Below are 110,603 nucleotides of genomic sequence, written 5' to 3'. Positions count from 1 at the left end.
TATTACTCTGTTATCTGTAGAGGGTTACTAGTCGTTGACTGATCCTCTTCAGGGACAGCAGCAAGTGACAGCCATAGGTAGACTGAGCAATGAGGATTCTTATAGCAAAGCAATTATTTTCATCTGTATCGTGTGTAATATAACTATGAATGTTCAGCTATAATAAACATATTTACGTTTGTTAAACACATATTCACTCCATTGTATTTGAAATCTTTCTGACATTGCAACATTCTTTGTGTGGAAATATTCCAGCACAGAGTCTGTATTTGGATCCTGGATGCTGGAAACAATCAGATTCTTGTTTACTCTCTGTAGAATATACTAACATAATAATACTAATAATAATACTACTACTACTACTAATAATAATAATAATAATAATAATAATAATAATAATACTAATAATAATAAATAATAATAATAAATAATAATGAAAGCTTACAGAAATACACCATGTGGATACCATGTGACAAGTTTTGAAATCAGACAGAAATTTTGGGAATCACATATTTAATATAAGTGAAGATTGACAGCTGATTTGGGTTCATTGCTTAAGGGCTGTGACCAGCCACCAGAGGGGCAGAAGGAAAGAACAATAACTGCTTGGTCACCTCACCTGAGTGATCCTTCCGGCACAGTAAAAGGGACAGGGGCTGATATTAGTCACACAGGTAAGACTGATATCATACAGTCACTATACACAGGTAAGACTGATATCATACAGTCACTATACACAGGTAAGACTGATATCATACAGTCACTATACACAGGTAAGACTGATATCATGCAGTCACTATACACAGGTAATAGAAACAAGTGGAAAGCAGCATTGATAATGAAAATGTACACAATTTAATATACATACAAAATACACTAACGGCACCTAATATTTTGGACATTGACACCTACCCTGCATTGGAATACCAAATTGGATTTGGGACCTTATCCATTGTTTCCAGCACTGACTGTTAAGAGGCAGCATCCCTTGCGTTGGATTTTCGCTGACTGTGATGCCATCGCTAATTTCAGGTTCCTCAATCATCTTGGTCTAAGCTGGTAAAACTATCGCTATATCATTGGATTGCTTTTACAAACTTCATCCTACCCTCTCCTTGAATGACGTTTCATCGGTGTCCATTCCAATTTAATTGCAGCAGTATTTAGTGCCCACAGGGTTCATTTATTTGCATGAGATTCAATATCATGTGTTTTATTTCTCCATGTCACATGTGACCTTTTGATGCTCCATATGTTTCAATTTATCTGTGGTTTTTATATTGTATTTTATTGCATTCAGTGTATTTTGTATGTATATTAAATTGTGTACATTTTCATTATCAGCACTGCTTTCCACTTGTTTCTATTACTCTATAGGAGGCTGACTACCTCCCTCCAGCAGCTGCTAGGAAAACTGACACATGACAGTGCCCTCTATACTATAATATCTTTATAGACATTTCTCTACTATACACAGGTAAGGCTGATATCATACAGTCACTATATACAGGTAACACTGATATCATACAGTCATTATACGCAGGTAATACTGATATCATACAGTCACTCTACACAGGTAACACCGATATCATACAGTCACTATACACCGGTAACACTGATATCATACAGTCACTATACACAGGTAAGACTGATATCATACAGTCACTATACACAGGTAAGACTGATATCATGCAGTCACTATACACAGGTAAGACTGATATCATACAGTCATTATACACAGGTAAGACTGATATCATACAGTCATTATACACAGGTAAAACTGATATCATACAGTCATTATACACAGGTAACACTGATATCATACAGTCACTATACACAGGTAATACTGATATCATACAGTCACTCTACACAGGTAATACCGATATCATACAGTCACTCTACACAGGTAACACCGATATCATACAGTCACTATACACCGGTAACACTGATATCATACAGTCACTATACACAGGTAACACTGATATACAGTCACTATACACCGGTAACACTGATATCATACAGTCATTATACACAGGTGACACTGATATCATACAGTCACTATACACAGGTAACTGACATCATACAGTTATTATACACAGGTAACCGATATCATACAGCACTATACACAGGTAACACCGATATCATACAGTCACTATACACAGGTAACACTGATATCATACAGTCATTATACACAGGTAACACTGATATCATACAGTCACTATACACAGGTAACACCGATATCATACAGTCACTATACACTGGTAACACTGATATCATACAGTCACTATACACAGGTAAGACTGATATCATACAGTCACTATACACAGGTAACACTGATACCATACAGTCATTATACACAGATAACACTGATATCATACAGTCACTATACACAGGTAATATTGATATCATACAGTCACTATACAAAGGTAACACCGATATCATACAGTCACTATACACCGGTAACACCGATATCATACAGTCATTTTACACAGGTGACACTGATATCATACAGTCACTATACACAGGTAACTGACATCATACAGTTATTATACGCAGGTAACCGATATCATACAGCACTATACACAGGTAACACCGATATCATACAGTCACTATACACAGGTAACACCGATATCATACAGTCACTATACACAGGTAACACTGATATCATACAGTCATTATACACAGGTAACACTTATATCAGTCACTATACACAGGTAATACTGATATCATACAGTCATTATACAAAGGTAACTGATATACAGTCCTTATACACAGGTAACTGATATCATACAGTCATTATGCACAGGTAACTGATATCATAAAGTCATTATGCACAGGTAACACTGATATCATACAGTCACTATACACAGGTAACTGACATCATACAGTTATTATACACAGGTAACCGATATCATACAGCACTATACACAGGTAACACTGATATCATACAGTCACTATACACAGATAACTGATATCATACAGTCATTATACACAGGTAAGACTAATATCATAGTCATTATACACAGGTAACACTGATATCATACAGTAACTATACACAGGTAAGACTGATATAATACAATCATAACACACAGGTAAGACTGCTATCATACAGTCATTATACACAGGTAACACTGATATCATACAGTCACTATACAGAGGTAAGACTGATATCATACAGTCATTATACACAGGTAAGACTGATATCATACAATTGTAAGACTGATATCATACAGCCAATATACACTGATCACTATACACTGTTTATGCTGATTTCATACAACTGATATACACTGATCACTACTATGCACAATTAACACACAAGTCACACTGATATCGCACAATGAAATACCTTCAATGTAGAGCCTAACTATGTATTTGAGGGACAGAGATGATTTTATAACATTGTATATTCTGTCTGAGCAACTTACTGTAGGGCCCCATTGGTTCATAGTCTGACAGTTTTCTAATCATAATATGAGTTTTCTAAATATTAACACAAGCTTTAGGGCTTATGTATAAAGTAATTATAAGATATCTTTCCTGCAAGAATGCCTCCATAGACACAAAGCATTATATACCATCTGAAGATTGTGTAAATCAGTGAGTTCAAACTTGGTACATAGGGGTCAGACTGTAATCCTCATTGATTATAAAGGGGACTGCGATCTCCACTGATCCTGCATTAGGCTATTCCAGGCCTCCCATTGAAAATAGTCACACAGGATACAATGACTGCAGTGCAGACAGGAAGAAAGTTTTTTTCCCTGTCACCACCGACAGCCATACTGCCCAGCTCACTCATCTCCCGGGCCGCACAAAGCTGAGCACATCGTAACCCCCACACCCCCCCTCTCGGCTGGTCGACCCAAGCCCCGCCCACCACTGCCGGTCGAAGCTCCGCCCCTATGTACCTTAAGCTCCGCCTCCTGGGCTGTCCTACTGCAAAGCTGTGACTCACCAGACCAATTGCCTAGTTCAGGATGGAAGGCACTGCAGCCCAGCATGTCACTTCAGGTTAACAGGTCAGTGTAAAGTTTGGCCTCTGTGTATTATTTATGTATGTTTTGTGTGGATGTATGTATCTAATCTATATATTTATTTACACATATATATATATATATCTGTGTGTGTGTTAAATTAGGTGGATACAGGAGGATATATTATACATATATATATTTATAATGTGTGTGTGTATATATATATATATATATATACACACACACACATATAATATGTGTGTGTGTGTGTGTGTATAGAGAGAGAGAGAGATATATCACACACACAGTGGTAAATAGGGAGGGTGCAGGAGCTTGAGGCACACTTATGGCGACTGAAGTGGGTGTGGTATGATATGTCGACATTCATCATGTAGACTGTGATGGAATAGCGACATATCATCCCTGTTGGCCCACTTACATGCTCCTGACGGCTGTGGCAGCTCCAGCCCGGCTTCAGGGTACCAGCATTTATGACCTGACCTCTGCTGCTCCTGCCTTCCGGTGAGTATTCCCACTTCTTCCCCTGCAGCCTAACCCTAACCTTCCCCTAGTGCCTAACCAGGGCCAGCTCTTGGGATGTTCGACCAGTGCAGTCGAAAAGTGGTGCTCTCCCCAACATCCCGATTTCAGCGGGACAGCACTGTCCCGCTGTTCCACCCATGGGCCGAAGTGGCCCATGGGTGGTCTGGTTAGGAGGTCGGGTACCCCCACCGATGCACCTGTGCGGCTGTGCTGGACCCCGGAGTCTGAATGGATGCTGTGTGCAAACGCGCGGATCCATTCAGTGCTGGGAGAGGCCTGGGGGATACCCAGCTAGTGACAAAGTGCTGGGCGTTACACCTGACGTTACACAGGACGTTACACGGGAGGAGTGCCATGCGGGCATGCCCCAAATGTCATTTAGGGGGCATGGCCTATAGTAATTAGGGGGCGACTACCACCTGGGCGGCACAGGGGGTGCTAACCCTGGAGCTGGCCCTGTGCCTAACCTCCCTGCACAGCCTAACCCTAATCCCTACCTCTAACCCTCCCTGTAGTGCCTAGCAGCCACCCTCCGCAATCTAACTGTATACTCCCCTAGTGCCTAACTCTCCGTGCAGTGTCTAAAACCTATCCTCCTCCCCCACAGCCTAGCTTCCACTAGTGCAGGGGTGGAGAACCTCAGGCCTCGGGCCATATAAGGCCCGCAGAGTCATTTGGTCTGGCCCTCTGAGCTTTTCTCTGCTAGCCTCATCTGGCTAGCAGGGGGCCTAGAATGGCACCCTGCAGCCAGAATCTATGTAGCAGTGCCGCCTGGAGCTTAGGACGCCTCAGACGGTCACACCGCTGCCCTTACAGCTCCCTAGAGAATCCTCAGGATGCTCCTGGAATTACTGTAATCACCGGCGGCGTCACATCAAGGGAGCGTAGCCTGCACCGGGCCCGTGAATAATGTTATATATATCATAAAGTTCCCCACACCTGCCCTAGGGCCTAACCCCCCCCCCCCCCCCATACACAAATACACAGTCATTTTTTCATTAATTTGCATGACAACATGATGAATGTTAACATTATGACTGTCGGTTTGTATAAAATACACTAAAATCCATTTAAGTAATCATCGTCTCAGAACTTGTATTCATTCTTTTGTCAAGATTACCAAAAGGACAAATACAAGTTCTGAAAAATTGATTACGTAAATGGATCAGTGTGTTTTATACAGGCCGTCCAGAGTGTCACACCCATACACACACACACCCATACACACACACACACACACACACACACACCTGGCTCCAGAGCGCAACACACACACACAATCAGCTTACTCCAGACCGCCCTGTGCCGGCACTGCCCCCCAAGTGCATGACGTTATGCTGTCCCGTAGAGGGGCCTGGAATTGTAACCCTGCCCGGAGCATCCTGAGGACGCTGCAAAGACTGCAGAGTGTCTGACTGGGCAGCACTGCAGGAGTGATACTGGCTGCATGGTGCAAGCACCCTACTAGCCAGTAACAAGGACCATGGGGTAGCGACAGTGCTGCAAACAGAGTCCTTCGCTCTGTGCAGCATCACCGGTCGCATACCTGTACTTATGGCACTGTATACAGTCAAACCAGGCCCACAACACAGGCCACACCCCTAGTGGCGGAACTCGTGACTGGTGGGCCTATGTGCAGAAATATGTTTTGGGCCCCCCTCCTCTGCCCCACCCCAAGTTCATAGTGCCGTGGGTGACAGAGAAAGGTAGAGGGTGACAGGGAGATGATGACAGGCAGTGGCTGATAAGGAGAGGGTGACATGGACTGGGTGACAGGGAGAGGATGACAGGGACTGGGTGACAGGGAGAGGATGACAGGGACTGGGTGATAGGGACTGGGTGACAGGAAGAGGGTGATAGGGAAAGGGTGACAGGCAGTGTGTGACTGGAACTGGATGACAGGGAGAGGGTGACGGAGAGGATGATGAAGAGGGTGAGAGGCAGTGGGTGACAGGGAGAGGTGACAGGGAGAGGGTGACAAATATATTACTTATATTATACCTCCCAACATGACCCTCTCCAGGAGGGACACAATGCTCTGGTCCTGGACTTCCCTGGTAATAGGCGGGGCTACAGCGCAGTTCAAATAGGGGAGCCACACCAACTGTCATTTCACACACTGCCATATATCACTGGCTGGGACTCACTGGCAGTTGGGGTGACTCCCTTATTTGAATTTTGGACTGTGCTGCAGCCCCACCTCTGGAGCCTCCACCAATCATAAATTACCAGGGAAGTCCAGGACCAGAGCATTGTGTCCCTCCTGGAGAGGGTCATGTTGGGAGGTATGCTTATATTACTATTTACTTACGTGATCCCAGAACTGCAGCTCGTGGATCCTCCTCTCCTCCTTGGATTTTAACAATGGGGACAGTCATGAAATTGTGACATCAGATCCCAGGCACCAGTGGCAAGGACTACCTCAGAGAGGAAGAGCCAGGCCAGTCGGGGAAAAGCAGGGCGGGACCGGGAGGAGCAGGTAGGAGAGAGGATATAAGGGGAGGAGAGGGGGGCCCAGCCAACTCCAGCCGGATCACATCCACGACCACAGGCAGCGCATCATTCCATAATGTTACCACTGGGACGGGTTGGCATCACGTGGTGGTGTATAATCAGTCAATCTGACTCATTATAATGCAGCCAGCTGCAGGACCCTTTATTGCAGTGGGCCCCAGTGGAATGCACCAGCTGCACCGCCGGTAGTTCCGCCACCTGCACACCCCTATGTAAATCACACCTACACCACACTGGTCATGCCCCCACATCACCAGTCACACTGCTGCAGCGCTGGTCACACCCCCTGCAGCGGCACACAATAGGTCCTTCATAAATTTCAGCTCCAGGCCCATGTGGACATTATTCTGGCACTGGATGTAACCTCCTATATATTGCATCACTTAGTACTCAGATATATCGATAATAAAATACACATATTGTGGCCAGTGGAGAGGTGGATGCAAAATCGGGCGCAATTGCTTCTGCATTTTGAGCACAATAAATGCGTATTTTTTACCTGTATAAAGAGCAGTTGGTGTATCAGCAATCCCGCTAGTGTCACTATTATCACCGCCAAATAGCGCACACATAACAACAATATCTTCCCTTTATCTGTCACCTAGACACAGGGCAAGCAGGTGCTCTGAGGGCTGAACCAATATTCCTCCTACCACCTGAGAACTAGTGACATCAGAGGCACAAAGTGTACGTCAGTAGTTCCTAGTGTACTGAGAGGCAGCATTACCGGTCATTCTACCTGTATAACTACTGATACTTATACAGGTCACTTATTATTGAGGTGCAGTTTCCCTGTAAAGCAGACTACTATGACATCACAGTGTGTGATGTCATTACTGCCATATAACCTCCCCTCCCAGACACAGGCCCCTGATTTGCAATGAGGTGTACACAGAGCAAGATGCTTTGGATCCTATGCTGTGAGTATTCCAACATTTAGCTTGTATGCATGTAACATTATTTTATATTTATTTTATAAATGTAACCAAAGAGAGGCAGGCACATTTCTCGGGTTCCTTTACATAGACGCCACTTATCCCTGGGACATACATGCCACAGTTAGGCTTTTATATATCATATTTGCCAGGGCCGGACTGGGACCAAAAATAGGCCCTGGCATTTAAAGCACACAGGCCCACCTCGTATCAGCATCTGACTCCTGGCATAGACTCCTCCCCTTACTATTCCTGACTCCTCCCACTTCTTAGTCTATGCTCTTACAACTATATATAATATTAGGACATAGAAGTGTACATTATTCTCTGTATTAAAATACACACACTACAGAGCTCATCCTGCAGGGGATTCATACATGTGCTATAGTTAAACATTTGGTATTTGGTTGGTTCTGTTAGGTAACGCTGGCACTACATTGGCATAACTCCCAAAATAGGGCTGTCATTCTCAAGGGCTGCTGCAGGCGGCAGGGCGTGCGCCAACAAATCCAAAGACCGACATTGGCCAGGCCGGTCCAGCCCATCTGGGCATTGGTCCTTCTAGCATTTGCCAGAACTTCCAGATGGGCAGTCCAACCCTGATATTTGCCAAGATTGCCCAGCCAGAAAGTGGAGCAAGCTGTACGTGTGGGGCTCACACTAAAGGGGGGGGGGGGTTTCCAATGTTTATTCATGTGTATTTATTAGAATACGTACATAGCAGCACATGAACATAACACACTATTGCATAGTCATATATACACAGGTAAAGGCTGTAACATGTTGTCTTTGTACTTACAGTCCTTGCATTTCTCCCTGGCATACAGTGCCAATTGGAAGATTATGAATATGATGGAGATATTGTGAGTATCATTTTGTTTATTCATATTTAATAGTATTTAAATGTTTTGTGACACGTGCATCAAAATGCCATTGAGTTATGAATCATACTTGCCAACTCTCCCTGATTGTCAGGGAGACTCCCTGAAGTAATAGCAGATATCTCCCTGACTCCCTGAAGAGTCCAGCAATCTCCCTGATTGCACCTTACCCCATTAGGAAGCTGTTATATACTTGGGAAAATAAAATTCAGAGACATATACATTCAAATGGGCTCATCAGTGTCATTTCCCTGCATTGAGATGTGTGGCTCGGTCTTCCAGAAATACGAATCCATCCGAATTTCATGAATCCGGGTAAATCCAAGTCACGGTTCTGATCTCCTGAGTCGCGGTTCTAATGTTTTCGTGGTTCAGAATTCAGATTTTAAATCCGAATTTTGGGTTTTGGATTGCATAAATTACATGATTTTAGCTGTTTTTATTTATTTTTTAATCTATTTTGTTTTTTAAATTCACATCCAAAACCAAAACCAACACACTTAAGGGTGGTTTTGCAAATCCAAAACCCCCAAAAATACAATGATGAATCCAGCTCCAAAACCAAAACACGGGGGCCAGCAAACATCGCTAATTTTCATATAAGGTTTCTTTCAGCCTCTTATATGGAACCCCTTGTAAAACACAATACAAGAGCAAGCCCTGAAAAGTATCAGTGTGATTTCATTAACAAGTAGATTTTGCGTAGAAACTACTTTAGTCATTAGGGCTCAAATACTATGAATAAATGTTATTATTAATAATAATATTATTATTATTATTATTATTATTATTATTATTATTGTATCTGATTTGTAAAGCATTACCCTGGGCAGCAATAGACAGAAAGGAAAACACATGATAACTAAAACAGGGACATAAATGGTAGACAAAAAAAATAAAATGGTTTGGGAGGGCCCTGCTCATGGGTTAGATTACAGTCTAAGGAGAAAATGTCACATTTTAGATGGGAAGAGTGAGACTGACTCAGAAAGAGGATTAAGACAGTTCCAAAAATGGGATTACTGGTGGATTTATTATAGGTAGAAATAGAGTAGATTATGTGGGAGTAGGGTAGGTGTGAGGGCATACCAGTGTGAGTAGTATAGGAGGAGTAGGATAGGTGTGAGGGTGTACCAGTGTGAGTAGTATAGGAGGAGTAGGGTAGGAGTGAGGGGGTACCAGTGTGAGTAGTATATGTGGGAGTAGGGTAGGTGTGAGGGTATACCAGCGTGAGTAGTATAGGTGAAGTAGGCTCGGTGTGATCATATACCAGTGTGAATAGTATAGGTGGGAGTAGGGTAGGTGTGAAGGTATACCATGGTGAGTAGTATAGGACGAGTAGGGTAGGTGTGAGGGTGTACCAGTGTGAGTAATATATGTAGGAGTAGGGTAGGTGTGAGGCTGTACCAGTGTGAGTAGTATAGGTGGGAATAGATGTGATGGTGTACCTGTGTGAGTTATATAGTTGGGAGTAGGGTAGGTGTGAGGCTGTACCAGTGAGAGTAGGGTAGGTGTGAGGGCATACCAATGTGAGTAGTATAGGTTGTAGTAGATGTGATGGTGTACCAGTAAGAGTAGTATATGTGGGAGTAGGGCATGTGTGAGGATGTACCAGTGGGAGTAGGGTAGGTGTGAGGGCATACCAATGTGAGTAGTATAGGTTGGAGTAGATGTGATGGTGTACTAGTGAGAGTAGTATAGCTGGGAGTAGGGTAGGTGTGAGGGCATGCCAATGTGAGTAGTATAGGTGGGAGTAGGGTAGGTGTGAGGGTATACCAGTGTAAGTAGTATAGGTTGGAGTGGGGTAGGTGTGAGGCTAAAATATACACAGTCTGGCTACTGATGACATTGCCACATACTCTTAGCAGTTACCTGTGGACCAATTTTCATAAATATCCCATTGTACGTTATATATACAGCAGCAGTTTTTAACTTGACAAAACATTTATCTTTATAGTTGTATCACTGTTTTATATTTTTATCTTTTATCTATATAGTCTCCCCTTACACACCCTGAAGGAGAGGTTAGTGCCCCCAAGGACACCATGGGAGAGGCCAGCAATTCCAAGACCACCACAGAAGAGGCCAGTGCCCCTGAGACTACCACCAATGAGGCCAGTGCCCCTGAGATTGCCTTTGTAGAGTCCAAAGACTCTGACATCACCATGGGTAAGGCCAGTGCCCCCAAGACCACCGGAGAGGACAGTGCCTCTGAGACCACCTCAGGAGAGGCCAGCGCCTCTGAGGCTACTATGGATGAGGCCAGTGCCCCTGAAATTGCCACAGTAGAGGCCAGTATCCCTGAGGCTGCCATGGGTGAGGCCAGTGCCCCCATAAACATTAGAGAAGCTAGCACCCTCAAAATGATCACAATTGCTGCTAAAATAATTGAAAAAGCCAGGGTCATTGGAGTGGCCAGAACCCGCAAGACCAAAGGAGAGGCCAGTGCACCTGAGTCAGCCATTGAAGAGCCCAGTGCCCCTGACATCACATCTGTCAAGTCCAGTGACCCCGACATCATCATGGATGAGGCAAGTGCCCCCAAGACTGCCACCAGAGAGGCCAGTGCCTCTGAGATCACCTCAGGAGAGGCCAGCACCCCTGAGGCCACTATGGGAGAGGCCAATGCCCCTGAGATTGCCACAGTGGAGGCCAGTGTCCCTGAGGCAGCCATGGGTGAGGCCAGTGCCCCCTTAAACATTAGACAAGCTAGCACCCTCAAAATGATCACCATTGCCGCTAAAATAACTGGAAAAGCCAGGGACATTGGAGTGGCCAGGTCCCACGTGACCAACGGAGAGGCCAGTGCCTCAATGCCCCCTGAACAATACCAACCTCCTTCAAGTTATCTGCAGTTTTGGGTGGTGATCTTGTGCATACTTATTCTTGTACAGGCGCTGATATTTTGTGTTGCAATTGTGTCACACTATCTTTACAGTAACAAGAACCCCAAACAAGACCACAGCCCTGACATTCAGGAGCCATGAAGAGAGACATGTGCCCCCACCATCACCCTGAATGGCATGTGCCCCCACCACCAACAAAGATGCACAACCCCCACACCCCCAGGGTGGCATGCCCCACCATCATTGGGCTCCCACTATCAACCAAAGAGCCATGAACCCTGAGGTCCACTTAAACATGTACTCAGAAATTGGTGTTTGGAATTTTCTTTCCCTAGCTGGAGTGGACTGAGATAAATGCTTGAAACATTTATGATTCAAATACATGGCTTTAAACTCTCTTAACTGTATGTGTGTTAATTACCCCCTTTGGTTATAATGATTTGGTGTATAAAGATACTACACTTATGGTCGTGATTCATTACGGAACGCAATTGTTATTGCAATAGTGATTACGCACGCAGTCTCACTGCGATAGTATGCTAATCCATTGCGATCACTATGCCGTTGCAGCGCTACATAAGGATGCCCACTTTACCTTACACACATCTGTAATCCATAGCAAGATAGTAAAACCATCGGTAACACAGAGTATCATCGCAGCCTCACGCACACTTGCACAAGCTCTGACCTTACTCAGGAATTGATAACCTCATCACACGCTATGAGTTCTCAAACTGCCTAAGGCTTTGCTGTGAATAAGTTATGCACGCCCATGCAACAGCGTTCAAACGCACTAGCACATCTGTGTTTCTCTGACCCCCCCCCCCGTCACCTCCCCACAAATGGCGCTTCCTGTCAATCCCTCGATTGGTCTGCGCAGTCCCCATAGCAGTGGCTGGTTCACACACTGTGATGCATATGCATATGCAGAATGGAACAATGGGCCGATTGCATGTGTATTTGCAGTTGCGAATGAATCAGGCCATATGATTGCTATTATGTCTCTGTTGTTTTCCCAATTGGAGTGTTTGCACCCTGATTGCACCTTGGGGAGCTACTACTTAGTTACATGGCTCAGATATTCATTACTTTCTGGCATAGGGACACAACTTTCACCTCGGAAAGTAAGACACATTTCCTGTATTTTCATGTTATTACACCTTTTTGTGTTTGTTTGTTATTGCGGACGTCACCATGTCTCAGTAAGGTTCTACAAGTGGGCCGCCCTAGAATAAATTGGAGAACATTTTCGTGCACACTGAAGGTTAAAGATATTAAAGCTGAAAGCAGCTGCCCTGAACAAAAACTGTTTCCTATTATCTGCAAAAAGAAAAACAGCCTAAACCTGCTTTGGGATATGAGAGCTGACAGCAATGGGCCTAATACAGAGATAGATGTAAATATCTCTGCCTCTGTCTCTTTCTTTCTCCGAGGCTCTGCTAAAGTATGCAAAAGCCACAGGAAGGTACTTTCAGTTATAAGATTCCCACTGCCGGCTTCTGTACTCCGCTGCTGCGTCTGAGGACGCGGCATCGAATCAACTGCATGACCATTAGACATCTGAGTAACAATAAGGTTATCAGGATGTCAAGTTAAATAACACAGGGCCTGATTCAGTAAGGAATGCAACTGCTAATGAAATTGCTAATACGCATGCAGTTCCACTGCGATAGTATGCTAATTGTGATCGCCATGCCACTGCAGCACTACATAAGGACGCCCACTTTACCTTACACACATCTGAAATGTTAGAAAGAGTGCGAAACCATCGGTATAATCAAGTACCATTGCAGCCTCACGCACACTTGCACATGGTCTGACCTTACTCAGAAATTGCTAACTTTATCGCACACTATGAGGCCTCAGGCTGCGTAGGGCGTCTCAGTGGATACTTAAAACATGCCCCTGCAATGGCATTCAAACGCCCTGGCGCGCCTGGGTTTCTCCCCCCCCCGTAACCACCCACAAACGGTACTTTCTGTCAATTACTATGCAATGGGTCTGCGTAGTCACTGCGATGGCAGTCCGGATTGCAGTGGCCGGTTCGCGCACGCACACTGTGATGCATTCGTATGCACAGAATGCAACAATTGGCCGATTGCGTGCATATTAGCAACTGCGATCCAAGCTGAATCAGGCCCACAGTAGGGTCTTTACAAAGAAGCAAGATATCATGTTACTGGAATCCAGTTCATACCAAGTAATGCCTATGTCAAGATACAAACTGTTAGCTCAGTCCCTTTGCTGCACATTTTGCCCTGGCCACCAAAAAACATCCTGCAGATGCCAAGTTCTGCACTTTCCTGACCAATTACTGACTCCATAGGGAGAGCGCAGTCCTGATCCACATTACCTAGACACCACAAATAGTGCCAGTGTTGGATTAGATTTCTGCATTATGCTTAAGCATTCTGTTCCTGTGCACAACTGCTTTCAGGAACTCCTCTGGCTTCTTCAGAAACGGGCAGAACAGCAGGGATAAAATGTAGGGCCAGAATGTATTATTTCCTTACTGCACATCACTTATTTAATGGGCCCTGCTGGTCAGCACTGTTGAAAATGGAGTACACGCTACTGCTCAGACTCCATGATAGTTCCTATGGGGAGGCTTCATTCCCTAACCAAGATGGCTGCTGAACCTAGCACTGTGCATGCACTGTGCCATCTTGTCACTATGTAAGAGCGACGCAGTGGTACACGGCTCCAGTGAGATCTGTGATTTACCTACTCCAGAAGCATTTCCAGAGTGATCCTGCATCACTATCCACATCCTGCATATACTCACTGGCTGGTGAGCTGTGTGACTCCCGCTCAAGATCCACTGCATCCAACCAGTGTGTATCTGAGTACTGGTGTATCCATCACTTCTTCAATAAACCACTATACTAGCCACAGCAAATGTACAGTGCACACTGCCATAGAACACATAGTGAAGACAGCACAGAGGCCCTGATTCAGAGCCGGACGCTCTGACAGAGCGCTCGCTCTGAATCAGGGCCGTCCTTCCTGATTTTAGAGTGGCCTCCTGGCTGCTCGCATAGCTGTGGGTGACCCTTATGGTAGGGTCTCGTCTTCCGCAAGCCCTGGAGTGCTTTTGGCTCTATCAGAGCCGAAAGCACTCCCACTGACATCACGTGATGTCAGTGGGGCCGGCCCCAGACAGTAGGCATTCCCATGGCAACGCCTCCGTCTGACCAGCATGCCCCCGGCAAGGGGGCGTGCTGTCACTCACCATCGACAGCACACCCCCTTTGTAGCGAGACCCATAGCGACGGCTTGCCTGTTGCTATCCGGGTCTCGCGCATGCGCACGACGGAGCCGGGTCCGACGTGCGCATGCGCACTGGCCCAACATCAACCCGCTTGCGAGCACTCAGTGCTCACGAGTGGGTCTGAATTAGGCCCAGAGGCCCTGATTCAGAGCCGGACGCTCTGACAGAGCGCTCGCTCTGAATCAGGGCAGGGCTATTTTTTTTTTAGCTGTGGGTGACCACCCACAGCTGTAGCAAGCGGCCAGGAAGATGGTCGCGATAGTCACGACCATCGCGACCATCGGGCTTGCGATGAGACCCTTGTGGTAGGGTCTCGTTGCCGCAAGCCCCAGAGAGATTTCGGCTCTAACAGAGCCGAAATCTCTCCCACTGACATCACTCTTGATGTCAGTGGGGCCGGCCCCAAACGGAGGTGTTCACATGGGAACGCCGCCGTTTGGGCAGCCACTCCCCCGGCCCGCCCACCAAAGGGGGTGTGCTGTCACTCAACATCGACAGCATGCCCCCTTTGGTAAAAGACCCGGAGTGACGGATTGCCCATCGCTATCCGTGTCTCGCGCATGCGCACGACGGAGCCGGCTCCATCGTGCACATGCACACTGGCCCACCATCGACCCAGTTGCGAGCGCACAGCACTTGCGACCGGGTCAGAATCAGGCCCAGAGTGTTTCCAGTGCAGCATAGTAGCAGCGAAGCATAGAGCACACAAGCTGTATCATTATGTCTGTAAGAACATGCATACAGCCATAAATGGGTTTATCAAGCTAAAAGGTGCAGAAAATTTTATGACCTGGAAATAAATGCAATTAAAGTGTGAAAGGTTGTAGAAGGTCACAGTAGACAAACATACTTCCAGTGGTGTGCTACCAGAAGTTTTGACCCTCAAGTTTTTATAGTCTCTAGAGTCCTGGCCCTCCTTCAAGCAGGACTGGACCTTGGTCTCCGCCTGGCCTCGCTGAAAGTACATGTTTCTGCTCTGTCCATTTGGTTCCAGCGCATAATTGCTCCACTGCTGGATGTTCACACCTTCCTTCAGGATGTCCTCCGAATTCAACCTCCTTTCGTTCCTCCGGTGTCAATGTGGGATTTGTAAGTGGTTCTCCAGGCCCTTCAGAGCCCTCCATTTGAACCCCTGGAATCTGTGAAACTCAAGTGGCTCACAGCGAAGACTTTCTCCTGGCTCTTGCGTCCTCCCATAGGGTGTCAGATTTAGGGGCACTTTCCTGTCACTCCCCATTTCTGATCTTTCATCAGGACAAGGCTGTTCTTCGAACTTGTCCTGACTTCCTTTCCAAGGTTGTTTCTCATTTCCATATGAATGAGGAAATCGTAGTCCTGGGCTTCCAATCACCAGACCTCTCGGCAGGTGAGGCCTCGTTGAATGTGGTACGTGCTCTCAGGATCTACGTGGACTGTACAAGTTCTCTTCGGAAAACAGATTCCCTATTTGTCCTCTATGGATTCCACAAGAAGGGCTAGCCAGCTAACAAACAGACTCTGGCCAGATGGCTTCGCATGACTATCTCACAGGCTTACACACAGATGAGCCTTCCTGTGCCGGCTACCATCTCTGCTCATTCCACTCGCTCCGTGGGACTCTCGTGGGCAGCTCGCTGTGGCACCTCAGCTGAATAGCTTTGTAAGGTGGCCACGTGTTCTTCTGTCCACACCTTTCTTATGTTTTATGCCTTCGATACCTTTGCCTCTCAGGATGCTTCATTTGGACGCAGGATACTCCTCTCAGTTCAGGAGCATCCCCACCCTTGAATACTGCTATGGAACATCCACTGTGGATCCTTATGGACCCTGAAGAAGAAAATGAGAGTTATGGTAAAACTTACCTTTGTTAACTCTCTTTCTTTGAAGTCCATAGGGTCCACAGGGCACCCGCACTGATGCCCCTGGCTTCTCTGGGTTGGGTTTCCTGGTCACCAGGTTTCCAGTCTCTTTGATGTAAGAGTGTGATTCTTCTGTGTACCAGTCTTCCTTCTCTCCTCTCCTCCTCCTGCCTTCGGCTTGTTAACAAACTGATTTGCCTCAGACTCAGGGACGGGGTTTACGGGGGAGGAACCATTGCTTCCTGGCAGTTGAAGTCTTAGCTGTTTGGTGTCCGGTCCATATCCACCACCTACACCCCACAGTAGACCCAGGTGCAGATCCAAGCCCAAACGATATACAGTTTGTCAGTGGTTCCCAAACTTTTTTGAATCATGGTGCCCTAAAGCAGTTCTGGCCAACCTGTGGCTCTTCAGCTGTTGTGAAACTACAAGTCCTAGCATGCTTTATCAGCTGATCAGTGGTAGGGTATGCTGGCACTTATATTTTCACAATAGCTGGAGAGTCACAGGCCTGCCTAGAGTATCATCAGTTTTTATTATGATATCTTTGTCTTTTACAAAGGATTTTTCTATTGTGGAAGATGCAAAAACTTGCACAACCTCCAAATACAGAACTAGCAAACCTGTGACTTCATTGGAATCCAATACAACAAAGGACAAGTATAAAATTGAAGATCAAATCACCTGTGATACCAGCGGAGTAATGTATCTGCTAACATGCCCATGTATGAAACAATTTGTAGGTAAAACAACAAGATCTTTAAAACAAAGGATACATGAGCATCAAAAAAATATACTGCAAGAATTCGATGAACATAGTGTCTCACATCATTTTAAAAAAGCGCACAATAACCCTACTGACCGAGACTATACATTTTTCATTTTTGGACAATTTTTTTTTTCCCCATAGGTTCTTACATCTCTTACAACATACCTCTATTGAACCATTGACTTGGTCTGACCATGCCCCGGTCACTCTTACAATCTCTACCAGTCTTCTTTCCCCTAAACCTTGCACTTGGCGCTTAAATGAAAGTCTTCTTTCGGATGCTTATTGTAGACTTCAGTTGGACCAGACTCTCACTGACTATTTTGAACTAAATCACACTCCTGAGGTTTCCAGCCTCACTGTTTGGGAGGCTCACAAGTGCATTCAGTATGATATACCGCTGGCCGCAACGGCAGCCCGACAGAGGAGGAAATCCCGATCGTCATAAAGGTAAGTATAAACTAATCTAATTCTACCCCCTAACCCTCCTTTAGGGTGCCTAACCCTAACCCCCCCTCTGCCTAACCCTAATCCCCTAAGTGCCTAAACCTAACTCCCCCTTCCCCGCCACCTAAACCTAAGTCCCTCGGGGGGTGCCTAACCCTAACCACCCCCCGGGGGTGCCGAACCCTAACCCTCCCCCTAGCCCAACCCTAACCTCCCGGAGGGGGTGCCTAACCCTAAGTACCCCCTGGGAGCCCCTAACTTACCCCCCCTCCCCCCGAGCGGCTGTCCACACCCAGCGCCCGGCATCACTTTGATCAGGATCCCGGGCGCCGGTCTCTCAGCGTCGGTAAAATGACAGGCGTCTAGATTTGGACACCTGTCATTTAATCCTCGCCGGGATTAAGTAGTTGGGAAGCCGGCTGTCGGCATTGCAAAGGCTGGCTTCCTGAACGTATACCCTCTCAAATGTGTATTGAAGGGTAAATTGATTGGTCGTAAGCCACAATTGCTCCAGCAAATTAGATTGTTTGAATTGAAACACAAAAAGGGGTATTCAATATGGGAGCGAAAAGTCCGTGCTGGACTTTTCGCTCCACATCGGAGATTTTCCTGGGATAAAGTATCGGGCACGCGCCCGCTTTATCCCCGTATTCAATATAAAACCTACGAAAACGGGAACCTGCGAAGTGGGATCTGCGAAAAAATATGAAATTTACCTGGAATAAATTGTAGGACCCCCCTAAAGCTGTAAAAACATGGGGGATCACTATGGGTACCCCCGTTTTAGCCTGCAAATGAAAGTCGGCGATTTAAATAGCCGCAGCAGGTGTTTTTTTCCCGACATTGAAGAAGTGTTGCAGAAGAGCACTTAGCTTATTTTTTTCATTTGTTTAAGTGGTCTCATCAAATTTGGGGTACATGAAAATGGGTACTAGCATATTTTTATGTCCCTAAAGTAAGTTTTAAAAAATTCTGCAATTATGCACCTGCCGCTAATAGCCTATTGTAGAAAACACCTGCTGCATACTTGCAGAATAGCCCTGAACCTATTTCCCTATTGTTAAACACTTTTTTCCTTTTTTTTTTTTCACCCCAATTTTTAAATTAATTTTTTGGGGTATCCCTATTTTTTTAAAAAACTTTTTTTTAGTTATTTTTAAAATGTCAATCCCAGGGGTGCAGGCTAATTTTTTTTAAGCCTGCACCCCTAAACCCCAATTCTGCACTTTTTTTCGCCACCTATTCAATGGTGAAAAGTTATCCCCGTTTTTATTCAAAGACTTTTCGAACCTGCGAAAAGTCTTTGAAATTGAATACGGTGTAAAACCAAAACCAGCAAAAATGACATCATCGGTGCGAAAACATCGCAAAAACTGAGTTTTCGCTCCATATTGAATACCCCTAAAAGCCTTTTTGACAGCTGCAGATCAGAAAGCTTTATCCTTGGCCCGATCTGAATAAATATATATAAATATATAAATACCTGGTAATAATCTGAACTCAATAAACTAAAATCATTATTTTCAATGGGGCAATAAACCAGGTAAATTATTGGCACGGGCCTTGCGGGCTCAGAGATCGGTATCTTTTATAGAGGTGGTCAAGGATGGGACTGGTAGAGATTGTAGATTGACCCCCGCTATTGCCTCAGCATTTCAATCTTACTATTCGCAGCTGTATAACCTTTCGTCCTTGGGCTCTTCCGCAGAGGTTGGCGCTTTTCAGGAGACTGTATCTAATTATCTCCGGAAGGTTAGTTTCCCCTCTGTCTCCGACGGGGATAGAGACTGGTTAGACAGCCCATTCACATTGGAGGAATTGGAAGAAGCTCTAAAAAACACCACTACTGGTAAAAGCCCAGGCCTTGATGGCTATACGGTTTCGTATTATAACATTTTTAAGACCACTCTTTTACCCAAGATGTTGTCGGCTTTTAACTCTGTGGGGCCTATTCATCATAACTAAAGTTTCCCAGGAGGTAATTAGGTTTAGAACTCGCATGGAGTTCTACCTAATTACCGGAGGAATTCATAATTCCTCCTCCCTATAACTATCTATTCCGAAAAGCTGTCATTTTTGCGATGACAGCTTTTCGGGAAATAGACAGTTATCCCTGCCTGCTCTAACTTACCGCAGCTGGAAGCAGTGCTGCACATGCGCTGTTACATCTGTAAAACCAGCGCATGCGCAGCACTGCCTACAGATGCGGTAAGTTTGTGTCCCCCCCTCCGCTCACCTCCCCCCCGTTCAGCACTTACCTGCCCGCGCAGCAGCCTCCGGCTCCATCTGCTATGCTGTCATGTGGTCTCCCAGCAGCACACAGTACTGTTTAGAAAAAAAAAAAAAGTTTTTTTTATTTCTAAACTTTATTGTGCTCTGCTGGGGAGAACACATGACAGCATAGCAGACGGAGCTAGAGGAGAGACCAGAGCGCCGTAGGGAGATGCCGGGGGACCTGCACACGCTGACACAGGTAAGTGTTACCTGCTTTTCGCCACCTCACAGTGGCGAATAGTAACTCCATCAAATTCCGAAAATACATAATTTATCTCCTGTGCTAAGTATCTTCATGAATACTAAAATAACGTTATTTAAGGAAAATGTCTTTAAAAACTTTATTTTAGTGTTGATGAATAGGCCCCTGTATCTGATAAGATAGTTTTTTTTATCCCAGTCTCTTGAAGCCCATGTTGTGGTTATCCATAAGGACGGTAAGGACCCAGCCCTGTGCTCCAGCCAGGGCCGTAACTAGGGGGGGGCTGAGGGGTCATGTGCACCGGGCGCCATCCTCCAGCGGCACCGGCCACATACTTCTCTGTGCTGGAGGTCTGCAGATAGAGACCTCCGGCAGTGGTGCGCGCAGGACAGTGGTCACTGAAAATCGGCGGAAGATCCCGCCCTCCCTCCTCCTCACGGAAGTTAGGGTAAGAGCTCAGGGGGGGGGAGGAGGGAGCGGAGAGGGACGGCAGTGCTGCACAGGGCGCACTGCCGTCTAGCTACGACGCTGGCTCCAGCTATAGGCCTATCTCCCTACTGAATACAGATATTAAACTATTTGCCAAGCTTATTGCGAACAGACTGAAGATTCTTCTTCCTGCTTTAGTTCTTTCAGACCAGGTTGGTTTTGTCCCGGGCCGGGAGGCACGAGACAACACTACCAAGGTAACTGACTTGATGCATCTTGCTGTAACGGAAAAGTCCCCAGCTCTTCTGTTATCCACTGATGCAGAGAAGGCCTTCGACAGAATACATTGGCATTTCATGAGGGGTTTATTGGCACACATGGGGTTTGGTCCTGCCTCCTTGCATAGGATCCTGGCTTTATATTCCACACCTATGGCACGTATTAAGATAAATGGTGCCCTTTCTAACCCAGTGTGGATTTTTAATGGCACTAGACAGGGATACCCCCTATCCCCCATTATTTTTGTTTTGTGTATGGAGGCATCGGCTAGGACTATTAGATTAAACCTTGGCATGTCTGGGTTGTTTGTAGATGGGCGTGAATATAAGCTGGCCTTGTTTGACAACGACCTTCTGGCCGTCCTTACCAACCCCTCTGTTTCTGTACCTAACTTAGTTTACTAAGCACCGGGACTTTGGTGCTCTCTCTAATTTCAAAATAAACTACTCTAAATCTATAGCAGTTAACCTTTCACTCCCCCCACAGTGGCGGAAGGTTTAAAGGCCTCTTTTCCCTTCTCCTGGCATCCCCCAAAGCTTAAATACTTGGGGATTTGGTTGAACCGTGACCTGTCCAGGTTGTATTCAGCTGCGTCCAGATCATTGCATGATGATGTCATGACGCGGCGGCCGGGTTTGAGGATGGCTGCTGCACACACTCATGAGCTCCGCCTTCTGGCTCTTGCAGTGGGTAATGGGAAAGATGACGTCTCTCCCACAATGCAGAGCACGCCAGCCCGGGAGGACTGATGTGCGGCAGCATTAGCGCATGCAGGGGGGTTTCTGTGTACCCAGAAACCCCTCCTGACGAACCCAGTGATCGCAAAATTTGAGCGGGTTATGTAGTGTATGGCTGTGCTACATGCAGAGCGCCGCAACAGCCAATCACCGGTGAGATCTCAACCAGTCCCCACCGCCGTCTCCTCAGCCAGCAGGTAGCACCATCCAGCCACACAGACACTGGCTGGCCCACTCCCTCCTCCCGGGATTGCCAGGCCCCACCCACTGCCAGGAGCAGCAGCAGCGAGGGACGCACACAGTCTTCCCCCGCTCCCAGACTGGACTCGGAGCGACATCCTCACGCAGCCACGCAACTTGAGACCCGGAAGTGGAGCACAACAAGGTGATCACAGGGAGTCTGGCTCACACAATACAATGGCAGTGTCACGGCCAGGGTTTCTTGGCATGGTACCCGCCGGGTATTACCTGTGAGGTTGTTATGGCGGGGGGTCTCTGGAAGCGGTGCTGGTGTTTGGCGAGGGGCATTGGCTGCGCGTGGTTCTGTGCAGGCACATTGTTACTAGGCCTGGTGAGGTCTGGCGGTGTTTCCGTTCCGTGGGCATGGGCGCCGCCATCTTGCCTGCGGCCATGTGATTCCAGCTGTCCAATCTGGTAGGTCTTGTGCTCATTCCAGCCAGTCACAGCACGGCACTGAATATTTAGGAAGGTCCAGAGCCTTCCTTCCTTTGCCAGTGCAACATGTTTCTCAGCTGCGGCTGAGAGAGAGTACCTGTGCCTTATCTGCCTGCCTGTCGGTTACGCTACTAGCCTGAACCTTGCCTGCTCCAACCTGCTGGACTTACCTTGCACCCTCCATATACCTTCTTACCTGCCTGAGTACCTGAACCTACTGTTTCCCTGCACCTTGCTTCATTTCACTCCCAGCTGGACTTCACTACCTCTGCCTGCATCAGTTACAGCTCATCATACCTGCATTTAGTTACAGCTCATCAAGCCTGCATTTAGTTATAGCTCATCACCATGTCAGCTGATAGTTATTTTCAGCCTGTTGCACTATGGGGTAATGAATTCCTTTGTACATCCATGGAGGGAAGTTATAGTTTGACATGGGATTTATTACTATCTTTAATACCTTTGGTATATCCTCTTTTTAAGAAATTTATTCATTTTGGGTTTATATGAATGATTCACAATAGGAATATTCTACAGCTTGTTTAGGTCAGAATCTTCATATGTATTCAACTAGAATTAGTATATAGTTAGAGGTACTAATGGAATTGATTATATTTCACTTCCATTAGATCCACTCTGTTTGATGTTTTTTTTATCTAACAAGAGTATTACTGAGCTGTAAAAATTTTTTCCAGGTTGGAAGGTTCTAAATATAGCTAGGATTACAAGGGTCCATATGTAAATAAAGCGGTTACCAATGAGACCCGGGATCTAGAATGGGTACAAGTGTTATTTCCCACCTATAAGATATGATACCTCATTGTCACTGATGGAGGGACGTACTGTGGACCGCGGCGTTAATCACGCTGGGCTCCACGGGTTATACACTTCCTAGTGCGGAATAACATATTATTGGATCGTATACCGCTGTGGAGGAGGAGTCCCAGTGGAACGCAACGTTGTACGGCGTTGCGTTCCACAGGCCGCTCGCTTCCCAGCGGGCTGATCCTTATGATCTACATCTTTTAGCTCTGTCGTCTGTTAGCTGTCAGAGGATCAAAACGAGGTTTGGGACGCAGGGATACTTAAGGCCGCGCCCCTCCCCATGGCTATTTCTCCCTGCCAAAAAACATGTGGTTTATATACACCAATGGGAGATAAGCATATAATCCTCTATAGGACGGAAGATATGTCCATACAATTAGAATATAAGTAAGTGGGTTAATATCCTTATTATATTATATAAGAGATCGGTTTGCCTCCATTTGTGTTTTATATAAAACTTAATTTTGTATTAAGGATAAAATATGTCAATGTTTTGTAGATTTTAAGGGTATGAGTGATGCAATTACACTCAGCGGAAATTAATCAATTCTAATGGGAGGCACTATTTAAGAGGCACATTTGAGAGACCACAGACACCTTGAAAAAGCTGCCAGAGCGGCAGTGAAACGCGTTGGTGTTACACCAGGATTCAGGCATCATCTGCACCTGCATTTGCACTTCATTTGGAAACCTATTATCGTTGGGACTCAGTCCTTATTTGAAGAATTCATGATCTTCAGCCTGGTACCAGGAACTGTGGACATTGAACTGTGACTTTGAGCATTTTTCTTCTCAGACCACCGCTACTACGAATTATTGGACCACCCTTCAGAGACTTACAGAGATAATATTTGTCCATGTAGGAGGGTTCATGCGGTGAGGACAAATTATGTGCTCAGTCACTTATTGGATTTCCTTTTTCGGCTGATTGTTCCACCCAGATCCAAATACGGAACCCATTCCAGTGCTAAACATTTGGTGCGGTATATTTTGTATTGCCTGATATAGGTGTATATTGAGGATATCAAGTCTACATTCATTTTTTGACATGCATGTCTATTTTTTATCTTAAATAGTGCCTTTTTATATTATTTTTATTTTTCATTTTCTCTATATATTTTTTACTACTTGCAAGTAATATTTATAGGTTGAATGCTATTTAGTGTTATTTTATTTGATTTAATGTGCTTTTGGTATTAACCATAAATGATTCAAAGATTTAGCGCTGCTTTTTATATTTAATTTTCTGCATTTAGTTACAGCTCATTATACCTGCATTCTGTTTTCATCTCACCGTACTTGTATACTGGACTATTCCTGCCTGTCACTATCTGGACATTTTCTCATTAACCCCCACTACAGTAACCAAGTGCACTTTAGTGCTATACCTGGACTTTTTCATTTGCCATTCCCATGTCTTCTAAGTCACTTATTAAAAACTTCACTTTTTCATTTAAGTCTGCTTCTGTGTCTGCTCCTATCACCACCCCGGGTCCACAACAAATTCAGAACCTCACAGCCATGTTTATACATATATATTTAATGTGTGTGTATGTATGTGTGTATATATATATATATATATAAACCCCCCTCCCCCCCTAAAAATCCTGCATTTGATCCCTGGGCGGCGGAAGCTGTGGCTGGAGCGTGGATTCAGCTAAGTGTATTTTTTTATTTTTTTTTACGTTTGTATCTGCACTGCATCGGGGGGGGGGGCACTTCTGAGGGCATCACTATTGGGGTTGGGGATTCTACTGGGGACTACTATTGGAGGGGCTACTGCTGGGGGCACTGAATCGGGGGACCTCTACTGGGGGGGTACTACTACTGGGGGGGAACTACTGCTGGGGGCACTGTATCAGGCGGGGGGACCTCTACTGGGGACTACTACTGGGGGGCACTGAATAGGGGGATCACCACCGGGGGCATGCATACGGGGGACCACTACTGGGGGTACTGCATAGGGGAGACCACACCTGGGGGCAATGTATAAGGGGCACTGAATAGGGGGGATCACTACTGGGGGCCTGCATAAGGGGGACCACTATTGGGGGCACTGCATGGGGGGGGACTACTACTGGGGGCACTATATAAAGGGTACTGCATAGGGGGTACCACTACTGGGGGCACTGCATTGGGGGGGACTACTACTGGGGGCACTATATAAGGGGCACTGCATAAGGGGGACCACTACTGGAGGCACTGTATAAGGGAAACTAATGGGGGGCTGCATTTGTGGGACCACTCCTGGGGGCATTGCATGCTGGGGGTACAGTATAAGGGGAACTAATGGGGGCTGCATAAGGGGGACCACTACTGGTGGTACTGTATAAGGGGCACTACTAGGGGCCTGCATAAGAAGGACCACAACTGGGGACATTGCATACTGGGGGTACTGTATAAGGGGCACTACTGGGGTTAAGTAGTGTTCCCACTAGGCTGTTTTAGCAGGGCGTGATGCCCTGCCCTCGTTCTGGAGGGCAAAAAGCACCCTGCCCTCACAGCCTGTGGATCCCGTCTTCACCCGCGAGTCGCAGTGTCTCGCGGGTGGGGAAATGTGCGGTGACCCAGTCACCGCCGGAGAATAGACGCTTGGCGCATGTGGGGCACTATATAAGGGGGCTGTCTGGCGTGTCCGTAAGTGCCGGGCACGCCCCCAAGAGTGATGAAAAGGGGACGCGTCTTATAAACATGTCCCCTTTTCAATGGCCACGCCCCCTTTTCGGGCGCGCACACCCAAGGTGCGCGCAGAGAAGTGCCCTCTCTAGCTCCAGCGCCCTGCCTGCCACCGGAGCTAGAGTGAACACTAGTTAAGGTGCATATGGAAAGGAATGTTCAGAGCGACAAGAAAGGGGTGTGTGTCATTTTGACACGCCCTATTTTTAAGTGACCACATCCATTTTTTTGACGCGCACATAGGGGGGTCTCCATTTTTAAATTTGCCCTGGGCTCTAAATACCCTTGTTACGCCACTGCTTGTATGTTGTTCTAAGATTAATTATATTTGTATGAGCATAGACTAAGAAGAAGGAGGGGTCATGAATAGTAAGGGGAGGAGGCTTTGCCTGGAGCCAGATGCTGACGCGAGGTGGGTCTGTCTGCTCTTGAAATGCCAGGGCCTCTTTAGTCCCAGTCCGGCCCTGGATCAAGGAAAGCCAAGCCTACCAGGTTGGTATCTACAAATCTAGGCTGAAAAATGGCATAAGAGTATTTTGCAAGTATACCTATTTGTGATTTTAATTGAAATAAATACATTTTGAAAGTAAGAGTCAGAGCAGCAGTACAAACGCACAGTGCTTATATCATACCTCCCAACTGTCCCGCATTTAGCGGGACAGTCCCGTTTTTCTGGGACTGTCCCACTGTCCCGCCCGCGGGCCGCATGGTGCCGCGGTGGGGGGGAAGTTGGGGGAAGCATACACGCTGCTCTGCTATGCGTGTATGCAATAGACCTCAGAATGGACAGTGCAGCACATCCCTAGATGGACAGTACAGTGCCAGATTAATGTCCACATGGGCCTGGAGCTGAAATTTATGAAGGGCCTATTGTGTGCCGCTGCAGGGGGTGTGACCAGCGCTGCAGCAGTGTTACTGGTGATGTGGGGTCATGACCAGTGTGGTATAGGTGTGATTTACATAGGGGTGTGCAGGTGGCGGAACTACCGGCAGTGTAGCTGGTGCATTCCACTGGGGCCCACTGCAATAAAGGGTCCTGCAGCTGGCTGCATTATAATGAGTCAGATTGACTGATTATACACCACCACGTGACTCCAACCCGTCCCAGTGGTAACATTATGGAATGATGCGCTACCTATGGTCGTGGATATGATCCGGCCGGAGTTGGCTGGGCCCCCCTCTCCTCCCCTTATATCCTCTCTCCTACTTGCTCCTCCCGGTCCCGCCCTGCTTTTCCCCAACTGGCCTGGCTCTTCCTCTCTGAGGTAGTCCTTGCTACTGGTGCCTGGGATCTGATGTCACAATTTCGTGACTGTCCCCGTTGTTAAAAAAATCCAAGGAGGAGAGGAGGATCCACGAGCTGCAGATCTGGGATCACGTAAGTAAATAGTAATATATTTGTCATCCACTGCCTGTCACCCTCTCCCTGTCACACACTGCCTGTCACCTCTGCCTGTCACACACTGCCTCTCTCCCTGTCACCCTCTTCCTGTTACACACTGCCTGTCACCCTCTCCTTGTCACCCTCACCCTGTCACCCACTCCCTCTCCCTGTCACCCAGTCCCTGTCACCCAGTCCATGTCACCCTCTCCCTGTCACCCTCTCCTTATCAGCCACTGCCTGTCAATATCTCCCTGTCACCCTCTACCTTTCCCTGTAACCCACGGCACTATGAACTTGGGGTGGGGCAAGAAGGGGGGAATTGGTATGAAAAAATACCGCCGTGCCTAACCCTAATCCCCCCTCTAAGTGCCTATCCCTAACCACCCCCTTCCCCGCTGCCTACACCTAAGTCCCCCGGGGGGTGCCTAACCCTAACCCTCCCTCCCCCTAGCCTAACCCTAACCCTCCCGGGGGGTGCCTAACCCTAACTCCCCGGGAGCCCTAAATCTAAGTCCCCTCTCCCCCCCCCCGCGGCTGTCCGCTCGCAGCGCCCGGCATCACTACGATCGGGATGCCGGGCGCCGGTCTCCCGGCGTCGGGGAAATGCCGGGCGTCTACATCTAGACGCCCGGCATTTCACCCTTGCCAGGATATGACAGTCGGGAAGCCGGCTGCCGGTATTTAGGCAGTCGGCTTCCCGATTGCATACCGAGGAGGGGGGCCCAAAACATATTTCTGCACATGGGCCCACCAGTCACGAGTTCCGCCACTAGGGGTGAAGCCTGTGTTGTGGGTGTGTTTTGACTGTATACAGTGCCATAACTACAGGTATGCGACTGGTGATGCTGCACTGCTCTGTTTGCAGCACTGTCGCTACCCCATGGCCCTTGTTACTGGCTAGCAGGGTGCTTGCACCCTGCAGTCAGTATCACTCCTGCAGTGCTGCCCAGTCAGACACCCTGCAGTCTTTACAGCATCTTCAGGATGCTCCGGGCAGTGTTGCAATTCCAGGCCCCTCTACGGGACAGCATGACGTCATGCACTTGGGGGGCAGTGCCAGACACAGGGCGGTCTGGAGTAAGCTGATTGCGTGTGTGTGTATGGGTGTGTGTGTATGGGTGTGACACTCTGGATGGCCTGTATAAAACACACTGACCCGTTTATGTAATCAATGTTTCAGAACTTGTATTTGTCCTTTTGGTAATCCTAACAAAGGAATGAATACAAGTTCTGAGACGTTGATTACTTAACTGGATTTTAGTGTGTTTTATACAAGCAGACAGTAAAGCTGACTGAGAGAATGCCAAGAGTGTGCAAAGCGGTCATCCAAGCAAAAGGGGGCTACTTTGAGGAATCTAAAATATAAAACATATTTTGATTTGTTGAACAATTTTTTTTGTTTACAACATAATTCCATATGTGTACTTTCATAGTTTTGATGTCTTTAGTAGTAATCTACTAAATAATTTAAATAAACAAAAACCATTGAATGAGAAGGTGTCTCCAAACTTTTGACTGGTACTGTATGTATATATATATATATATATATATATATATATGTGTATATACAGTCAGGTCCTTAAATATTGGGACATTGACAGAATTTTCATATTTTGGCCTCTATTCACCACCACAATGGCTTTGCAATGAAACGCACAAGATGTGCTTTAACTGCAGACTTTCAGATTTAATTTGAGGGTAATTACATCCAAATCAGGTGAACGGTGTAGGAATTACAACGGTTTCAATATGTGCCTCCCACTTTTTAAGGGGCCAAAAGTAATGGGACAAACTAAACAATCCTAAATATAACTTTCACTTTTTAATACTTTGTTGCAAATCCTTTGCAGGCAATTACAGCCTGAAGTCTGGAACGCATAGACATCACCAGATGCTGGGTTTCATCCCTGGTGATGCTCTGCCAGGCCTCTACTGCAAATGTCTTCAGTTCCTGCTTGTTCTTGGGGCATTTTCCCTTCAGTTATGTCTTCATCAAGTGAAATGCATGCTCAGTCGGATTCAGGTCATGGGATTGACTTGGCCATTGCATAACATTTCACTTTTTAGCCTTAAAAAACTCTTTGGTTGCTTTTGCAGTATGCTTTGGGTCATTGTCCATCTGCACTGTGAAGCACCGTCCAATGAGTTCTGAAGCATTTGACTGAATATGAGCATATAATATTGCCCGAAACACTTCAGAATTCATTCTGCTGCTTTTGTCAGCAGTCACATCATCAATAAATACAAGGGAACCAGTTCCACTGGCAGTCATACATGCCCACGCCATGACACTACCACCACCATGCTTCACTGATGAGGTGGTATGTTTTGGATTATGAGCAGTTCCTTTCCTTCTCTTCTCTTCGCATCACTCTAGTACAAGTTGATCTTTGTCTCATCTGTCAATAGGATGTTGTTCCAGAACTGTAATGGCTTTTTTAGATGTTGTTTGGCATACTCTAATCTTGTCTTCCTATTTTTGTGGCTCACCAATGGTTTGCATCTTGTGGTGAACCCTCTATATTCACTCTTGTGAAGTTTTCTCTTGATTGCTGACTTTGACACATATACATCTACCTCCTGGAGAGTGTTCTTGATTTGGCCAACTGTTGTGAAGGGTTTTTTCTTCACAAGGGAAATAATTCTTTTGTCATCCACCACAGTTGTTTTCCGTGGTCTTCAGGGTCTTTTGGTGTTACTGAGCTCTCCGGTGCGTTCTTTCTTTTTAAGAATGTTCCAGACAGTTGATTTGGCCACACCTAATGTTTTTGCAATCTCTCTGATGGGTTTGTTTTCATTTTTCAGCCTAATGATGGCTTGCTTCACTGATAGTGACAGCTCTTTGGATCTCATATTGAGAGTTGACAGCAACTGATTCCAAATGCAAATGTCACACCTAGAATCAACTCCAGACCTTTTACCTGCTTAATTGATAATGAAATAACAAGGGAATAGCCCACACCTGTCCATGAAATAGCTTTTGAGTTGATAGTCCCATTACCTTTGGCCCCTTAAAAAGTGGGAGGCACATATAGAAACTGTTGTAATTCCTACAACGTTCACCTGATTTGGATGTAATTACCCTCAAATTAAATCTGAAAGTCTGCAGTTAAAGCACATCTTGTTTGTTTCATTTCAAAACCATTGTGGTGGTGAATAGAGGCCAAAATCTAAAAATTCTGTCAATGTCCCAATATTTATGCACCTTACTGTATATATATATATATATATATATAAATATATATATATATATATATAGTGTTCAGTCTAGCTCCGGCGGCAGGCAGGGCGCCGGAGCTAGAGAGGGCAACCCCGAAAAGGGGGCGTGGTCATGAAAAGGGGGCGTGTCTATAAAATGCGTCCCCTTTTCGTCATACTTGGGGGCGTGCCCGGCGCTTACGGACATGCCGGGCAGCCCCCAAGCGCTGCAGAAAGGGAGAATAGATGTCGGGCGCATGCGCCCGGCGTCTATTCTCCGGCGGTGACCGGGACACCGCATGTTTCTCCACCCGTGGGACACTGCGTCCCGCGGGTGAGAGCGGCACCCGCAGGCTGTGAGGGCAGGGCGCTTTTTGACCTCCAGAAGGAGGGCAGGGCGCCACGCCCCGCTAAAACAGCCTAGCGGGAACGCTATATATATATATATATATATATATATGCTCCTGTACCCACCTAATTTAACACACACACATATATATATGTATATATTATATATATATATATATATATATATATATATACACACACACACAAAACATACATAAATAATACACAGAGGGCCTGATTCAGACCCGCTCGCAAGCGCTATGCGCTCACAAGCGGGTTGATGTTTGGCCACTGTGCATGTGTGAGACCCGGCTAGCGACGGGCGCTCCGTCGCGCCGGGTCTCGCACCAAAAGGGGGCAGCTGTCGATGTTGATCGACAGCTTGCCCCGTTTTGGAGACGGGCAGGGGGGCGGTTGGCCAAATGGAGGCGTTCCCAAGGAACGCCTGCCGTTTGGAGGCGGCCCCACTGACATCACGAGTGATGTCAGTGGTGAGCTTCCGGCTCTATTAAAAGCCAGAAGCTCACTGGGGCTTGCGGGATTGAGCCCCTACCACAAGGGTCTCGTCGCAACCCCCGATGGTTGAGACCATCGTGACCATCACCTGGCCGCTCGCAATAGCTGTGGATGGTCACCCACAGCCATGCGAGCGGCCAGGAGGCCGCACAAAAATTATTAAAAAACGCCCTGATTCAGAGCGAGCGCTCTTTCAGAGAGTCCGGCTCTGAATCAGGCCCAGAGGCCAAACCTTACACTGACCTTAAGCTTGAGCTTAAGGCACATAGAGGCAGAGCTTCGACTGCAAGTGGTGGGTGGGGCTTAGGTCGACCAGCCGAGAGGGGGTTGTGGAGGTTACGATGGGCTCAGCTTTGTGTGGCCGGGAGGTGAGTGAGCTGGGCAGTAAGTTCGGCTGTCGGTGGTGACAGGAAAAAAATCTTTTTTCCTGTCTGCACTGCAGTCAGTGTATCCTGTGGGCCTATTTTCAATGGGAGGTCTGGAGCTGTAGCTCCACCCGCCCAATTGTTAATCCGGCCCTGGGACAGTACAGCACACTCAACCAGCCAGCCCTCTCTGCATGGAGACTCGGAACCTGAGCCTGACTTGGATCCTACTTGGAATCATTATGTTTGGGTTGGTCCGGTTCTACACGTGACAGTATCCCACACACGGAATGACAGGGTGGGGCAATGGAACTGGGACTGGTGTACTGTGAGAAGACCAAAAATGAGACAATACAAAAATATCCTCTGTAAATCAACTCAACATAAGTCATGACAGTCGGTGGGTTAAATATCATTGCATCAACTGACCCACGATTTCTTGGAGTTAAAGAATTGATGCCCATGGGGCAGCTGGATCATGATGACATCACACTCTAGACCATTTGGGATTTGGTGGCTTTGGATGCTGTGTTTAGAAGAACTGTTTGGTGGAAGTGTCATGGGATCCAGTGAGATTTCAAGCTTTGCGAAGAGTACTTGGTCCCGTTCCACTGCTTTCAGACTGAGTATTGACTTGTCTTTAAGGGCTTGAAAGGGGAAGTACCGAGGATACTAATAGCTGTGCTGGTGTTGATCCCTTGTGATCAGTTGGAACTCTCAGAGACACTCAGTTGATTAGGAGGATTTTGCTAGTTAGAGAATATGGACAAAGGTGGGAGGGTCAACACAGCAGAGAGTGAATTTCATCAAAGCACATATGGTTAGAAGGACAGATTCACATATTTGGAATAACAAGGAGAAAATGATTTTAGCCAATGCAACGCACAGAACAGGTCTTTGTAATGTGGTCTCTAAAACGACCACTAGGTGGTGCAACAGGACGGTAATGTAACACTTAACCAGAAAAAAAAGCCTTATGTGGTTAAAAGGTTTAAGGCTTTAAATGTAATGTGATAGTTCTATAATATAAAAAAGGGGTTGGGGGTGGAGTCGAGTCTGCATTCTTAGAGAAAAGAAAAGCAAAACGTAACTTTTAAAGAATTTTTTTTTATAGAAGTTGATGTGCCTTACATTTTCTGTAATGGTTAAAAACACAAAAGGACAGTAGATGCAAGGAGTTTCTGCATGCAACCCTGATCGCTTACATCTCTAAGAAAACATACAGTACATGCATGCAAATGTGACTGAAATCACATATGTAATGGGTAGAAGAGACATTGGACCTCATTCAGAGGCGGTCATAAGCGGCCGCTCAGTCGTACGCCTAACGACCGAGAAACTGAAAAAGGAAGCAATCGCACAGCCGGTCGGTCGCAACCAAAGTGACGCCCATACGTGAACAATACACCTCCTCTGATAGTAGCTAGCGATCGAGTCAGTCGTTGTGACGCCCACAAAAATTAACAAAAACCATATAGAATAAACCATCCCCATGAAATGTATTTATTCTTATTATTTGCTAATGCAAACTCAGCTGAATCAATTACGAGCCAATTAACAGTGTTATTAGCTACAACAAACGATTATTAGCTGCTTGCATTGTGTGGCACAAAATAGATACATCAATCCTAACATCAATAACATTCAATAGTGTCGATTGTACTCTGGGGCTTGCGGGAGCTCCTACCCTACCTTAAGCTGTACGATCAGCCAGGCCTCTAACCTGCTCGCAGAGTGACGTTTTACTACTTCCGGCCTTCTATGTCGGTCGTAGCAGGTAATTTATGTACGCCCCTAAAATGCCCTGAAAACGGTGAGGAACGCCTGCGTTTTCAGACCACCACCCCCGTCAACACCCACAAACGGCCTTTCATGTCAATCAACTCTCGGAAGCCACTTCCTGCTCGTAAGCCGTACGATCGACAGCATTTTGGATCGCAAAGCATCGTACGCACATGCGCACAACTGACCGTATGCATGTGTGGTTTGGAAACATCATATGCGTACGACCGAGCGGCCGCTTACGACCGACTCTGAATGAGGTCCATAGGCCGGGATGTACTAAAGGCGAAAATGCTGTAAAACCCCTGAAAGTGCATTTTTAGCGGGTTTTACTGCATTCCCCAAATGCTAAGCACCGGAATGCGCCCTAAGAGGTATATTTACTAAAGTGCAGGTTTTTAGAAGTGGAGATGTTGCCCATAGAGTGTACCGTCACGGCCGCCCAATAAATGGCACCTCTTCCCGGCACCTGAGAAGCTGCCATAACCATATACTAATGGAGAGCTCAGTTTCAGACCACTAGCTGCCGCTTCCGTCTATATAAAGCCTGTCTCCGCTCATTGGTATCGCTGCCCCTCAGCAACTTCTTATGCCAGTGTGACACATACGGTGCCCCCCCACTCACCCACAACTGCCTGTCCCACTTTCCCCTGGCAGCAGCCCTAGCCATGGACCTGTGCAGCAGTCCCTGTGCCCCCCCCCCTCATCCACAACTCCTTGTCCCACTCCTCCCTGGTGGCAGCTCTAGCCGCAGACCTGTGCTGAGGGCCTGAGCATAAACGCGGCTGCAGATCTTCCTGACCTGGATGTCAAGAAGGATGCACCAGATAGAGCTGCGAGTAAGAGGGCATGGGCAGTGTCGGACTGGGTCATGAAGGGCCCACAGGGAGAATGCAATGGTAGGGCCCACTGGGGTGCGACGGCATAAAGCTTAAGGTGTGGCTAGCAAACTGAGGGTTGTGGCAGAAAGTGTTACAGTGCCAGTATTATACAGAGTGCATTGCAGTGGCCAGTATATAATACAGAGACAACGCAGTGACCATCATATTATCCAGAGAGCAGTTATTGCCATATAATACAGGGAGCATGCAGTTAAATGCCAGCAGTGACCCATAATATAACACAGATAATATGAATACAATCCCCACCACCACGCGCACACACACAGCCCAAAGCAGTGACTGTGAGCCTGTTGCTGCCCGCAGGTCCCAGTCAGACTCCCACAGCACAGTTATTTCTGGGCAGACAGCAGTAGCATGTGTGACTGAAGCACTGTGTCGCTGTCTGTGTATGCACATAGCTTTGCGAGCTTTACGCCCAGACAACACTACTTCCTAGAACCGTGGGCAGAATACGGAAACAGTACAATTCCCAGCATGCCTTGCGTCTGTGTGATGGCAGAATGGCATCACCAAGTCAGCCAATTGGAGAGCAGTTCTATAATAGTACAGTCCATTGCAAGCATCTCCAGTCTCCTCCCCTCTGCCAGAGCACAGCAGGTATAACTGATGGTCTGCAACCACCGCATTTTGATGTCCATCCCTACTACACTCTAAATGGCACATACTGCCTGACAATGCACAGGCCACAATAGACTGTGCACAACAGACAATACAAAGGTATATATATATATATATATATATATATATATATATATATATATATATATATATATATATATATATGTACAGGACACACTACACAGTGTACAGCAACACACATCTATAGCAATAGGCAGGTCACACTACACAATCACATATATAACAATGCAAAGGTCCTAGTGTACAATACAAATAAACAGGTCACACTAGAGACAGTACACAACATAAACACCTATAGCAATGCATAGGCATCACTAGAGCGTACTTGACTACTCTCCAGAAATTGTCGGGAGCCTCCCGAAAATCGGGTGTCACTCACGGCCCCCCGGAAGAGTGCGCAAGTCTCCCGGCTGCAACCCCTGCCGGCGACCGTTCTCACCTTGCATAGGTGACCGGTCCTGTGGGAACTGATGATGAGATTCGCGTAGAATCGCGTCATCGTGGCCCCGCTCCCGCCTACACATTGCCGGTAATCTCAGCATTGTGAAGCAGGGGGGGGCCACGATGATGTGATCCCGCGGTCCCACCCACAAAACTGCGTCACTCCCCCGCTTACTATGCCGAGCTGCCTCTCTCTCCCGGAAAAGGCAGCCAGATTGTCAGCAAGCCTGCACTAGAGTGTACAGCACACATACACATACAGTATACTGTATAACAAGGTATAGGTCACACTACACAATCACATAACAATGCAAAGGTCCTAGTGTACAATACATATAAACATATATAACAATATACAGATCACACTAGACAATACAGAACACAAACACCTATAGCAATGCATATTTATCACCCAGCACACATACACATATATAACAAAGCAAAGCATCTATCATACTATTGTATAAAATGCATTTTACATGTATAACAACATACAGGTCACAACACAGTGTACATAACCACCTACATCAATACATAGGCCTCACTATATACAGTGTACCTAATGCCTCAATTCAACCCCCACCCCTTCCCCCACTCACCTCTTGCAGAAGGATCTTTCATCTGCAGTCACTGAGCAGGCAGAAGGAGGTAACAGGTCCCGCAGCTGTGAGGAGGAGGAGCAGCCATGAGACAAGACAAACAAGACACTGTGAGTGTAGTGCTCACAGTGAGAGGGAGTCAGGTCACTGAGGGTTATAGGACAATGTTGCTGGCTACTAGGACTGATGCTGACAGGACGGGCTGTCTGTGAGAGCAGCAGGAATCTCCCCTGTAGTGCCCTCAGTATGTGTCTAACGCGGTAACCTCTAATGTGGCCACTGTGTGTGATTCACCTATTGCCAATAGGTTATTGGGCAATTTCACTGTTGCTAGGACTCTGCATACAAATACTTTCTTTCTCAACATGAACTGTGTCTGTCTCCGCCTGCCAGATCTCAGAAGAGAACTGTCCCACAACATCCTGTGCTGAGGCCACTCCCCCTACTGTGCTAAATGGTTGACAGGCATGCCTGTTTTTAATCTCTGCTGCTGATTGGACTAAAACACACAAGCAGCAATGTATACAGCCTATTATTTTACCTCCGCTGCGCTTCTGACACAGTGTCCAGGACACATGCTGTGCAGCAGCACCCGGCCTCCCCCTCCTTCCCCGCTGCCGCGATCGCTGCCCGCTAAGCCCCGCCTCCTCGCTGAAAGGGACGTGGCCTCGGAGCAGTCGGGCCCACCGGGGAATTACCCGGCTCCCCGCTGGGCCAGTCCAAGCCTGGGCATGGGAGGCGGGGGCCTGGGGCACCAGCGACTGAATATGGGGGCAGATCTTTGGTAAAGCAATCTTCCCGGAATGTGAACTAGGCGGCAGTAGACTGGGAATTTTGTGATTTGTAGTCCCACCACAGTGGCGGTCTTACAATATCTTGACTCAAACTCAGTCCGTGGTTTTCCCCTCCATCAGTGGTATCAGGTGGCTTTCACCTCCATCAGGAGGACTCTGAGCCTCATACTAATTGCACTATACAGGTCACTATCTTATCTGTCCAGCTGGTTTGGTGTTCGTATTGCAGCATCTTACGCCATGCATGGCGTGAGACACCCTCACGCAATCCGGGACGTGCAATAGCATCCCCATTCAATCCTATGGAGACGTACTCCCGCGGACGTGCAAGTGCGTCTCCATAGAACTTAATGGACACGCGATCCCGGATGTGCCATAGCGTACTGTGGTGCGTGGCTGTATATACTATATGATAGATAGATAGATAAATAGATAGATACCATATTTATTTTCCCTTTTTTAGGAGGGGTGGCCAAATTGTAACTTGGCTCCGGGCGTCTGGGATGAACTTACGCCACTGTTTGAAACCCCTAAGCTGTAGGACAGTGGTACATCATAGCTGTATAGATAGTAGAGGGTTAATCTTTCTCAGTGTGTAGCCAATGGTAGAGTTATTAAGGCGTGGTGTGGGAGGAGCTACAGTTTACTTAGGGCAGCTGCAGATATGAGACGACCTCTTTTCAGCTTTTTCCCCTCTCTCCCAATTCTTTATTTTAATTTTTCTTTGCCTATTTTTGATGTCGCTTTTTTTCTTTGGCGTTGGGCGGGAAAGAACTGCAGCCGGGAGGTCAGTGGGCTGATTAATAGGTCACTCCCCTTTGATATACCTTTTGGCTGATTGTCGCTGTTGGGGTCAGCAGCCTTGGTTGGCTAACCGTGCGTTGGAAGGTATGGGGGAGTCTCATGTGACCTATGGACTTTCTGAGTGGGCAAGTGGCCCTGCAAGTTTTTCTAGTCATCTGATTTGGTAGTTGCTGACCTCTGATGGCTGCTGTTTCTTTCGGCCATCACCATAGTTAAGTTATTGATTGATTGATAATTAATAAAAAGGCTGACCAGTTTAATATATGCATTTAAGTTAATGTACTAGTGTCAATTGTCGATAGGGCATTAATCTTTCTTTTTTTACTAAGGGGTCTATTCAGCAATGATTTTTTTTCAGAAAAAATTCAGAAACTATCATTTCCGCATTTTTTATCTAAATCCACTATTCAGCAATGGGATAATGGAGAAGATAACACAATTATCTTCTCCATTAATTCCCATCTCGCAGAGTACCGCACTGTAGGGATCAGCCAATGATCTCTACAGTGCTTCAATGCTTTTTGCTATTCAGCAAAACAAAAAGCGTTAAATTGCTTGAAAAATATTTACTTTATATAACGTCATCTCAGAATGGCGTCATACAAAGAAAATCCTTACATTTCCCGAAAACTGCAGGGACAGAGGGAAATTTTCCCATAAGTCCCTGCAGGATCTTTAAACTCCGCCCAGTCTCCATGCCTGCTTTGTGGTGACCGGCGAGGGTAAGAGTCTTCTACAGGGACGAACTGGGGTTGTAGATCAGCCCCGGCAGTTCCCCCTGTGCGCACACTGTAGGCACGTGAGCGCTCGCAAAAGGGGCGTGGTTATGTTTCACAGGGGTGTGAGGGATCATAGACCCGAAAGTCTCTCCATCACAAAGAGCCGCTCTTACCAAGAGAGCGGTCCTTTGTGGTGGTCATCATGCATACCGGGGTTATGAATGCCGGCATGCATGCGAAGGGCAGCAGGATGCATTCCGCCTGCGATGCTTCATTCATCCCGCCCAGTGTGTGAATATTGCTCATCTGGTTTTACGGAGGTTTCCTAAAACATAGGAAAAGCTGACATGCCCATTTGTCATTTAGAATGGGAAATAATATTAAGGAATGATATAACACTGATACCGTACATTTGGTTCTTATACTGTTCCTTTCAGTAAATAGGTTTAGCAAATCTTGTTGTCCTAGAGCAGGGGTTCCCAACCATGATCCTCAAGGCACACTAACAGTCCAGGTTTTAAGGATAGCCATAGTTGTTCACAGGTAACTTAATTAGTACCTTAGTTATTTTGATTTAACCATCTGTGCTTAAGAATGGATATCAGTAAAACCATGACTGTAATACCCCTTTTCCACCTAAATTCCGGGTCTGACCCGGAGTTGGAACAAAGTTCCTATCCGGATCAGACCCGGAATTTTGCCGGCGCCGACTCGGGATATTCCCGAGTCTGCGCCGCTCACACTGCAGACGTCATCTCCAAGCGCCACTGAAGCCGGACCAATCGGCCGGCTAGCAGCGCACGCCAGATCAACGTGACCCGGAGTGCGCTGTTCTCATAGCAGGGTTTCACGGGCTAGGCCCGTGTTAAACCCTGCTAGTAACCTGGGTTGGATTGCCGGGTCACTCGACCCGGCGATCCAACTCTCTCCCCTTTTACACCAGGGAGCTGCCCGGGTTAACCCTTCAAAAACCCGTGTTTTAGCTCCGGTGTAAAAGGGGTATTAGTGTGCCTTGATGACCAAAGTTAGGAATCACTGTCCTAGAGTGTATAAGGAAAATTATTTTGTGTGATGAGGGAATGAGACCATACACTGCTGGTAACTCTTCCTGAGCCTTGTGCCTTATTCTACAGTGTGAGGTTCTCTCAAGAATTCCAATGCAATTTCAGTGCCTTGAGTGTGTAATGTGGAATAGCTGCAGCTGATTGGCTGGAATAGTAACCTGCAGCCTGGAGAGCCACCTCATATGCACCATCACTCAGCTTCCTGGTCTCATCCTCCTCCTCTGTGACATCATAATTGGGGGGGTCAAAGGGTGCAATAGTGCCTTGCTATGATACTGAGGGCCCGATTGAGACCCGTTCACTAGGCTGTGTTCACACATAGCCTGCCGATGTTTGCAATGTGCGCATGTGTATGCATTGCAATGTGTGAACCAGTCCATGCGATCGCAAAGCAATCGCCCCTTGTATACAGATGCCTCGCTAGCTTGAGTGACAGGACGAGCCATTTGTGGGTGGTGACAGGGGTTGGTCGATGGAAATGGGGGAGTGGTGGTGTGAACGCAGGCGTGTCTGAGCGTCTTAACGCCATTTCAGAGGCGTGCATAATTAAGACGCAGTGTCATAGTACATGTCACATGGCTGAATTACACACGGAAGCACTCGCAGTGTTGGCGGTTGGGTATGGTCTGCCACAAGTGCTGCATATGGGTCCGATGTTACTCGATGTTACCAATTGTTGCATACACTTCCTGGAGAGTCAGGCTGGTGGGCATCTAAATACACACCGCGATTGCACACCAAGACATAGTGGGCGTGCTAATGCCTTGGTGTGTGATCGCGGGATTTGCATACTTTGGCTTAGAGATGAGCGGTTTGGATTCTGTGGAATCCGAACCACTCCGAACATTGGGGATCCGAGTCCACCCGAACGATGTTCGGGTGTTCCCCGCCTGACTCGGATCCCCGTTCGAGGCCGAGCCGCAGCTCCCTGATGTCAGATTCTCGCGAGAGAATCTGACGTTAGGGCTCCTCTAGTGCAAGGGCTGGCTGGCAACTTTTAGCCTGGGGGGCAAACACAAGTAAGTGGCCCTGGCTTTTCTACCAGCACATTGTGGAGCTTGGCCCCAACAGGGTTACGCCATCTCAAGATGGCGTTACCCAATAGTAGCCTATGGGCTAGTATTTTGAAAATTCTTCCGGAGAGGGGTGCTCCGAATTCTTCTCTGTTGGCCCCTGAGAGCAGTGTACACCGAGGACCCGAACCAGAAAGCAGTGTGATAGCTGTGATAGCGTAGCTCTTCCCCAGGGCAGGCTCTTATCGGAGCCCGTCTCCTGGCAAGAGGATTTTAGTAAATTTGCATCAAATTATTAATTTACACATTGCAAATTTGGGCGTAAAATATTTATCACATCCACATTTAAATTGCAGATTGTGATAAATAAGCCCGTTAGTAACAGACAGTTGTGATTACCTGTCATCCTTAGGTTCAGTTTTATGGCGCAAATGCAATTGGTCCTCTGTCCAGCCACCTGATTGCAGCCACCAGCCATGCGGTAATAGGGCACAGGCAAACATGCTGGGAGGGGACATAGGCACAGATGGGGAGGGGGAAGAGGTGCAGATGGAAAGGGGGAAGAGGTGCAGATGGGGAGGGAGTATGGGCATACCTTATATGGAGAGGGGGATGAAGCTCAAACTTTTCAGACAGTAAAAAAGACTGCCGTGGAAAAGTGACAGTGGAGGAAACTGCAGGAGAAAAGGAAATAGTGGGAGAGACTGCAGGAGAAAAGGAAATAGTGGGAGAGACTGCAGGAGAAAAGGAAATAGTGGGAGAGACTGCAGGAGAAAAGGAAATAGTGGGAGAGACTGCAGGAGAAAAGGAAATAGTGGGAGAGATGGAAAGTGAATGAGACTACAGTGTAGGGGATAAGGGGACCGTGGGAGAGACTGCAGGGGAAAGGGGACAGTGGGAGAGACTGCAGGGGAAAGGGGTCAGTGGGAGAGACTGCAGGGCACAATGGATAGTGAGAGATACTACAGGGGTTAAGGGGACAGCCAGAGGGATTGCAGAGAAAGGGGTCCTTGGGAGAGACTCCAGGGGAGAAGGGGACAGTGGGAGAGACTGCAGGGGAGAAGGTGACAGTGGGAGAGACCTCTGTGGTGTGCACTGCAGTTACAGTAGGGTCAGCCTTCTTTTGTGTGGTGCCAGTAGAAGAAGGGAGGAAAGAGAAGTGAGGAAGTGAAGAGAACTGGGGGTGGGGCTATTGCAGAGCCAAGGAAGGGAAGCTGTTCTGGTGGGGGAGCTTGAGGGGGGAAACTGTGTTAGTATGCTGGGACCCTTCTCATGCTAGCTGCACTGTGCCACAGCCTGACACTGACAGCCAGGAGGCAGGTCGAGGAACCTTCCCGGCTGTCACTGCTAACATCGGCCCCTCACGCACAATTATAGTAGGTCTGACCTTACTCAGGTATTGCAAGTCTTGTCACATACAGTAAGTATTCAAGCTGCGTATGCTGTCGCAATGGCTCATTTATGCACGCCTATGTAAGTGTTCAAACGGGCAGGCACGCCTGCGTTTTTCTGACCACCTCCCCCGTCACCACCCCCAAATGATGACCTGACATCACTCACTCTAGGATGGCTTTCTGTAGTCTGTGTGATCGCAATGCGAGTGCAATGCTGCTATCGTGTATGCGCAGTACGCAACAATCAGCCATCTGCATATGCTGTTGCAGTTGCGATCCATGCTGAATTAGGCCCTAAATTCAGCATTCTGCCAGAGGTGGTTTGTGTATGGGTGCCAGACAACTATAAAACACATGCTACTCTTCAAATGATGGCACTACCGAGACATGTCATCGAAACCATTTCCTCACAGACCAAGGAAACAATTCACTTAATGCAACACCAATCACTCTCTGTGCAGCCATTTAACATCAGATACACCAAACACACTTCAGGGCAGTCTGGTAGAGTGCAGGAAGTCTATTTTCAAGAAGGATTAGAAATAAGACAAAGCTTCAGCTAACTACATTTCCCATACTGCGGGAGAACTACAAGTCCCAGAAAGCCCTGCCAGTCACCAAATACATGCTTCTGGGGCTCTTTATGGTACCAAAATTTGCATAACCACTAGATGCTTGCTCATCTGTATGCATTACAGTCACTCTGCTGCATGTTCAAGGTGAATGATTGACAGCTTTATTGCAAGATCTTATGCAGCAGGTCTCTTTGGAGTATGAGAGCTGAGGAGCCAGGGGTCACTGCATTCAGCCAGTTATTAACTGTACCTTGTACCTTGTGGTCCAGGAGGAGATGCAGCGGGAGTCCAGGTCTCCAGGATCTCCACCTGGGCTGTTGTTTGTAGAAAAACAGCCCGGCCTCCATCTTCTCTGCTAATTGGCCGGGGTTTGCGGCTCTCATAGTGTCGGTGCAGTGCGGAGATGGATCGCGTCTGGGTGAGACCTTCTCGGCTCACAGGGCATGTATTGGTTGCTGCTGGCTCCTGTCTCAGGTGCTTCCTCATCAGGTGGTGCGGTGACGGGGAGGGTGAGTGAGTGAAGCAGCTGACTCCGGGAAGGAGCTTACGGCCAGCGGCCCTAGTGCCACACAATATGTACCGGCCCGGGGGGCAGCTGGCACCCTGCCCCCCGGCCCAGCCCACCACTGTCTCTGTGTATCCACAATCACAACTCCCTGCTCCATTTGTTTGACGGTTATTTCTCTATTGTTCTGAAATTCTTTAAGTGCTTCTACTGTACCTTTGTTTTGGTGAGATTGGGAGTTCTTCTTTGTTTTTTTAGTGTGTAATGATTCAAGGTGGTACATACTATCAAAGTCTATCAGAGGTGTTTATATTGTTGTCTTTCAGATAACTGAGATTAAAGTTTGAGGGTGGCTTGTGGTTACTGTTTATGGCTTTTGTCAGCAAATTACTGTGTGGGGTAAATTTTCTAAAGGGCAATTTAGCATTTTTGTGCAATTTGGTAGCTAGTTTGAAAATCAGAGATTTATTGAAGTCAAAATCGATGCCAAATCGGCCAAAAATTTAACTATAGAGCAGTTTAGAACATCGGAATGACCATCAAAACTTTACATAGATGATGGAGATTTACTAACGGTCGGTTCTGAATTTGACCGAGAAGCATCCAAATATCGACCAGACAATAGACCTGCTTGAGGCAGGTGAGTTTGGGAGAATCACTGCACAGATCACTATGAACTTAAGCCTAAAAACAATTAAACAGCTTTATATAAACTACTTTTATATGTTATGTTACATGTGCGTCCTAGACTGTCTTTTATACCGGTATTAGAAAAGCTAATATATACGTTTGTCCAGAAAGGTTGGTGCAGCCTGGCACTGTCCATCGGGATGTGTCTGTCCCGGGTTGGACTCTGCTCTTTACCATGATCCTGCATGCCATGCACACGTGTGCAGGAACAGAGCCTTAGGGGTCTATTTACTAAGCAGTGTTAGTAGACAGAGTGAAAAGTGATAAGAAAGGGATAAGGTACCAGCCAATCAGCTCCCAACTGTCATCTCACAGGCTGTGTTTGAAAAATGACAGTTGGGAGCTGATTGGCTGGTACCTTATCCCTTTCTTATCACTTTTCACTCTGTCTCCTAACACTGCTTAGTAAATAGACCCCTCAGTCTGGTGAGATCGCCAAATGTGAGACTGAGTTCTGCAACCTGGCAACTGATCTAATTTGCTGCAAAGACTGCCTGTTACAGACAAATTACTGATGGGATGCGCCCAACTAGTGACTGCCTGACAGACCTACTCTTATTAATATAATCAGGGTAGATCTGAACAGAGGATGGCGGGCTTCCAGCGGTGGCCATAGGCCACAGGCTGTACGCTTTCCATGGTCTGTGGTTTGTGCACCAATGTTCTACTTCTATAGTACCGAAATCCTTTTATGAATTATTCACCGAGCCTTTACACTGGTAGATGGTATGCAGTCAAACTTTTGCCTATAAATGAGCATCATCTCAGCAAGTTAAGTATAATTGTATTCTATAGCACTTAATGCAAAGCTATTAGCTTATGTTCTCTTACAAATAGTTGCTGTGCGCTCGCAAGTGGGTCGATGGTGGGGCACTGCGCACTGCATTCTGGGGCTCGCTACAAACGGGGTGGCTGTCGATGTTGATCGACGGCGCGCCCCGTTTTGTAGGCGGGGAGGGGGGGTGGCCAGACAAACGGAGGCGTTCCTGAGGGAACGCCTGCCATTTGTGGGCGGCCCTACTGACATCACTCGTGATGTCAGTAGTGAGATTCCTGCTCTATTAGAAACGCGCGTTTCGCTTGATGAACATTTTTAAGTTGGAAACCCACAATAGCAATAGAAATAAATGCTAAACCAGACTATAGCTGTTTTAAATCAGTCAAAGGCGCCGATGACTGGTAGTTTTGACAACCCATTTCTTAGTAAATCAGGCCTAACATTAAGCAGACATACTGTATGCATAAGTAATAAATATTCCATAAGTATTATCAGGAGTTTGTGACAGGAGAGTGCATATATGGAGATTGCAGTTTAGCGCACAGTCTGTGCAGCTTAAGCAGGCAAAGTATTAATTCAACATGGTATAGCAGTTTGTGAGACTGGTCCACATTAATCGGCCCCAGCGACCCGTCTGTATAAACCTCGGCAGCGGTGGGAGGGGGAAGTGACGAGATTCGCGCTGAATCGTGTCTTCGTGGCCCCGCCCCCTGCTTCACAATGCCATTAATCTCAGCATTGTGAAGAGGGGGCGGGGCCACAATGATGCATCATTTGCTGGACCACGCCCCCTTTTACCGCATTACGCCCTCCGTGTGGAAGCCTGACAGCTCCCTCCCGGAAGGAGGGAGCTAAATGTCGGCAACCCTGTGTTATAGTATTGATCAGCAACAATAATGAAATGATACTCACAGTAGATTGAATGGGAAGTTGCCTGCGTCACGGCAGTCGGCATGCTGGTGGTCAGAATCCTGGCGCCGGAATCCAGACAGCAGTAGGAATCCCGGTTCCAGAATCCTAACCGCTGACATCCCGATGCTGAGTATTAGGGTTAGGGAAAGGGCTAGGTTTAGGGTTAGGTACTAGGGGAGGGTTAAGGTTAGGCTGTGGGAGGGGAGGGTTAGGCTGCGGGAACGGTGGGTTAGGGTACTTAGCTGCACGCAGAGCATAGACATAGGCATAGACAAATTAAATAAATACCTAGGGGCATGCATTCCAAGCCTAGGGCCAATTCAGCTTCACAGCAGGAAATGAAGGGATTGGGACAGGTGGACGCACCTCTGCTCTTGCTGTCCTAACGCGATCGGAGCTCTCAGCTCAGCTGATTGGGCGGCAGCTCATACAGCTGGCAGTTGCGGGACTGGGGAGCAGAGACAGCGGGCAGTAAAAAAAATTGCCACTGGAGGAGGGCTGCTGGGCATGCCCAGCCACAGCATCTCCTCCTACAATGGACCTTTGCGGAGTCCAGTAACCTGAGACAAACAAGGGAGTGGGGGCGCCAATGCTCTTGCTGGCACAGGGCACTAAAATGTCTGTGGATGAGGATTGCAATGGGTATGGGGTGATGGATGTTGCTGACTGCTGCTGTGATCTGTGCTGCTGGTTGATAGGTGCTGTGCTTGGAGAGGGGTGCTGGGTCAGAGGCGGAACTAGCGATGGTGCTAGGGGCATCACCCAAAATCTTGCCTAGGGCATCAAACTGGTTAGGGCCGGCTCTGGCTGCACGTGTCAGGAGTCTGTCGGGATGCCGCTGTCTGTATCCTGCAACTATATTAAGCTAGCTGAGATTTTGTGTGTGTGTGTGTGTCCCGGAGCATAACCCTATCCCCCCGTGGTGCCTAAACCTAACCCTCCCCCCACGGCTAACACCTAACCAGGCCCCTCTATACTTATGTTTGGGGCGCCGGCTGTCGATATTCCGCCGAGATTTAAACAGCAGGCAAGGTAACTACATCTCTGTTCATCCATTCCCCAGAACTCGCCTAATAGGAATGGAATAGTCTCTGAAGGACTGCCCCTCCCCCCCCCTCCCCACCACCTCCAAGTGACTATATGGACCAGAGAGGAGGTCCCTTCAATTGCTTTTAGTCTCCATTTTTGGGATCCGTATGATGCACTAATACAGTTATAGATACATTTGTTGCATTGGATTCAGCACTGATCTATTGCATGGACACAGCATAAGCCTGCCTAATACCTGTAACTATGCAGACAAGGGAAGGAATGATACATGAGCATTCTTTGCTTCATTAAGGGGCCCATTTATTCATTATTGGGCTTATGACCCAATAATTATAATTTCTTATCTCCGTTATTCGCGCCAATAAGAATGAAGTACCATCCAGAAGTATCAATCTTCACAGACAGGGACTGGGGGCTCCGATAGGATCCCGTCCCTGTGATATGTATAAGTAAAGTGATCGCATTAGACTCTGATTAATATCTTCTCACACAGGCGCTGGAAGTAAATGACAATCTGAACTGCGTGACCCTATTTATGCCGGACATAGAGGCCCAGCTCAAAGGACTTCTAGAGAAAGAGGAAAAGGGTCCACTGTACGGAATCCCCATCTCTATAAAGGAACATGTCGGTTATCAGGTAACTATTATATTATATATTATGTCACAGGGCATCACTCCTCCCGCTGCTACATCTCCGACCCCATCTCAGAACACACTCCCTCTCACCTTCTCTGCTCTTCCTCTGACTGCCACCTGGGCTTGGTATAAAAGATAGTCAAGAATAAGATAGACAACAGATGTTAGACAGACAATAGGTTGACAGGGAGAAAAGGTCAACACAGGTCGACAGGTTCAAAATGTCAACAGGGTCAAATGGTTAACACAAAAATAGTAGACATTTATTTTCTAAACCCTATCCGCAACCCTCCTCTTGGTACCTAACTCTCCCTCATGGTGCCTAACCATAACCGTCGAGGTAAGTGCGTAACCCGAACGGTCCCTTCAAGTGCCTATCCCTAACCATCCGGAAAGTGTCTAACCTTAAAATAAAAAAAAGTGCCAACCATATTAGTGTCAACATCTTGACCTTGTCAACCTTTATCAATGTCAACCTTTTCTGTGTCGACCTTTTGTCCTTGTCAACCTATTGCCTGTCTAACATTGTCAACCTTTTTCATAGCTATTATTATTATTATTATCATTTATTTATATGGTGCCAAAAATGTTCCGCAGCGCCTTACCAAGTACATAAACAAATTGTAGACAAGCGACTTACAGAACAATACAATACAGGACCAGGACATGGATAATATATATATTGCTACATTAGCGACCATAACACCCAGATAAGCAACAGAGCAGGGCCGTAGCTAGGGTAGTGTGGCCGGTGCCATCGCACAGGGCACCACAGGTCAGGGGGCGCTGTTTGGGCCTGTCAAATTTCTGTTTATTATCATTCTTCCTCTTATTTCATCCCCAGCATCTCCTGGCCTCTCCTATCTCATCCCTGGCCCTTCCCCATGAAGCCATGGCCCTTTTTTGGGTGCATTATTTGAAAAATGAGGGGGGCGCCAATGCTCTTTTTGGCACAGGGCACCAAAAAGTCTAGTTACAGCTCAGCAACAGAGCATAAGCAACCAAGTGTTAGGTGCCCTTGTGGTGAGTAAGAAGTAGATGAAACTAAAGTAAGGAGAAGCACAAGAGGGTAGAGGGCCCTGCTCGTTAGAGCTTACACTCTAAAAGGGAGGAGAAGACAAACAGGGGTGACACAGATGGGGTAGACGGGGAGGAAGGAGCATGTAGCAGGTTAGAATGATATCTATCTATTGACTGGAACCCTGCTTTTGTGCTCCTCCCACTTTGTCACCTCCTCCCCCTCCCATGCTACTGACTATTCTCATCTGCACTGCACTACCACTCATCTGAGTGTCCCAGGGGGAGGAGGGGGCTGGGGGCATGTAGGCTGTATTGTGGGCTATTCACAAATGAACGTGCAGGTATCGGGCTGGTGTTAATGCGTGTTGATAGTGATGACGACTGCTGTCACCAACAGACGGATAGGGGTGGTTTGGTTTGAATACAGGAGAATATTTGCATTTATTTTAGACCACGCAATGTGACAGCGGCTTCGGCAGCCTTGAGGGAAATTCTGAATCAGGATCTTAGTGCTTAAATAATGTAAAAATTGTAAATTATAATTTGGTACACACTCACTACTATACCATCAGATAACCCAATATATAACAATCCAACTTGCAGCAAGTGCCGAAGCAAATCATCATTGCTCCGATGAGGAGACAGCTGATCCAAAAATCTCCTGTCTCTCCGAGTCTTTAGGAGCAGTGAAACTAGTGCGCCTACGTGAACTAGAGTTCACACTTGCGCACAAAAGCCCTGGCGTCTGGCGGAAGCAGCCAAACAGGGGTTTCGGATCCCTCTTTGCAACCCGGAACTCCTTCCAATATGGAGGAGCGAGGTGTGCGCTGCGAGCAGGAGCAAATATCATCTGAAGATGGTGAATGCTCCCGCAGGCAAGCTCCAAAAATATAGTATTTCCGGCGCTCAATGAATTTGTCTCCTCATACTAGTGTATGGGGACAGCGGGCCATTCCCTGAGAGGAAGGTAAGTAGGAGATTTCTGTGATACTAGTGTATGGGGACAGCGGGCCATTCCCTGAGAGGAAGGTAAGCAGGAGATATCTGTGATACTAGTATATAGGGACAGCGGGCCATTCCCTGAGAGGAGGATAAGCAGGAGATATCTGTGATACTAGTATATGGGGAAAGCGGCCCATTCCATGAGAGGAAGGAAGGAAGGTAAGTAGGAGATAGATGTGATACTAGTGTATGAGGACAGCGGACCATTCCCCGGGAGGATGTGATACTAGTGTATGGGGACAGCGGGCCATTCCCCGCGAGGAGGGTAAGCAGGAGATATCTGTGATACTAGTATATGGGGACAGAGGGCCATTCTGCGAGAGGAAGGAAGGAAGGTAAGTAGGAGATAGATGTGATACTAGTGTATGGGGACAGAGGGCCATTCCCCAAGAGGAGGGTAAGCAGGAGATATCTGTGATTCTAATATATGGGGACAGTGGGCCATTCCGCGAGAGGAAGGAAGGTAAGTAGCAGATAGATGTGATACTAGTGTATGGGGACAGCGGGCCATTCCCCGAGAGGAGGGTAAGCAGGACATATCTGTGATGTCTCCTGCATTACCTTTTTGATGGATAGCCTGAAAACTTATTTTCTACAAAAGCAGGTGAAAATGTCAATTTTCACCTGCTTTTGTAGAAATAAGTGATAATGAATAGAACCTTTAATAAAAGGCTCAAACTGATTCACCTGTGAATCACGGACGCCCTTTTAACAGCACCTTTGTTGGATTTTCAGGGCCATCCTTCCACTTGCGGCCTTGTGCAGTACCTCGATGATGTGGAGGAAGAGGACAGCGTCCTGGTAAAGGTTTTTAAGAAACAAGGAGCCATTGTGATTGCCAAGACAAATGTTCCTCAGACTCTTTTATGGTAAATTCAAGAAGTCTCTGCTGTTTCTGCTGGTAGTTCCTATCCCCAGGTCTATGTGATCTGGGTGCTCGATGGCAGTGTACCTAGCTGCCTATTCAGTGTTCCACGTGGCTCAGACTCATCCCATGCAAACTGCACAAAATGTGTCCAAATCTACATCAGCCCCAGTATCTCTATAGTTCAAGTTTCCCAACTTCAGTCTTCGGGGACCATCAACAGTGCATGTTTTCCAGATCTTCTAGTCTGTACAACGTACTGTTAGGGAACTCTGAGGACTGAGGATGGGAAACACTGCTGTAGTTCCACATGTGTCTAGCTCAGCTCATCTCCCACTTGAAACTCTGCTTATTGTATCTCGTATCTGCTGCTCTCTCTCTGTAAGCCTGATTCTCGTGATATGTAGCTGACTGCCCATACACAGTCAATATTCTGAATGTGGTCGCATTTGGACCTGAGTGTGACTTATATTCGGGTCCTGTATCTGTACTATTAGTCCTCATCTCCTCGTCCATCCAGTCAGACAAGGTCAGAACTATCCTGTTGGGCTTGAACTCCATTGAGGCACTGATCATACTGATATAGACTTCTTAGTAGTTTGGTTGGGGTTGGATTTTAAACTACTTAAACTCAATTCATTGCACTTCTATTATCTCACACTCTTCACACATAGATCCCATGGGATTGGAAAGATCATTTATTGTTTCTTGCCCTGGAGTGCAGCTAACAGTCACCCTTACTATGGGGCACAGTCCACTAAGCAGTGCACAGTCTTATGCTGGCTACACACTTAACGATGAGTACCCAGCCGATGTCATGTAAGGCGGATCCAGGTGGCAGTTCTGACATCGGCAAGTGAGTATGCCGGGAGTGACTTCGGGGGCCATTCAGCAGCATGGCCCCCAGTTGACGATATTGCCTGTTGGACCTGCATGCAGGTCCGATGGGTGACTACGCTGCCGATGCCCAGGAGCCAGCATCGTCAGTGACATAGTGGATGCACACTGCCCGATGTGGACGATATATAGTCCGATCCACAATATCATCTAGTGTATACCCGGTTAAAGGGGATTTGAACAGGATTTACACATGTCCATCCACTACTGGCAGAGGATCATGGGTAAGGTAATGCATACACAACTCTTTACCAACAGTCTGCACATGGAGAACACTGGACTGTAAAATCTACTCTTGTTATGTGAAACTCTTATATGTACATAATATATAATTTCCATCCTTTGCTGAATATTCTAATCACGCATCCATTATCTACATTTTCTGTATTAGGAATTTATTCCAATGCTATGTACTATTACATAATACTCTCTACCGCTTTCTCCTACTGTAGCTGTGAAACCAGTAACCCAATATACGGACACACACTAAACCCCCATAACAGAGCCAAGGGGGTATCAGGATCTTCTGGTGGGGAGGGGGCATTGATTGGTGGTGGAGGTTCAATTCTTGGTATTGGAAGTGACCTTGCTGGCAGCATTCGCCTCCCGTCCAGTGTTTGTGGAATTGCTGGATTTAAGCCAACTTCAAGCAGACAGAGGTGAGCCCTATTCCTCCTGTATATATTGTTATAATAATTTCCTACGGTCTGTCCCGTCTCCTCAATGCACACGGAGTGTATGCCGATGTGTGAGCCCTAACCGCTCCCTTTGCTAGGGCGAAGGAACAGACCTAGCAAAGGAGGACTAGACGCCGGGAACGGGGTACCTAGTATCAGAGGAGCAGTGTGGAACCATGACGCCCGGAGAAAGTGCATGTCGTAGCGCCCCCTCCCTGTACTCAACTGTGCCAGTGGGGTATGGCCAGCCTGCGGGGGAATACTGAAGTGAATATAAAAACAGCAAACAGTGGCAGTATCACATTGGGTGTTGAGGTCCCATTGGGGGAATAGAATGCTTCGGTAATGCACTGTCTGACATTAAGGGGTAGCTGCTTTGGCACTGCTTTATTTATGTATAGCACCTAGAATCTAGCTTTTATCTCATTTGCATCATTGTTATTAGTCAATAGAGGAGATAGTATTATATATTCTGATCACCTATGGGAAGCTCCATTCTCAGCTATGCTCCTACTTCACAAATATACATTGCACCTATATTAATGTGAGTACAACTAACCATGTTCTGTCTACCACTATCATTCCAGGTCTCCTAATACAGTGGGCTCTATTTACTACAATCCGCATATTGAATGCGGATTGTAGTGTGATATTACCGAGTGAATTCGCATTGCGAATTCAGGCAATATCACAGGGATTTACTATAAATCCTTTGCAGGGACAGAGCTTGCGATAAAGCTCTGTCCCTGCGGATCCCATCCGCACTCTAGTCGCGGTATTTTCGGAAAAAATACCGCGACTAAGAGCCCGCGCATGCGCCGACCGACCACCGCTACTACCCCCCCACCGACGCTAAGCCCCGCCCCCCGGCGCTAAGACCCGTCCCCCGCGATCGCGGACCCCCACGACCCCCCCTCCCCCCCCCCCCGCGACCCCCCCTCCCTTCATTACACTTACCTGCATCCTCCTGGCCTCCGGTGGTCTTCTCCGGGCTTCCCGATCAGGTGATCTCCCATACTGCACTGGGGCCCGATCACCTGATGACCGGGCCCCAGTGCACTGTGGGAGACCAGCTGACCGGAGAGGAGCCATCACCGGAGGCCCGATCACCGGTCCCTGGATTCAGGTAAGTAAAAAAAAAAATGTTTAATTTTTTTTTTCTTTTTTTTACAGCAATCAGCTTGCGGTCTATTTAGACCACATAGCTGAATACTGGTACCGGCTCCCGCCTCTACTCTCCCTGTTAGAGCAGAGTGGGAGCCCGGTAACCGGGGGAGACCCTGGATAACGCCACCTCCAGGTGGCGTTATTATCACAGGGCTTCCCCCGGTATTTTTTTACAATTTATTTTTAGTAACTTTCACACAGATCACATTTCCCATTACAATTATGGGAAATGCGATCTGCTTTACTAAAAATAAGTGATACTGGGGGTTGGAGTAGAATTTTACTAATTCTACTCCAATTGCCCTGTAATAAATTCAGGTGAAACTAAAATAATGTGAAAAGGGTGTGAAAACACCCTTTTTCACTTTATTTTAGTAAAAATAATGTTAATAAATAGAATCCAGTATCTTTTAAAAGATCTTTTAAATAACATTTTGTGGTCATGCCTAGGAACACCTCATTACTTTACATAGCAAAGCAGTGAGTTTTTTTTAAAACTCATACCTGCCAATAAGAAAAGGAGAGGGGTGGTGACAGAAGCCAATAAGAATGGAGAGGGGAGGGGCAAAGAGCCGATCCCATGGTAGATAGGGGAGGAAATTAAAGAGGTGAGAAGTGAATGTAATTAATCTGACAGTAAAGGAGAGGTGACAGAAGATGATCACCGAGGAGGGGGGGCCGGAGGGGAGACAATCTGGGCAGCTTGAGGGAGCATGAAATGTAGAAACGGATCTCCAATCTGTAACTTATTTGGGATATAGAGCAAAGAAACCGAGATAAAACTAACAGGCGGCCGTCATACTGTGCAGCGCCCCAAGAATTCCCGGGAAACCTGAATGGTGCCCTCTGTCCATTTTGGCGCCCAGAGCTCATGCTCCACTGGAACCACTCTCGCTATTCCCCTGCCTAGTATCAGAGGGAGGCGGGTGAGAACAGTACGAGCAGCTGCAACACTGCTGGGGCAGGGTGGAGCAAAGCTGGGGAGGTGATAGCATATGCCGGGGCCAATATACTTGTTAATATAATAAATATATATCACTAAATTAAAAAGAAAGATAGGGGGCGCTCCATAGTGCATAAATGTTTTAATTGCATAAAAACATTAAAAGGACCCTCAGTTACAGGTGTACTGGTACCAAGTATAGGACAGTGTAGGCTGGTTATCACATGATTCAATGCAAAATTTCCATCGGCAATACTGCTCACCACCCACTCAGGAATGAACTCGAGTCCACCATCCATGCCGGGCCTGTCTGGGAGTGTTGTTGCATGGGGTTAAGTGCAAAGACGCTGAACCGCTCGCAGGGGCGTATCTACAATGGGTGCAGGGTGTGCGGGGTACACGGGCCCCTGGGTCCAGGGGGGCCCCGCACTGCACACCCATTTTCCTGGTGACCTGTGCAAACTCTATAGACTCTGGGCACACCCTAGTGCCCAGAGTCTATAACTTCGGCGCTGGCCGCGCACAACTCACCGGAGAGAGAGGAGAGGGCCCGTGTCGGAGACTGCACACGGGCCCCCTCCTCTCTAGAAACGCCCCTGACTGCTCGCATACTCATATTCAGATGGAGAACCTGCCCATTCCATGGGGCTGGTCATTAATAAAATAGTGGAGAAGATATGTTTTAGTGTTCAATGAAAATACAATTTGTTTTGATGTTCAGCGATATATATATAATTAGTAGTCGAGAGAAGAAAATTCAACAAAAACATAAAATTAATTCCAGACATCAAGCAATATCCTAGTAATTAAAATTCCTAGAGATTGTTTAATTCTATAGTGTCATTCAGTCCCAAACGGGTGAGGATCTGTAGCCAAAAAATCCAATAGGCTTCTCTCTTACAGAAAAGGCTACAGCGATCTCCTCCCCTATTGGTCACTTTAATGTTCCCGGGGGCTGATTCACTACCTTACGCAACTGCGATTATGCACCCAATCGGCCAATTATTATCGGGACTGTGGGGAGGCGAACGGTGGTGTGCCAGTGCATTTGAACGCCGTTGCTGGGGCGTGCATAAATTATCCACTGCGATGGCCTACGCAGTCTGAGATCTCATAGTGTGCATTGTTAGCAATTTCTGATGTGCGCGAGGCTGCGATGGTACTCGATTGTACCGATGGTTTTGCAGGCTTGCTAAACATTACGGATGTGTGCTGAGTATAGTGGGCCTCCTTGGGAAGTGCTGCGAGGGCATGGCGATCGCAATGTATTAGCATACTATCGTAGTTGAACTGCGTGCGTAATTGCTATTGCATATGTAATTGCTTAAGGTAGTGAATCATGCCCTCAATTCCTTTGATGGAAGCATTTTTTAGAGAACCATTCTGATATAATGTAATTTGTCTGGATATTTATTGAAAATTCTTCTATGTAGCATAAAACGGGTGTGCAATGGTCTTATGGTGCGGCCCACAAACTGTAGTGAATCATTCTTGACCAATATATTCCAAAACAAAACATTTAATTTTATGCTGTAGGTAGCAACTTTTTTTTTTAAGTACACAATCCACAAACTGAAATCGTTGAGCAGATCCTGGAGCAATTCCCAAGAATGTACAGTGGGTAGAAATGGGCGAATCTATATGGACTATGACAAAGTGCTGCCAGCCCCTCACCAGTTTCTGATCCTCCTCCTCTTCATCAGTAGCAGCCATGAGCAGAGTTCCCTGGGCTAATGTCCATCACTTCTTTTGCAGGGGATTCCTAGTGAATTCCAAGGTTCCCGTTAGACCCAATTCCCCAGGTAACCCAGCACAAATAATGGTGCATAAACTATTTACAACTGGACCGATTCGTACAGTATATGAGAATATGAATTTCTAGCAGAATGCATGGTCAGAGAATTGTAGGTACGGTAATATCAGTTTCTAGAACAATATTTGGTCAAGATGGATGGGATTATATTAATTTCTAGCACAATATTCAATCATGGTAGATGAAATAACATCAATATGCACTAAAGACATGTAGTCAGGATTTAAAGTTAAATAATAATTGTTATCCCTATATAATATATAATATTTCATTTTGCAGCCTTCGTGGAGTCCGTGCGTGCATTGATGGAATGACTGCAGGTAAAATTTGGATATTATTTGTGGATGAATAGATGTTAGAAATTGTATCTGGTTGGTTTAATTTAATATTGTATGTTATGGCGGGCATAAATTATGCAATTATGAGCCCAATATGTAGATTATCGGTGGAATAGGCCGATAATTGCATAGAGTATTGTGACCAATAAATCTTCCAACATGCACTGCTGCGGCCAGGGCCGGCTCTTCCACTAGGCAAGCTTAGGCAGCTGCCTAGGGGCGCCGTCCACTGGAGGGCGCTTCTGAGTCCGCCCTAACTACGGAGGGTGCAGGGGGTGCGACTTCTGTGGGGGCCCGCTGGCCCAGCGATCACACCCCTTGCACCATCCATTTGCTGGGCGCCCGCTGAGATTGTTTTACCAGCGGGCACCTGGCTCCTCTCTTCACCCCCCCCCTGGCGCCAGCCGGAGGACGGAGCTCACTCCTGAGGTCTGGCTTCCGGGTCCCGCAGTGCAATATGGGAGTGACATCATGATGACGTTACTCACATACTTCCGAAGAGCGGGCACCGGCGACGGACGGCAGCAGGCACCGGTATGGAGTTTAAGGTAAGGGGGGGAGGGGTGCTGTCTTACTACAGGGGGCACTACTGGGGGCATCATATGGGGGCACTACAGCGGGCTTACTACTGGGGGCATCATATGGGGGCACTACAGGGGCCTTACTATTGGGGGCACTACAGGGGCCTTACTACTGGGGGCATCATATGGGGGCACTATTGGGAGCACTACAGGGGCCCTTACTACTGGGGGCACTTCAAGGGGCATTACTACTGGTGGCACTGCAGGGAGCATTACTACTGGGAGCACTACAAGGGCATTACTACTGGGGGCACTGCAGGGAGCATTACTACTGGGGGCACTACAAGGGCTTTACAACTGGGGGAACTACAGGGGCACTTTCTACTGGGGGCACTGCAGGGGGAATCATCCCTTTAATTCGGGTCATGTGAATATTATTAGGTTTGGGGGAAAACAGGGGCTGCATTGTGAACCTTTGCCTAGGGCGCCCTGAAACCTTGCACCGGCCCTGGCCGCGGCCGACCACTCAATATTTCCCGTTCCTTCTCAGCGGAGGAACGGGGAAATATTTCCTCCCCAGGAGAGGAAAGCAGATATTGTGAGCCATACACTGACAGACATTTTATCTGATGGTGTATGCCCAGCATTACACTCCACTTTGGGGTTTAGGGGTTGGTTGATTCTGTTATTAACTGGCATATTTATCCATATTATTTTTTACTAAAATAATGTGAAAACTGTTTTTTTCACACCCTTTTTACATTATTTTAGTATAACTTAAATGTATTAAAGAGCTTTTGGAGCAGTTTTCATAAAAACTACTCCACAGGCCTTAAATTGGCACTGTTTTAGTAGGCATATCACCTTTCCCATACCTGGAAGGGAAAATGTGATCTGTTTCAGATTACTAAAAGAAATTGTGAAAAAATGCAGGGGATGGAGACCTGCTATAATAACGCTATTTAGAGATGGCGTTATGCAGGCTTTTTCCCTGTTTCCCCATCTCCAGCTCAGCCTTCCCTGCCTGCTGACAGGAAAAGCAGGGCCCGGAGCAGGCTTCTGTAATCAGCCATGTGTGTCTGATAGACCACAGGCTGATTACATAGTAAAATAAATAAATAACACTCACCTGCACCAGGGGCTGGTGATCAGTGAGCTCCTTCGGGACTCCTGTCAGCTGATCGCTGGGCTCATGCTCTGTGACCCCAGTCAGCTGCTCCTTAGTGCTGTAAACTGAGATACCGGTACACAGCACAGAGTATTATATGTCTGTTACTTCAGTGAGGGTAATGGGGTACAAGAGGGGTACACTTTTAATGGGAGTCAATGGTGACATTAAAAACGTGTAAGAGAGGGTGCATATTTGTACAATGTGTGTGTTATATCTATGACAGTAATAGGATGTAACAGGTACTGTATACATGTGTTGCATGTATGTTATTTCTATGATACTAATAGGATATAAGAGGTACGCATTTGTTGCATGTCTGTTGCACAGATAGTAATACATTATATTGGGGTTGGACATTTTTTTTGGGTATCTCCTATTGCCCAGACTGCGATGGAGTGTAAGAAGGGTGAACATTTATTATGTATCTGTTATTTCAGTGTCACTATGCACAGGACCTATGGCGAGAGATGTGGACGCTCTGGTACTTTCCATGAGGGCTCTATGGTGTGATGAGTTTTTTTGCCTGGACCCAAATTTGCCACCCCTTCATTTCAATGAGGAGGTAATGAGACACACACACATATATAATAGGTGAGGAGTGTATGGGGATAGGGGAAGGACTCCCTAACTCTGATGTTCCCATGGGAGGAGTGAGATTTATACTGATTTCCATAGAAAACCATAATAGTATCATGTTTACAGCAGAAAACGGGGTATATCTTTTGGGAGCTTAGTACAGAACTTATAATTCACTTAGTGACCAGCACTACGACACAACCTCATCTCGCTGATCTTTGTTCTATAGATTTACTCCTCTACCAAACCTCTCCGAATTGGATATTATGAAGAGGACGGATATTTCCAGGCGAACCCCGGTATGAGACGAGTTCTTCTAGAAACCAAACATCTTCTAGAGGATGCTGGACACAAGGTGAGAGGAGCACGCAGATGGGGCCCTTTCTGGTACATGTCAAGGTTCAGACTGGCCCACAGAGGTACAGAGAAAAGCCCTGGTGGGACCTACTGCCTGGGGGCCAATCTCTCCTCTAGGGATCAGGTTCCAAGCTGTGCACTTGAATTATACATTATACATATGTTGTAATTCACAGGACTATGATGTATTTTCTATAATTAATAGCTGTTCTTAATCTGGTACATTATCATGCATGCACTAGCAGTATTTACTATATATATATATATATATATATATATAATATATATATATATATATAAAGTCAGGTGCATAAATATTGGGACATTGACAGACTTTTCATATTTTGGCCTCTATTCACCACCACAATGGCTTTGGAATGAAACAGACAAGATGTGCTTTAACTGCAGACTTTCAGATTTAATTTGAGGGTAATTACATCCAAATCAGGTGAACGGTGTAGGAATTGCAACGGTTTCTATATGTGCCTCCCACTTTTTAAGGGACCAAAAGTAATGGGACAAACTAAACAATCCTAAATCTAACTTTCACTCTTTAATACTTTGTTGCAACTCCTTTGCATACAATTACAGCCTGAAGTCTGGAACACATAGACATCACCAGATGCCCCGGTTTCATCCCTGGTGATGCTCTGCCAGGCCTCTACTGCAAATGTCTTAAGTTCCTGCTTGTTCTTGGGGCATTTTCCATTCAGTTTTGTCTTTATCAAGTGACATGCATGCTCAATCGGATTCAGGTCAGGGGATTGACTTGACCATTGCATAACATTCCACTTTTTAGCCTTAAAAAACTCTTTGGTTGCTTTTGCAGTATGCTTCGGGTCATTGTCCATCTGCACTGTGAAGCGCTGTCCAATGAGTTCTGAAGCATTTGGCTGAATATGAGCATATAATATTGCCCGAAACACTTCAGAATTCATTCTGCTGCTTTTGTCAGCTGTCACATCATCAATAAATACCAGGGAACCAGTTCCATTAGCAGCCATGACACTACCACCACCATGCTTCACTGATGAGGTGGTATGCAGTTCCTTTCCTTCTCCATACTCTTCTCTTCCCATTACTCTGGTACAAGTTGATCTTTGTCTCATCTGCCAATAGGATGTTGTTCCAGAACTGTAATGGCTTTTTTAGATGTTGTTTGGCATACTCTAATCTGGTCTTCCTGTTTTTGAGGCTCACCAATGATTTACATCTTGTGGTGAACCCTCTATATTCACTCTTGTGAAGTCTTCTCTTGATTGTTGACTTTGACACATATATACCTACCTCCTGGAGAGTGTTCTTGATTTGGCCAACTATTGTGAAGTTGTTTTTCTTCACCAGGGAAATAATTCTTCTGTCATCCACCACAGTCGTTTTCCGTGGTCTTCCGGGTCTTTTGGTGTTGCTGAGCTCTCCGATGCGTTATTTCTTTTTAAGAATGTTCCAAACAGTTGATTTGGCAACACCTAATGTTTTTTGGATCTCTGATGGGTTTGTTTTGATTTTTAAGCCTAATGATGGCTTGCTTCACTGATAGTGACGGCTCTTTGGATCTCATATTGAGAGTCGACAGCAACTGATTCCAAATGCAAATGTCACACCTAGAATCAACTCCAGACCTTTTACCTGCTTAATTGATAATGAAATAACGAGGGAATAGCCCACACCTGTCCATGAAATAGCTTTTGAGTTGATAGTCCCATTACTTTTGGCCCCTTAAAAAGTGGGAGGCACATATAGAAACCGTTGTAATTCCTACACCGTTCACATGATTTGGATGTAATTACCCTCAAATTAAATCTGATAGTCTGCAGTTAAAGCACATCTTGTTTGTTTCATTCCAAAGCCATTGTGGTGGTGAATAGAGGCCAAAATATGAAAATTCTGTCAATGTCCCAATATTTATGCACCTGACTGTGTATATATATATATATATATATATAAAATATATTTTTGGGTAGTTCGACATGGCGCCTCTGCGAAGCAACTTTGTAAAGCTGTCAAGTGATCCTCTGCCCATACCTTTGTGAAGTTCTATTCCTTTGATACCTTCGCCTCTTCTGTTGGGACTTTTGTGAGAAGAGTTCTCAGCGCAGCTCAGGAGCATTCCCTCCCTTAGGAGATTAGCTTTGGGACATCCCAGGGTAAAGCCTGTGTCCCCTATGGAGAAAGAAGAAAAGGAGATTTATGTGGGACTTTGCTCTGCTTCAGGTTCTCCTGTCCGCATCTGCTTTGTTTTTGGACCTGTATGTGACTCATTCTTCATTCTCCTCCTTCTTGCTTTAGGCATGTTAACTTAACTGAGTTGCCTGTGGCTGGGAGAGGGTCATGGGGGTGAGGGAGCAGGGGCTCATGGGTAAAGAGTTTTAACTATTTGGTGCCTAGACTCCTACTCACCAACCTATACCAAGCGCAAAAAGCCTGTGTCCTATGGAATTGAAGAAAAGGATTTATCAGGTAAGCACATAAATGTCCTTACTAGAATATTCTGTATTTTGGAATAATTGCATACCATAATGAAATATCTTGGGAATGGGACCCAAATCTAAACAGACTGCATTTATGTTTTATATACACCTTATACACACAGCCTGCAGGTAATTTAATACAATATTTTCAATAATTTTGTGGCTCAAATAAAGTTTGTGTACATATGTAAAATTAATTTGTTTTATATATACCTTATACTCAAAGCCTGAAGGTCATTTTATACAATATTTTTAATAATTTTGTGCCTTAAACATACTTTGTGTACATTGAACCATCAAAAAGTATAGGTTTCAATATCTCAGTAATGTGAAACAAATTCCATATTTCGTAATATTCCGTATTTCAGAATATTTGGATATGGGAGACTCAACCTGTACTACATTATTGCACTTTCTACCCTCACCTATAGACTGTCTCCTGTATTGCATTTACATGCTTCTGAGTGTCCTTTGCTTTGCCAAGTCTCATTTGGTAAAGTTTTCTTAGGAATAATTTTCTGTTTAAACTGGATCATTCATGCAGCTTCTGTAGTGCATCCCACATGCCCTTTGCAGTATTCTCGTGCCAGGTATGGTGACTGGGATGCATGGTGCCTGGTCCTATAACCTTGCTTCTTTGATCAGTCATCAAACAAACATAGAAGGTTTATGAAGCAAAACTGTAGTATGAACAGTGCCGGTTTATCACCATACAGACACAGCATAACTAGTAACTAACATGGAGTCGATTTGCACTAGACTGAAAGACCATCTAGTAACATGTTGGTAACAGCACCACCTGCAGTACCTCCAGTGTAACTACTTAAGCAATGTTAAGACTAGAATTGTTGTAGTATTCCAACAACAATTTCCTCTTCACTTCTACATTTACTGCTTACATTACTTATATTTCACCAATTTTAGATTATATAAAATTATTAAAATTAAATTTTTCTTTTCAGCTCATCTTGTTCAGGCCTCCACGAGTGGGTTATGCATATGAGCTGCTCTGGAAGGCGTTTCTTGGAGACAAAGGGAAAACCGTAGCAGATAAGTTGTAAGTGGCATGTGCTGAGTACAAGCAGTGAAAGCTGGATATTAGGGTGAGGGGTAAATACATTTAAGCATAGCACCCTGGAAGAATAATAATTTATTTATATAACACCACAATTTACTCAGCACTGTACAGAGATTATTTGGGTTTCATATCAGTCCCTGCCCTGTTGTAGCTTACAGTCTAAAGGGGGCTGTACCAAGCTTTGGAGATACAGTGGTGTTTGAAAGTTTGTGAACCCTTCAGAATTTTCTATATTTCTGCTGAAATTTGGCCTAAAACTACCTCAGATTTTCACACGAGTCCTAAAAGTAAAGAAGGAGAACTAAATCAAACAAATGAGACAAAAAAATAGACGTGCTCATTTGTTTATTGAGGAACATTATCCAATATCACATATCTGTGAGTGCCAACAGTATGTGAACCTTTGCTTTCAGTATCTGGTGTGACCCCCCTTGTGCAGTAATAACTGCTTCTAAATGTTTCCGATACTAGTTGATTAGTCCTGAACATCGGTTTGGAGGAATTTTACCCCATTTCCCCGTACAAAACCGCTTCAACTGTGTTATGTTGGTGGGTTTCCTCCCATGAACTGTTCGCTTCAGGTCTTTCCACAACGTTTCGATTGGATTAAGGTCAGGATTTTGACTTGACCATTCCAAAACTTAAAATGTATTCTTCTTTAACCATTGTTTGGTGAAATGACGTGTTCTTTGGGTCGTTGTCTTGCTGCATGACCCACGTTCTCTTGAGATGCAGCTCATGGACAGATGTCCTGACATTTTCCTTAGAATATTCTGGTATAATTCAGAATACATTGTCTCATCAATGATGACAAGTCGTACTGGGCCAGATGCAGCAAAACAGGCCCAAACCATGATACCACCACCGTGTTTCACAGATGGTATGAGGTTTTTATGCTGGAATGCAGTGTTCTCCTTTCTCCAAACATAATGCTTCTCATTTAAACCAAAAAGCTCTATTTTGGACTCATCTGTCCACAAAACATTGTTCCTATAGTTTTCAGGCTTGTCCAGGTGATCTTTAGCAAATTGCAGGTGGGCAGTAATGTTCATTTTTTTGGCTTTTTCATGCTTTTTCAGCCATGCATACCATTGTTGTTCAGTGTCGTCCTGATGGTGGACTCATGAACATTGACATTAGCCCATAGTGAGAAAGGCCTCAGTTGTTTAGAGGTTACAATGGGTTCCTTTGTGATCTTGCAAACTATTTGAGGCTTTGCTCTTGGCGTGATCTTTTTTGGCCGACCTCTCCTGGGGAGGGTAATAATGATCTGGAATTTTCTCCATTTGTACACAATCTGTCTGACTGTTGATTGATGGAGTCCAAAATCTTTAGAGATAGTTTTGTAACATTTTCCAGCCTGATGAACATCAACAACTCTTCTTCTGAGGTCCTCAGAAATCTCCTATGTTCATGGCCTGATACACTTCCACAAACATGTGTTGTGATCATCAGATTTTGATAGATCCCTGTTCTTTTAAAAAGACAAGTTGTCCACTCACACCTGATTGCCATCCAATAGATTGAAAATACCTGACTCTAATTTCACCTTCAAAATACAGTATCTGCTAACAGGGCCGCTATCAAGGGGGAAGGCCGGACCTCGAGTCCCGGGCCCAGATACTCTGGGGGCCCGACCGCTCCTCCTACCGCCTGTCCACTATTTCCACCCTGCTAAACTTACGTTCCCTGACAGGCTCGGCTGGTGGTCCGCGGCCGCCCGCACCCACTACTACAATATACCCTCTCACTATCTCTCCAAACGCCCGTCGCTGCTGCTATGTATGTGGCTGGCTGTTGGAGGCAGGCAGAGTGGATGCTCCCAGCCTGCTCTGTGCTGCTAACCAATAACACAATCGAGCAGACGGGAGCATCCATAAACACTGCAACAGCGGCGGGCGGTTGGAGAGGTAGGGAGAGGATATAGTACTGGGCGCAGGTGGCGCCTGTCAGTAAATGTAAATTTAACAGGGAAAAATTAGTGGGTGGGAAGGCCCCGGGGCCCTCATTGTGCGGAGGGAGGGAGATTACTCGGGGAAGGGTGAGGCTCTGTATAATGGGGGCTGGGGGGGCTCTGCCTATTTGGCCCGTCCCAGGCCCCATGATCTCTGAAGGCGGCCCTGTCTGCTAAGCCTAAAGGTTCACATACTTTTGCAACTGTGATATTGGATCATTGTCCTCAAAAAAATTAAACAATTAGCATGTTTAATTTATTTGCCTCATTTGCTTTAGTCTTTGTCTAGTTTTAGGACTTGTGTGAAAATCTGAGGTAGCTTTTGGCCAAATTTCAGTAGAAATATAGAAAATTCTGAAGGGTTCACAAACTTCCAAGCACCACTGTAGATAATGTGGTGTAATTGCCCAATGCAACCAATCAGCATCTAACATTTCAAATGCTGCACTAGATAAATGACAGGAGCTGACCGGTTGTGTTGCGTAACTTTATCCCACTCTGCGGCTTGAAACATCTCCCCCTAAATTCCCTAACATACACACATGGAGACTAGTGTTAATTTTGAAGGATGTTTGTGGCGTGTGGGAGAAAACCATGCAAACATGAAGAGAACATGCACACTATACACAGTTAAGCCATGTCCAGGTATTTAAGTATTGTAGTCAGCAATTATTTGAAAAAGTGAAATGCGAACATTAATTCTGGGACCATGTGTTAGACTGTGTATGAAGTACATTTATGTGGTGTCTGCACAATTGGCTGGTAACAATCACTGTCAGGGTATGGTACATGAAAATGCTGCTCTGTGTTATATAGGGGTTTATTTACTAAGCTTTGTTAGGAGATAAAGGGCCGTATTCAATTTGAGGCGTTAAGTCCGGATCCGCGGTAATTTACCGCCGATGACGTCATTATTGCCTGTTTTGGTTTTACCCCGTATTCAATTTCAAAGACTTTCCGCCTAGGCGGAAAGTCAATGCAATGTAATAGGCGGTAAAGTATCGCCTATGAATGACAGGCGGTAAAAAGTGCAGAAGTGGGGTTCAATATTTCGGGAAACCCCGTGCAGCCTTCAGTTAGTTCCCCAAAGGTAATCTGTGTAAAAAAAAACAAAAAAAACTTAAGGACACCCCAAAAATTTACTTTGAAAAAGGGGGCAAAAAAAAAAGTTGGGGTACAAACTTAAAAACTAGCGACCTTGACTCTGGGGGGGTCCCCAAGTATGCCCCATGTGTTTTTTTGATTGCAGGTGTTTGCGCCAGGTGGATTTTTCATGATTTGTTTAAGTCACTTTAGCAAATTTAAAATATGCTGAACCCCATTTTCAAGTACCCCAAATTTGATGGGCATAGTTGTTTTGCCCTAAAAAAACTTCTAAATGCTCTTCTGCATCACCTTATTCAAAGCCGCATTTATGCACCTGCTGCGGCTATTAGAAACTCTGACTTCCTTCAGGAGTTAAAAATGGGGGTACCCATAGTGATCCCCCATATCTGCACATCTTTAGGGGGTACCCTAGAATATTTCCCGAAAATTCCCCTTTTCTTTAACCTGTAAAAAAACGGGGTAAAAATTTACAAAAAAAATTACATAAGGTCCCCCCCCAAAAGCCAAACCAGCCCCAGGCTTGCCAGCCAGTGGTGGTTTCTAAAAATATGGGGAACAAATTGTGTATGGTTCCACCGTATTTTAGAAACCAACCCAAGGCTGCAGGGACCAGTTCTGGTTTTAAATATAGGTGGAAAAAATACGTGAGAATCCCCCTATATTTAAGACCAGCACCAGACCCAACTGACTGGGGTGTAATGCCACAGCCAGGAGACCCAATCACCGGGGCTCCAGGTCCAAAGCATTGGCATCCCAAATCGGTCAGCGCAAGCCGGTGATCTCTGGGGAGTCGGGGGCCCCCCAAAGAAGGGTCCCCCCTTCCTGAGCACCACAGGCTTATGCTGAAGCCTGGGGCTCTTCCCCATACCCCTGGTTTGGTGGGTATGGAGGTAATGGGGGGGCCAAATAATGTAAAACTATTGCGTTTTACAGTGGAACTAGAAGTGACAGCATGCCTGCCATTTTGCACTTGTGGAACAACAAGTGCCAGCAGACATGCGGCACCTGTAACTTCACTGTAAAATAAATAGTTAAAAAAAGACAAAACACACACCGTGACAGTATAACTTTATTACACACACCTACCCATTCACACATACTTACCTATACCAGATGTCTGTCCCCATGTCCAGTAGATTGTCTTCAATGAATGGGTCTGCAAAGAAAAATTCATACTCACCTATATCCTGGCGCCGGTCTCCGCAGTAATGCAGGAACTTAGCAAGACAAAAAAACGAGTTTACACGACCCACGCAACAGCTATCAGTATGTGTGTTGCCACACATACTGATAGCTCCCGAATGCCAGCTGACGGATGCCTGCTGACAGAACATGCATGGAGCTGGCACTTCCCGAGAGCCAAACAGCGGCCGCACTGACTGTAGAGCGGCCGCTGATTGGCTCCGGCTACTGACAGTTCCCACGTGGCGTGAATCGCCCAAACATGTGTAGACATGGGGGATCACTATGGGTACCCCCATTTTTAACTCCTGAAGGAAGTCGGGGTTTCAAATAGCCGTGGCAGGTGCATTTTTGCAGAATTTTAAAAAATGCGTTTTGGTACTTAAAAATATGCTAGTACCCATTTTCATGTACCCCAAATTTGATGGGACCATTTTTAAAAACGAAAAAAATTAGCTAAGTGCTCTTCTGCATCACTTCTTCAAAGTCAGGAAAAAAAACACCTGCAGCGGCTATTTAAAACCCGATTTTTCTTTTGCAACCAAAAACGGGGGTACCCATAGTGATCCCCCATGTCTGGACATCTTTTGGGGGGGTCCTAGGATTATTTCCCGAAAATTCCCGTTTTTTTTAACGCCGATCCAAGTATCACCGGGTCCCGTTTTTGCCTACTTTCAAATTGAATACGGGGATACGCGGGCACGCGCGCGATACTTTAATGCCTACAAAACAGGCGAAGGCAGCGTTAAGTCCGGGCCGCAGCTCGGCTCACATTGAATACGGGTCAAAGTGAACGATGATAAGGTACCGTTCACTTTATCTCCTAACAAAGCTTAGTAAATAGACCCCCTTTTCATATTGAAGTGAAAAAGAACAGAAAAAATAAAAAGGGTTTTGTCATATTTATAATTATAATATGACAAAAGTATGGAAAAACCAAGAGAAAACATAAAAATATGAGAGGAATGTCATAAAACAGCCATGACCAATGATCACATCTTCCTACAATCACTGAGAGGAGCACTGCTACACAAGGGAATAATGGGAAGTTATACACCTTGACAGGATTAATTATCACATCTTCCTACAGTCACTGTGAGGAGCACTGCTCTACAAGGGAATAAGGGGAAGTCATACACCTTGACAGGATCAATTATCACATCCTCCTACAGTCACTATGAGGAGCACTGCTCTACAAGGGAATGAGGGGAAGTTGTACACCCAGACAGTACTAATGATCACATCTTCCTACACTCACTGTGAGGAGCACTGCTCTACAAGGGAATGAGAGGAAGTTATACACCTTGACAGGATTAATTATCACATCTTCCTACAGTCACTGTGAGGAGCACTGCTACACAAGGGAATAAGGGGAAGTTATACATCTTGACAGGATTAATTATCACATCTTCCTACAGTCGCTGTGAGGAGCACTGCTACACAAGGGAATAAGGGGAAGTTGTACACCCAGACATGATTAATGATCACATCCTCCTACAGTCACTGTGAGGAGCACTGCTACACAAGGAAATAAGGGGAAGTTATACACCTTGACAGGATCAATTATCACATCTTCCTACAGTCACTGCGAGGAGCACTGCTATACAAGGGAATAAGGGGAAGTTGTACACCCAGACATCACTAATGATCACATCCACCTACAGTCACTGTGAGGAGCACTGCTACACAAGGGAATAAAGGGAAAGTCATAAACACAGCCATGACCAATGATCACATCTTCCTACAGTCACTGTGAGGAGCACTGCTACACAAGGGAATAAGGGGAAGTTATACACCCAGACATGACTAATGATCACATCCACCTACAGTCACTGTGAGGAGCACTGATACACAATGGAATAAAGGGAAAGTCATAAACACAGCCATGACCAATGATCACATCTTCCTACAGTCACTGTGAGGAGCACTGCTACACAAGGGAATAAGGGGAAGTTATACACCCAGACATGACTAATGATCACATCCACCTACAGTCATTGTGAGGAGCACTGCTACACAAGGGAATAAGGGGAAGTTATACACCTTGACAGGATCAATTATCACATCTTCCTACAGTCACTGTGAGGAGCACTGCTATACAAGGAAATGTTGTACACCCAGACAGGACTAATGATCGCATCCTCCTACAGTCACTGTGAGGAGCACTGCGACACAACGGAATAAAGGGAGCCAGAGGCCCATGTGCCCTGCATAGCCTGCACCCATAATTGATACGCCCGCCAGTGACCCTCCTTCAGTCACTGAGAGGAGCACTGCTACACAAGTGCAAGAAGGGAAAGTCACAAAAAACAGCCATGACAAACAATCTCTAAGGGGAGCCATACATGGAGACATGGCCATTGGCCTCCACCATCTGTAATCACTGAGAGGAGCTATGTGACCCAAGTGAATGAGGGAAAAGTTATTCAGTACATATAATTATCGGAATCGGTATGAAATACCGCCCCCGCATGGCCGGTGGTTCGATTCCCGGCAGCGGCAGCATGACACTGGAACACATCCCGGCAGCGTGAGCCCGACAGCGCTGGAAATCCTGATCGTTGTAAGGTATGTATAGACTAACCTAACCCCCCTAACCCTAATTCTCCTTAGGGGTGCCTAACCCTAATCCCCCCCGTAAGTGCCTAACCGTAACCCCCCCTTCCCCGCTGCCTAAACTTAAGTCCCCTGGGGGGGTGCCTAACCCTCCCTCCCCCTAGCCTGACCCTAACCCTCACGGGGGGGTGCCTAACCCTAAGTCCCTCCCGGGTGCACTAAACCTAACCCTTCCCCCCCACGGCTGTCCGCTCATGGCGCCCGGCATCCCGATCGAAGGTCTCCCGGCGTCGGGGAAATGAGCGGCGTATACATCTAGACGCCGGGCATTTCACCCTCGCCGGGATATGACAGTCGGGGAGCCAGCTGTCAGTTTAATGTCAGCTGGCTTCCCGATTGCATCCCTAATTATCACATAATTTGTCCTCAGTCACAGGAACTTTTTCTGGATTTCCCTAATGTTCTGGATACCAGATTCCATGCTGGACACCTCTAACAATATACAGTATATATAGAAATTAAGTATTTTTTATTTATTTGGTTTTTTTTTACCTCAGAGAGAGCCAATAATATTAGAATGTTGCCAACTGTGGAATGGAATCTCCAATGGATCAGAGCACAGGGATGAGGATAATTCTCTAGTTATATATAGATAACATTGCAGTAAGCAGACTGGAGGGCATGTAGGAAAGCGGGAGAGAATCCCTTTATGTTACGATGAGTTGATGTGCATAAGGATCCTTGCTCAGCATCTCCCCCCTAGCAGAGCTGTTATAAGAATATCTTATGACAATCGGCGTAACTATCAACTGGGGGCCTCAACAGTCTGCAGGCACCACGTGGCCACCTGTGATGCTTACTGGCCTTGCTCCCCTATGCGGCCTATAGTCAACAGGGACCTAAATGTTCAGCTGTGGGACTGCTGAAGCTCTAGAGTGCTGTGCACATGAGGCAGCACTCTAACGGATCCATAATAAAATCCTGGCCAGCGTTTGTGGGGCAGTCTCTGATGCCATGACCTCTGTGATGAGGAAATGCAGGGGGGCTAATAAAGATGGCGGGGGCTGATAACCTGGCATAGTATGTATAGGCAGGGGAAACTAAAAACCTTTGTCCGTACGTTGCCCACTCTCCTGGAATATTCGGAATACTCATGCATTTCAGGGGTAGTGAATAAATGGGACCACTTTATATAACCACCTTGTATTTTATTCCTATTAGTAAGAACAACTTCATAGACCCCAACCTGGGGGAATGCGCACAACTCTGTAAAATGCCCAACGTGGTGAAGAGGATCCTGGGCTTCATTTTCCGGCCGATAGTAAGTAGATACGAAAAACAAAAAAAAAACAATTCTTACTGTAAATAAATTTGTGAACGTAATTAAATTTAACACGGACAATTTCATTATAAACAAAAATGAAAAAAACACAACATAATTATAAACACTAATTGGTCTATTCAATAAGTTAATTATCATTGTCCGAACGGACTTCGATAGTTAATGTTTCTTCTCGACGAGAGCGCCGGAGGAATTCATCAAATCAGCTGTCTTCCCGAACACTTTCATTGCTCCTCTCGGAGCAGGTCACGCATGCACACAAGAGCTCCGACGTCCGAAAGGATCCCTTTTCATGACCCAGGACTCCTTCCCATACGGAAGGAGTGGGTAGCGGCAGCACTCGCCATCTGAAGATGGCAAATGCTCCAGCAATCAAGCTCTGAAAATATTGTATTTATGGTGCTTGATGAATTATCTCCCCATACTAGTGTATGGGGACAGCGGGCCATTCCGCCAGAGGAAGGTAAGCAGGAGATATCTGTGATACTAGTGTATGGGGACAGCGGGACATTCCGCCAGAGGAAGGTAAGCAGGAGATATCTGTGATACTAGTGTATGAGGACAGCGGGCTATTCCACCAGAGGAAGGTAAGCAGGAAATATCTGTGATACTAGTGTATGGGGATAGCGGGCCACTCCGCCAAAGGAATTTAAGCAGGAGATATCTGTGATACTAGTGTATGGGACAGCGGGCCATTCCGCCAAAGGAAGGTAAGCAGGAGATATCTGTGATACTAGTGTATGGGGACAGCGGGCCATTCCACCAAAGGAAGGTAAGCAGGAGATATCTGTGATACTAGTGTATGGGGACAGCGGGCCATTCCGGCAGAGGACGGCAAGCAGGAGATATATGTGATACTATTATATGGGGACAGCGGGCCATTCCGCCAAAGGAAGGTAAGCAGGAGATATCTGTGATACTAGTGTATGGGGACAGCGGGCCATTCCGCCAGAGGAAGGTAAGTAGGAGATATCTGTGATACTAGTGTATGGGGACAGCGGGCCATTCCAGCAGAGGACGGCAAGCAGGAGATATATGTGATACTAGTATATGGAGACAGCGGGCCATTCCGCCAAAGGAAGATAAGTAGGAGATATCTGTGATACTAGTGTATGGGGACAGCGGGCCATTCCGCCAGAGGAAGGTAAGTAGGAGATATCTGTGATACTAGTGTATGGGGACAGCGGGCCATTCCGGCAGAGGACGGCAAGCAGGAGATATATGTGATACTAGTATATGGGGACAGCGGGCCATTCCGCCAAAAGAAGGTAAGTAGGAGATATCTGTGATACTAGTATATGGGGACAGCGGGCCATTCCGCTGCTTTACCTCCTTAATGAATGGCCCAATAACTTAATTTTTACAACTTTTGTAAAAATTAAGTGATGATGAATAGGTTCCTTAGAACTCTATTCATCAATCAAATTTCTCCTTAAATAATGCGGAAACGAGCAATTCATTCCAGACCATGGCCCTGGTAGCTAACGTCCCGAAAACTGAAAGCAAAGTGGTCACATTAGTGGTCACTTTACTTTTACAATCAGCAAGGACAGATTCCTGCGAGTGCATTTAAATACATGCATGCGGTACATCATTCCTTATTGGCAATAATCATTTTCTAATTATCGGGTCTAAAACCTGATAATAAATAAACAGGCCCCATATTGTAGCTATACTTTTATCCCACTAATTAATAAATGATTTTTCTATATGGGAATATATAACATATCTAGCAATAGCCCATAACCTGAATACTACCGTAAAGAAACAGACTGCTCCTGTCCCCCAACCCCTGTCCCTGTGTTTGGTAAGTGCGCCCAGGTGCCCTAACACTGATTAGTAACTTTCTCAATCTACAGTATAATTCCGAAAATCTATCATTGCTCCGGCATACACAATGGTTACATAAGTGAACATGTTATGTTTTATTGCTTCACTTAATACTCGCTAAAATCCTAAGTGACACTTTGATAATGCCCTGACATGGGTTTCCTAGCTCCAATAGTAATCCTTAGACCTTGAGTCCATGAGAAGAAATTAGCGGTGTGTAAGCAGCAGGTACATTAAGTTGTGACCAATGGGCATTTTAACTTTTTAACCCAAAGTAATGCCCCGTATACACAATACCCACAGTAGTAGTGCCCCTAATACACATAATGCCGACAGTAGTAGTGCCCCTTATGCAGTGCCCGCAGTAGTGGTGCCCCTTATGCAGTGCCCCCAGTAGTGGCAGTGGCCCTTATGCAATGTCCATAGTGGTAGTGCCCCTTATACAGTGCCCCCAGTAGTAGTGCCCCCATATGCAGTGCCCCATGTAGTAGTGCCCCCAGTAGTAATGCCCCCAGTAGTAATGCCTCCCACTGGGGGCACAGTAGTAATGTTCTCTGTAGTAGTACCCCCAATAGTAATGCCCAAATAATAATGCCCCTAGCTGTAATGCCCCCTGTAGTAGTGCCCCCAATATTAATGCCTACAATAGTTATGCCCCCAATAGTAATGCCATCAATAATAATGCCCCCTGTAGTAGTGCCCACAATAGTAATGCTCCCTGTAGTAGTGATACCAATAGTAATGCCCCCAGTAGTAATGCCACTTACACGCAAAAAAACCCCAACACAATACTTACCATAAGAACCGCACCTGAATCCCCGGCCGTCCAACAGGCTGCTCCTCGGAACTATGGGAGAGACCTCATGACATCTCTCCCATAGTGCACACTTCAGGAGCTGGAAGCCGGAACTCTGGAGTGAGCTCCAGCCTCCACCTGCCAGTGCCATTGTGGGGAAGGAGCTGGGCGCCCGCTGGTAACAAAATATCAGTGGGCGCCCAGCAAATGGAGCCTCCCTGCGGCGCTGGGCTGAGGTGGGCCGGAGGAGGCGTAACTGGTTCCGTCTCCAGATATTTGGCCGCTGTTGGTTAGCTACATAGCCACTGATTATAAGACTTCAGCATTCAGAGCAGATCCTGAACCATCTGTATAGTACATAGAACTTAGTGTTGCAATGCGGCATCTAATAATAACTTGAAGATAAAATATTTAAAAATTTATAGTGATGCTGATATTTTTTCCCTGTACGTAAATCTTATTTTAAATATTTCCAGTATCCGAGGATTTCCAGGTTTCTAAATTCCAGTGTTGGTGCAAGGTAAGACCCTGTGTGCTCTTCCAGATTATCTCTCATATACAATGTACACTATGTAGACAAAAGTGATTGGACACCTCTGCATTGCAGCTGGTTTAGCATGGGTCCGTGCATGGTCACATTAACTCTGAGAAGTATAAAGATGTTCATTGTGGCAGTTCTACAGAAGCAATGAATGTTTTTATCAGGATGACAATGCCACCTGCCATGTTTCCAGGGTGACGCTGGACTAGTATACAGAAAATGTGGTAACCTGGATGTACTGGCCACCTCTGACTCCAGATCTTAACCCCAGTGAGAACCTCTGGGACGAATTGGAACGATGGGTGCGTTCTAGGCTGACTCGACCTTCTTCAGTGTCACAGTTGGTCACTGTACGTAAGGCGGAATGGCAAAACATACCCCCTGCTGTTATCCAGTAACTTGTGGACAGACAGTTTGCCAAGAAGGGTGTCTGCAGTAATCACTGCACGTGGTGGACCTACAAAGTACTGACGTCAATAAAATATTGTTTATCTATGTCCTGTCAGTGTCCAATCACTTTTCTCTACATAGATATATTACCCTGGTGGATTATTCCACATAAATTCCCACCCGCTCACACTCTGCGTCCTGAGGTGGAAGACTGTTATAGGTAACTGACAAGATGGAGGGCTGTGACCATGATGAAAGGAGCTGTCCAGCTCCAAGTAGAGACATAAAATAGGGGATATGATAGATAAGTAATAATAGGTGATCAGGACGGCAGCATTCACATAAATAAGAGGGTTTCTAGAACAAGGTGACACTGTGACAGCAACTGTGGAATAGAAGGAGGGAAACCTGAGAGGAAATAGGAAGAACTTTTATACAGAGCATACTTGCCGCCTTTTGCTTTCCCTCACCGGTAGAAGCCCGGGGAGAAGAAGCCGGTGGGTGGCTGATTGTCAGCATCATTAAGCCCCTCACCATGCGGTAAATTGCCACGATTGGTGCAAATTTAAATAGGGGCGGGGCCAAATGACTTGATTATTGCAGAATAGCATCATTAAGCCCCGCCCCTACACGGGAATCCACGTTTGCTCTAGAAATTCTCCCCCATTCTGCCTACTTCACTAGGAAGTGGGCAGGAATGCAGGAGAAGTGCCTACTCTACGGGGTGTGCAGGGAGTTACCCGAAAAATCGTGAGCCTCCCATGACTTCCGGGAGAGTAGGCATGTATGATACAGAGGGAGTGATAAATCTATGGATACAGCTATGGAAGAAATAGCAGAGCAGCGGTGGAAGGAGGCCCCCAGCATGATTAAGATTGGGGGCGTGACGTACGACAAGGCCCCCAAATTTACGTGCGACCCTCCCAAATGTTGGGAGGTATGAGGAATTGTCTACTGACCATTGTGGTTGGGGCTCACACAGTAAAAGAATTGGGGAATACATGGTGTAAACATGCGGATATTTTTAAGACCAGTCTAAAATGCATGTAGTCAGGAAGCCGGCAGGCAAAATGCCGACCGCCGGCTTCCCGACTGTCATATCCCGCCGAGGGACTAATGATAGACGTCAAAATTCTGCCGCCTATCATTATCCCTACGTCGGGATCCTGACGCCCGGCACACCGAATGAAGGTAAGCCGGGCGGCGGTTGCGGACAGCCGCAGGGAGGGGGTTATGTTAGGGGCTCCTGGGGGGGATTTAGGATTAGACACCCCCCTGGGAGGGTTAGGGTCAGGCTAGGGGAAGGGTGGTTTAGGGTTAGGCAACCCCGGGGGTAGGTTAGGGTTAGTCACCCCACCGGGAGGGTTAGGTGTAGGGAGCGGGGAGGGGGGGTAGGTTTAGGTACTTACAGGGGGAGAATTAAAAAGCAATGGGAAAAAAGATCTAAGGCGATACAGATAAAATTATATTTAAATCGTGGAGTTCGTTGATATGGAGGTTTTTCCTTTTCTAGAGATGATCCACTCCGTGGAATACAATATGAAATTTAAACACAAACATAAAAGATCATATGTGAAGTAATGTCAAAACGTAAAACCACAACAAAATGAAATAGTCCTTTTGTGTTTCTGAAGAGGAAAAGGGTGATATCCGTTTTTTTCCAAAAGTTAATGTCAATCAAACAAATCAGGATAGATCCTCACCACCACAAATCATAGAGATGGGCGTACCATAAACTCACTTAATACGTGAATGGGAAATATACATAAAGGTATCTTTCAAAATACTTCACCGTGTGTCAAACGAAAGATTGAAGGATAAGCGTACCCCAACTCACGTAATAAGAAGTTGGGATCAGCATAGAAAGGTATCTTTTCCACAAAAAATGAAAAAAACCATAGGTAAAGAAGACTTTTGATGAAAAATATAAAGATCCAAGGAGGATCGAAACGGCGTTGGTGGAGATCCAAGGAGGATCGAAACGGCGTTGGTGGAGAGATTTGTGGGCATTCTATGGATTACAAGAGAGACTTGGACTTATATTTTTGAGGTATATAGTAGATCCATTACGGGTTCAGTCCGGACCTTTTACCTGTAAGAGGAGATACTACTGTTAATACTTCTAATTTTCATCTTTACTTGTTCAAGGATTTTTTATTTTATTTTACATGTTTTTAATATTTGTATTTTTAATAAACCTTTTTTGAAGTGATACCTCATCCTCTATTTTAAATCAAAAGTCTTCTTTACCTATGGTTTTTTAATTTTTTGTGGAAAAGATACCTTTATATGCTGATCCCAACTTCTTATTACGTGAGTTGGGGTACGCTTATCCTTCAATCTTTCATTTGACACACGGTGAAGTATTTTGAAAGATACCTTTATGTATATTTCCCATTCACGTATTAAGTGAGTTTATGGTACGCCCATCTCTAAGATTTGTGGTGGTGAGGATCTATCCTGATCTGTTTGATTGACATTTACTTTTGGAAAAAAACGGATATTACCCTTTTTTTCTTCAGAAACACAAAAGGACTATTTCATTTTGTTGTGGTTTTACGTTTTGATATTACTTCACATATGGTCTTTTATGTTTGTGTTTAAATTTCATATTGTATTCCACGGAGTGGATCATCTCTAGAAAAGGAAAAACCTCCATATCAACGACCTCCACGATTTAAGTATAATTTTATCTGTATCGCCTTAGATCTTTTTTTCCCATTGCTTTTTAATTCTGTATGTTTTACTTGTCTGGGCAGGTATAGGATTGAGATTGAGCTGACAGTTACCGTGCGCCGGAGTTATAACTTTTTTTCAATTTTGTGATAATTATACAGGGGAAGGTTAGGCATTAGGGGGGGTTAGTCACCCATAAAGAAGGCTTAGGGGGGGGAGAGGGTTAGAAATAGTACAAATACTTACTCTTCTAGTGCCCTTTCTATAGTACAAATACTTACCCTCCTAGGGATCTTCTAGTGCCGGTCTTCAGGTATCGGGATTTGAACTCATACCGATTCTGTCTAAAATATACAATAAAAACATAGAGCCTGATTCATTAAGGATCGCTATTGCGATTCCAGCCTCATAATCGCGCGCAGGTCTGCTGTGAAAATATGCTAATGATTGCAGTCACAATGCCTTCACGCTGCCTGCATAGAGACGTCCACTGCCTCCTATTACTGCTAACTCACATCCGTAATACCTTGCAAACCTCCATAAAAATCGGTAATATCGAGTACCATCGGCCACTCATGCAGAATTACAGCAGCCCTGACTCTACTTAGATATTGCTAACCTCATTGCACGCAGTAAGTACTCAAGCTGCTTATGCCATCACACTGGCTAATTTATGCACGCCCATGCAACGGCGTTCAAATGGTCAGGCACGCCAGCATTTTTTTTCTGACCACCTCTCATCACCACCCCCAAACGCTCACTGCCTGTCAGTCACTCCGTGATCGCTCTCCGTGCTCTGGGTGATCGCATTGCGATCACAGTGGTGTCTTTGCACACTGCGATTCATGCGCAGTACGCAACAATCGGCCGTCTATGTACGCTTTAGCAGTTGCGATCCTTAATGAATCGGGCTCACAGAGAGAGCAGACTCGGTGGATCTGTAGGTTTTCTTCCATCAAAGTTTCTGTGATTTTGTGTTTTCTCTGTTATGTTTTGCTGTTATTGTCTGTATTGATCTCTCTCATTCCTCCATCTAGATCTGTGAAGCATCTCTGGGAGGAGCAGATAGCCTTGCAGGTAGTATACATTGCGTATATATTAATAATAATGTCTTCTTCAGGGTCCATAGGGATCCACAGGGATACCATGGGGGGGGTGTGGTTGGAGAGATCCACGCACCAAACAGTTAAAGCTTTAGCTCCCAGGATGCCCCGGTCTTCCTCCACTTAAACCTCGCCCCCAGCCACAGGCAGACAGTTTTTCATTTGGTGCCAGCAGGACCGGTCGCACCTTTAGACAGGAGGACTGCTTAGGCAGCCCCAAGATTTTTTATGAGGTTTTTTTGTTGTTTATCTGAGCAAGCAGCAAGGCGTCCTAATGGGTGCCTGTACTGCTGCTCCAGCTACCTCCGCCAGCACTGCAACACCGGTGAGTGGTCCGGTGATCACGGTGGGCGCCAGCGGGGCTCTGATTGCAGCTCCACTGGGGACCCAGGACTGCAGCCAGACAGATGAGGAAGAACAGGTAAGGCATGTTGTGCAGTCCTTACCTCCGGCGGTGGAGATCTGCCAGAGGACGCTGCAGTGGGGTGACTGCTTCATCCGCTCCCCCACTAGACCAAAGGGGCAGTTAAAAGCTGGCATCGGGGACCATGAAGAGGTCAGCGGCACCCGGCGGTTGGTGTAGCAGCGGGGAGGTAGGCTCTCCCCCGGCATCCTCTCCCCCAGCCCAGAGCACAATCCCTCACTTTGAGATTTCCCGCTTCTGAGCTGTTCCTCCTCCTCACCCTCTTCCCTATAGACAGGGCCGGATTAAGGTCTGTGGGGGCCCCAGGGCAACAAACATGTGGGGGCCCCTATTACGTGCCCTTTATGCAGTGCACCCAGTAGTAGTGCCCCCAGGAGTGTTGCCCCTTATGCAGTGCCCCCTATGCAATGCCCCGTGTAGTTATACCCCCAGTAGTAGTGTTCCCAATAGTAATGCCCCCTGTATAAATACCCCCAGTAGTAATACCCCTGTAGTTGTGCCCCCAGTAGTCATGCCCCCTGTGTGTGCCCAATAGTAATGCCCTCAGTAGTAATACCCCTGTAGTTGTGCCCCCTGTGGTAGTAGCACCAGTAGTAATGCCCCCCCCAAGTACTGTCCCATGTAGTAATGTCCCCCCCCGAGTAATGTCCCCTGTAGTAATGTCCCCCTCGAGTAATGCCCCCAGTAGAAATGCCCCCCGAGTAATGCACCCAGTAGCAATGTCCCCCCCGAGTAATGTCCCCTGTAGTAATGCCCCCAGTAGTCCCCCCCGAGTAATGTCCCCCACAGCAGTGGAAAAGCCGCTTGCGCTAAAAAGAGAAAAAAATAAAATCTTACTTACCTTAAGCCCCGCTCCCGCTGCCTTCTGATCCGCTCAGCTGGCGCTGCTCCTCTGCACTATGGGAGAGACGCATGACGTCTCTCCCATAGTTCACTGCCTGAGCCGGAAGCCGGAGCTCACGAGTGAGCTCTAGTCACCGGCTCTGGCTGCCGCTGCGGGGAGGGAGCCGGGCGCCCGCTGGTTACAATCTAAGCGGGCGTCTGGTGTCTCCGTGCGGCACTGGGGTTAGGTGTCCAGAGGAGGCGGAACTGGTTCCGTCTCCTCTGGTTCACTTTAACCCCGATGGCTGGGTGTGGGGGCCCAGGGATGATCGCCCCTGTCGCCCCCCCTTTAATCCGGCCCTGCCTATAGGAGACACTCAGCAGCCATTAATTCTGAAGCTACAGGTCTCAGGAGATTTGGGTCCAGTCTTCCTGTATAACTCTGCCAGCCCTTTGAGGCTTGAGTAGTTGATTTAGTGCCCATTATAAGTAGATTTATTTATGTGCATTATACTGTCTTAAAACGTTCCGTCAGTTATATCTATCCCTGCTGCTCTTATTTAAACCCTCAACTACCAGGCATGTAGGGGTTCATTATTACTTCACATTTACTTGTATTTGTGATAGGTGTCACTCTGCATTACTAGTCATACACTGATTATGTGCTGCTAGCTGGTTATTACTATGTCTTCTAAGGGTAAACAGGAGCCTGAGGCCCCTGTGCTGGTTACTTGCAGATCCTATTCAGCGGGCTTGTCCCCTTAGGATTTCATGCAGAATGGTCTGTGAGTTATTTGTTATGTACCACCTCCTCAGTCCACCATACCAGCCCCTGTCCAGGAGCCACCTTTGGTGTGCTCCTTATCATAGGTTATGACGCAGCTAGTGGACCTCTTATCAGCCCTCATGCTGCCTTCCACCATGGGGTACCCACAGCTATTACAGCCTACTATGTCAGTACCCCCTATGCATCCTCCTTGGATGGATGTTTATGTCCACTCAGTGCAGAATATGGCTCAATCATCTGCCGCCTATCAGCAAAAGGCGGACAGACAGCCACTAAAACACTTAGGCGGACGACTGTATCATCCTCTCAGTCCACCCCGCTTTCGGATTCTAATGCATCATCTGTGGAGGCAAATGATGCACAGGGTTCTCTCTCCGGGTCGCACTCGGGCGAGGAGAACCGTCATTCAACAGTGGATGTCCCTCCTTTAGTGAGGGCGGTTATATCGATCCTGAATGTAGAGGATGATGAGCCGGCCCCTAAGCCAAAAACCCAGATGTTTAAACGTCAAAAGGTGGTTAAGGCTGAATTCCCTCAATCAGAACAGCTCACTGAGCTCATGGGGGAAGCTTGGAGTACTCCTGGCAACGGTTCCAGGTCCCAAAAAGACTAGTGTCTTTTTACCCTCTTCCTAATAGTGAGTGTGCTAAGTCAGAAATCCCTCCTACTGTTGATTCGCATGTGGTACGCTTTGTCAGAAGTTCTACTCTGCTTTTACTTGTCTCAAGTCAGTCTGCTCGCTTTCTGGCGCTATCAGCAGGCCAGCTACAGTATGGCTGTGGCCTGTGTGGCTAAGGCTATCGAAGGATGGGCAGAGGCACTGGAAGAGAGCTTGCCATCAGACCCTACCAAGGTAAAACTGACCTACATCTTCCATATTTAGGAAGAAGCTGCCCCTAAGCCTAGGCTGTCCTCTTCTCTGTTCTTTAGCCCTCAGAGTAAGGCAAGTGAGCAGTCCTTTCCCAGGCAGTCTAGTTCTCACAAGACCACTAAGCCGCGATCCAAGCAGTCTTGGTTGGCTAGATGTCCAGCTTCCAAGTTTGACGACAAACTCTCCGCCTGATCTTGGCATCAAGCAACAACAGATGCTTGGGTCCGAGAAGTGATCTCTCAGGAGTACGCCCTCACCTTCCTCAGGTGTCCTCCCCAGCTATCGAGGCCCTGGCCCTCCAGGAAGCTAATCACTCCATGCTGCGTTCATGTGTGAAAATACCGGTTCCTTCGGCTCAGCGAGGAACTGGGTTTTTATTCCACTCTCTGTTTGATTCAGAAGCCGAATGCGTCTCACCAGCCTATTCAGAATCTCAAACCCCTCAACAGATTTATCCGAGTACCCAAGTTCCACATGGAAAATGTGTGATAAATTGTCCTGGCATTGGAGCCTGGGGATTTCATGGTTTCTCTCGACATTCAGGATGCATATCTGCATGTACCTATTACTCCAACCCACCAGCAGTTCCTACAGTTTGATGTTCTGCAGCAACATTACCAGTTTCGGGTACTGCCCTTTGGTCTGTCAACAGCCCCTCAGTTATTTACCATAATAATGGAAGTTATGGTGGCCCACCTCAGGTGCCATGGAATCAGAATCCTGCCATACCTAGATGACCACTTAATCTTGGCACATTCACCAGTTGTGTTACAACGACATCTCCAGCTGACCGTTGACTGCCTGCAAACACACGGCTGGCTCATCAATTGGATAAAGTCCTACCTATCTCCGACGTAACGGATTGTACATCTTTGGGCATTCCTGGATTCTCGAATACAGAGGATCGTTCTGCCAGCGGACAAAATTTTTATACTACACTTGCGCAACTTGCTCCACAATCAGGGAGTATCCATTTACTTAGCAATGCAGGTCCTGGGGTCCATGGTATCTCCTTTGATATGGTAGAATACGCCCAGTTCCACTCCAGGCCCCTTCAACAACTGATTCTCTCCCGGTGGAACGGGCAGTATCATCTGATCTGCTCCCAGATGATCCTTATCTCTCCGGAGGTTCGGTTTTCCCTCTCATGGTGGCTACAGACGTCCAATCCGGACAAGAGTCGCCCCTTCTAGATTCCAAATTGGGGACTTCTCACTACAGATGCCAGCCTTCGCGGATGGGATGTGGTAATCGGTCATCATACCTTTCAGGGACGGTGGACAACCGAGGAAAGTCGCCTGCCCATAAACATTCTGGAGGGGCAAACAGTGTACAAAGCGCTCTCTCTGGCACAAGATCTGCTCCGGGACAGGCCAGTCTAAATTCAGTATAAAACCCGACTGTGGTAGCCTACCTCAACCATCAGGAAAGCATGCAAAGTTGGGCAGCCATGCGGGAAGAAGCACACATTCTGGTCTGGGCCGAATGTCATCTCCCGGCAATCTCGGCAGTGTTCATCCCCAGAGTGCTCAACTGGGAAGCGGACTGCCATCAGGACATACACGCCGGGGAGTGGGCTCTACATCTGGATGGCTTTCAACTCCTGGTGGACAATGGCGCCTGCCAGACATAGACCTGATGGCTTCACATCACAACCACAAGGTCCTCAGGTATGGGTCCAGGACCAGAGATCCCTCAGCTGCCTTCGTGGATGCTCTGGCAGTGAGGTGAAACTTAAATCTTGCATACCTCTTTCCTCCAATCTCCCTCCTCCCGAGAGTTCTCCAAAAGTTCAAGCAAGAAGTCGGAATGGTGATACTAATAGCCCCAGCCTTGCCCAGGCGACATTGGTTCATCGACCTACGAAGTCTCTCCATAGACACTCCATTCCCACTGCCTCTATGGCAGGATCTACTAGCACAGAGTCCTTGCCTGTACCCATACCTACCTCATCTGTCTTTCACGGCATGGCTCTTGAGAGACCCCTTTAAGAGCCCAGGGGGACCATACAGTTTTTAGGGTCTCCCGGGTGCTTGCCTTTCTGCAGGCTGGGTTAGACCTCGACCTCCATCTGGCCTTCCTTAGAGTTCAAGTTTCTGCTCTGTCAATCTGGTTCCAGTGAAGGATCACTCCCCTGTCTAATGTTAGAACATTCTTTCAAGGTGTTCTCCGCCTTCAACCTCCTTTTTGTCCCTCCGGTGGCTCCGTGGGATTTGTCCTTGATTCTCCGGGCTGTACAGGCTCCTCCATTTGAACCTCTGGACTCAGTAGACCTCAAGTGGCTGACAGTGAAGACGCTCTTTCTCTTCGCTATCTCCTCTGTGAGCAGGGTATATAATTTGACAACGCTCTCCTGTCACTCCCCATTCTTGATCTTTCATCCGGACAGAGCTGTCTTCTGTACCAGGGCTGGTTATAACCCTAAAGTGGTATCCCGGTTCCATTTGAATTACTAGATTGTGGTTTCGACCTTCCAGTCCTCGGATTTTTCTGCAGGTGAAGCCTCCTTGGATGTGGTTCGTGCTTTTCGGATCTACTATTTCCTTTAGGTAATCAGATTCTGTATTGTATGGCAAATTTGTATTGTATGGCTTTCATAAGTGAGGCTGGCCAGCTAACAAACAGACTCTGGCTGGATAGCTCCGAATGACACTCTCTAAGGCCTACACACAAGCTAATCTTCCTGTTCCAAACAGGGTTACAGCACATTCTACTCGGTATGTGGGACCCTCGTGGGCAGTTCGATGTGGCGCTTCTGCTGAACAATTGTGCAAGGCAGCCACGTGGTCTTCCGTCCACACCTTTCTCAGGTTCTACACCTTCTTTCTGTTCAGGAGCGTCCCTGGCCTTAGGGGAAACTGCTATGGGACATCCCCATGGTATCCCTGTGGATCACCTATGGACCCTGAAGAAGAAATTGAGTTATGGTAGACTTATCTTTGTTAACTCTATTTCTTCAAATATACAAATAGTTGATACCAGCGCTATATATAGTTTTTGTATATAAAAACTCAGATACGGATGTGTAGTCAATTAATATCACATTTAATACATTACAATATAATAAAATTTGTTATATGGAAAATAATAAAATCCACAAAATAAGTGCTGTATTAAAAATAGTTGCAGTCATATGTAATCGCTACTAGGGGAGGCTGGTTAATCCATATTCGATAAAGACACTAGCTGTGGGACAAATTGTTGGTTCTGTGTAACTAGGTACAGCAAATATTTACCAGGTGGCGTATTCTTAATCTCAGTCCAAAGAAATTATCATGTGTCCAAATCCTGTTGGTATTATTACAGAGTATAGACTGGATGGGATCCACTTGTAGCTGTTATCCTGTGGAGTTGATGCAAATGTCCCAAAAGCAGGAAAATGTGTCAAAGTGTCCAAGATGAATGGATATAGATGTACCCCAAGGGTTGTAGCGATGGTGGAGAGGCTTAACGCGTTTCGCTGGTAAATCGATATCCAGCTTCTTCAGAAGTATACCTATTTCTTCAAAGTCCATAGGATCCACAGGACGCCCACAAGGGTTCATTAGGGCCTTACAGAGTACACAAACAGAAACTGGATGAACAAAACAAGAAAAAAATAATTACAGTACAGAACTTTTGGTGCCATTGTTGGGCATGGGGAAGAGATGATTGTATAAGTGAGGAAAGGAGAAGCACATGAGGGAAGAGGGTCCTGCTCGTTAGAGCTTACAATCTAAAGGGGAGTGGGAGACAGATGGGGGTGACACAGAGGGGAGAGACAGTGAGTAAGGAGCATGGAAGGTAGGATAGGATAAGAGCTGGAAAGCTTTGATAAAGGAGTGGGTCTTGAGAGCCTGTTTTAAACTTTGTATAGATGTGGAGTCTGATAAGGAAAGGGAGAGCAAGAGAGTTCCAGTGGTAGGGAGCAGCACAGGCAAAATCTTGCAGGAGGGAGTGGATGAAGTAATTAGTTGGTGAGCATTAATTTGTGGAGCGAAGTGGATGGGCGGGAGGGGATACAGTCAATATCCCGGCAAAGGGGATGCTGGCAATTAGAATACCGGCGCCGTAATCCAGACACCTGTCAGAATCCTGTTAGGAGGAGAGTTAGGGGTTAGGGATAGACACTAGGGGGAGGTTTAGGGTGCAGGGAGAGGGAGGTTAGGTTTAGGCACTAGGAGGGAGGTTAAGTTTAGGCATAGGGGAGGGAGGGTTAGGGGAAGCATTAGGATACCGACTGACAGGTGTTGGTATCCTAACCCTGTCGGGAGGAAAGTGTCGGGACTCTGACCACCGGCATCCCGTACCCAACCCGGGCAGGAGTGTGCAGGGAGATAAGGTCAGAGATGTAAATAGGAGAGGATTGGATATATATCTGGTAAACAAGGTATATATGGAAAGTGTGTTCATATTTAATTAATATATGTAATTCTAATTTCAAATTATTTCTCAGTAATGTCTTTAATGACACTGTTAAATTTTATTCACATATTAAATACCTATAATTCATGTACCCCAGTCTGTTCTCTGAGGTCTGTCTGTGATTGTCAGCTCTTGTGATAAGTCTTTTCTTTTAGGAATACCAGACAGAATTCCTCACTGAGTGGAGAAAGCTGAATCTAGATGTGGTCCTATGTCCCATGTTGGGCCCGGCCTTCAACATCGGTTATCCGGGGAGACTTTATGGTATTTCTATAAGTCACTGTGCTTCGTCACTAATTTATTTATATTATTATACAGGGTGTAACTGGAGATTTATGGGCCCCACAGCAACATTTATTACGAGCCCCTTTGTACATTTTGTCCGCTGGAAATGGTGTGGCTTAGGTTTAATAGAAAACCATTCTCAGCTGTGGGGTCCTTGTAGCTGCACCCCCTCTCACTACAGTAGGACCACCTTAGGTCCTCCGATGGGTGTCCTGCAGTGTATAATGACAGTGGCACATGCAACACTCACTAATTATTAGCAGCCAATACAGCAACATGAGATATAGAATGTGCATAATGTAATGATAATGATATAACTGGTTTACTTCATATAAGATATAAGAAGTTCTTATTGCAGAATAAAAGGGAGATCTCAGCATGTGCGCTATGGTACATAAGGATATATTTATTTCAGTACAGAGAAAAAATATATATTCAATGTTCATGACAAAAGAATTATCAGACTCAATTGTCTAACTTAATTCCATATGGCCAGTATACCCATAGAGCTTTCTATGCTACCAATCTAATGTGCCCCATATGGCCAGTATACTCATAGAGCTTTGTATGCCACCAATCTAATGTGCCCCATATGGCCAGTATACCCATAGAGCTTTGTATGCCACCAACTCAAATGTGCCCCTTATGGCCAGTATACTCATAGAGCTTTGTATGCCACCAACCCAAATGTGCCCCTTATGGCCAGTATACTCATAGAGCTTTGTATGTCACCAACCTAATGTGCCCCGTATGGCCAGTAGACCCAAAGAGCTTTGTATGTCACCAACCTAATGAGCCCAATATGGCCAGTATACCCATAGAGCTTTGTATGTCACCAACCTAATGTGCCCCATATGGCCAGTATACCCATAGAGCTTTGTATGCCACCAACCCAAATGTGCCCCTTATGGCCAGTATACTTATAGAGCTTTGTATGTCACCAACCTAATGTGCCCCGTATGGCCAGTATACCCATATAGCTTTGTATGTCAACAACCTAATGTGCCCAATATGGCCAGTATACCCATAGAGCTTTGTATGTCACCAACCTAATGTCCCCCATATGGCCAGTATACCCATAGAGCTTTGTATGTCACCAACCTAATGTGCCCCATATGGCCAGTATACCCATAGAGCTTTGTATGCCACCAACCTAATGTGCCCCTTATGGCCAGTATACCCATAGAGCTTTGTATGTCACCAACCTAATGTGCCCCATATGGCCAGTATACCCATAGAGCTTTGTATGCCACCAACCTAATGTGCCCCATATGGCCAGTATACTCTTAGATCTTTGTATGCCACCAACCTAATGTGCCCCATATGGCCAGTATACCCATAGAGCTTTGTATGTCACCAACCTAATGTGCCCCTTATGGCCAGTATACCCATAGAGCTTTGTATTGCATCAACCTAATGTGCCCTGTGTGGCCACTATACCGATATAGATCTTTGTATGCCACCAACCTAATGTGCCCCGTATGGCCAGTATACCTATAGAGCTTTGTATGCCACCAACCTAATGTGCCCCTTATGGCCAGTATACCCATAGAGCTTTGTATGCACCAACATAATGTGCCCTGTATAGCCACTATACCGATATAGATCTTTGTATGTTACCAACCTAATGTGCCTCTAATGGCCAATATACCCATAGAGCATTGTATTCCATCAATCTAATGTGCCCCATATGGCCAGTATACCCATAGAGCTTTGTAATCCATCAACCTAATGTGCCCTGTATAGCCACTATACCGATTATATATCTTTGTATGCCACCAACCTAATGTGTCCCGTATGGCCAGTATACCCATAGAGCTTTGTATGCCACCAACCTAATGTGCCTCTAATGGCCAGTATACCCATAGAGCTTTGTATTCCATCAACCTAATGTGCCCTGTATGGACACTATACCGATATATATCTTTGTATGCCACCAACCTAATGTGCCCCTTATGGCCAGTATACCCATAGAGCTTTGTATGCCACCAACCTAATGTGCCCCTTATGGCCAGTATACCCATAGAGCTTTGTATGCACCAACATAATGTGCCCTGTATAGCCACTATACCGATATAGATCTTTGTATGTTACCAACCTAATGTGCCTCTAATGGCCAATATACCCATAGAGCATTGTATTCCATCAATCTAATGTGCCCCATATGGCCAGTATACCCATAGAGCTTTGTAATCCATCAACCTAATGTGCCCTGTATGGCCACTATACCGATATATATCTTTGTATGCCACCAACCTAATGTGTCCCGTATGGCCAGTATACCCATAGAGCTTTGTATGCCACCAACCTAATGTGCCTCTAATGGCCAGTATACCCATAGAGCTTTGTATTCCATCAACCTAATGTGCCCTGTATGGCCACTATACCGATATATATCTTTGTATGCCACCAACCTAATGTGCCCCTTATGGCCAGTATACCCATAGAGCTTTGTATGCCACCAACCTAATGTGCCTCTTATCGCCAATATACCCATAGAGCATTGTATTCCATCAATCTAATGTGCCCCGTATGGTCAGTATACCCATAGGCAACCAACCAAACATGCCTCATATAGTCATACTCATAGAGCTTCGTATACCAAAAGTATATGGCAGTGGTTCCCAAACTCTGCCATTACAGTCCAGGTTTTAAAGAATATCCATACTTGAGCACAGATGACTTAATTAGTACCTCAGTCAATTTGATTTAACCATCTGGATTTCGGTATGGCTATCCATAAAACCTGGACTGTAAATGGCGGAGTTTGTGAAACTTTGGTATATGGAATAGTTTTAAGCACTGTAATTATGGGGATCAAATCCAAGACACAAATACAGTATACCACAAGCCACAGACACTGATCAAAGATCCATCCTCATTTATGATTTATACTACAAAATGTTACGTATAGAAGCACACATCAAAGTACACTGAGCAGGGCTGTAACTAAGGTAGTGTGGCTTGTGCCATGGCACAGGGCACCACAGGTCAGGGGGCGCTGTTTGGGCCTGTCAAATTTCTGTTTATTATCATTCTTGCTTGTAGCTTCCTCTTATTTCATCCCCAGCATCTCCTGGCCTCTTCTATCACTTCCCTGGTCCTTCCCCATGAAGCCATGGCCCTTTTTTGGGTGCATTATGTCCCTATTTGAAAAATGAGGGGGCGCCAATGCTCTTTCTGGCACAGGGCACCAAAAAGTCTAGTTACGGCTCTGGCACTGAGTGATTGGTCTGTAATGAGCAGGTGTTTGGGGACAGTACATATACAGAGCATTGGTTTTATACAAAGGAGAAATGCTCAGTAATATTGTAACCTCATTTTGTACACAATGGCAATTAGTGTGCAACAGTGACAAAATAAGACGTATGATGTGAAGCTCACAGGGGATACAGTTAATATCCTAGCAAAGGGGATGCCAGTGCTTAAAATACCGGTGCCGGCATGCCGACACCGGTCAAGGTCCTGGCGCTGGAATCCCGACCACCAGCATTCCGAAGGTGAGTAGCGGGGTTAGGGGGAGGGTTAGGGGTTAAAGTTAGGCACTTGGGGGAGGATTAGGGTTAGGCACATGATGTCACAAAACCCTTCCTAAATGATTTATTATTATTATTAACATGTATGTAAATAGCACCAGCATAGTCCACAGCGCTGTTCAATTATGAAGCAATACAGCTATAAGTTTGGGTTTGGGTATTAGACAAACAAAGCGATAAGAGGGCGCCACTTAGAAGCTTACATAAGTCACCAATCTCTCTTATGTCTCTCAGCTCCCATTGCCTGCACAATGCTGTACAATGTATTAAATTATCCGGCTGGAGTCGTTCCTGTTGGTTCCGTCACTGCGGAGGATGAGGAAGAGCTAAAAAATTACAAAGGTTACTGTAATGATCCCTGGGACAAACTGTATAAGAAGGTAATTATTATAGTGGTTTTTAAGATATAGGTGAGGTTTATTTGTGCTATCTCTCATAGGGCTCTATTTATTATCATTATTTTTACTAAAATAGAGTGAAAGAGGGTGTTTTCACACCCTTTTCACATTATTTTAGTTTCACCTAAAGTTACTAAATGGCAATTGGAGTAGAATTAGTAAAATTCCCTGTGAGATTGGTCTCTATTTACTACAATCCGCATATTAAATGCGGATTGTAGTGTGATATTACCGAGTGAATTCGTACTACTATAAATCCCTTGCAGGGACAGAGCTTGTGATAAAGCTCTGTACCTGCGGATCCCATCCGCACTCTAGTCGCGGTATTTTCGGAAAAAATACAGTGACTAAGAGCCCGCGCATGCGCCGACCCACCGTCGCTGCTACCCCCCACCAACGCTAAGCCCCGCCCCCCACAATCGCGGATCCCCGCGACCACCCCTCCCCCACCGCGACTCCACCCCTCCCTTCATTACACTTACCTACATCCTCCTGGCCTCTGGTGATCTTCTCCGGGCTTCCCGATCAGGTGATCTCCCATACTGCACTGGGGCCCGATCACCTGATGACCGGGCAGCAGTGCACTGTGGGAGACCAGCTGACCGGAGAGGAGCCATCACCGGAGGCCCGATCACCGGTCCCTGGATTCAGGTAAGTAAAAAAAAAATGTTTCATTTTTTTTTTTTTTTTTTTTACAGCAATCAGCTTGCGGTCTATTTAGACCACATACTGATTACTGGTACCGGCTCCCGCCTCTGCTCTCCCCGTTAGAGCAGAGCAGGAGGCCGGTAACCGGGGGAGACCCTGGATAACGCCACCTCCAGGTGGCGTTATTATCACAGGGCTTCCCCCGGTATTTTTTTACAATTTATTTTTAGTAACTATGGTCGGACCACATTTCCCATTACAATTATGGGAAATGCGATCTGCTTTACTAAAAATAAGTGATAATTAGGGGTTGGAGTAGAATTTTACTAATTCTACTCCAATTGCCCTGTAATAACTACAAGTGAAACTAAAATAATGTGAAAAGGGTGTGAAAACACCATTTTCTACTTTATTTTAGTAAAAATAATGTTAATAAATAGAGCCCATTGCCTGAATTCGCAATACGAATTCAGTCGGTAATATCACACTACAATCTGCATTCAAAATGCGGATTCTATTAAATAGAGCCCATAATACTATTGTTATAAAGTGTTTAATCTCCAGGATTGTGTTTATTTATATATATATGAGTACAAAGCCTGGACAGGTGTCTAAACATTGCTGGGGCTCAGTGGTTATGTGCCATGTCTCTCTTCCTCCCCCTACTGTTTACTCTGTGTAACTGCTTCTCTATCACTATCTCTGCAGGCTGTGGAAGGAGGGGTGGGTCTACCGCTGTCTGTTCAGTGTGTGGCGCTTACCCACCAGGATGAGCTCTGCCTGCGTCTCATGAAAGAAGTCGAGACCCTCAGCGGCCATCCCAAAAGAGGCGATAAGCCCCTGCCTAGCTCTTGGGCAACTCATTAGAGATGACTATAAACATATATTATTAGTTGTTATTTCATTAGAGAAACCTATATCGCTACTCTTTATTATTTTGTTATCTGTAGAGGGTTACTAGTCGTTGACTGATCCTCTTCATGGACAGCAGCAAGTGACAGCCATAGGTAGACTGAGCAATGTGGATTCTTATAGCAAAGCAGTTATTTTCATCTGTATCGTGTGTAATATAACTATGAATGTTCAGCTATAATAAACATATTTACGTTAGAAAGATTTCAAATACAATGGAGTGAATATGTGTTTAACTGACATTGCAACGTTCTTTGGGCCTGATTCAGAGCTGGACGCAATTAGTGCTCGCTCGTCCTGAAAATAGGGGTGGCTATTCAAATGAACCGTTCGCTGTTGCGTTCTGTTCACGCCTCTAGGTCTGAACGAGCGAACAAAACTTGCGGTCGTTTTTTGGGAAACTACGCCCCCTGGCCGCTCGCATCCTACGTCATGTCCGCTATTTATTAGATTAATCGACTACATCGAACAGGGTATGAACTGCTCGCTATTCTTGTGGTCGGTTTTTGCTACCACAATTTTGCGAGCAGTTCTGGCTATAAAATAACCCAGTGACGTGGTTAATGACGCTGCTGTTTTAATTATGCACACCCATAAAACGCCCGTTTTGACCTTTAAGCACGCCTGCGTTCGGATTTCCACTCCCCGTTTTCAAGCACCTTCCCCTGTTACCACCCACAAACGCCTCATTCTGTCACTCAAATTAGCAGGCATTCGCTATTTTGTGAGCACATGAATTTCGACCGCACTGACTGGTTCGCGCATGCGTATAACGATCCGTACGCATGCGCAGTTGGCCAAACATCACTCGGAGCGAACGAGCTGCCGCTTAGGAGTGGCTCTGAATCAGAACATTTGGGGGCCCCTATTAGGGCCGGATTAACAGTGGGGCGGGTGGAGCTACAGCTCCAGGCCTACCATTGAAACTAGTCACACAGGATACACTGACTGCAGTACAGACAGGAAAAAAGTTTTTTTTCCTGTCACCACCGACAGCCGAGCTCACTGCCCAGCTCACTCACCTCCTGGCCGCACAAAGCTGGGCCCATCGTAACCCCACACCCCCCCTCTCAGCTGGTTGACCTAAACCCCGCCCATCACTGGCCATTGAAGCTCCGCCCCTACGTGCCTTAAGCTCCGCCTCCTGAGCTCTCCTACTGCAAAGCTGTGTCCTGTGACTCACCAGACCAATCGCCTAGTTCAGGATGGAAGGCACTGCAGCCCAGCATGTCACTTCAGGTTAACAGGTCAGTGTAAAGTTTGGCCTCTGTGTATTATTTATGTATGTTTTGTGTATATGTATGTATCTATATATTTATTTACATATATATATATATGTGTGTGTGAAATTAGGTGGATACAGGAGCATATATTATACATATATATTATTTATAATAAGTGTATATATATATATATATATATATACACACATATCATATGTGTGTGTGTGTGTGTGTATAGAGAGAGAGAGAGATCACACACACAGTGGTAAATAGGGAGGGTACAGGAGCTTGAGACACACTTATGGCGACTAAAGCGGATGTGGTATGATATGTCGACATTCATCATGTAGACTGTGATGGAATAGCGACATATCATCCCTGTTGGCCCACTTACATGCTCCTGACGGCTGTGGCAGCTCCAGCGCAGCTTCCGGGTCCCAGCATTTATGACCTGACCTCTGCTGCTCCTGCCTTCCGGTGAGTATTCCCCCCTATCCCTAAACCTAATCCCTACCCCTCCCTGCAGTGCCTAACCCACTTCTCCCCCTGCAGCCTGACCCTAACCTTCCCCTAGTGCCTAACCAGGGCCAGCTCTTGGGATGTTCGACCAGTGCAGCCGAAATGGGGTGCCCTCCCCAACATCCCGATTTCAGCGGGACAACACTGTTCCACCCATGGGCCGAAGTGGCCCGTGGGTGGTCTGGTTGGGATGTCGGGTACCCCCACTGACGCGGCTGTGCTGGACCCCGGAGTCTGAATGGATGCTGTGCGCATGTGCGCGGCATCCATTCAGTGCTGGGAGAGGCCTGGGGGATACCCAGCTAGTGACAAAGTGCTGGGCTCCCCCCAGCCTGAAGTTACACGGGAGGAGTGCCATGCGGGCATGCCCCAAATAATGTCATTTAGGGGGCATGGCCTATAGTAATTAGGGGGAGACTACCACCTGGGCGGCACAGGGGGTGCTACCCCTGGAGCTGGCCCTGTGCCTAACCTCCCTGCACAACCTAACCCTAATCCCTACCTCTAACCCACCCTATAGTGCCTAACCTTAGCCACCCTCCACAATCTAACTGTATCCTCCCCTAGTGCCTAACCCTCCGTGCAGTGTCTAAACCTATCCTCCTCCCCCACATCGTGCAGGGGTGGAGAACCTCAGGTCTCGGGCCATATAAGGCCCGCAGAGTCATTTGGTCTGGCCCTCTGAACTTTTCTCTGCTAGCCTCATCTGGCTAGCAGGGGGCCTAGAATGGCACTCTGCAGCCAGAATCTATGCAGCAGTGCCACCAGGAGCTTAGGACGCCTCAGACGGTCACATCGCTGCCCTTACAGCTCCCTAGAGAATCCTCAGGATGCTCCGGGAATTACTGTAATCACCGGCGACATCACATCAAGGGAGAGTAGCCTGGACCGGGCCCGTGAATAATGTTATATATATCATAAAGTTCCCCACACCTGCCCTAGGGCCTAACCCCCCCTCATACACAAATACACCGAAATTTTATCATTAATTTTCATGTCAACATGACTGTCGGTTTGTATAAAACACACCAAAATCCATTTAAGTAATCAATCTCAGAACTTGTATTCATTCCTTTCTCAGGATTACCAAAAGGACAAATACAAGTTCTGAAACATTGATTATGTAAACGGGTCAGTGTGTTTTATACAAGCCATCCACACGTCGCACCCATACACACACATACAATCAGCTGGCTCCAGAGCACAACACACACACACACACACATACAATCAGCTTACTCCAGACCGCCCTGTGTCTGGCACTGCCCCTCAAGTGCATGATGTCCCGTAGAGGGGCCTGGAATTGCAACACTGCCCGGAGCATCCTGAAGACGGTGCAAAGACTGCAGGGTGTCTGACTGGGCAGCACTGCAGGAGTGATACTGGCTGCACGGTGCAAGCACCCTGCAAGCCAGTAACAAGGGCCATGGGGTAGCGACAGTGCTGCAAACAGAGCAGTGCAGCATCACCGGTCGCATACCTGTAGTTATGGCATTGTATACAGTCAAAACACACCCACAACACAGGCCACACCCCTAGTGGCGGAACTCGTGACTGGTGGGCCCATGTGCAGAAATATGTTTTGGGCCCCCCTCCTCTGCCCCACCCCAAGTTCACAGTGCCGTGGGTGACAGGGAAAGGTAGAGGGTGACAGAGAGATGGTGACAGGCAGTGGCTGATAAGGAGAGGGTGACATGGAGTGTGTGACAGGGAGAGGATGACAGGGACTGGGTGACAGGAAGAGGGTGATAGGGAGAGGGTGACAGGCAGTGTGTGACAGGAACTGGGTGACAGGTAGAGGGTGACAGGCAGTGTGTGACGGAGAGGATGACAGGGACTGGGTGATAGGGAGAGGATGACAGGCAGTGGGTGACAGGGAGAGGGTGATGAAGAGGGTGAGAGGCAGTGTGTGACATGCAGTGGGTGACAGGGAGTGGTGACAGGGAGAGGGTGACAGGGAGAGGTGACAGGGAGAGGGTGACAAATATATTACTTATATTACTATTTACTTACGTGATCCCAGAACTGCAGCTCGTGGATCCTCCTCTCCTCCTTGGATTCTAACAACGGGGACGGTCACGAAATTGTGACATCAGATCCCAGGCACCAGTGGCAAGGACTACCTCAGAGAGGAAGAGCCAGGCCAGTCGGGGAAAAGCAGGGCGGGACCGGGAGGAACAAGTAGGAGAGAGGATATAAGGGGAGGAGAGGGGGCCCAGCCAACTCCAGCCGGATCACATCCACGACCACAGGCAGCTCATCATTCCATAATGTTACCACTGGGACGTGTTGGCGTCACGTGGTGGTGTATAACCAGTCAATCTGACTCATTATAATGCAGCCAGTTGCAGGACCCTTTATTGCAGTGGGCCCCAGTGGAATGCACCAGCTGCACCGCCGGTAGTTCCGCCACCTGCAGACCCCTATGTAAATCACACCTACACCACACTGGTCATACCCCCACATCACCAGTCACACTGCTGCAGCGCTGGTCACACCCCCTGCAGCGGCACACAATAGGACCTTCATAAATGTCAGCTCCAGGCCCATGTGGACATTATTCTGGCACTGGATGTAACCTCCTATATATTGCATCACTTAGTACTCAGATATATTGATAATAAAATACACATATTGTGGCCAGTGGAGAGGTGGATGCAAAATCGGGCGCAATTGCTTCTGCATTTTAAGCACAATAAATGCGTATTTTTTATCTGTATAAAGAGCAGTTGGTGTATCAGCAATCCCGCTAGTGTCACTATTATCACCGCCAAATAGCGCACACATAACAACAATATCTTCCCTTTATCTGTCACCTAGATACAGGGCAAGCAGGTGCTCTGAGGGCTGAACCAATATTCCTCCTACCACCTCACTGAGAACTAGTGACATCAGAGGCACAAAGTGTACGTCAGTAGTTCCTAGTGTACTGAGAGGCAGCATTACCGGTCATTCTACCTGTATAACTACTGATACTTATACAGGTCACTTATTATTGAGGTGCAGTTTCCCTGTAAAGCAGACTACTATGACATCACAGTGTGTGCTGTCATTACTGCCATATAACCTCCCCTCCCAGACAAAGGCCCCTGATTTGCAATGAGGTGTACACAGAGCAAGATGCTTTGGATCCTATGCTGTGAGTATTCCAACATTTAGCTTCCATGCATGTAACATTATTTTATATTTATTTTATAAATGTAACCAAAGAGAGGCAGACACATTTCTCAGGTTCCTTTACATAGACGCCACTTATCCCTGGGACATACATGCCACAGTTAGGCTTTTATATATCATATTTGCCAGGGCCGGACTGGGACCAAAAATAGGCCCTGGCATTTAAAGCACACAGGCCCACCTCGCATCAGCATCTGACTCCTGGCATAAACTCCTCCCCTTACTATTCTTGACTCCTCCCACTTCTTAGTCTATGCTCTTACAAATATATATAATATTAGGACATAGAAGTGTACATTATTCTCTGTATTAAAATACACACACTACAGAGCTCATCCTGCAGGGGATTCATACATGTGCTATAGTTAAACATTTGGTATTTGGTTGGTTCTATTAGGTAACGCTGGCACTACATTGGCATAACTCCCAACTTTTGAAGATGGGGAAGAGGGACACTTGTGAGCACGCACCCAAAAATAGGGCTGTCATTCTCAAGGGCTGCTGCAGGCGGCAGGGCGTGCGCCAACAAATCCAAAGACCGACATTGGTCGGGCCGGTCCAGCCCATCTGGGCATTGGCCCTTCTAGCATTTGCCAGAACTTCCAGATGGGCAGTCCAACCCTGATATTTGCCAAGATTGCCCAGCCAGAAAGCGGAGCAAGCTGTGCATGTGGGGCTCACACTAAAAGGGGGGTGTGTGTGGTTTCCAATGTTTATTCATGTGTATTTATTAGAAAACGTACATAGCAGCACATGAACATAACACACTATTGCATAGTCATATATACACAGGTAAAGGCTGTAACATCATTCTTACATATGTATACACACTTTCTTTATACTCTTTTTTGTCAATCATATTTCGCCTTTATTTTTGGATCTAGCTACTATTTTAATTAATAAGAATAAAAGTTATATTTTAAATATATGAACCCAAAGCTACGAAAGGATATTTGGATCCCATTAGTGCACCAGATAAAATCTTATCTTTTCTTGTGTTTTTTCAATAGTGGTAACCATAAGATTACTAGGTAGCACCTTCATATATACAAATCATTTCTCAAATGAAATAGATGAAGTGGATGGGTCTTGAAAGATTATAAAAAAGTACTATTTCTTCGTAACTAATATACTGATATATTTATTTTTTGGTGTGAGATTATACTTGTTGTTAGTTTTAAAGGCTGTAACATGTTGTCTTTGTACTTACAGTCCTTGCATTTCTCCCTGGCATACAGTGCCAATTGGAAGATTATGAATATGATGGAGATATTGTGAGTATCATTTTGTTTATTCATATTCAATAATATTTAAATATTTTGTGACACGTGCATCAAAATGTCATTGAGTTATGAATCATACTTGCCAACTCTCCCTGATTGTCAGGGAGACTACCTGAAGTAATAGCAGATATCTCCCTGACTCCCTGAAGAGTCCAGCAATCTCCCTGATTGCACCTTACCCCATTAGGAAGCTGTTATATACTTGGGAAAATAAAATTCAGAGACATATACATTCAAATGGGCTCATCAGTGTCATTTCCCTGCATTGAGATGTGTGGCTCGGTCTTCCAGAAATACGAATCCATCCGAATTTCATGAATCCGGGTAAATCCAAGTCACGGTTCTGATCTCCTGAGTCGCGGTTCTAATGTTTTCGTGGTTCGGAATTCGGATTTTAAATCCGAATTTTGGGTTTTGGATTGCATAAATTACATGATTTTAGCTGTTTTTATTTATTTTTTAATCTATTTTGTTTTTTAAATTCACATCCAAAATCAAAACCAACACACTTAAGGGTGGTTTTGCAAATCCAAAACCCCAAAAAATACAATGATGAATCCAGCTCCAAAACCAAAACACGGGGGTCAGCAAACATCGCTAATTTTCATATAAGGTTTCTTTCGGCCTCTTATATGGAACCCCTTGTAAAACACAATACAAGAGCAAGCCCTGAAAAGTATCAGTGTGATTTCATTAACAAGTAGATTTTACTCATTTCTTTGGGGCTTGTTTACATGTGGATGGAAGTCAGTTTTATAGCTCGCCTCTCAGATATAGCAGTACACACCCACTTTACCACCGCGCTCATAGGTGTTACTTTCACAATCTCCCTGAAATGCTTTTTCAAAAGTAGGCAAGTATGGTTATCATGTAACAAGTTGCGCAGAAACTACTTTAGTCATTAGAGCTCAAATACTATGAATAAATGTTATTATTAATATTGCTATTATTATTGTTGTATCTGATTTGTAAAACATTACACTGGGCAGCAATAGACAGAAAGGAAAACACATGATAATTAAAACAGGGACATAAATGGTAGACAAAAAAAATAAAATGGTTTGGGAGGGCCCTGCTCATGGGTTAGATTACAGTCTAAGGAGAAAATGTCACATTTTAGATGGAAAGAGTGAGACTGACTCAGAAAGAGGATTAAGACAGTTCCAAAAATGGGATTACTGGTGGATTTTGTTATAGGTAGAAATAGGGTAGGTGTGAGGCTGTACCAATGTGAGTAGTATAATTGGGAGTAGGGTAGGTGTGAGGATGTACCAGTGTGAGTAGTTTAGTTGGGAGTAGGGTACGTGTGAGGGTATAACAGTGTGAGTAGTATAGTTGAGAGTAGGGTAGGTGTGAGGGGGTACCAGTGTGAGTAGTATACAGTATGTGGAGTAGGGTAGGTGTGAGGGTATACCAGTGTGAGTAGTATATGTGGGAGTAGGGTAGGTGTGAGGGTATACCAACGTGAGTAGTATAGGTGAAGTAGGGTCGGTGTGATCATATACCAGTGTGAATAGTATAGGTGGGAGTAGGGTAGGTGTGAAAGTATACCAGGGTGAGTAGTATAGGACGAGTAGGGTAGGTGTGAGGGTGTACCAGTGTGAGTAATATATGTGGGAGTAGGGTAGGTGTGAGGCTGTACCAGTGTGAGTAGTATAGGTGAAGTAGGGTCGGTGTGATCATATACCAGTGTGAGTAGTATACAGTATGTGGAGTAGGGTAGGTGTGAGGGTATACCAGTGTGAGTAGTATATGTGGGAGTAGGGTAGGTGTGAGGGTATACCAACGTGAGTAGTATAGGTGAAGTAGGGTCGGTGTGATCATATACCAGTGTGAATAGTATAGGTGGGAGTAGGGTAGGTGTGAAAGTATACCAGGGTGAGTAGTATAGGACGAGTAGGGTAGGTGTGAGGGTGTACCAGTGTGAGTAATATATGTGGGAGTAGGGTAGGTGTGAGGCTGTACCAGTGTGAGTAGTATAGGTGGGAGTAGATGTGATGGTGTACCTGTGTGAGTTATATAGTTGGGAGTAGGGTAGGTGTGAGGCTGTACCAGTGAGAGTAGGGTAGGTGTGAGGGCATACCAATGTGAGTAGTATAGGTTGTAGTAGATGTGATGGTGTACCAGTGAGAGTAGTATATGTGGGAGTAGGGCAGGTGTGAGGCTGTACCAGTGGGAGTAGGGTAGGTGTGAGGGCATACCAATGTGAGTAGTATAGGTTGGAGTAGATGTGATGGTGTACTAGTGAGAGTAGTATAGCTGGGAGTAGGGTAGGTGTGAGGGCATACCAATGTGAGTAGTATAGGTTGGAGTAGATGTGATGGTGTACTAGTGAGAGTAGTATAGTTGGGAGTAGGGTAGGTGTGAGGGCATACCAATGTGAGTAGTATAGGTGGGAGTAGGGTAGGTGTGAGGGTATACCAGTGTGAGTAGTATAGGTTGGTGTGGATGTGATGGTGTACCAGTGAGAGTAGTATATGTTGGAGTAGGGTAGGTGTGAGGCTAAAATATTCACAGTCTGGCTACTGATGACAGTGCCACATACTCTTAGAAGTTACCTGTGGACCAATTTTCATAAATGTCCCATTGTATGTTATATATACAGCAGCAGTTTTTAACTTGACAAAACATTTATCTTTATAGTTGTATCACTGTTTTATATTTTTATCTTTTATTTATATAGTCTCCCCTTACACACCCTGAAGGAGAGGTTAGTGCCCCCAAGGACACCATGGGAGAGGCCAGCAATTCCAAGACCACCACAGAAGAGGCCAGTGCCCCTGAGACTACCACCAATGAGGCCAGTGCCCCTGAGATTGCCTTTGTAGAGTCCAAAGACTCTGACATCACCATTGGTAAGGCCAGTGCCCCCAAGACCACCGGAGAGGACAGTGCCTCTGAGAACACCTCAGGAGAGGCCAGCGCCTCTGAGGCTACTATGGATGAGGCCAGTGCCCCTGAAATTGCCGCAGTAGAGGCCAGTGTCCCTGAGGCAGCCATGGGTGAGGCCAGTGCCCCCTTAAACATTAGACAAGCTAGCACCCTCAAAATGATCACAATTGCCGCTAAAATAACTGGAAAAGCCAGGGACATTGGAGTGGCCAGGTCCCACATGACCAACGGAGAGGCCAGTGCCTCAATGCCCCCTGAACAATACCAACCTCCTTCAAATTATCTGCAGTTTTGGGTGGTGATCTTGTGCATACTTATTCTTGTACAGGCGCTGATATTTTGTGTTGCAATTGTGTCACACTATCATTACAATAACAAGAACCCCAAACAAGACCACAGCCCTGACATTCAGGAGCCATGAAGAGAGACATGTGCTCCCACCACCACCCTGAATGGCATGTGCCCCCACCACCAACAAAGATGCACAACCCCCACACCCCCAGGGTGGCATGCCCCACCACCATCATTGGGCTCCCACTATCAACCAAAGAGCCATGAACCCTGAGGTCCACTTAAACATCGTACTCAGAAATTGGTGTTTGGAATTTCTTTCCCTAGCTGGAGTGGACTGAGATAAATGCTTGAAACATTTATGATTCAAATACATGGCTTTAAACTCTCTTAATTATATGTGTGTTAATTACCCCCTTTGGTTATAATGATTTGTGTATAAAGATACTACACTTATGGTCCTGATTCATTACGGAACGCAATTGTTATTGCAATAGTGATTACGCACACAGGGTCTCATTCAGATCCGCTCGCGAGCGCAGGATGCTTGCAAGCGGGTCAATGGTGCCCTAATGCGCATGCACACGACAGAGGGAGTTCCATCGTGCGCATGCGCGAGACCCGCATAGCGACAGCCAAGCTGTCACTATGGGTCTCGCACCAAAGGGGGCGTGCTGTCGATGGTGACTGACAGCACGCCCCCTTTGGGGGGCGTTGCTGCCCAGACGGATAGAGCCAAAAGCACTCCTGGACCCTACCGCAGGGTCTCGTCGCAAGCCCGATGGCCCCATCTTTTTGGCCGCTCGCATAAGCTGTGGGTGGTCACCCACAGCTATGCGAGCGGCCAGGAGGCCTCTCCATTTTTAGGTAGGAGGGTCCTGATTCAGAGCGAGCGCTCTGGTCAGAGCGTCCGGCTCTGAATCAGGCCCACAGTCTCACTGCGATAGTATGCTAATCCATTGCGATCACTATGCCGTCACAGCGCTACATAAGGATGCCCACTTTACCTTACACACATCCGTAATCCATAGCAAGACTGCAAAGCCATCGGTAACACCGAGTATCATCGCAGCCTCACGCACACTTGCACAAGCTCTGACCTTACTCAGGAACTGATAACCTCATCATACGCTATGAGTTCTCAAACTGCCTAAGGCTTTGTTGTGAATAAGTTATGCACGCCCATGCAACAGCGTTCAAACGCACTAGCACATCTGTGTTTCTCCGATCCCCCACCCTCACCTCCCCACAAACGGCACTTCCTGTCAATCCCTCTACGATTGGTCTGCGCAGTCCCCATAGCAGTGGCTGGTTCACACACTGTTATGCATATGCAGAACGGAACAATCGGCCGATTGCGTGTGTATTTGCAGTTGCGAATGAATCAGGCCATATGATTGCTATTGTGTCTCTGTTGTTTTCCCAATTGGAGTGTTTGCACCCTGATTGCACCTTGGGGAGCTACTACTTGGTTACATGGCTCAGATATTCATTACTTTCTGGCATAGGGACACACAACTTTCACCTCGGAAAGTAAGACACATTTCCTGTGTTTTCATGTTATTACACCTTTTTGTGTTTGTTTGTTATTGCGGACGTCACCATGTCTCAGTAAGGTTCTACAAGTGGGCCGCCCTAGAATAAATTGGAGAACATTTTTGTGCACACTGAAGGTTAAAGATATTAAAGCTGAAAGCAGCTGCCCTGAACAAAAACAGTTTCCTATTATCTGCAAAAAGAAAAACAGCCTAAACCTGCTTTGGGATATGAGAGCTGACAGCAATGGGCCTAATACAGAGATAGATGTAAATATCTCCGCCTCTGTCTCTTTCTTTCTCCGAGGCTCTGCTAAAGTATGCAAAAGCCACAGGAAGGTGCTTTCAGTTATAAGATTCCCACTGCCGGCTTCTGTATTCCGCTGCTGCGTCTGAGGACGCGGCATCGAATCAACTGCATGACCATTTGACATCTGAGTAACAATCAGGTTATCAGGATGTCAAGTTAAATAATACAGGGCCTGATTCAGCAAGGAATGCAACTGCTAATGAAATTGCTAATACGCACGCAGTTCCACTGCGATAGTATGCTAATTCTGATCGCTATGCCGCTGCAGCACTACATAAGGACGCCCACCTTATCTTACACACATCTGAAATGTTAGAAAGAGTGTGAAACCATCGGTATAATCAAGTACCATCGCAGCCTCACGCACACTTGCACATGGTCTGACCTTACTCAGAAATTGCTAACTTTATCGCACACTATGAGGCCTCAGGCTGCGTAGGGCATCTCAGTGGATACTTAAAGCATGCCCCTGCAATGGCGTTCAAACGCCCTGGCGCGCCTGGGTTTCTCCCCCCCCCATAACCACCCACGAACGGTACTTTCTGTCAATCACTATGCAATGGGTCTGCGTAGTCACTGCGATGGCAGTCCGGATTGGAGTGGCCGGTTCGCGCACGCACACTGTGATGCATTCGTATGCACAGAACGCAACAATTGGCCGATTGCGTGCATATTAGCAACTGCGATCCAAGCTGAATCAGACCCACAGTAGGGTCTTTACAAAGAAGCAAGATATCATGTTACTGGAATCCAGTTCATACCAAGTAACGCCTATGTCAAGATACAAACTGTTAGCTCAGTCCCTTTGCTGCACATTTTGCCCTGGCCACCAAAAAACATCCTGCAGATGCCAAGTTCTGCACTTTCCTGACCAATTACTGACTCCATAGGGAGAGCGCAGTCCTGATCCACATTACCTAGACACCACAAATAGTGCCAGTGTTGGATTGGATTTCTGCATTATTCTTAAGCGTTCTGTTCCTGTGCACAACTGCTTTCAGGAACTCCTCTGGCTTCTTCAGAACCGGGCAGAACAGCAGGGATAAAATGTAGGGCCAGAATGTATTATTGCCTTACTGTACATCACTTATTTAATGGGCCCTGCTGGTCAGCACTGTTGAAAATGGAGTACACGCTACTGCTCAGACTCCATGATAGTTCCTATGGGGAGGCTTCATTCCCTATCCAAGATGGCTGCTGAACCTAGCACTGTGCATGCACTGTGCCATCTTGTCAGTATGTAAGAGCGACACAGTGGTACACGGCTCCAGTGAGATCTGTGATTTACCTACTCCAGAAGCATTTTCAGAGTGATCCTGCATCACTACCCACATCCTGCATATACTCACTGGCTGGTGCGCTGTGTGACTCCCGCTCAAGCTCCACTGCATCCAACTAGTGTGTATCTGAGTACTGCTGTACCCATCACTTCTTCAATAAACCACTATACTGGCCACAACAAATGTACAGTGCACACTGCCATAGAACACATAGTGAAGACAGCACAGAGGCCCTGATTCAGAGCCGGACGCTCTGACAGAGCGCTCGCTCTGAATCAGGGCCGCCCTTCCTGATTTTAGAGTGGCCTCCTGGCTGCTCGCATAGCTGTGGGTGACCACCCACAGCTATAGCAAGCGGCCAAAAAGATGGTCGCGATGGTCAAGACCATCGGGCTTGCGACGAGACCCTTGTGGTAGGGTCTCATCTGCCGCAAGCCCTGGAGTGCTTTTGCTCTATCAGAGCCGAAAGCACTCCCACTGACATCACTTGTGATGTCAGTGGGGCCGGCCCCAGATGGTAGTCATTCCCATGGGAACGCCTCCATCTGGCCAGCCACGCCCCTGCATGCCCACCAAAGGGGGCGTGCTGTCACTCACCATCAACAGCATGCCCCCTTTGTAGCGAGACCCATAGCGACGGCTTGCCCATCGCTATCCGGGTCTCGCGCATGCGCACGATGGAGCCGGGTCCGTCGTGCGCATGCGCACTGGCCCAACATCGACCTGCTTGCGAGCGCTCGCGAGTGGGCCTGAATTAGACCCAGGGTCCCTGATTCAGAGCCGGACGCTCTGACAGAGAGCTCGCTCTGAATCAGGGCAGGGCTATTTTTTTTTTAGAACGGCCTGGCCGCTCGCATAGCTGTGGGTGACCACCCACAGCTATAGCAAGCGGCCAGGAAGATGGTCGCAATGGTCATGACCATCGCGACCATCGGGCTTGCAACGAGACCCTTGTGTAACAGAGCCGAAATCTCTCCCACTGACATCACTCTTGATGTCAGTGGGGCCGGCCCCAAACGGAGGCGTTCACATGGGAATGCCTCCATTTGGGCAGCCACTCCCCCAGCCTGCCCACCAAAGGGGGCGTGCTGTCACTCAACATCGACAGCACGCCCCCTTTGGTACAAAACCCGGAGCGACAGATTGCCCGTCGCTATCCGGGTCTCGCGCATGCGCACGATGGAGCCGGCTCCATCGTGCACATGCACACAGGCCCACCATCGACCCAGTTACGAGTGCACAGCACTTGCGACCGGATCAGAATCAGGCCCAGAGTGTTTCCAGTGCAGCTTAGTAGCAGCGAAGCATAGAGCACACAAGCTGTATCATTATGCAATGATTATGCAACATGCATACAGCCATAAATGGGTTTATCAAGCTAAAAGGTGCAGAAAATTTTATGACCTGGAAATAAATGCAATTAAAGTGTGAAAGGTTGTAGACGGTCACAGTAGACAAACATACTTCCAGTGGTGTGCTACCAGAAGTTTTGACCCTCAAGTTTTTAGAGTCTCTAGAGTCCTGGCCCTCCTTCAAGCAGGACTGGACCTTGGTCTCCGCCTGGCCTCGCTGAAAGTGCTTGTTTCTGCTCTGTCCATTTGGTTCCAGCGCATAATTGCTCCACTGCTGGATGTTCACACCTTCCTTCAGGATGTCCTCCGAATTCAACCTCCCTTCGTTCCTCCGGTGTCAATGTGGGATTTGTAAGTGGTTCTCCAGGCCCTTCAGAGCCCTCCATTTGAACCCCTGGAATCTGTGAAACTCAAGTGGCTCACAGCGAAGACTTTCTTTCTCCTGGCTCTTGCATCCTCCCATAGGGTGTCAGATTTAGTCGCACTTTCTTGTCACTCCCCATTTCTGATCTTTCATCAGGACAAGGCTGTTCTTCGAACTTGTCCTGACTTCCTTTCCAAGGTTGTTTCTCATTTCCATATGAATGAGGAAATCGTAGACCTGGGCTTCCAATCACCAGACCTCTCGGCAGGTGAGGCCTACTTGAATGTGGTCCGTGCTCTCAGGATCTACGTGGACCGTACAAGTTCTCTTCGGAAAACAGATTCCCTATTTGTCCTCTATGGATTCCACAAGAAGGGCTGGCCAGCTAACAAACAGACTCTGGCCAGATGGCTTTGCATGACTATCTCACAGGTTTACACACAGATGAGCCTTCCTGTGCCGGCTACCATCTCTGCTCATTCTACTTGCTCCGTGGGACTCTCGTGGTCAGCTCGCTGTGGCGCCTCAGCTGAATAGCTTTGTAAGGTGGCCACGTGGTCTTCTGTCCACACCTTTCTTATGTTTTATGCCTTCGATACCTTTGCCTCTCAGGATGCTTCATTTGGACGCAGGATACTCCTCTCAGTTCAGGAGCATCCCCACCCTTGAATACTGCTATGGAACATCCACTGTGGATCCTTATGGACCCTGAAGAAGAAAATGAGAGTTATGGTAAAACTTACCTTTGTTAACTCTCTTTCTTTGAAGTCCATAGGGTCCACAAGGCACCTGCCCTGATGCCCCTGGCTTCTCTGGGTTGGGTTTCCTGGTCACCAGGTTTCCAGTCTCTTTGATGTGAGAGTGTGATTCTTCTGTGTACCAGTCTTCCTTCTCTCCTCTCCTCCTCCTGCCTTCGGCTTGTTAACAAACTGATTTGCCTCAGGCTCAGGGACGGGGTTTACGGGGGAGGGACCATTGCTTCCTGGCAGTTGAAATCTTAGCTGTTTGGTGTCCGGTCCATATCCACCACCTACACCCCACAGTAGACCCAGGTGCAGATCCAAGCCCAAACGATATACAGTATGTCAGTGGTTCCCAAACTTTTTTGAATCATGGTGCCCTAAAGCAGTTCTGGCCAACCTGTGGCTCTTCAGCTGTTGTGAAACTACATGTCCTAGCATGCTTTATCAGCTGATCAGTGGGAGGGTATGCTGGGACTTATATTTTCACAATAGCTGGAGAGCCACAGGCCTGCCTAGAGTATCATCAGTTTTTATTATGATATCTTTGTCTTTTACAAAGGATTTTTCTATTGTGGAAGATGCAAAAACTTGCACAACCTCCAAATACAGAACTAGCAAACCTGTGACTTCATTCGAATCCAATACAACAAAGGACAAGTATAAAATTGAAGATCAAATCACCTGTGATACCAGCGGAGTAATGTATCTGCTAACATGCCCATGTATGAAACAATTTGTAGGTAAAACAACAAGATCTTTAAAACAAAGGATACATGAGCATCAAAAAAATATACTGCAAGAATTCGATGAACATAGTGTCTCACATCATTTTAAAAAAGCGCACAATAACCCTACTGACCGAGACTATACATTTTTCATTTTTGGACAATTTTTTTTTGCCCCATAGGTTCTTACATCTCTTACAACATACCTCTATTGAACCATTGACTTGGTCTGACCATGCCCCGGTCACTCTTACAATCTCTACCAGTCTTCTTTCCCCTAAACCTTGCACTTGGCGCTTAAATGAAAGTCTTCTTTCGGATGCTTATTGTAGACTTCAGTTGGACCAGACTCTCACTGACTATTTTGAACTAAATCACACTCCTGAGGTTTCCAGCCTCACTGTTTGGGAGGCTCACAAGTGCATTCAGTATGATATACCGCTGGCCGCAACGGCAGCCCGACAGAGGAGGAAATCCCGATCGTCATAAAGGTAAGTATAAACTAATCTAATTCTACCCCCTAACCCTCCTTTAGGGTGCCTAACCCTAACCCCCCGCTCTGCCTAACCCTAATCCCCTAAGTGCCTAAACCTAACCCCCCCTTCCCCGCCACCTAAACCTAAGTCCCTCGGGGGGGTGCCTAACCCTAACCACCCCCCGGGGGTGCCTAACCCTAACCCTCCCCCTAGCCTAACCCTAACCTCCCGGAGGGGGTGCCTAACCCTAAGTCCCCCCTGGGAGCCCCTAACTTACCCCCCCTCCCCCCGAGCGGCTGTCCACACCCAGCGCCCGGCATCACTTTGATCAGGATCCCGGGCGCCGGTCTCCCAGCGTCGGTAAAATGACAGGCATCTAGATTTGGACACCTGTCATTTAATCCTCGCCGGGATTAAGTAGTTGGGAAGCCGGCTGTCGGCATTGCAAAGGCTGGCTTCCTGAACATATACCCTCTCAAATGTGTATTGAAGGGTAAATTGATTGGTCGTAAGCCACAATTGCTCCAGCAAATTAGATTGTTTGAATTGAAACACAAAAAGGGGTATTCAATATGGGAGCGAAAAGTCCGTGCTGGACTTTTCGCTCCACATCGGAGATTTTCCTGGGATAAAGTATCGGGCACGCGCCCGCTTTATCCCCGTATTCAATATAAAACCTACGAAAACGGGAACCTGCGAAGTGGGATCTGCGAAAAAATATGAAATTTACCTGGAATAAATTGTAGGACCCCCCTAAAGCCGTAAAAACATGGGGGATCACTATGGGTACCCCCGTTTTAGCCTGCAAATGAAAGTCGGCGATTTAAATAGCCGCAGCAGGTGTTTTTTTCCCGACATTGAAGAAGTGTTGCAGAAGAGCACTTGGGTTATTTTTTTTTGTTTTTTTAAGTGGTCCCATCAAATTTGGGGTACATGAAAATGGGTACTAGCATATTTTTATGTCCCTAAAGTAAGTTTTAAAAAATTCTGCAATTATGCACCTGCCGCTAATAGCCTATTCTAGAAAACACCTGCCGCATACTTGCAGAATAGCCCTGAACCTATTTCCCTATTGTTAAACACATTTTTCCTTTTTTTTTCACCCCAATTTTAAATTAATTTTCTGGGGTGTCCCTATTTTTTTTTAAAACTTTTTTTGACACAGTTATTTTTAAAATATCATTCCCAGGGGTGCAGGCTATTTTTTTTAAGCCTGCACCCCTAAACCCCAATTCTGCACTTTTTTTCGCCACATATTCAGTGGTGAAAAGTTATCCCCGTTTTTTTTCAAAGACTTTTCGAACCTGCGAAAAGTCTTTGAAATTGAATACGGTGTAAAACCAAAACCAGCAAAAATGACGTCATCGGTGCGAAAACATCGCAAAAACTGAGTTTTCGCTCCATATTGAATACCCCTAAAAGCCTTTTTGACAGCTGCAGATCAGAAAGCTTTATCCTTGGCCCGATCTGAATAAATATATATAAATATATAAATACCTGGTAATAATCTGAACTCAATAAACTAAAATCATTATTTTCAATGGGGCAATAAACCAGGTAAATTATTGGCACGGGCCTTGCGGGCTCAGAGATCGGTATCTTTTATAGAGGTGGTCAAGGATGGGACTGGTAGAGATTGTAGATTGACCCCCGCTATTGCCTCAGCATTTCAATCTTACTATTCGCAGCTGTATAACCTTTCGTCCTTGGGCTCTTCCGCAGAGGTTGGCGCTTTTCAGGAGACTGTATCTAATTATCTCCGGAAGGTTAGTTTCCCCTCTGTCTCCGACGGGGATAGAGACTGGTTAGACAGCCCATTCACATTGGAGGAATTGGAAGAAGCTCTAAAAAACACCACTACTGGTAAAAGCCCAGGCCCTGATGGCTATACGGTTTCGTATTATAACATTTTTAAGACCACTCTTTTACCCAAGATGTTGTCGGCTTTTAACTCTGTGGGGCCTATTCATCATAACTAAAGTTTTCCAGGAGGTAATTAGGTTTAGAACTCGCATGGAGTTCTACCTAATTACCGGAGGAATTCATAATTCCTCCTCCCTATAACTATCTATTCTGAAAAGCTGTCATTTTTGTGATGACAGCTTTTCAGGAAATATCGCAGCTGGAAGCAGTGCTGCACATGTGCTGTTACATCTGTAAAACCAGCGCATGCGCAGCACTGTCTACAGATGCAGTAAGTTTGTGTGTCCCCCTCCGCTCACCTGCCCCCCCTGCCCTCCGCTCACCTCCCCCCCCGTTCAGCACTTACCTGCCCGCGCAGCAGCCTCCGGCTCCATCTGCTATGCTGTCATGTGGTCTCCCAGCAGCACACAGTACTGTTTAGAAAAAAAAAAGTTTTTTTCATTTCTAAACTTTATTGTGCTCTGCTGGGGAGAACACATGACAGCATAGCAGACGGAGCCAGAGGAGAGACCAGAGCGCCGGAGGGAGATTCCGGGGGACCTGCACACGCTGACACAGGTAAGTGTTACCTGCTATTCGCCACCTCACAGTGGCGAATAGTAACTCCATCAAATTCCGAAAATACATAATTTTCGGAATTTGATCAATACCATAATTTCCATATCCCCATACTAATGTACTAATGTATGGGGAGTGTGGAAATGAACGCAGAGGGACTTAGCAAGGAGATATCAGTGTTATCTCCTGTGCTAAGTATCTTCATGAATTCTAAAATAACGTTATTTAAGGAAAATGTCTTTAAAAACTTTATTTTAGTGTTGATGAATAGGCCCCTGTATCTGATAAGATAGTTTTTTTATCCCAGTCTCTTGAAGCCCATGTTGCGGTTATCCATAAGTACGGTAAGGACCCAGCCCTGTGCTCCAGCTATAGGCTTATCTCCCTACTGAATACAGATATTAAACTATTTGCCCAGCTTATTGCGAACAGACTGAAGATTCTTCTTCCTGCTTTAGTTCTTTCAGACCAGGTTGGTTTTGTCCCGGGCCGGGAGGCACGAGACAACACTACCAAGGTAACTGACTTGATGCATCTTGCTGTAACGGAAAAGTCCCCAGCTCTTCTGTTATCCACTGATGCAGAGAAGGCCTTTGACAGAATAAAGTGGCATTTTATGAGGGGTTTATTGGCACACATGGGGTTTGGTCCTGCCTCCTTGCATAGGATCCTGGCTTTATATTCCACACCTATGGCACGTATTAAGATAAATGGTGCCCTTTCTAACCCAGTGTGGATTTTTAATGGCACTAGACAGGTATGCCCCCTATCCCCCATTATTTTTGTTTTGTGTATGGAGGCGTCGGCTAGAGCTATTAGATTAATGTCTGGGTTGTTTGTAGATGGGCGTGAATATAAGCTGGCCTTGTTTGCCAACAACCTTCTGGCCGTCCTTACCAACCCCTCTATTTCTGTACCTTAGTTTATGAGTTCCGGGACTTTGGTGCTCTCTCTAATTTCAAAATAAACTACTCTAAATCTATAGCAGTTAACCTTTCACTCCCCCCACAGTGGCGGAAGGTTTAAAGGCCTCTTTTCCCTTCTCCTGGCATCCCCCAAAGCTTAAATACTTGGGGATTTGGTTGAACCGTGACCTGTCCAGGTTGTATTCAGCTGCGTCCACATCATTGCGTGATGATGTCATGACGTGGCAGCCGGGTTTGAGGATGGCTGCTGCACACACTCATGAGCTCCGCCTTCTGGCTCTTGCAGTGGGTAATGGGAGAGATGATGTCTCTCCCACAATGCAGAGCGCGCCAGCCCGGG

General features: G+C 46.4%; 2 protein-coding genes across 2 annotated transcripts in view; both read left to right on the top strand.

Annotated features, from left to right (window-relative positions):
- Positions 1 to 43,058: 43,058 nt before the first annotated feature.
- LOC148474664 (fatty-acid amide hydrolase 1-like) lies at positions 43,059 to 90,832 on the top strand. The gene is made up of 14 exons (XM_088458284.1): positions 43,059 to 43,073; positions 47,084 to 47,227; positions 49,984 to 50,117; positions 51,463 to 51,669; positions 55,890 to 55,930; positions 58,078 to 58,202; positions 58,446 to 58,571; positions 62,007 to 62,101; positions 70,143 to 70,242; positions 73,366 to 73,409; positions 77,534 to 77,573; positions 85,063 to 85,171; positions 88,963 to 89,108; positions 90,483 to 90,832. Exons 1-14 carry the CDS (start codon positions 43,059 to 43,061, stop codon positions 90,639 to 90,641), a joined length of 1,485 nt encoding a protein of 494 aa, XP_088314410.1. The 3' UTR covers positions 90,642 to 90,832.
- An 8,787-nt stretch (positions 90,833 to 99,619) lies between these two features.
- The window catches only part of LOC148474663 (fatty-acid amide hydrolase 1-like), a 98,204-nt gene continuing 87,220 nt past the window's right edge, over positions 99,620 to 110,603 (top strand). Inside the window, exons 1-3 of the mRNA XM_088458283.1 lie at positions 99,620 to 100,102; positions 106,215 to 106,352; positions 109,645 to 109,809. Coding sequence (XP_088314409.1) covers positions 99,620 to 100,102; positions 106,215 to 106,352; positions 109,645 to 109,809 — 786 coding nt within the window. The remainder of the gene's footprint in view (positions 100,103 to 106,214; positions 106,353 to 109,644; positions 109,810 to 110,603) is intronic.

The sequence above is a fragment of the Taudactylus pleione genome, unplaced genomic scaffold (assembly GCF_031769625.1).
Source record: "Taudactylus pleione unplaced genomic scaffold, aTauple2 ptg000824l, whole genome shotgun sequence".
NCBI classification, from domain to species: domain Eukaryota; kingdom Metazoa; phylum Chordata; class Amphibia; order Anura; family Myobatrachidae; genus Taudactylus; species Taudactylus pleione.
The sequence above is the reverse complement of the archived record's forward strand: the minus strand, read 5'-3'. Positions and strand labels throughout refer to the sequence as shown.

Excerpts from the sequence above, each read along its gene's own strand:
- LOC148474664 (XM_088458284.1), top strand. Across the intron at positions 50,118-51,462 it reads GTTCCTCAGACTCTTTTATG|CTGTGAAACCAGTAACCCAA; the intron begins GTAAATTCAAGA and ends CTCCTACTGTAG. Across the intron at positions 51,670-55,889 it reads CCAACTTCAAGCAGACAGAG|CCTTCGTGGAGTCCGTGCGT; the intron begins GTGAGCCCTATT and ends TTCATTTTGCAG.